General features: G+C 40.4%; 1 protein-coding gene across 1 annotated transcript; it reads right to left on the bottom strand.

Moving 5' to 3' along the window:
- Positions 1-29,450: 29,450 nt before the first annotated feature.
- On the bottom strand, positions 29,451-131,004 carry NXPH3 (neurexophilin 3). Its single transcript, XM_070728280.1, has 4 exons — positions 130,756-131,004; positions 122,484-122,723; positions 116,305-116,475; positions 29,451-30,731 (listed from the first exon to the last, which is right to left on the bottom strand). The coding sequence occupies exons 1-4, from the start codon at positions 131,002-131,004 to the stop codon at positions 29,988-29,990; spliced, it is 1,404 nt and encodes a 467-aa protein (XP_070584381.1). The 3' UTR covers positions 29,451-29,987.
- Positions 131,005-144,179: the final 13,175 nt, after the last annotated feature.

The following is a 144,179-nucleotide window of genomic DNA, read 5'->3' as shown; positions in this document are numbered from 1 at the left end:
ATGCTCTAATTAGCAATACAATATTACCAGAGAAGAAGCTTCACAAGATTAGGTTGTTTGTTTGTTTGTTTGTTTGTTTGTTTGTTTATTTGTTTGATTGATTTGTATGTCGCCCCTCTCCGGAGACTCTTAATGCCTTTTTGGCAATGTTGTTACTGTGGGCTCTGGCACTTAGGTCATTAGAGATAAATACTCCAAGGTCCTTGACAGAGTGAGGGTCATCTACAAGATCATGTCCATCCAGCTTGTATTTTATGTTCTGATTTTTTTTGCCAATGTGTATGGCAGAGCATTTGTTGGTTGAGATTTGAAGTTGCCATTTGTTTGACCATTCTGACACATAGTCAAGGTCTTTTTGAAGAATAGCATTGTCTATGGTGTTGAGTAGTTTTACATCATCAGTGAAGATCATTGCTTTTAACATGATCACAAAGGTCATTTATGTAAAATATAAAGAGTGTTGGTCTTAAAACGCTGCCCTGGAGGACACACTGTTAATAGGTACAGGATTTAATCAGACCCTCCTTATTTTGACCACTTGTTGCCTGTTGGACAGGGATGCAGTTATCCAATTATGCAGGGGTCCAGAACATAGTTCCCTCTAAGCTGAGCAGTGAGCAATCGCTCACTTAAAAATCATCATCAACTCAGAGTTTTCCAAACCTGCCCAGAAGCCGAGAGGGAAAGAGTGAGAGGGAAGGAGAGAGAGAGGAAGAGAGAGAAACAGAAAAAAGAGAGGAAGGAAAAGAGAAAGAAAAAGAATGGGAGTAAGGAAGAGAGAAAGAAAGTCAAAATCTAGTTTGAAACTAGCTCAACTATTTAAGTGGCATTTTGATATTGATAGAGTTGCCCTATTATGAGCTCACTGTTATAGACACACAGTACAGTATTTTATTTTGAAATTCTCTGAGGCAAAACAGGTGTTCTGTCTGGGTTTTCCCAGACCTCCACACCCACTGAAAAAACAGCCAGACACTCTGGTAAAATCCAAAAGTATTTTATAGCAGGAAAAAATAAGCACAAAGGAAAACCTGTCTTCACAGCAGACAGGTTACAATACGTTACAACAGGGTCCTGATGTCCAGTCAATTTCACAAGCTTCTTGCTGGCACCCCCCCCAAGGTTTCAATAGTCCAAGGCACAAACCAGGATTGTAGCCACCAAAGTTCACAGACAGGTCTCACGAATCTCCAAGATAAAACTCCACAAGCCAGGAAGGGTGGGGCCGCCTTTTATCCTTTCCCAAGCACCACACCCAAACCCAGCTGTGACCTCTAATGCTGGAAATACCTAGCCAATTGAGTTCGTCTCTGATTAGCTCTCCTTTGTCGCATATCTATGATGTCATGAGCATCTTCCCCCAGGGAATCCAGGCTGCTTGCTGGGGAGAGCTCCCCCTGGTGGAACTCTGGCTGTCCTTCTTCTTCAGCCTGGGATTCCGCTTCCTCGTCAGTCTGCACCTCCTGGTCCTCAGCCTCTCCCTCTGAGCTGGAAGCCGACAGCAAATCAGCCATTCCCGGAGGGGTCCCAGGCTGAACCACAACAACAGGGTGGGTTTTTTATTTATTTGTTTGTTTGTTTGTTTATTTATTTATTTATTTATTTATTATTTCTGTGCCGCCCAGTCCCGAAGGGACTGCCGCTCAGACACTATACTTTTCCGCCCACCCCTCCAAAAAATTAGAGGGAACACTGGTCCAGAAATGCCATAAGATTTTAGTTTTAGAAGTAGTTTGTCATGTACCACTGAATCAAAGACTTTACAGAAGTCTATGTAAATTGCATCTATTGTTTTGCCCTGATCGAATTGGGTTGTCCATATGTTTTTGCAGTGTAGGAGTTGCAGATTACAGGATAATTTTTTCTGAAACCAAATTGTTTTGTTAGGGAGTAGATTGTTTGTCTCTAAAGGAGGATAATGGATTGCTTAATGATTGATTCCATGATTTTGCAGGTGATGCAATATAAAGAGCTTGGTCTATAATTTTGAACTAGACTGGGATCTCCCTTTTTGAAGATAGGGATGACTGTGGCTGGTAACCATAGGTTGGTTAGGGAGCTGATCCTGAAAGATTTATCAAAAATTATGCTCAGTGGTTCTGCTATTGCAGTGGGAACTTAAGAAGTAGGCACATAGTCCATCAGGTCTAATAGATAGAGATGGTTTTAGACTGCATAGTGCCTTTTCAACATTGTATTCTGTAAAATTGATATGTATCAGATTGTTGTAATTATTTGTGGTACAATTAGGAAATATTGGGTATGAGCCATTTCTGTTTATAAAGATTGAGCCAAAATATGTTAGAGGTTGGCTTTAACCGTTTCATCATTGCAGTCTTTACTCTTAAATCCTTTTAGGGGTGGGGTGGATCTCGAGTCTTTAAGTTTGTTGTGGATTTCGTGCACAGAAGATTTTCCTCTTGTTTGATGTGATAATTGGTGCATTCAGTTTTTATTTGATGGCATAAATTTTTGTAGCAGCTTTTAAAGTAAACGTAGCCAGTTTTGCTTTTTTGCCAAAGAGATTAGGGTGGTGGGGATTGGAGCTTCCTTATTGTTATGGGTAATTTGTTTTTCCTTGTTTTGGGAGTTATTAGTGGTACATATAGTTTAATTATTATTTTGACTTTGAGCAAAAACAAAATTATAATGGTCTTTGCAGCCAGGATTACAGCCAGTGAATAGAGTTTGCCAATCAAGAGATGAGAGGTCTATAAGATCATGGTTGGCTTTTTGAAAGTTATAATTGGGGGTCCCATCATTATGATGATTTTTGTAAGGACTATATAGAGCAGTGGTTCTCAACCTGGGGGTCGGGACCCCTTTGGGGGTCGAACAACCATTTCACAGGGGTTGCCTAAGACCTTTAGAAAAGACAAATTTCCCATGGTGTTAGGAACTAAAGCTTCTGTTCTGGTGCCTTGGAACATATTTTTACAATTGGACCAATCAGGTGTTTACAGTGGGGTTGTCCCTCTAACCTTCCTGCCAATCAGCTTAAAGCTCTGTTGGGAGAATTGGCACTAGACTTATGGTTGGGGGTCACCACAACATGAGGAACTGTATTAAGGGGTCGCGGCATTAGAAAGGTTGAGAACCACTGATATAGAGGAAGATTCTACAAACTGCAATTGTTAGAAAACTAATGAATGGCCTCAAAATACTTGGAAAAATCCCTCTGTGAACCCAGAAAAATGCTGAACATCCTGGTAAGGATGTTTCTTGTGCTGTATCCACTTCCTCGTATTTATGTGATCTCCATTCCTTCAAAAGTGTAAATACAGACTCCAAGTCACAGAAGGTTACCCATCTCTGCAAAAAGGAAATACATTAGAAAACTCGGTGGTTCTGTAATATCTATGTGTGGATTAATCTGCTTAGGTTTGCTGGAGGCAAAACCTTTTTCTAATTTCAACTCCAATACAATAAAGATAACTCAGTAGATAAACAGACACACACACACACACACACACACACGCATACACACACACATCTGGCTCGAACAGCATTTTTTAATTGCTATTTTTTCAAAAAGAGGGTTTTGCTCTGTGTTACTGTCACAGGTTGCACCACAATGACTTGACTTGGTTACTGAATTAAATCATTTTCTAGGTTCTTAAGACACATTTAATAATTAAATAGTCAAATGGTATTTTTTAATGCCTTGTGCTAGCAAGAAAAAAAAGGGTGGTTAAAATGAATCAAGCTTAAATTGTACAGGTGTAGTTTTTAGATCTTTTACTGCGCTGGGTAAGGATGTTGTGTGAATTAACCACAATGTGGGAGTGTAGAGAAAAATCAGAAAGAAAATTGTTGTGGTTCCGTCTGAGGCCCCTCCGGGAACGGCTGACCTTCTGTCGGTTTCCAGCTCAGAGGGAGAGGCTGAGGAACAGGAGGTGCAGACAGACGAGGAGGAGGAATCCCAGGCTGAAGAAGAGGGAGGACAGCCAGAGTCCCACCAGGGGGAGCTCTCCCCAGCAAGCAGCCTGGATTCCTTAGAGGAAAGTGCACAAGCCATAATTGATCTGCGACAACGAAGAGCTACTCAGAGACGGAATCAATTGGCTAAATACTTTCAGCATTAAAGTGGCAACAGCTGGGTTTGGGTGTGGTGCTCTTGGGAAAGGCTAAAAGGCAGACCCACCCTTCCTGGCTTGTGGAGTTTTATCTTTGAGAGTCGTGGGACCTGACTGTGAACTTTGGCGTCTTGGAATCCTGGTTTGTGCCTTTGACTATTGAAACCTTGGGGGGGGGGGGGTGCCAGCAAGAAGCTTGCTGTATTGTCTGGACATCAGGACCCTGCTGTACCGTATTATATCCTGTCTGTTGAGAAGAACAGGTTTTCCTCTGTGCTTATTTTTTCCAGTTATAAAATGCTTTTGGCTTTTACCAGAGTGTCTGGCTGTTTTTTCCAGTTGGTGTTGAGGTCTGGGGGAACCCAGACAGAACAGAAAATATGGTGTGAATTTTATAGGCTAAGTTATGAAGCAAGTTCCTCCCGGCGTGATTTTGAATCAATACTTTAATTGCCTTGTTCGCTTCCTCTTTAGAGAAGTCTAAAATTAATATAATATTGTAATAAGATTTACAAGTATTTCCCAATCCCTGTACATTTGTGTGTATAAAGAGAAACTTCTAGAATTTATTTGTTTATTATTTTAATTCTTAAGTTTACCTTTATATTCTATCTTTGCTTTGAAAATTCCAAAATGATGGCATGTAGGGGATTGTTTTCATTTTATCCTCACAATAACAGCTTTATGGGGTAAGTTGGGTTGAGGGAGAGTTAAGTGGTGTTTTGATAGTCCCAGGCATTCATGATGTCAGCAATATTTAGTTTTAGCTGAGAAATGTGCCTATGATAGAAAAACAAAAAGGTGTTGAAAGAGGAAAAAGATACTGATGACTTGGCCCGACATTGTACAAGAACTGCTAGGGAGAAATGACCTATTTGGAGTATTAATATAAGCGCATTTATAACTTTTTTTTTGCAACTTCTGGAGGCAAGTTGTTCCACTGATTAATTGTTCTAACCACCAGGAAATTTCTCATTAGCTCTAAGTTGATTAAAAAATCCTTCATTAGTTTCCATCCATTGTTCCTTGCCTTGCCCTTTTGGAGAATAGAAACATAGAAACATAGAAGTCTGACGGCAGAAAAAGACCTCATGGTCCATCTAGTCTGCTCTTATACTATTTTCTGTATTTTATCTTAGGATGGATATATGTTTATCCCAGGCATTCAGTTACTGTGGATTTATCTACCACGTCTGCTGGAAGTTTGTTCCAAGGATCTACTACTCTTTCAGTAAAATAATATTTTCTCATGTTGCTTTTGATCTTACCCCCAACTAACTTCAGATTGTGTCCCCTTGTTCTTGTGTTTACTTTCCTATTAAAAACACTTCCCTCCTGGACCTTATTTAACCCTTTAATATATTTAAATGTTTCGATCATGTCCCCCCTTTTCCTTCTGTCCTCCAGACTATACAGATTGAGTTCATTAAGTCTTTCCTGATACGTTTTATGCTTAAGACTTGACTCCCTCTTCTTTGTGGTAAACCCTGAGATATTGGAACACTGCTATCATACAAAATGCTATTATGTCACCCCTAGTCCTTCTTTTAATCAGACTAGACATACCCAATTCCAGCAACCAATCCATAGATGAACGCCTCCTCATCCTCACTGCCAGCATATGCATGGAAATAAAAGTTCTTGCCTCACAGAAACACCACCAGCTTAGAATAGCATCGTTTCAAAGGAAATTAGGACATTTTTAGACTCCCAGTGTCTCAGAAGTAAAGAGTGCAATGCAACTTTTTTTGAGAAAATACATACCTTTCGGTTCATAATACTGTTCTGTAAGGAGAGAAAAATATTACATTTAACATTTAAATATGTTAAAGGGTTAAATAAGGTTCCGGAGGGAAGTGTTTTCAATAGGAAAGTGAACACAAGAACAAGGGGACACAATCTGAAGTTAGTTGGGGGAAAGATCAAAAGCAACGTGAGAAAATATTATTTCACTGAAAGAGTAGTAGATCCTTGGAACAAACTTCCAGCAGACGTGGTTGGTAAATCCACAGTCAGTGTTCCCTCTAATTTTTTGGAGGGGTGGGCGGAAAAGTATAGTGTCTGAGCAGCAGTCCCTTCGGGACTGGGCGGCACAGAAATAATAAACAAACAAACAAACAAATAAATAAAAAACCCACCCTGTTTTGCCTCAGAGAATTTCAAAATAAAATATTGTACTGTGTGTCTATAACAGTGAGCTCATAATAGGGCAACTCTATCAATATCAAAATGCCACTTAAATAGTTGAGCTAGTTTCAAACTAGATTTTGACTTTCTTTCTCTCTTCCTTACTCCCATTCTTTTTCTTTCTCTTTTCCTTCCTCTCTTTTTTCTATCTGTTTCTCTCTCTTCCTCTCTCTCTCCTTCCCTCTCACTCTTTCCCTCTTGGCTTCTGGGCAGGTTTGGAAAACTCTGAGTTGATGATGATTTTTAAGTGAGCGATTGCTCACTGCTCAGCTTAGAGGGAACTATGTCCACAGTAACTGAATTTATCCATTGTAAGATAAAATACAGGTTGGTAAATCCACAGTAACTGAATTTAAACATGCCTGGGATAAACATATATCCATTGTAAGATAGAATACAGGAAATACTGTAGTATAAGGGCAGACTAGATGGACCATGAGGTCTTTTTCTGCCGTCAGTCTTCTATGTTTCTAATTTTTTTAGTCAACTTAACCAGTGGCCTTATCTCTTAGGGCTAGCATTCAACATGGCTGCTGCTGATCCTCAAGCTCCATTTACAAGCGCAAAAAATAAACCACTGTGTCAGAGACACGACAGGAATCTCTTATTTTTTGCATCACCCCAGGAAAGTGACTCTTGAAGGGTCAAACTGCACCAGCCAAAATTGGAATCTGAAAGCAGTGAGGTGGCAGCCATCCAGTTCCCTCCTCTGTGAGAGATGACTCTTTTTATTTTGGAGCTTATGCAGGCACCCCCACCTCTATTCCTGCTCTTCTTTGGCCTTTAAAGAGAAAAGAAACAGTCCCAGATGTGGAGGCAGATATATTTTTTTCCCTTCAACTTTTCCCCTGCAATATAACATATTATTTTGGCAGCAGCTTCTTATTCGGCAACTCGCTTGCCCAATAATTGCTTTTTTTCCCCTGTAAGGTTTTTTTTAATTATTGGGGGGGGGGGGGTAATTGTTTGTTTGCTGCATTTGATGAAGACTCGGAGTATGCCAGTACTTGGCCTCCAAACTGTGGAGAGCCAGATGGCCCTAAATAGCTCACAATGAACAGGGCACAATGAAGGCAGACTTTGCTTCCCAGTGTCTCTTCTATGGAGGTATATTCAAAGTGAAGGCTCCTATTGTCTCCAGCTCTTCCTGTTCATCATGGCGAGACCTTATTTTTAAAATAATTTTGCACATGTACACACATAGTGCACAGAATGTTAGCACTCCAGGACAGTGTTTTTCAACCTCAGCAACTTTAAGATGTGTGGGCTTCGGCATAGTTGGGATAACCCTCAATCTGTGAAAGACCTTGGAGTACCCATATCCAATGACCTAAGTCCTAGAGCCCACTGCAACAACATGGCCAAAAAGGCTTTAAGAGTTGTTAACCTAATCCCTCGCAGCTTCTTGTTTGGAACTGTAATTTTGAACTGGTAACAAGAGCTTACAAAACATTTGTCAGAACAATCCTAGAATACAGCTCACTTGTTTGGAACCCACATTGCATATCTGACATCAACACAATTGAAAGAGTCCAGAAATATTTCACAAGAAGAATCCTTCACTCCTCTTCTCACAACAAAATACCTTACTCTGCCAGACTTGAAATTCTTGGTTTAGACCAGTGATTTTCAACCTTTTTTGAGCCGCGGTATATTTTTTACACTTACAAAATCCTGGGACACACCACCAACCAAAATTACACAAAATGACACTCTGATGCAGTACATATCATACATATAGTTAATAATATAGTTTCTAAATATATTTATACTCACTTAGTGTGAAACCTGGGCCTGTTTTAATGAACACAAAAGGGATATCCTGGCAGGAATGGTAGTTTGGGGACCCATGTTTAATTTCCCCACGGCACACCTGACCATGTCTCGCGGCACACTAGTGTGCCGCGACACACTGGTTGAAAAACACTGGTTTAGACAACTTACAACTCCATCATCTCTGTTCCGACTTAATTATAGTTCATAAAATCATATACCAAAATGTCCTACCTGTTGACGACTACTTCACCTTCAACCGCAACAACACACAAGCACGAAATCGATTTAAACTAAATGTCAACCGCTCCAAATTTGACTGCAAAAAATAAGACTTCAGCAACAGAGTAATCAACGCCTGGAATGCACTACCTGATTCTGTGGTTTCTACTCCTTATCCCAAAACCTTTAGCCTTAGACTATCTACAATTGATCTCTCCTCCTTTCTAAGAGGTCTGTAAGGGGCGTGTATAAGCGCACCACTGTGCCTACCGTCCCTGTCCTATTGTCTTCTTTTGTCACTTTTTATCATTACTTATCTAATGTTTTATTTGTACAAATTACCACTCTATAATTGTTTGACAAAATAAATAAATAAAATAAATAAATAAAAATAAATAAATAAATAGGCAATCCACACATTGTTCTCATGGATGATCTTGACATTCCTTCTGCCATCTTATTGATCTATAAAGGATAAGTTATACCCCAAAGGAAACTGGCGGGCTGGTCCTCTCCTTCCCCACTTTTTGTTGTTGCTGCTGTTGTTTTTAAGTAATCATCTGTATTCATAAACAATGATGGTGCTACTGGTCACTTGGGGGTGAAGAATGCTCTTAAGAGGAAAATAAGATAAAAACAAATATAAAATGAACAGGCTGTGTATTACTACAACATTTCCAGGTCTTAAAATATATATTCTAGCAAAACACTAATAACAAAAATCAAGATGTCCAATAAAAATGGGACTAAAATTAAATATTAAAAAAACCAAACACACAATAATAGATATAACATCTAATTTTAGAATTGACAATGAAGATATCAAAATGCTGGATATTTTCTGGCTTTTAAGATCTATCATCAACATTAAAGAAACAAGTAGTCAAGATACATACCAGATACTAGCACTTGCTACAGCAGCCAGAAAGTCCTTGGAAATATTATTCAGATACTGTAAATGAATCTGCATCTACAAATATCAGAACACTCTAACTGGCCGTGTGCCAGAGCTCCAGAAATCCGGAAACCAGCTGGCCAATGCGCAATGCACTACCAGCTGCACTTGGGTTTCTGGCGCATACATGTACACCAATCAACTGGTCTTCGTGTGTGCTGGAGTGCCGAAAATTCAAAAAGCATCTGGTTGGTATGCATTCACACGCCGGAAACCAGTAGAGTAGCTGGTGACGGCACACATGCCCACAGAGAGGATTCCGTGTGTCACACCTCTGGCACACATGCCTTATGGTCGCCATCACGGCTCTAAGCAATGGTATTTTCAGTGGCAGTCTATGGAAGTGAACCTTTTAAAGCAGCTGAATAGAATAAAAGTTGATCTTTGGAACATTGGTTTTGGTGAAGATTCTTGGAAATACCGGGGGCAGAAAGAAAACAAGCAAATGGATAATTGAACAAATCAACCTAGATTTTTCACTTGAGGCACAAATGAACAGACCCAAATTATCCTACTGTGGACATATTATGTGAAGATATAGCTCTCTGGAGAATGTGCTAATGTTGGGAAAGATGAAAGGAAAGAGAAGAAGAGGATGAACAACATCAAGGCAGTGGACTAAATTATAATGAGAATGAATAAACTGAAGGACCAGGTTAGGAACAGAACAGAGAAAATCTTAATCGTTAAGAGATGAGACGTGGCACATAATCATAATCTATTATTTACTTCTGCTTTATTGTTTACTTTGCTCAATTTATTACAGAATTGCTATTGTAAACCGGCATTAAATATTTTTGAGAAATTGGAGGACAAATCAATATAAATGAAATAAAACTGATAATATAGCATAGATTATTTTTTATCCCTTTCCCTCAAATTGCTGCTATGAAAATTTAAACTACGCTACCACGGTTACCTTATTAACATGCCTTGCTTTAGAAACAAGTGAAGAACACAACACATTGTTGTAACAGGATCAAGTAATTATCTACAGGTGGATTATTTCCAGATTAGAAATTTATTATGCCATTGTCCAGCCTCAATCATACAAGTGCACTAGAGTGCCTTCCGTCCCCTGTCCTATTGCTCTCCTATATCTCCTATACCTTTCTTCTATTCCTATATCTCTTCTATTCTTTCATTGATATGTTCTATTACTATATCTTCTTTTCTATTCTTTCATAGATATATTTTACTATGAGTATCTCCTCTATAACCTTCATCATGTATTTTACTATGTGTATATAGATATATACCCACTAAAACCCTCATTGTGTGTTGGACTAACTAACTAACTAACTAACTAACTAAATAAATAAATAAATAAATAAATAAATAAATAAATTTCAATGGTGGAGGAGATAAGATACTATCTTCTACTAGCAAATATTTTCACATTACTTCCTCCGTCTTTTCCCTATTGCAGAAACTTCTATTAAAGAGGAAAAGATCCAAATAGCGTCATTCCACAAGCTACTTACTATCTTTAGTGCCAGATCTCCAGATAGCTCTCTAGGTCCTTGAGTTTGCACTACTGAATATTGGTGGCAAAGTTTGCATAGTTTCTTTCCCTCAGATCCCCCCATTCCCTCCTCCCTCCAAATCCCTAAATTGCTATTTTCCGGGTCAATGGAAGCCTTGTTTTTGTTGTGGCAATTGCATTTCCCCTCTCAAGGTTTCAGAAGTGAGTGAGAGATCTCCCAGGAAGCAAACCACCCCTCACTCTTCAAAAGTTCTGCAGTGATATGTAGTGTGTATGTGTTATTACAGTAGTCCCTCACCTATCGCTGGTGTTACGTTCCAGACCTGGCCGCGATAGGTGAAATCCGCGATGGGGAATTTATCAACTGATAGTACTTATTTAAGTATTTATATTGTAATTGTTTGGTAGTTTTCATTGTTTTAAGTGTTTATAAACCCTTCCCACACAGTATTTATTTTAGATACAGTATTTAAATACAGTATTTACAATTTTAGATTTATTTATTTTTTAAAAAACCTGCCGATCGAGTTCGGCGGGCTGTTTAAATCTGCCGATCGGCTTCCTCAGAAACCCGCGATGAAGTGAAGCCGCAGTAGGTGAAGCGCGGTATAGCGAGGGACTACTGTATTACAAAAAAACCCAATAACAATTTATTATATATTTTAAAAAGTTGTCTAAAAAGCCAGGGAGAAAAACCTATTTATTTACTTATTTACTTACTTACTTACTTACTTACTTACTTACTTACTTACTTACTTACTTACTTACTTACTTACTTATTCGATTTTTATGCCGCCCTTCTCCTTAGACTCGGGGCGGCTTACAACATGTTAGCAATAGCACTTTTTAACAGAGCTAGGCTATTGCCCCCACAATCCGGGTCCTCATTTTACCCACCTCGGAAGGATGGAAGGCTGAGTCAACCTTGAGCCGGTGATGAGATTTGAACTGCTGACCTTCAGATCTACAGTCAGCTTCAGTGGCCTCCAGTATAGCACTCTACCTGCTGTGCCACCCTGGCTCATATGAGTATATGAGCCGAGCTCATATACTCATATGGGTATATGAGCTCTGGAAGTACAATATTTACCTCACTGACATCTCCTTTTCCAATTCCCACCCTTAAAGGAAAAAATAATATTTAGAGTAGAATAGAATAGAATAGAACAGAACAATCCAAAACAGACTGAAAAACACCTCACTTTGGTGATTATATCAGGTCACCATATGTCCTGTTGCAGCCCTTTGATAGATCAGAAGGCCCAATTACACAACCTCATACCTGAAATCTCTTCCCATCTGCCAGAACAGCTGCACACAGCGATTTCATTTACAATTGTTAGAAGTATGACCATAAATGGGCCCTACCCAATTGCATGACGTTTTCTCCCTGTGATCATTAAGGTCAAAGGTGTGAACACAATAGTCATCAATGCAAATATAGAACTTGTTTGGTGAACCCATTATTGCCTCTGACACAGTCTTGCCAAAAACAAGAAATCAGTGCTTATTTATTTATTTATTTATTTATTAATTAAATTTGTATGCCGCCCCTCTCCGCAGACTCGGGGCGGCTCACAACAGCAAACAATATATAATACAAATTCAATAATTAGAAAGCTAAAAACCCATAATTTTTTTTAAAAAAAACATGCACACAACATACCATACATAAACAGTACAGGCCTGGGGAAGATATTTCAGTTCCCCCATGCCTGACGGCAGAGGTGGGTTTCAAGGAGTTTACGAAAGGCAAGGAGGGTGGGGGCAGTTCTAATCTCAGGGGGGAGCTGGTTCCAGAGGGTCGGGGCCGCTACAGAGAAGGCTCTTCCCCTGGGACCCGCCAAACAACATTGTTTAGTCGACAGGACCCGGAGAAGGCCAACTCTGTGGGACCTAATCGGTCGCTGGTGGCAAAACCATCATAAAATGCAGTCACATGACAGCATGGCATCACCAGCAGCTGTAAATGTAATTGTGAAGTCAAGTGTCCAAGGTATGCTCCTGTGACTCCTGGATGGGGTCCTTGACCATTGGAGCTTTGGAACCAGAACATAAGTCCCTTTATTCCAGTTACTAAGTGACTGGTTGCAAGTCAAGGTCTGTATAATATTGGGAGCTCAGCAAAGTCACCTGAGCCAAGAGATGGGCAGGAAATAAATATGATAAATAAAATAAACAAATGAACAAATACTACGACTGCTACCATAGTTTGGAGGAGTTTCAGCACCAGTAAGGAAATAGTCTGTCCATCACAGAAAAGGATCAATATCTTGCATCTCTGTGATGGTCTATTTTTACCTGCAAAGTAAATTAAATTATATACAGTAGTAGTAAAAAAAAAGAGATTTTGTCTTCTGGTGAGAAAAAAATTAATTAATTAATTAATTAATTAATTAATTAATTCATTGAATTTATATGTTACTCCTCTCCGAAGACTGGGGTGGTTTACAACATATAAAAAGAACAATACAATACAAATCCTAAATCTAATGAATATAAAACCTGTTTATCTAATCTAAAATCCCCATTAATTTAAAAACCACTCAACAACAACATACATACCATTCGTCAGACAGCAGGGTAGAGTCTAATGGCCTACACCTGCCAGCCGTAGACTCTTATGGAAGGTAAGGAGGGTGGGGGCAGTACGAATCTCTGGGGAAAGCTAATTTTAGAGTGCTGTGGGCCCCACAGAGAAGGCTCTTCATCTAACCCCTGCTAAACAACATTGTCTAGTTGACAGGACCTGAAAAAGGCCAACTCTGTGAGACCTAAATCGGTCGCTGGGATTCATGTGGCAGAAGGCAAGTAATCTGGTCCGATGTCATGTAGGGCTTTATTGGTTATAACCAACACTTTGAATTGTGTCCGGAAAACAATTGGCAGCCAATGCAGTCCACAAAATGCTGGAGAAACATGGGCATACCTGGGAAGGCCCATGACTGCTTGCGTGGCTGTATTTTGTACGATTTGTAGTTTCCGAACACTCTTCAAAGGTAGCCCCATGTGGAGAGCATTGCAGTAGTTGAATCTCAAGGTGATAAGGGCATGAATGATTGTGAGTAGAGACTCCCTGTCCAAATAGGGCCACAACTGGTGATCCAGGTGAACCTGGGCAAATGCCCCCCTCGCTACAGCTGAAAGATGATGTTCTAAAGTCAGCTGGGAATTGAAGAGGACTCCCAAGTTGCCGACCTTCTCTGAGGGGGTCAAAATCCCCCCCCAGAGTAATGGATGGACATATGGAGTTGTCCTTGGGAGGTAGAACCCACAGTCACTTTGTCTTGTTGGGGCTGAGTCTGAGCCTGCTAACACCCATCCAGACCCTAACAGCCTCCAGACATATTATTATTTTATTTTATTTGTTTTATTCTGTTTTATTTTGTTTTATTTTATTTTATTTTATTTTACTTTACTTTACTATTTTATTTTATTTTATTTTATTTTATTTTATTTTATTTTATTTTATTTTATTTTATTTTATTTTATTTTATTTTATTTTATTTTATTTTATTTTATTTTATTTTATTTTATTTTATTTTATTTTATTTTATTTTATTTTATTTTATTTTATTTTATTTTATTTTATTTTATTTTTTTATTGGACTTCTATGCCACCCCTCTCCAAGGACTAAGGGCGACACAACATATAATAAAACAATATGAAACATCTTAATTCAATTAATTAATTTAAATTTTAAAAAACCCAAAAACTATAAAAACATTTCATTTAATCCACTTTCTCTCAACACATTCATTGGCAAGGATCTAATGGACCCAAGCCTGGCAGCATAAATGAGTCTTAAGACTCTTAGGGAAGGCGAGGAGGATGGAGGCAATAAGAATCTCTGGGGAGAGCTGATTCCAGAGGGCTGGGGACCACACAGAGAAGGCTCTTCCCCTAGGGCCCATCAAACAACATTGTTTAGTTGATGGGACTTTGTAGGACCTGACCGGTCATTGGGATTCATGCGACAGCAGGCAATCCCGCAGGTATTCTGGCCTGATGCCATGTAGGGCTTTGTAGGTCATGGCCAATACTTTGAATATTACTTCTACTGCTTCACTGAGTGGACATAGTGTGGAGATACAGTATATAGCTGAGTATCATCAGCATACTAATGATAACTCACCTCGTGCCCTCGGATGAACTCACCCAGTGGTTTCATGTAGATATTAAGCAGCAGGGGGAGAGAGGACCGACCAAGGGAGGGACTTAGGAGTCAACCTCTAATCCCCTGCCAACACTGACTGCAACCAACCAGAGAGGTAGGAAGTGAACCATTATAAAACGGTGCCTCCTACTCCTAGCTCCTGCAGCTGTCACAGAAGTATACTATGGTTGATGGTATCGAAAGCCACTGAGAGGTCAAGGAGCACCAGGATAGAGGATAAACTCCTATCCTGGACCTGCCAGTGCTCATCCATCAGTACCACCAAAGCAGTTTCCATGCTGTAGCTGTGCCTGAAACCTGACTGTTGTGGGCCCAGATAATCAGCTTCATCCAAGGACCATTGGAGCTGGAGCGACCACCTTCTCAACAACCTCCCCTATAAAGGAAAGGTTGGAGACTGGATGATAGTTATTAAATACAGCTGGATACAGGGAAGGCTTCTTGAGGAGGTGGTGCACAAGTGCTTCCTTGTGGCAAACCGGAAAGGACCCCTCCCTCAAGGAAGCCTTGACAATTTCCTGGACCTAGCTCCATGTCACCTTCCTGCTGGCTGGGCCTACCTTCCTTCCTTCCTTCCTCCCCATCTTTCCAGACCTTCCTCGCGTCCTTCCGAGGCCGCTTCGACCTTGATTTGATTTATTGGATTTGTATGGAGCCCCTCTCCGGAGACTCGGGGTGGCTAACAACAATAATAGAACAGTATACACAATAATCCAATAGTAAAAACAATTAAAAACCCATTAAAGTAAAAACCAAACATACATTCAGACATACCATGCATAAAATTGTAAAGGCCTAGGGGGAAAGAGTATCTCGGTTCCCCCATGCCTGATGGCAGAGGTGGGTTTTAAGTAGCTTATGAAAGGCAAGGAGGTGGGGGCAATTCTAATCTCTGGAGGGAGTTGTTTCCAGAGGGCCGGGGCCACCACAGAGAAGGCTCTTCCCCTGGGTCCCGCCAAGCGACCTTGCTGCCACTTCTCACCAGCTGCTGCCCAAAGGGACAGAATCAGCTGGGACTCTGCAGCCCCCACCCCTGGTACCCCTTTGGGAGGGTGGTGGCGGCTCCGGGAGGCCCTCCGCATCGTTTGGGGACTCAGTGCCTGCCCCAAAGCAGCCCCCCGCCAAGACCCTCCACTTGAAGCTGCCCCTGGATTAAGAGGCCAAGGCAGCTGACACATCCTGAACCTCCCTCAGGCAGAGGAACTGCGTGACCTCCTCCAGGCCACTGTTTCCAGGCTCCCACTGCAGCCCCGGGGGAGGAAAACTTTTCCTAAAAGTGGGACATTTTTCAAATGCAGCGGGCGTGGGACAAATCATCAAAAAGTGGGACTGTCCGGCCAAAAGCGGGACACCTTGGGCTACTCTTTACCTACTCCATATGTCTCCACATAGCCAGTTCCAAGTACCATTGCGTCTATACTAACACTCAGAACAATATTGGGTAACATATTTCTTCCCCTTTAATTAATTTATTTCTAAAAAAAATATTAGAATATTTGAAATAGGTAGGGTGGTTGTCTGCATTACTAGTTCATAAAATTCATTGCATGGCATTGAGCAATTATGTCATAACACTGTTGCTCGGAAGTGCTAGGGCTTTATTTAGTGGTACTCTGCACTTGGTTAATAAGCTTATTAAACTTGCAAGCTTGAATGGGCTGATAGCATTTCATCAATGGAAGCTTTTCATCAGAGATGGGGAAACGATGGCTCTGCAAAGGCCATAGGAATACAACATATTTCATCTGTGAAACATTGGCCATGCTAGCTGGGGATGTTGAAACCATTAACATGCAGAAATCTATCTTCTACCACTTGGCTTTATAGGAAAATATTCTTCTTGGAAATCTCACTCTGCTCAGTTAAGTTTATATCCAGTTTAATTATGACTGAAAGCTTATGTAGTTACATGCGAACGTTTAGGAAACCCTTGGTCAAATTGTACAATATGTTGCAGTGAATTTATGAATGAAGAATAGATAGCACAGCCACCACATGACAACGTGTCATTATTTTGCAAATATGAATGCATATTTATTATTTATGCACTACAGTTGTTTATATGTTCATAATAACTAATGAGTGAATATGGCAGATGCAAAGGTTTGGAACCTTTTCAATCAATACTTTGTAATACCTTCTTTGGCAGAATTAACAGCTTCCTACATTTCTTGTAGCCAACTAAAACCTTTTCTATTTTTTTTTTTTTTACCAATTTTGTAGTTTTCCCTGCATGCATTGCAAGTTTGAGATCATTTCAGAATTTCAATAATATTCAGGCTGGAATATTCTACAAGTCATTTCATTTCATTTCATTTATTGGATTTATATGCCGCCCCTCTCCGAAAACTCGGGGCGGCTAACAACAGTCATAAACAATATACCGTAAAAATCCAATACTAAAAACTAACTTAAAACCCCCTAATGTATAAAACCAACATACGTACAAACATACCATACATACAGTTGTATCAGCCTAGGGGGAGAAGAAGTCTTAATTCCCCCATGCCTGGCGGCAGAGGTGGGTTTTGAGTAGCTTACGAAAGGCAAGGAGGGTAGGGGCAGTTCTAATCTCTGGGGGGAGTTGGTTCCAGAGGGCCGGGGCCGCCACAGAGAAGGCTCTTCTCCTGGGTCCCGCCAAGTGGCATTGTTTCGTTGACGGGACCCGGAGAAGACCCACTCTGTGGGACCTAACTGGCCGCTGGGATTCGTGCGGCAGAAGGCGGTTCCTGAGATAATCTGGTCCGGTGCCATGAAGGGCTTTATAGGTCATAACCAAATCATGGTTGATTTGAAGATATGTTTTGGATCACTGTCTGCCTTAGTGAAATAGCCACCCTCTTTCCTATTTCAGTTTCTTTCCTAACTCTGGAACATTAGTTTCGAAATCATGTTGATATTTAGTTAAACACATTTTTCTTGCCACCCACCCAATTTCTCCTGTGCCACCGGCTGTCACATAAACCCAAAGCATAATAGAGCCACCCCTATGCTTAACAACTGGCAAGATTTCCCCCCCTTAAATGCATCACCTTTCCCCTTTTTTGCATGCAGGCTGAGCAGTTTCATTTTTCCATCTGTCCAAAGGATTTCTTGAACAAAACTGTTTCAAGAGTTTTTTTTCTTTACATACTTTAGACAATCGTGCTTCTCATGAAGTCAGAGGAAAGATTTCTTTCTGATAATGATTCATCCAAACAGAATTGTACAAACAATATTTGTACAATTGTGAACAGCATATTCCAACATCATCCAAAATTTCCAGGTGATTTTCATTGCTCTATGGGTTTTGCTTTGCAGATCTGACCAATTTTCATGTAATTTTGGAAATATTTTATCACAATCTTCAAGCAAATATCCCTCAGTTAGTACATATGCTAAAAATAAAAATAAAAGGATATTCTAGCAAGGAAATTATTTCTTGTAAATAATTATTTCCAAAAATAATTGTTTAGAAATAGCTTTCAGAGTTCCCAGATTTGGACATGGTTGACAGACTCTGCATGCAAAAAAATGTCAGAATATTTTTGAGCAAGAAGAACTCTTTAAGGGAAAATACTGAAACAAGATTAGGAAAGATACAGGAAAAAATATGAAGGTGTCACAGACAGAAACAAAGTTACTTTTAGAAAGTACTGGCTGAGTGTTATCCAAGGTTTTTCATATATATATTGTTTTTTTATTTGAATGCCTAACAGCTATACATAAATAGAAAGCAAGCAGTTAAATTTGCCAAAGGATATCAAGGTGTTTTGGGGTTTTTTTGCCCCATGTAGAACTGTGTCAGCTGGAACCGAACAAAGATTAGGGAACAATGTTTTTATTATTGTTGAACTGATAATGCTGAACTTTTAGCATCCTTCATTGTTAGCCGTGCTGACTGGCTACTAGGAATAGCAATTCATCAATATTTGCAGGACTATAGGTTCTTCACCCTTGATTTATGCTGCCGGAAACTGGGCTGAAAAATTCCATCCCTACTCCAGTGGTCTCACCTCCTTATCTGACAAGCTCCTTGCATCACCTAGGCAAGAAAGAAATTGAAAATGCAAATCCCAGATTAAAATAGGATACTCGCTGCTGAATCAAACAGTATTAGGCAAAGGCGATGTGTTGTCTTGCTCATGATCTTACATTTCTTTCTGTTTCCCTCTTTGGGTTGGCAGCTCTACCTAATTGTATGCCATGCCAATTCTGAGTAATTTAATTCATCCCCATTGGGATGAGCACCTTGAAACTTTTTTTTTCTTTTTAATCACTCTGCATCACTCTGATTTGATCAGATGTGGTCTTCATCTCTAGTCAGATACAGGCATGAAGAGGAAGAGCTGGCTTCTTTAGTGCTGTGAATATAGAAGTACGAGATCTTAAAGAAATGAACCCCAATTTTCCATTTCACATAATTACGGGTTTTTTTCCCCTTTCCTTGTATACAAATATATTCTCCTTTGGTCTTCCAGTTGCTTCTGGTTTTTTGTTCCTTTTCCTTGTTCTTTATAAGGAGTTCAGCCAGGCAGATGGTTGCAGTAAGCGTGGGCAGCTGTGCTACCTCCCTTTCACTGTTAACAGCTAAGCATGGTAGATTTGACTTAGGTGTTTGTTCTAAGCGGCTGCTTTTCTGGATAAGCTGGAGCAAAGGTTATTGGAGGCTCTAGCTATAGAGGCTCATTAAATTTAAATTAGAGAACTTTCCCCCCCTCCTTTCTCAGTGAGACAAGGGAATCTATTTATTAGCAAATGAGCAGGAAGCATCTTCTGTAAATGGGAATAAATACAGCCTTTGCTCCTGATGTGATCAGAAAGCTGGAGAGACCATCAAGCTCTGACATTTTCAATTTTGGAAACCAGATTCTTTGCTTCAGCCTCCTCCTAATTTTTTTTTTGAAAGCTAGCTTATTAATTTTTCTAAAGACCTATCAAACCCCAACCCTCAGTGTAATATAATTCCAACTTTTTAAAAAAAGTGTAGATATCTTTTCTTTTGCATTTTGTTTAACAGTGCTATTGATAATCTTTTTTTTTTTTTTTTTAAATTGTCTGCCCTGCCCTTGCTTCATAGCTGGGTAAGACTTTTGTTGTTCTTAATTGAGGGGGTATTAAGGCAAAGGACAAAATATTTGCCACAGCAAAACACAACTGGGATTCACATCATACAATTTTCAAGATGTAGGAAGTCGTTAATGTTGCGGCATGTTGGGTGGATAGACTGTATAGGAGAACTTAGGTTTATTGTACCTTGTTTAGGAGAAACGGAACCAAAACTTATTCTTTATTTGTAATTGTTTTCATGTATTATTGTACTTTACACAAAGAAGAGGATTATGAGTTGAATGAATGCTTATCTCAAAGGCAACTGTAACTCAGTCAAAGACCTAAATAGTATAGACTAGACCAGTGATGGCGAACCTATGGCATGAGTGCCAAAGGTGGCACATGGAGCCATATCTGCTGGCATGCAAGCTGTTGCCCTAATTCTGCTCCAACATGCATGTGTGTGCCGACCAGCTGATTTTGGGCTCGCACGGAGGCTCCGGGAGGGTGTTTTTGGCTTCCAGAGAGCCTCCAGGTGGATGGGGGAGGGTGTTTTCACCCTCCCCCAGCTCCAGGGAAGCCTTTGGAACCTGGGGAGGGCAAAACAGGAGCCTACTTGGCCCACCAGAAGTTGGAAAACAGGCCATTTTCAGCCTCCAGAGGGCCTCCGGGGATGGAGGAAGCTTCTTTTTGCCCTCCCCAGGTTATGAGTGTGGGCACTCCTGCATGCATGATAGTGCAAACACATGCTCTTTCGGCACCTGAGGATCACTGGACTACACTCAAGGTTGTCAAATTGGCAGCTGGCAGGTCGAGTGAGTCATGTGCAGGCCACACCAGTTCCACCGAGGGGAAAAAATCACAAAGTGCCACATGACAACAATGTAACGCTACAGGTTTGACACCATTGAAGTAAAGTAATTTGTACTTAGCTTTAGGTGCAGGTTTATATAAGCATCATGTCATGACGGGTTCTAAATCCCATCATGCTCATGCTTGAGATGCTCATGCATAGCGGGGTGGGTGGGCGGAGCTTCCCGTTGCCACCACTACTGATTTGTAGAACTGGGCTGTACCAGTAGCAACCTACCGCTGCATTATGTACATAATATTTACTTACTCTATTCAAACTGAGAAATGTAATGGTCATGAAAGGTAATAATCAGTTTTAGCTCCCTCATATATATACTTCTCAAAAAAATAAATAAAGGGAACACTCAAATAACACATCCTAGATCTGAATGAATGAAATATTCTCATTGAATACTTTGTTCTGTACAAAGTTGAATGTGCACAACAGCATGTGAAATTGATTGTCAATCAGTGTTGCTTCCTAAATGAACAGTTTGATTTTACAGAAGTTTGATTTACTTAAATTATATTGTGTTTAGTAAGTATTCCCTTTATTTTTTTGAGCAGTGTATATTTGGTGTATGTGTACACACTAAAATGAATACAGCTTTGGGTCCTCCATAGGTTCCAACAGATGACTGGTGATTTTTGTCCCACTAACAATGGTGCGTAAGGACTTGTTGCAATGTTTTGCAATCATTATAGCTAGCCCTTCTTGTTGCTCTTCAAAATTCATATTCTGACTAAGATAGTTTCTTCTCACAAGATGGAAGCTATTTCTGTCAAATTATAAAGACTGAGATAAAGCTTCTTCCTTCCAGGAGTGGTAATTCAAACCATGGACATTGAATAATAATAATAGCAATAACAACAACAATATAATTATATTATTGTTATTGTTATTGTTGTTGTTGTTGTTGTTGTTGTTATTATTATTATTATTATTATTATTATTATTATTATTATGTCAGTACAACACAGCAAACGAGATCACTATGCTGGATTTCGTATTTCATCACCAGTCGGGCGCTTCTCAAGCACCTAGGACTGCGTGATGTAGCAGCAAATTATGTTTGCCGATCCCAGTAAAGCGGCCTTTTGCAATTGACAGATGGAGATTTTGTCAATTCCGATGGTTTTCAAATGTCCACTGAGATCCTTTGGTACTGCGCCCAGCGTGCCAAGTACCACTGGGACCACTTTCACTAGCTTATGCCAGAGTCGTTGCAGCTCGATTTTTAGATCTTCGTATTTCACTAATTTCTCTAGCTGCTTCTCCTCCTCCTCCTCCTCCTCCTCCCCCTCCCCCTCCTCCTCCTCCTCCTCATTATTATTTAGATTTGTATACCGCCCCTCTCCAAGGACTTTGCCTTCTTAGCATCTTTATTAAGGAGTACTATTGGCTTTTTTTGTGTTAAAAGTGTTGCATATCAAATTTTGTTTTGTGAACGATCTGATTCTCTTCTGATTTCATATTTTTTTCTTTACACTATATTTACACCACCATGTACTCCGATTTGTCCTTTGGTCAGATGTGTTCTGAATGTACAGTGGTACCTCTACTTAAGAACTTTTCTAGATAAGAACCGGGTGTTCAATATTTTTTTTGCCTCTTCTCAAGAACCATTTTCTGCTTAACAACCTGAGCCCGGAAAAATTTCCCAGGAAATTTGAGAGTGGCACGAAGGCTGGCCAGTTTCCTGCCATTCCTCCTTTAATTCTGGCTATCTCAGGCTTTTGTGGGCTGCCAGAGGAGGCTTTTGATGGCACTTAAGGAGGCTTTGGCAGTCCAGAGTGAACAAAACATTTTCCTTTCTTTGGGCGCTTGGAGAGAGAATAAACCTCTGCCAGCACCCAGAGACAAGAAACACTCCCCTCGCTCTGGGCAGCTCTTTTAAGCCTTAAAGTTTTGGATTTTTTTGATTCACCTCACCTAACCTTCATCCTTCAGCAGTGACTGTCCTCCTCTTCTTCCTCCTCCTCTTCCTCCTCCTACCACCCAAATTCTGAGCTTTTATTTCTTTCCCAAATGGGTTTGCACATATTATTTGCTTTTACATTGATTCCTATGGGAAAATTGCTTCTACTTACAAACCTTTCTACTTAAGAACCTGGTCATGGAACAAATTAAGTTCTTAAGTAGAGGTACCATTATCTTTTGGAATACCAAAGACCATATCCAGTGGTGTAACACATGTAGATATTAAAGTGTTACTTGTATATTTCAGCAATTTTGCACAATTGGGCATTTGCCACTGAGCAGCTCCACAGATGTTATAGCATCTGTGCATCCTTCTGCTGTTCAGTGGAATTGGATTGGGACAATAGCCTAATAAATCACCTCCAACTACCATTTATTCTGTATTTTTCTCCTTACTCCACCAATCCTATCCTCATACCAAAATGTTACTAGGTGTAATCCCCCTGAAGCATGAAGAACTCCTTGGAAAGCAACCTACTTCAAATGCAGAACCGAGTCCTAGTTTAAGAGAAAATTAAATTAAATTATCTGGACATTGCGGAATCTGTAGAAAGCTTGGTGATTTGGTGTAACGAGTACTGTTTGCTTACATTCTCCAGCAAGATGTTATATCATTAATACTATGAGCTTAAATCTGGGCCAGAATGAAAGTTCAGGCTTATTTTGTGTTGAAAGGGAGAAAAATATAAGGAGTCTTAGGAAATCTTTTTTTTTTTTTACTCTGGCAATTACTTAAGACTCTGAGCCTGATGCCAAATGTTTGGATGCTGCTTAACATGGATCATGGAATTTAAAACCCCATCTCAAAAAAGGAACAATGAATCCAAGTGAGCTTTTCTTTTAAAAAAAATATGGAAATGATATATCTTTTTTGGAGAGAAGGTACGTTGTCCACAACTTTCCAAAAAATATATGTCATTCCCCTTTAAAAAAAGAATCATTCATTGTTTCATTGTTCCTTTTTTTGGATTCATTGTTCCTTTTTTGAGATTAGAGAAACATTAGATACATTGGTAGATGATCATCTTTCATCAAACACATCTAACTTCTTTTTTTTTTAATTTGCAGAGGAACTGAAGTCCTAAAATGTTTTCTTTTGATGTTAGTAATCATTACTGGTTGCACTTCTTTGGAAAAAATAGCATCTAAGGCAGAGTTTTTCAAATGATGTTCCGTGGATCCCTACAGCTCAGTGGAGAAATGATGTGGCATAGAAACAGGCTAGAAGCTAGGAGACCTTAGGCATGAAACCAATTTGGTGATGTTGAGCTAGTCATTCTCTTCCAGTCCCAGCAAGGAGGAAGAGGAAAAAATAGAATAGAATTCTTTATTGGCCAGGTGTGATTGGACACAAGGAATTTGTCTTGGTGCAAATGCTCTCAGTGTACATAAAAGAAAATATAGATTTGTCAAGAATCATGTGGTAGAACACTTAATGATTGTCACAGGAGGCAAATAAGGAATGAAGAAACAATCAATATTAATAAAAATCTTAGGACACAAGCAACAAGTTACAGTCATACAGTCTTAAGTTGGGAGGAAAAGGGTGATAGGAATGATGAGAAAAAACTAGTAGAAATAGAAGTGCAGAATTAGTAAAAAGTTTGACAGTGTTGAGGGAATTATTTGTTTAGTAGAGTGATGGCGTTCGGGGAAAAATTGTTCTTGTGTCTAGTTGTCTTGGTGTGCAGTGCTCTGTAGCGACATTTTGAAGGGAGGAGTTGAAACAGTTTGTGTCCAGGATGTGAGGGGTCAGTAAATATTTTCACCACCCTCTTTTTGACTCGTGCAGTAAATGGAAGGCTACTGAAATCTTGCCTTACTACTGAAATCTTGCCAGTAAAACTAAAAGGACATGTTCTAGCCGTCACCAGTAGCCAACACTTACTCTTTGATTAAGACTTGCACACACACACACATATAGTGGTGGGGATAGGGCATAACAATTTTAGGGAGGATTCCTTGAGAGAATAAGGGGAAATATTCCAACACAGCAAATTTTCTGTTAGAAAATGTTTTCTTATTGATGAAGGGTTTTACTCTGTATTTTTTTAACTAACATGTTAATGTAGCCTGAAAAAAGGTTTAAAACCCTTGATCTTGGTTTGTGAACACCATTTTTGAAGGACATCCTTCAAATATTAACTCAATCAAAGTTGCTGAAGAGCAAAATTTAGACCCCACCCCCAAATCAAATCCCATAGACAGGAGTAACCCATTTCCCCCAAATTCTGCATTTTAGAATGCATTCTTAGTGCATTTTTATGATCCAGCTCTTCATAAATTCATTACCCTAGAGAAAAGAGATTTCTGTTAACTTTCATAACAAAATCAAAAGCCACTTTTCATACTGCATCCCTGCGATGCAGAAGGAAGCTTTATTCTCCATTTCAATGACAGTATTAAAAATAAATACATGATACAATCAGTGTGGCCATTTAATCAGAGATAAAGAGGAAATTATGGAGCAAACTGTAGACAATATAGTGATCTGGCACAAAGAAGCAGGAGAACCCTGGGAGAAAAATAGTGTTAGGTAGATTGCTGGGAGAAGCACTGAAACTTGGAAAAAGCAGAAGAGAAACAAACCTTTTTCCAAACATTTTTAATAGCAAGTTCTCACAGCTTCATGTTTCCTAAAGATATTGGACCATAACTCCACAGCATTATCCATGCTAGCTGGGGATTGTGGAAACTGAAGTTCAACACTTCAGGCAACATGAGAAAGTATTATTTTACTGAAAGAGTAGTAGATCCTTGGAACAAACTTCCAGCAGACGTGGTTGGTAAATCCACAGTAACCGAATTTAAACATGCCTGGGATAAACATATATCCATTGTAAGATAAAATACAGGAAATAGTAAAAGGGCAGACTAGATGGACCAAGAGGTCTTTTTCTGCCGTCAGTCTTCTATGTTTCTATGTTTCTAACACTTTTGGTGGGTGCCATTTTGGGGAAAGCTGTTTGATAGCACCAAAGATTCTATAAGTTATGATCTCATATCTTATGACAATAACCTCTGAGGTAGGTCATCAACGCATAGGCAGTCCATTCAGAATTAATTGTCTGGGACAATCCAATGAGTCTAGGTCTAACGTTAAAACGAAGCCTCAAATCTGAAACCAGAAAAGCTAAATTAGTAACTCCAAAATACACCCTGGGAAATATTTCTACAAGTGAATTTGCTGTATTAGGCATGGCAGTATCTATGTACAACAGTAACTTGAATGTGTACTGCATTTGCACAACGTTTGTCAGCAGTCAGCAACCTTTCCAAGTCCCAGGTGGCATCGCATTGGGGCTAAATTGCCCCCCCCCACAAATCATTTGCAATCTCCTGAGGTGGTGTCAGTCTTACACCTGCATTACTAGAATCAGAAACACAGGATTGTAATGTTTTCCACACGAGACTTTGTGAAATCCTGAACAAGCTGAAATTTTATAAGATATGAGGAGGAGGAGGGTGTTAAGTTTTTTGGGGGGAAAATATTAGAGGGCAATGTGAGGCACATCTTCAGATAGTGTGACACATTAAGCAATTTAACATTGCCTTAGAGCTTTGGCCAGCCATTCCAACAGCCATTAGAAGTTTTGTCTCTGCTTAGGGCATGTGCAGAACATTTTTTTCTGTCTGTTGGAACTGCCAGGAGATAAAATGAAGTGGTTGTTTTGTTGATGTTTATAAGCAAGGGTTCCGCACAGCTTTGTGAAACAGTTTCATAGGGGTGCTTTACACAAACCTTTGTTGAAGCAAAGAACCCTTTAGAAGCTTAAACAGGCTTATTTTCTTCCCCCTAACGTTAATTTTGTTTTAATTGGGCTGGCTGCAGATGCTTTTTCTGAGGACCAAGAGATGCCCAGGTGCATGCAAGCTCTTTATGACTGCCACTTGCTGTGTTCATTGCCCCCACAGTCCTTCCATGTGCTTCTGTGCCAGCGAGCACCAGAAAGCATTTGGTACAGATGCAGGATTTCAAACAAATTTGGCATCTTTCCCCGGTGTGAAGGTATATCCATTTGTAATGAAAAAATAATGAATTTCTCTTTGGGAAAAAAAAGAGAATAAATTTTGGAACTAAGAAATAGTAACATTTCTTACTGTCTGAATTTGAGTAGCACCAAATTCTACCTTCACGCATGCTATGTATTGATAATCATCAACTAAGTCGTTAAAAAAGGGTTGTTTGGGAGAGCATTACAACAAGGTGGATTGTGATTCTTTTCCCTCCCATATCCTTTCCTTTGTTATTTTTCTTTTCTCAGAATGTTAAAACTACAGCTAGAAAACATGTAGCCATCCAAGACCAAAAGCTCTGTAGGAGGCTTGCTAAATCGCTTTTATAGACGAGTAGTGGTGCGTTCAGGGTAAAAAGATAAAGGAGGAGGGCAAGTTTTACTCCCAAGCATGCAAATTTGTGCCCATTTCCTGCTAAATAGAGATTCTCCAAAGACGATTAAGCCAGAATCTAAAATATGCGAATAGTGAATTGGTGAGGTGGAGATGGTTGTCAATACAGATGTTACACATAATGTATCTTTCTCCATCCCCTTTTTCACACCTCAAGGGAAAAAATGCTATTAAAAATATATGGGAATCTTCATTTGTGTGTGTCCTCCATATCTTTCAATATTCTAAAAGCAAAAGAAGAGCTGGGGTGGCGCAGCAGGTAGAGTGCTGTACTGCAGGCCACTGAAGCTGACTGTAGATCTGAAGGTTAGCGGTTCAAATCTCATCACCGGCTCAAGGTTGACTCAGCCTTCCATCCTTCCGAGGTGGATAAAATGAAGACCCGGATTGTGGGGGCAATAGCCTGGCTCTGTTGAGAAGTGCTATTGCTAATAGGTTGTAAACCGCCCTGAGTCTAAGGAGAAGGGCGCATAAAAATTGAATAAATAAATAAATAAATAAATTTACACCTGGAACCAAATGATCAACTCATCCTTTAGAGCAGAGGTCTCCAGCCTTGGCAACTTTAAGCCCGGTGGAATTCTGGGAGTTGAAGTCCTCCAGGCTTAAAGGACTTCAAGGCTGGAGAGCCCTGCTTTAGAGTAACCATTAGATTGGGATTCTTCAACCTAGTGCCATGCAGATAAGGATAACTCCTGTAGTCCAACACATTCTGACAATATTGGATTGGGGAAAGCCATTTATAAAATGTCACCTGTCATATCTTTTCATAATCTTGTAATGGTAAATAATATCTTTTTTGCTGTGTTTAAATCCCACCGAGGAACATATTCTCAGTACCATTTTCCTAATTCCTTGAATTGAAGATCTACCTGTCTCTTCCAATATGACATTTTCAGACTTAGAGAAGTGGTGTGAAATCTGCAAGGCTGCAGCCAAGGACTAATTTCACAATTCATAGCAAGCAAGCTATCTCTCCCCTGAGACAGCTTCACCCGGATTTGAATCAATCTTCTCTTGTCCAGTAATGCGAGGATGTGCCTTGTCCTTCTATTTTCGTGACTAAACAGTGTTTCACCCTCCCTGTCCCAAATAGTAATTGAAAAGGTATGGTCCTGTCCCTTCTAAAGTAGCAAAATCCAATGCTGGCAAAATCTAATCATCAAGAAACAGAACCAAGCTTCCAATGTTTCAGGGGGCTCAAGACTAAGTAGATATAGATGAGTGAAAAGTTTCTCCATCTTCAACTCATATTTACGGCTGCTGAAGTTCTTGCTATGAATCAGCCCCAGTACAATTCTTTCCAATTTGTTTCTGTAGATTCTGGCCAAATCTATTTTAATATGTGTTTCTTTTTAAAAAATCATTAAGATTAAATCAAAGGCACAACATGATGATGATTTCATTTGGCTCATTTTCTCAAACCTGCAGTGTTTTGATAGAGATATCATCACATTACATAAACCATATTTGTGCTCTATTCAAGGAAAACTGACCCATAGCAATGCAATTAGGATCTGGCTATATATATTGAAAAAGTATTAGAGGTAAGGGATTAGGTTTCCCACCACTATGTCAAGTAGTGGATCATGTACAACTTAAGTCCCAGCAGTGGCCTTTTGGAATGCTGAATGTTCTAGTGCTTCCAATCAATTTTCTAATTTCAGAAATTTTCAGGGATCAGGGTAGAGAGGGCAGGATGGGGAAACAGAAGAATTTTGGCTCTTTTTAAGAGGGGCAAAAAGGGAAATAAGGCAGATCAATCCCAAGGGATGGAACACACTCCTTAAACTGTAGTGTGCCATCCAAGAACTCAGATATAGATACCCCAATACAGCCTTCTAAGTCTTTTTTATTCAACTCCTGTTACCCGCTGTTAATTTTTAGTGAGTTAAAATTAAACTTAGAGATATTAAACTGGATAAAATGCAAGAGGATGAATGAGATGGTGAAATGCTCAGGCAAGGAAGTAGGTGGGGGTAAAAAAGAAATTGCTACCAAGGTGCCATTGGATCGGATATTCTCCATGTTAGAGGTCTCCAACCTTGGCAACTTTAAGACTTGTGGACTTCAACTCCCAGAATTCTGGGTGTTGAAGTCTACAAGTCTTAAAGTTGCCAAGGTTGAAGGCCCCTGTTCTGTATGATCTATTGGGGAAGGGGGTCCCTGTTACTGGAAAAAAGGATTAAACAGCACCCATTCATAAAGTTAACCTTTGGGTAAACAATGTGGCACAGTCAAGAAGCATCTAATTTCATCTAATTTCTATGAATGATTTCAAAGCTTAATTTCAGGCAAGAATATTCTCTTTTAGCATCAGTCACAGGTACACTGAGAAAGAAGCAAAGGGAAACCAGAAAAGGCAATAACAAAAAGAGAAAAAGACACGTCAAAAGGCAAAATATGGCCTCTTTCACTTTTGACTTTGACCATGACCACTGCTTGCTGACATTTTACGCATTTTTGATGCAAGACCTCCTACAGATTGCTTCCCCAAATGTGGCTGTTGACAGATACAAACCTCAACAGTAGTACCCCGATGGATTACATCACTTGTTAAATAGCAATGATGAAATGAAAGTGCAGTTTGGGCTTTCCGCCATAAGCACTGAAATATTTTGGCTAAATGTATACATGAAAGAGTAAAGTGTTCCAACAATGATATGTCCATTCATGTCCTCTCAATCTCTTTTCCAAACTCAATGTCTCTTAGTAGAAGCCGGGTGTATGCCTGGCATTGATGGAGCTTGGTTCAATCTTTTCATAGTCTTATTTCCCTTCCCCAGTCCCCAACGAAATGACATTTGAGACATGGGTTGCTTTAAGAGGTATGTAATCACCCAGAGGGGTAATAAGGAACATTGTTGTGGTAGTTGTAGTCAGGACACACTTTTTGCACAAGTCTGTAATCTATGCTGTAGAAGGTTATGTAGATACAGATAACTTTGAATGGCTTGGAGCAAACCCAGGAGACCTGGCTCTGTGTGTGGTTCAGGAAGCAGGTTTTAGAAGGGTCATAAGTGCACAGGGTAGTCTTCTTCGCTTTGCTTACCTTCTCAGACTCCACCCGGCAGTTGAAGATCTTTGATTCTTTTGCCTCTATGAAGATTTGTTGCTCAAGATCAAACTCAACTGCTTTGTTTGGTGGCACCAAGCTGACTGAGATGTTCCCATGGCCGGTGGAGTTATGCCGAAAGAACACATTGACTGTGCCATTTCCATGATCAACCACTTTGCCTGTAATTAAGAGGTTGAGTTTTACTGTCTTGATGTTGGAGTAGAAATCACCCCACCCAAATATTTTCTTGAACTGACTAGGGTTGGTGAGGGAATCTCTTCTTCCACGCGGTTGTTTGCCTTTTCCCTGCTTGGACAAGCTATCTAGGATATTCCAAAATTCTGGTGCGTTACTAGAGGCCAATTCTAAGAGAGTTGTATTCTGGAAGTAAGATGGGGTTATAGAGGACTTTAAGGAGACTTGGGCTTTTTTCTTTTGCACTCGGGGTCTTTGTTGAGCTTTGGAGGATTTTCCATTTTCTTCTTCTTCCTCTTCTGTTGCCTCATCTTGGCCACAGATTACCTATATGGAACAAGAGGACAGCAGGATCTCATTATCTGTTTTTCCTTTAGGAGGCAGCTGGATTCCATGATTTTAATTCCACCTTCCAATTCCATGACTAATAGTTAGAACAATGGCAAAACAGTTTCACACGTTGTTCTTCAGATCGGTTGTATCTACAGCTCCTAGAAAACTTAGCCAACATGATTATTGACAGAGAATACGGACTGTTAGATTGAATTTTATTTGTATGACATATTGTATTTACTGTACAGTATATACATATTGTATTTGTATATAATCTGGCCCCTAAATAGAGAGAACCTGTGCAGGATAACTCTGAAAATTCTGACTATTGTCTAAAACTTGATATTTACAAAATAATGTGGTTAAATTTATGTATGATTTTATCAGTTAAGATTTAGTTTTACAAGCAGATCAAGGCATTGTGATTATCTCTTTCCCCACATCTCTCTCTCTTTCATAGTGTAATGTGATATATGAGCAGCCTATGAGTAGTTTCTATATATTTATAAACCTTTTAATTTCAGGAAAAAATTGGCTTTTACAGCAAGCTAAAAGCCCAGTGCCCTGGAAAAAGGAAAGACCTCTCCTATGCCGGCAATGATCTTTTAAACTTCCATCTGTGCTAAATTTGGTTTTTTATTACATAATGCCATGAATAGATTTAGTGCTTGACAAAAAGGTCTCTACCCCAAATATGGCTCCCAAATGGAGAGACGTCCAAAATTAGATATAAAGTAATAGATGACTTGTATGACTTTGGGTTTTGTTATGCCTGGATACGAAGGGAAAAAAGGTTCCAAAATTCAGTTTAAAAGAGTAGGAGAAGAGAGAAGACAAGAAGTATTTTAAACATTATAATTTATCATGATAAACTTAAACCCAGTTAATCCTCAGTTTTGTGTATGTGTTTGTCCCATTTACTCCAAGAAAATATATTTCAATGATTAAGACTTTAAACTGAATTTGGAAATTATATAATTATTGAATTAGGATAACCCCACCTCCCAAACCCTACTTTTCTCTTTCATGACTCTCCCATTGATTCAGCGAAACACTTTAGTGTGTATAAACTGCAAAACAGTTTTAGATTCTTCCCATACTTTATAGGGAAGTGGAACATCAGGTCCCATAGATCCAAATTCATCCCTTTCCATTGCACCCAGACATGGAAACTCACAGTATTATTTCCAGACAAACTGAAGTAGGAGTACAGTGTAAATAACTGTCAGCTTCTAGAGGATTTAAATCAAATAAACAATCAGGCATTAAAGAAGGAAAAAGTATACAGTAATATTGCTATTCAAAAATGATTGTTTGAATTGAGCAGTCCTAGAAGCTAATTAATTAATTAATTAATTAATTAATCAATCAACCAATGAATCAATCAATAAATTAATTAAATAATTAATTAATTAAAAATTATTTGAAGGGAAAATAACTTCATGAACTACAATGTGAAAATTGCTTTTGTAAGCAAGCAAAACTGAAGATCAACCATGGCTTGGCAGGATCACAAAACCAATTAATGAAAACAGTATTAAAAGCCTCAGGATTTTTATTCTTAGAAAAAATGTGAAGGAGGGAGAAAGGAGATATGGAGAAAGGAAAAAAGAAAGCAAGGCTTATTTTTGAACCAGAGACAATAGTTCCTCAGGATGCCTTAATTCTAGGTAATGCCATGCTTAGAATAAAATTGCATAGATAAGGAACAATAAAGTGAAAACAACAAGCAAAGCAACAAGCAGCAGAATCCTATGTATACTTTTGAAGAGTTCCAGAGTTGGAAATTGGAATTTGAACGATTGAATTAAGATTTTGAAAAGGGGAAATTAACAGAACCCCCTCCACTTTTGCATCTCTTTACCCCCACTGCCTTTACTGCATTTTCCAAAATGCAGTACCAAAACTAGTTGGAAATCCTTCACGTATTGTGATTCTATAAGGCAGTGTTTCCCAACCTTGGCAACTTGAAGATATTTGGACTTCAACTCCCAGAAGTCCCCAGCCAGCATTCGCTGGTTGGGGACTTCTGGGAGTTGAAGTCCAAATATCTTCAAGTTGCCAAGGTTGGGAAACATTGCTATAAGGGAATGGAATGTTATAGGCTACAGATCCAAATTCATCCCCCTAGATCTGTGATGGAGAACTTATGGCATGTGTGTTACAAATGCATGTGGAGTCATATCAATAGGCAAGTGAGCTTAGGTATGGTGAGCATGTAAGCGCTGGCCAGCTGATTTTTGGGCCTTCTGGGCCCATTAGGACTTGGGAAACAGCCTTGGGAGAGGGTGGGGAAGGCCCATTTTTTGCTCTCCCCAAGCTCCAGCGACTTTCCAGGAGCCTGGGAAGGCGAAATAACCCTCCCCGGAGGCCCTAACGAAGGCTAGAACTGGCTTGTTTCCCAGCTTAAAGAAGTTGGCAAACGGGCCATTTCTGGCCTCTGAGTGTGGAAGGGCATTTTTGCCCACCCCCTGACTTCTAGAAAGGCTCTGAATGGCAATAGTTTTTAGACTTGTATACCGCTTTATAATGCTTTTACAACCCTCTCTAAACGGTTTACAGAGTGCACACACACATGCAACTCCCCCAACCCCCTTTTGGCACACACACAAAAGGTTCCCCCATCACTGCCCTAGATGTTTCTTAAGCCATTTTAACCGATTCTGAATTCAGATTCCTCCTTCAAGCTTGCAATATATCCATCCATCCCCTCTTTCCTTTCTGCACCCCCCCTTCTTCTCCGACTTCAGGAAGAAATGAGAAGAAACCATCAGGTAGAATTAAAATAGTGCATAAAAAAGGAAAACCAACTCTGAATTTTCATAGGAATTAGCGTGATGTTCCCTCCCTCCCTCCCTCCTTCCTTCTTTCCCTTTTTAGGAAGGAAAAACTCTTTCTTCCCATAACCTTCCCAAGAGGTTCTTAGTCTTGGCCATTTTAAGATATAGAACATCTTAAAGTGGCCAAAGTTGAGAAGCCCTGCTCTCAACTTTGAAATATACCTGAGTATTTGCCTTAAACATGCTAACATTTTCTTAATTCAGGCATTTAGCTGAGTGGCCTTTTAACTGGTGTACTGACCCAGGGAGTGGTTAAAAGCTATGAGCAAAGAATATAATAGGTAAGCATCGGGATATTATCAACTTCAGATGGAAGAGAAATTCTAAAATGAATGATACAACTGATAGTTGCAAAATGTCGATTCTTTCCTCTTGCCCAATTTTAGCATGATCTGTGATTCATTCAATACAGCTGGATTGGTTAGGTACCCCAGGGGTTTTAGGAACTGGAGTGTCTTAAAAACAAACAAACACAAAACTGTTGACTTGTCCATCCATGCCCATTTGTGCATATAGGCAGGCAGGCATTGGTTTTTCCATGATATCTTGCAAAACTCAGGACAAACAAGGAATCATTTGCTGCCGGTTTGGGGTATTCAGTGTTTTCCTGCAGTGCAGCCTGATTTTGGGGGAACCCACAGCCTTTCCCTTTCTAATTCTGGATTACCCGGGGAAGCTTAAAGCTAACCCAGGCTTTTAGTCAGAGCCTCCTCTTTCTCCAATAGGAAATTTCATTGATCAGATTTGTATTCCACATTTCCATCAAGAGAAAGAGCAATTGAGAAATTAAAACAGAAAGCAATTAATTAAAAACCCAGTGAACAAAAGTAAAATGAACATAATATAACAACTGCAGACAAAAAGTTTAATATGGTGAAATTGTGCAATAATTATAAATAATAAAAAAAATCAGAAAGCTATAAAAGCTGTTTCACTAATCTATATGCCATCTTTTAGCAGAGACCACCATAGTCTTTTATTACAATGTAACCCGTCTCATGCAAAAAGAAGGAAATCACACCATTTATTAAAGGGAACAAAGGGGATACTAATATTTCCCTGAAATTCCCAAAGAACCCCCCTTATGCTATGTATTAATCAGGATAAATGTTATCCTCAAAATCTCCAATCAACTATCACGCAAATCTAAATCTTATGAGAATTGTAGTCAAAAACATTCAGCAAGTGGCTGGTTTATGACTTTTGCTATTTACTGTTAAAATAAATGCTTCTGCAATGCCAATTTAAAGCTTTTCCTGCTTGAAGCAAATCCCAGATCATGCCCATCAATCTATGCTAGATCCAGCACTTTCAATGGTCCAGTGACATCTTCAAATTTCTACTTCATTATTTTTCTTTATTAGGATTGGAGCAGCCTGGAAATGCTATATAATAGGGATTGTTCTTTAGACACATAATATGAGCTGATTCATCAATGGAAAATATGACAATGCTGGGCTAGGTGGAAAGGAGGAAGAGGAGGAGGAGGAGGAGGAAGATCATATAGTGCATGAAGTAGATACACAAAATAGTGGAAACTACAGGAATGTAACTACAAAAATTGCCTTAGGTAATGTGAGTGAAAACAGATTGGAGAGTTTTTATTTATGGAATCACTAGGAGTTGGTTACAGTTTGACAGACCACGTCAACAATAGAAATGCCATAAAACAAACTCATGTCTGTTTATGGTAAAGTTTGAAGACTGCCAAGAGACAGTGCAGACACATCCTTAGTCTTAAAACCATCAGTGAAATAATTCTAACTGTAGAAACAATAATACTATGATGAAGGCTTCAAAGTTGATTTCGTCAAAAGGCCTTTTCCCAGAAGGGGTATGTTCATAGGGATAAAGAAATGTAGCTACTGGCTGTTGCCCACTCCCCCTATCTCCCATTAGTATTCATGATAAGGACATCAAAGCAATCTGCTTGATAGATGGCCAGACTACTTTTCCACCATAAAGACTATTCTAAAATTTCTGAAGTTGGCAACTCACAAAAACCACCATTCCTATTTGGTTTGGGCATTATGTTGTTTGTACAAGTATGAGAAATGTCATCCAGCATACCTTGAAATAGGACAAAGTGACAAGAACTGTGTATTTTGATGGGAGGCAAAAACTCCATGTACCATTATTACTCCCTGACACCTTAAACTGAGATATGCGCCAGAGACTGAAATAAAGAGGATTTGAATGGGGCTTTAGAAGATGCAAATTCTAAATATGTTGTTTCCCAAGTAGACAGTTTGATTTCACAGAAGTTTGATTTACTTGAAGTTATGTTCTGGTTTTTTTAGTGTTCCCCTTATTTTTTTGAGCATGGCATATATCACTGCATATTTTTGTGATTCGACACAAAAATATGTAACCCTTCCCTGGTGCAGAGCTGAAGGGATTGGATACTGTAGCCTAGAGGATAATTCTCTGCCTTACAAGGCAAAGGTTGCAGGTTCAGGTCCCAGTGGGTATGGCTAGCTGATGAGGCCAAAATAAGGCCGAAATAGATCTATCCTAGTCTCCCTTAATTTTCAAATTCAGCACAGATTTTGGAATTTATTCTCAGTACTATATAATGATAGCCATGATAGATTGCATGAAGAAAGGATGAGGCCAAAGACAAAGAGCAAATTCATGTATCCTAATGCACTTTGTTCCCTTTAGGCTGTTAATCTTGGTGGCTGCATAGAATCTTCTGAACCAGATGCTGTGGTTCCTTAAATAGTAGCTGTTCTGGACCTCTTCCAGATTGTGTTTATGAGCTCCCTAGATCCAGCTTTCTGGATCTGGTTAGACATACCAAATTGAGATCTAGAATGTCCCTTGCCTTGCCCAGCTATAATTTCCTTATGCTCTTAGCATTGTAGTTCCCTTTCAAACCAAACTGAACTGTGGGCATCATTGTATCTTGCGGCAGCAAATTCCACAGCTTAATGATGCTGCATGCAAAATATTTCCTTTTCTCCCACCATTTGGCATTAATGGATGACTAAGGCTTCAAGAATTGTGAAAGAAGGGGGAAAAAAACAAACCGCACTCTATTCCTTCCTCGCTTTCTCTGCGACCAGAATATTTTTATACACAGTTTTTATGTTGGCAGCTTTGTTTTTAATTGCTTCCCTAACAAACCCCAACAAGCGCTGTTTCTTTTGACAACAGTTTCAGTAAATATTTTAATTAAAGTTTCTACCAAAGAATCTTTTCTTGGCTAATCACATTTTCCCCCCAGACCTTATCAAAGGAAATCAGGATTTCTCTCCCCGCTCCCACGTCCGCCACTTCTGTTGCTTACCTTGTGCCATGTGTGTGAGCTTAGTGCCTGCTTTCGTTGTTTGAAGAGATCCATTTGGTAGCCTTTCAGAAGCTGCATTTTCTTTTAACCATTCCAAATAACTTGACACTGTCAGAAAACTTGGCCTCTTTCCTGATTGCTCCTACCTCCAAATGGTTTAGGAACAAGTTAAAAAGCAGCGATCCTAATACACATCCTAAGAGGTGGGTGGAGGAATATTCAATTATGTTCACTGCAAGTTTTGTCCATTTATTCTTATTCTCTGCATTGGGCACTTAATCTGACATTGATCCCTTAAATGACCTTGACTTCTATCTCATTATTGCCAGACTTATTCCGATGTTTCTGAGGTTTGTGTTCTATCTCATTATTGTCAGAATTATTCTGATGGCTGGGAATTCTGAAGTTGAAATCTGATGAGTATACTAGTGCCTACCCTAATGACCCACATATATTTATATTTCTCTTTTTGGTTATATGTTTAGATGTCTAACTTCTATCTCATCAGGGACTGCTCTTTCTGAACCAGGTAGGGCCATCACCTGCTGGCTTCCCCCCAAGGAACGTCATAAACTTCCTGGCCCTTTGGAATCAGCTCCCCCGGGAGATTCGTACTGCCCCCACCCTCCTTGCCTTTCATAACAATCTGAAAACTTATTTATGCTGCCAGGCTTGGGGTCCTTAGACCCCAGCCTCTGGCCATTGAATCTGTAGGGTGGTTGTAATGTGTAATTGACTGGATGATTTTTTAAATGTTTAATATTTTTTTTTAGAATTTTAAACTAACTATTCATGTTAATTGGATTTTGATGTATTTATATATTGTATTTCCTATTGATATGGTGTGAGCCACCCCGAGTCCAAGGAGAGGGGCGGCATACAAATAATCAAATCAAATCAAATAACAAACAAACAAACAAACAAACAAATAAATGTTCTTTTAAAAGCCACTCAACTTTTTTTACCATTAAAAATGTTTGAGAAGAGGAAGGCAGGGGCAGATGCTGGGCAAGGTGATCTATTCATAACTCTGCCATTCAGAACTATTGTCAGGGTGACTAACCTACTGGAAGGCTGTATTACTCATTCACATGATCTAAGCATCATTTTCAATTCGTATATTTGTTGGCATATATCATCTTACCACTGCATGTCTGTTGAGAATATCACCAAGTTCAGTGGGGCTTTCTTCTCAGCCTGGGATGCATGCAGCAATCGTAGTAAAAACATGGCCCTCCACCATTCACTGAAGACAATTCCCAGCACGCCTAGTCAATAAAGCCACTGGGGAAAGGTGCTGGCAACTATAGTTCATCCAGAAGACTTCAGGTTTTCCTTTTCTACGAATGGTGGGATAGGAATACTGGCTTCAAACCTTCAGTCTAGTGCAGCAGTTCAAAACATTAACTTGGCAAATAAATCTCTTTTCAGCTAGGTTTTTGGTATGTTAATACTGGCTTGTACTTCAGGATGGCTATTTACTTGAATACTACAAAAGGATTTCCTCCTAAAAAACTCGTTCACTCGTTCATACGCACACAAATGGATTCCTTCCTAGAAAACACACACACACACACATTAAAACAAAAGCCCTCTCTTTAAAATCCCTCTTTCTGGCATGGGGAAAAACTTTTATTCATCCATGGTGTCATTAAGACCATTGATCTAAGCCAGTGTTTCCCAACCTTGGCAACTTGAAGATATTTGGACTTCAACTCCCAGAATTCCCCAGCCAGCATTTGCTGGCTGGGGAATTCTGGGAGTTGAAGTCCAAATATCTTCAAGTTGCCAAGGTTGGGAAACACTGATCTAAGCAACTATACAAGTCAGCCAGGCCACAATCATTTTAGTTGGAGCACATATGTCAAAGTTATTACGACACTGCTCTGAATGGTTTCACTCAGAAAAATAACAAGCTGTGCCACCACTAAGATTCCCAGGATTCTCACATGCACCATCTGGATAAGACCTTTTTTGTTGTTTTGTGAGAACACTTGACTTTCAGCTCTGATGGTCATTAAACTTGGTGGTTCTGTACATTTGCTTGAATTAACAGCGCTTCCACTGATATTAACCCTGGGAGCCACTAGCACTGCCTCAGCTGGGTGCCAAATAAGACTATTGGCCATTTTTATGACATTGGAGTGAGTGGGTTTCCCAGGTCCCGGTCTAGAGACAGGCAACCAGTGTATATATCTTATAGTGACCTGGATAGTGGAGTCAAATTTTAGAAGGAGGGGATGTATATGAAGGATGACATAAGAGCCCCTATGGTGCTCCATAACTGGTAAACTTGTTAAATGAAGCTACATCTCTAGGCAGACACCAGGGTGGGGTGAGGGTGGATTTTAAAAATGCTTCATTATAACAAACCCCCGTCTGCTGGGGATTCATTAGATGTTTAACACCCCCCTCCGTTTCTATATCCCGAAAATGGGGACAGTAGTTACTATCTCACCTGGTGATTACTTATTTAAAAACAGTATATTTTTTGGTCTTCTGGAACCTCAAAGCAGTATTAAAATATCCCAGTGTTATAAAGTGACCTCCCCCACCACTTTTAATGCAACCTTTAAAAAAATAAATAAATAAAAAGGATACTACCAATGCATCTATCAGTAGGATAATATTAAATTAAAATCACCGATATCATTCTGGTACAAAAAACCACCTTGCTGCCCCTTCTAAATTAAAAGGCAATGATGGAAGACTTGCAAAACAAGAGATCTCTCCGCTCTATTTTCAAGCTTGTTTTGTGTTGTAAGAAGTGACCCACAGCTGGTTAAAAACAAGATCTTTGAGGAGTTTGGTTGAAGGACCTTCATCTATTCTTTGCTCCTGAGTTAAGGAGACACTGGATTTCAAGATAAGTGCATAGGTTTTGCAGGTTAAAACCCACTGGGTTATCCTAAGGCAAATATCCAGGGTCCCGATAAGTGACTGGGCAGAAGTTCCCCTTGATGTCCTCAGAAGAACCAAATGACCTCATTTTTAAGTGAGTGAGATCACTGCATTTGCATCTAACATTTGTCCTGGGAGTCAAAATGTACAATATGTAACTTTACAATTAAGAATGTACTGAGTTCCACATCCCAAGCATCTCCAACCTGGATTCAGATGGATTCAATATTTAGGAACAGCTTTCCTTGCAAACTAGGAGAGCTGCTGCTATTCTGAGCTGAGAATACTTGGCTGAAAATGCTTTGATTCAATATAAGGTTTGTTCCTCTTGCAACAGGAGACTCTTCTGGCTCCTTCTAATTTCTAGAATCCTGCCAAGTGGCCCCTCCCAACTTGCCCCCTTAGGAAGGACCAGAGATTGCAATCTTGCTCCTTGGTGCAATCCAATTTATTTCCATCTGCACAAATTTTTGAACAAGCCATTTGTGGGTGAGAGGGGGGGGGGGGCGGGTTGGATGTATTTTTAAAAGGAGGGTGAGTCAAGGTGAAAGAAAAGAGGCAACTACTGACCAGACAGGAGGCAACTACAAAACCCAACCAGCCAAACCCAATCTGTTCAACCCAGCTGCAGTGCTAGGAGGAAGAGGGATCTGCACCAGATCCACAGGGAGTAAGGGCACTCAGCTGCCAAAGAAAACTCTAAGCTGGTTTCCCTGTAGACTAGAATGTTTTTTTCTTCCCTTTTTTTTTTTCAAGGAACAACCCACAATTGAGGGGAACGCAGTTTAGCAAAGAGGAGTTCTGGTCTGTTTGTGCCTGTCTCCACCAGAGAACATGAGATTGTTCTCAGCTGCAACCTGAGCCATTTCTGGAGGAGATGAGGCTTGGAGCCCTAGTTCCAGTGGGGTTTCTGCTTTTCCTGAGCTGAAAAATACAATATGAGAAGGTGGGAGGCAAGAGGTCATTGTAGTTTTCACTGATGCTGATCAAGCCAATCCAAGACAAAAGATACCTCCTGCCCTACCCTCCCATTTAATCACTGTTTACAAAGCCTCTGGATCGTTTCCCTGTTTCCTCTCCCTTCTCCACTGCTGGAGAAAAAATAAAAGGAAAACAAGCAGAGAAACCAGCTCTCCGGATTATAGGGGTCCGCTGCTGCCGATCAAATAGTGAGCAGCACATCTTGAACTCGCAACTCCGGAGAATGGGGGCAGGATTTTAAAATCAACTTTGCGCTTGTGCCTTTTTCCATTCCGACTGACGCAAATGCTTTTCTCTCTGTTGATAGGTAAACAATGCCTCTCAGCACTAGTGCTCAAAACTGTTCTATTCCTATGGCCTACTTTGCTAATTAAATTTTGTGAATTTCAGCAGCCGCTTAGAAGACAACTCCTACAGAAGATAGATGGAAAATTATTTGCATTTTCAAAGGACAGAGATAGAAAATATATTCTGGCAAGCATTATCGTTTACTTCATTTCAGCATGGGTTTCTGGCACTGGATTCAAATCTCTCTGCGAAACTCAAAACTCACTCGGGCAGCGTTTTGTATTTGTATCTGTCTACGCTCAGCAGCTCCCCTTTGCACCCCTGTGTTTAGAAGATTATTTCACTCCTCTAACTTGTACCTCCTCCTCCTCCTTCTTTGGGGCAAAACAGCCTGCCGTATAGGGTGGCTTTCTAGCAGTGGCTTCAGAGAAACATGCTGGATGAAGTTTACTTGGGCAGACGATATTGCTATGAGAAGCGATAAATTTATCCTCCCCCCCATCCACCCCAAAAAGCCAAATTGACTGGAGATTTTACAACTTCCAGCTTGTGACCTGACTTATTTATCCGAGATCTGTAACAGTTCAATAAACTCTTTTGTGTTTTTTTTGTTTTAGCAATAGATTCAGTCTTTTCTCTTTATGAATTATGGGCTGTAAAATAATGTTTGTTCTGGCAGAAACGCCAATTCCCTGTCTCGAAATCAGTGTCCTTATAGAGCTGCGGTTAAAGTATCGAACAACATCTGGAGGGACAAAACCTGGCAAAGGCTGTCCTCTGCCACGGAGGTTCAGTTGGATGACTTTGAACTAGGATCTCTCTCAACCCAATCCACCCAGGCAGCTGTTTTAGGGGGGGGGGGAGGCAGGGGTAGAATTGGAGGGAAAAAAATGCTATGTAGTCTCCTGCTTAAGCTCCTGGAATAAAGGTGGTGTATACATCTAGCAAAATAAACATATCCTGGTAGCTGTTAATAGGCTGCTGCTGAAAGCACAAGCAAAGAATCATTGCAAAGGAAAATAAAAAGAAAAAGAGGCGGCATTTATGGAAAGATGAATGAAAGGATGGTCCTAAACAGAAGGGTCCTCCGAAAGCTAAGATGCAATGACCTGTCCGGCGAAGTTGGTGCAAGGACAATTGGAGAACAGAGCGCAGCGCATGCCAAACTAGAAGTGCTATTGAGAGAGCAGACCGTGAAACTGCTTGGACATACTAATGTAAGAAGCAGCCCTTTTGACTTTACATTTGCCAAAGCCATGTCACTATCACTAACATTACCCTTTCCCCCAGCCCCTCGGTCACTCACCAGAAGATAGATGCTCCCCTGGATAAGAAATATGAAGCAGCACCGAGTCAGCTGCATATCTTCAGCTTCTTTGCTCTCCTCCTTAGCGATCTAAGAGAGCTCTGTAGTGCCTCCTTGTTTTTGTTTGGTGTGTGTGTGTAAAGGGGGGGGGGGTGATCTGGCCTCTGGCCTCCTAGGATCCCCCCATTCCAGGCTTCGTCTTGCTAGCCTCTTCTCAGCCAGGCATGGGCAAAATGCAGCCTTCTTCTCACCCTCTGCAGCTGGATATTTCCATGTGGCTGCTGCCTGCTTCCAGCTTTGCTGGAGACTCGGGCAAAACTCACTCCAGTCTATCGCTGCTTCCCTCCCACTGACAGGTGCCACTGCTGGAGCAGCGGAGTCCTGCCTTAACCCTTGCCTGCCTGCAAACTTTGAAACTCAGCCCTGAACTGGAAACTTGCTATCGTACTTTGAAAAGGAGGAGAAGGAGGAGGAGGGGAAGAAGAGCTAAGCTCCAACTCATCTACTCCTGCACAGCCCGGCTGAGATCCAAGAGAAGAAAGCTGAAGAAAAGCAAGAAAGAATAACAGCAACGCTTGCAGTTAGCCAGTATTCAAATGACCAGGAAGATTTGGGTAGCGTTTTTAGAGGGAAGGGAGAAGATACCGATTATGATAATGTAGGGAAATAAGTGAGTTACTTCAGCAAGGGGTTTTCTGGAGGGGAAAGAGAAGCCCCTAATGTGACCGATTGCAGAATTTGAAAGGTTTCCTCTGACGCTCCAAACCAGCCATCCCAGCACCCTACTCAACAGTGCTGCCAAGACAGAGAGATCTCAGCAAAATGTCACTTTTGGGAGGGTTCCCCCCCCCCCAAAATTTCTTAGGAATGCACTATCTTCCAGATTTCCCCTGCCCCCATTAACCACCTCCTGGTGTTCTTTCCCTCCCTCCCTCCTCTTCTTTCTCTGTTCTTTCCCTCCTTGCACCATCCACTTTCCGGATGGTTTGTTGAATTTCAAGGTCATTCTTTCCCAACTTGTGCCCTCCAGTTGTGTTAGAACTGCACCTCATCTCTAAATCTCAGTGTGAATTATAGCAAGGCTGGGCTGAAACATTCGAGGCTCTGAGATGGCAAACCCCTAGGAAGACTTTCAGCCTCGGGTGGACAGTCCACCCTAGACAATCTCCTACTTAAAGCCTGATGGGGATGAACTGTGCTCACCAGATCCCATTTGCTGTAAAGGATCTTGAGGAAGAGGAGTTCCCAGTGAGTCATACCCATATGAAAAGTACCCTGAATATTAATTAAGCCTTTTGCTCTGATCAGTTGTTTATTTTTTTTCCTCCACCCCCACCCCACCCCGATCACTTAAGATTTGATTCATTTATGCATTAGTGCTCTTATGTTTTAGCAGTATAATCTTTTAACAATTTCATTTCATTTCCTCCTCTTTTTCTTTCTGTAACATATCACTTTACAATAAAGACTGGATATGGCGTGTGATATACATTAAGGATCAGATGTAGCTTAAACCAGCAGTGCTGTTGTTTGGTGGGTAGAGAGAAGCTTTGCATGCCAAAGATCCCAGATTCAACATTTGCCTCTTCAAGCAGGGCTAGGGAAAAAAAAAAAAACAAATTTGGGTGAAATCTTAGGAGAAAAGCTAGAATTTATTGGCTTGAACTAATAGGAAAAATAGCCTGATTTCCTAATACGTTCTAGGATTACATTACTTAGGTAGCTAGATTGCCTTATCTCGGAAGAAAACTTCTCTTTTCTGAATTATTATTATTATTATTATTATTATTATTATTATTATTATTTATTAGATTTGTATGCCGCCCCTCTCCAAAGATGAGGGTTGTGCCTTTTCTTACATAAAACTAAAAAGCTAGTAGCCTTTACTTAATAGTTTCTGACCTTTAGCAAAACCCTGTCTGTCTTGGTAGTACCACTGGACAGCAGAATGCAAGGCTAAGACATGCTTTTCAACCTTGGCATGTTTAAGATGAGCGAATTTCAACACGTATCAGTAGTATTTTCCAGAGTCATGTTGGCTAGGAAATTCTGGGGGTAGAAATCCACATAGCTTAAATTTGCCATGGTTGACAAACACTGATCTAGGAGCTAATGATGCATTCCAGCAGTTGCTTTCATGCTGGGCAGAACATTGGCACTGGATAGAGAAGAGCAACAATAGAGTTCTTGCAAGTTTAAGAAAAATGAGCCTTTCATCTTTGAAAAACTAATAAATAAAGAAAATAGGATGCTTAAGGCCACCAGGAACTGGTTGTTTCTCTGCAAGGATATTTCCAAGCTATTTCTCTACATCGTGGATGGTTCTTTAGTAGGTGGCAAAAGGAACAGAGCTCAGCCTACCTAGGAAAATTAAGTACCAACACTTTCTTCAAATGATACTGTGGAGACTTTTCACACTGATAGGATGATCAATGCAACCATGATTTATTTTACACATTGGCTGAATTAAAAGGGGATATAAAGGTTCCTACAAACAGAGAAATAGATGGTCTTTTATCAATGCAAAGAAGTTGGAGATGGTGCTTCTGTGCAATGGACACAAAACATTGAACAATGAAAACTTAAAGATCAGTTTACAGATTCTCCATTTAAAAGGCTCTTGGGAAGTGTTGATCGGGAAGAGTTTGTATCTGAGATACAGGATACAATAGATTTTTGTACACTTTGGATTATGAGAATTGTAGTCCATGTCATTATATTGGTTGTTGTAGGAAGACTGGGATGGACAAATAATGGGCTTAACTGACCCATGGTCTTGCCCCATGACTAGATTTTGTAAGAATATTAATCCACAATTGATGTTCCAAATCAGTTGTAATTTGTTTAATAAACCACGGTTAAAGAAATCATGCCTTCCATAAATCATGTCTTTCTGTAAATCTGATCTGTAAAAGATACAATCAAATAATTAGGCAAATAGGGTTGGTTAAGATCTGGATTAGACAATCGGCTGTCCTCCAAGGCCTCATTTTTTTTATCACAACTAGCATAACTGATAGCAATGGATTGTATATATCTTGTCAAATTCAATGTGATAGCAATGTTCCACTGATATGTTTCCATAAGAAATGGTTTAGCCAAGGAGGCAAAACTGATAAAGTCCTTGGTAGTTTTGTTGCAGACATTTAATTACCAAGCTAAGTAATATCATCAGTACTAGAAGGGAGTTTTTTAAAAAAAAAATTATTTTTTTATTTTTTTATTCTTATTTTTATATACTAATGGGTTGCCCTATCAGTGTTGATTGGAGTGTTCTTGGTGTTCCTTGATTAGGTTATTGTTTATTGCTATCTTGTTTGTCTGCTGATTGGGATATTGTTAATCCTGGTGTTAATGAGATGATAAGATCTGGATGATTCTTCCTCCTTTAAGCAAGAGGAGATAAATGGGGTCCATGACTGGAGGAAGACTATTCTCCTTCAAATCTGATCTGAAACATGAGGTATGGAAGTTCTCAAGAGGACAAACACTTGATTTAGACTTATCTAAAACTGTATGTAGGCATCCATGCTGCAAAGGGGTTGATGGGTAAGAATAGGTTATGGATGGCTGCAGATGGGCCAATGCACACACCTCACAAGTCTCAATTAAGTGTTGTGTGGAGATGCAGGTCCTGCAAGCTGATTGGTTGAACCGACTTCCTGTTGGGAGGTAGGAGGTAGAAGACAAGGCACGTTGTTGCTTAAACCAGTGTTTCCAAACCTTGGCAACTTGAAGCTATTTGGACTTCAACTCCCAGAATTCGCTGGCTGGGGAATTCTGGGAGTTGAAGTCCAAATAGCTTCAAGTTGCCAAGGTTGGGAAACACTGGTTTAAGCAACCCTTAGCTGGAACATTAACATTCACAGAAGTATAAATGTGACAGCTCTGCGACCGCTTCCAAAGACAGACACATAACATTCCCTGATGTGCAGTGACACAGAAGTCTAAATCATGTCTAACAAGGAACACAGAAGGCAAAAAGCAAGTGTGTAGTAAGTTCCATATTAAGAGATTCCTGTGCCTTTAACAATTACATTTCAGATGAAAATTAAACAGATGCAGAATTTTCTAGTACAGAAGAATACATTGCTTTAATTTCTGCTTGCAATGCAGCTGATAAATGCATAGGACCCACAGGAAGTTCTGTTACAAAGGGATGACATTCCTTGAAAACACACCAGAATAATCTGAACCCCTCAGAAGGCAGACTGCTGAACAAATGTTTCCACTGCTTGATAGTTCCTTTTCTTTTTAATTTAGTCAACTTTGATTACATGGCTAAGGGCATCATGGCACTACAAAGATAATCAGTCAAAAAGCACGCGATAGCTATAGAAATCCAACTAGTTTTGCCCACATCAGATCAAGCCAATTAATCACCCTTGCTTTAGAAAAAGAAATCAATGTTTCCATTGAGTTTGGGAACCTGCTCTTTAAGTTTAAAATATGCACATGCAACATGCAAATAAAACTGGATTAAATTGCACGGAAGCTCCCCAGTACACATTTCAGAAGGCTGACCCAGATTCCTCAATGTTGGATCCTGGTTGGAACAAGTTGGGAGCTGCTTCTCTTAAGCATTGTGGAATTAGGGGTGGGGGTTGTACAGGGGCAATACATAAAATTGATATGGACTCTGGTTTTGGGCCCTTTGACTCATGGAGGTATTATGTCTGGTAGTTTCTTCTTCAGCCCCATCTGATTACAGATAAAAAGAATTATGCTCGGAAAATAAGAGAAAGACTAACATCTCCCTTTGTCTCTATTTAACCCTTGCTTATTCCCAAGTACAAGGTTTTTTTGTTGCAGTTTATCGAAAAAAATGCCTTTGGGACAATCGTGACCTGGATGATTGAGAATCTCCATAGATTTATCCCAATACAAAGATTCTTTCCTCCAGGAAAATAAAAATATCTGTATTTTCCAAGACTGGGTTATAATTACACAGTTATTTTATATCTAAAGTAGGGGATTTACAATGATTTTACAATTATGATTAAAAAATAACATTTACTATCTCTGTAAAGGCAAGGCAAGCTGAAGTAAGATGGCAAACCTAATATTCGTTAAGTTGAGCAATCGCTTCATTTATTGACCAACTTTCTGGTCCCAATTGTGGTTGTTAAATGAGGTCTATCTATATTTCACTCACTCCATCTTGATGGGTTTGCACAATTCATTAAGTGTTAAATCCAGCCGAATAAAAACATAGTTGCTGCATTCATATAATTTATGGGGTCAAAATTCATGCATTTTATAGCTTAACATGATTATCTGTTAGTGCAAAATGTTAGGAAAATGGTTAGATTCCTATAACATACTATACTATCTATTTTAGTTTAATCTGGTATATTGTACAAACCTAACCTTTAAGTGTTAAAAAGCAGAGCAAGTACAGAGAATCTTTTATTATTAAAATCCAATTCACAATATCCCTGATTTAGAACACCAGAATGATTTCATGGCTCTGTTTACTCAATGCATTAAATGTTGACTTTTTGAATAAGTTATAATGGCCTGATTTCCACACAATGCTGAACTGTAAAATATCCCTGTTTTTAACGGCGGTAATGCAAAATACAGCTTAGTAGATAATGTGAATGCAGCCAACCAGTTAAATAACAGGTGTTGGGGCAGATCCTCTGGTCAATTGTTGGCAATCAGCGAGAATAAGACAGACAAATAAACGGTATTTGCATGACATACTGAGCAGCAAAATAGCCAATCAAATTTTAGCTTAGGTTACGTAAAACCTAGACTAGTTTAGGATTCAATGTATGTGCAAAGTCAAAAAATGTGTTAAAAATCATGAAGAAGCCTCTCCAGGCTTAACCCTGCTGTTCTGTTTAAGAAAAGTAACAAATCTTCTGTTCCCGGGTCACCCTGACCCGGACCGAAAACTCTTCATTTGCAGTGCTTATGTTTGGTCAATTTGAATACTTTTTTCACTTGGAAAGTAGTCTGAACATTTCTGCACACAATGATATGAAAATTGAACTGAAGAAATTAATCCTTATTGGTTTATTTTGCACATAAATATGCCTCCCCCCCCGTTTTTGTGAATTTTCTTTAGGTTTATTGATAATTATGCCTGCAAAATACATTCTATTTTACTAAAGTTGGTATGGGATTGGTAGCTTGAACATTTCTGAACATAATGATATGAAAATTGAACTGGAAAAATTGATGCATATTGGTTTATTTTGTTGATGAAATGCACGCCCCCCCCGTTTTTTTAAAATAGTCTTCACTTTATGGATAGTTTTGCTAGCAAAATACATTCTATTTTACTAAAGTTGGTGTGGGATTGGTAGCTTGAACATTTCTGAACATAATGATATGAAAATTGAACTGGAAAAATTGATGCATATTGGTTTATTTTGCACATAATGTATGCCTCAATTATTTCAATTTATATAAAAATTATGCTGTTAATTTCAAACTTACATACTTTTTTTTAGTAAAATGGATTTGTTTCATAAAATTAGTTCTCTGGCTACAATGTGGTTGATTTTCAAAAGGATATTCCAAATATTTCTAGACAAATATGTATAAACAGTGACAATAATGGCACACAGCAAGGCCGAGGGGGGGTGGCCCATTTGTGGCAAAAATAAACCAATAAGAACCATTTTTTTCAGTTCATTTATATTTTTCTTATATTCAGAAATGTTCAATTTAGTATATCAAACCTTTTGGGGGAAAATTCCTTAGGGATTTGTAGCCTTAAAAAATAGAAATTGACACGAAATTTAAAAAGGATGGGGGGAGGGGCTTTTTGATCAAAATAAAAATATAAGTCTCAATTTTTCCAGTTCAATTTTCATATCATTATGTTCATAAATGTTCAAACTAGTTTTCCAGTTGAAAAGGTTTTCAAAAAGACCAAATTCAAGTGCCTAAAAAAAATCATTTTGGTCCGGGTCTATATGACCCGAACAGACTAAGTGTGACTTTTTTTTTGCCCAGAAAAAAAAATTTTCCCCCACCCCCACAAATATTTTTTTGATGGTCAGCATTGTTAAATTGAGTAAATGAATGCCTAAGATTTTAAAGAATATTTCGGATTTGGAGCATAAAAAAATAAAAAGTGAAAATGGTTGCAAGCAGCTGAGGGGGGGGGGGGGGAGGCCTTATTTCTGATGTTAAAAAACCAGTAAGAATCATTTTGTTCAGTTCCTTTATATTTTTCTTATATTCAGAAATGTTCAAGCTACCAATCCCACACCAACTTCAGTAAAATAGAATGCATTTTGCAAGCAAAACTATCCATAAATTGAAAAAACTTTCACAAAAACGGGGGGGCGTGCATTATATCCGCAAAATAAACCAATAAGATTTACCTTTTTCATTTCAATTTTCATATCATTGTGTGCAGAAATGTTCAGACTACTTTCCAAGTGAAAAAAGCTTTCAAAAAGACCAAACATAAGCACTGCAAATGAAGAGTTTTCGGTCCGGGTCAGGGTGACCCGGGAACAGAAGATTTGTAACTTTTTTTGCCCAGCAAAAACTAAGCCCCCCACCCCCCCAAAAAAAATTCTCATAGAGAGAACCCCTGAAATGATGAAACTACATGAAATTTCAAGTTTCAGATATGCAGGGAAAATTTTTTACAGGGACTCAAACTTGGCTTCGGGTCACATACGACCCGAACAGAACAGCATTAATCAAAATTAGTATAACATATGGTGGCTTCCCAGATTCCTGTGTGCCACCAAATATTGTAGTCATTAAGCAAAGTTAGCATTTATGTAGAAGTCATTGAACAAAGTCTGTGATTGAGCTAATAATAGGTAGAACACACCTGAATTCATGCATTAGATGAAACCATAAAATTGTTTGGTTTTAATTTTATTAAATTTGTTTATAGACTATGTAGCCTTTCTAGTTGGACCATTATATTTATTTATTTTTTATTTATTTATTCATTTGTCCAATACACAAATACACAAATACATAGGACATGTGATAATATAAAAGAGGGTGAAAGTGAACTTAGAGGAGAGGATATATGAAAGGAAGAGAATATATAGGATAGTTGGAAGAAAGGAAAGACAATTGGACAGGGGACGAAAGGCACACCAGTGCACTTATGTATGCCCCTTACTGGCCTCTTAGGAACCTGGACAGGTCAATCGTGGAGAGTCTAAGGGAGAAGTGAAGGGGGTTAGAGGTTGACACAATTGAGTCTGGTAATGAGTTCCACGCTTCAATAACTCAGTTGTTGAAATCATATTTTTTACAATCAAGTTTGGAGCGGTTCGTATTAAGTTTGAATCTGTTGCGTGCTCTTGTGTTATTGCGGTTGAAGCTGAAGTATTCATTGACTGGTAGGGCATTGCAGCATATGATCTTGTGGGCAATACTCAAATCGTGTTTTGTTATTTGATTATTATTTATTTATTGGATTTCTATGCTGCCCCTCTCCGAAGACTCGGGGCAGCTTACACCATATAAAAACAGTAGGTTAAAATGAGATTAAATCCAATTAAATTAAAATTACATAACTATTTAAAATCCCTAGTTATATTAAAATCAATCATATCCATTTGTACAGCAACCATACACTCATTCGTTGGCCAGGGTCTAAGGTCTAATCAGCCCAAGCTTGGCGGCATAAATGAGTCTTAAGACTCTTACGAAAGGCAAGGAGGGTGGGGGCAGTCTGAATCTCTGAGGGGAGCTGATTCCAGGGGGCCGCCGCCCCCCACAGAAAAGGCACTTCCCCTAGCTCTTGCCAAACAACTTTGTCTAGTTGATGGGACCTGGAGAAGGCTGACTCTCTGGAACCTAACCAGTCACTGGAATTCATGCGACAGGAGACGGTCCTGTAGGAATTCTGTCCCAATGCCATGTAGGGCTTTAGAGGACATAACCAACACTTTGAATTGAGTCCAGTGCAGACCGCAGAGTGTTGGAGAAACATGGACAGGCCCAGGCAGGCTAATGACTGCTCGTGCAGCTACATTCTGCACAACTTGCAGTTTCCGGATACTCTTCAAAGGTAGCCCCATGTAGAGAGCATTGAAGTAGTCGAACCTCAAGGTGATAAGGGCATGAATGACTAAAATTGTGCATTAGCGTCAGTGGTGGACTCCTACTGGTAAGGTCAGGTATGCAGAACTGGTAGAAAAATTTTGGTCAGGTACACAGAACTGGTAGAATTCCCCCCCCCCCCTTTTTCCCCTTCTGGGCTCTGGGTATGTTTTTCTTATCATAGTAAATGAGGTTGAATATGTATAATTTTAGAAGAGCTGTGCGTGTGGGTGTGGGTGTACATATTCGTACAATTTATATAGTAGATAATATATATTTTTGTGTGCCTGTGTGTAATATGTATGTACACATATGGCATATATACATAGAATTAAATAGTATATTTTGGATGTTCAATAATAGTAAATATATAGGGGAATTGCATCTCTTTGAGGCGAGGAGAGGCCAGGCACTTTAACCCTAACCCTAACCCCTGACATGAGGGATGTCAAGTTGGCCACCTTTAAGCCAATCACATGACCTTTAAGCCACACCAGGTCACATGATCATCAAGCCACTCCCACCTGGTCACATGGCCAGCAGACCATACCCACAAAATAAGCCACGCCCATGGTGTGGTAGTAAAAAGAAAATTCCAGTCCTTTACTTATATTAGCATAATATACTATCATGAAATTATTCTGTGACTTGGATCACACATTATGCTGGACATTATGGTTTATTTAGCTATGGCTTAGGATGATGATTGAAATCAGACATTGTGGCTTATACAACAAACCATGGATAACAGATACTATGAACTAAGACTAGAAAATAATTCAAGAAAATCAGAGTGGCTGAGATGAATCTATAATGTTCCATTAAAAAAAACATTTATAGCAATAGCACTTAGACATATACTGCTTCACAGTACAGTACTTTACAGCAGTGTTCCCTCTAATATTTTTTTGGGGTGGGCGGAAAAGTATAGTGTCTGAGCAACAGTCCCTTCGGGACTGGGCGGCACAGAAATATTAAATAAACAAACAAACAAACAAACAAACAAACAAAAAACCCACCCTGTTTTGCCTCAGAGAATTTCAAAATAAAATATTGTACTGTGTGTCTATAACAGTGAGCTCATAATAGGGCAACTCTATCAATATCAAAATGCCACTTAAATAGTTGAGCTAGTTTCAAACTAGATTTTGATTTTCTTTCTCTCTTCCTTACTCCCATTCTTTTTCTTTCTCTTTTCCTTCCTCTCTTTTTTCTATCTGTTTCTCTCTCTTCCTCTCTCTCTCCTTCCCTCTCACTCTTTCCCTCTCGGCTTCTGGGCAGGTTTGGAAAACTCTGAGTTGATGATGATTTTTAAGTGAGCGATTGCTCACTGCTCAGCTTAGAGGGAACTATGCTTTACAGCCCTCTTTAAACAATTTATAAAGTCCACATATTGCCCCCAACAATCTGGGTTCTCATCTTACCAACTTCAGAAGGGTGGGAGGCTGAGTCAGCCTTCAGCTGGTGAGAATCGAACCCCTGACAACCAACAGAATTAACCTCAAATGCTGCATTCTAACTACCACAACTCCTTATGTATGAAATAGTACTGTAATCAGATTCATCTCTCTGAATAGGTGCGGAATGTCTTGTTATCAAAAATAATGAACTATTCTTCCAACTTGCAGAAGAGGTCTCTTTTTTGCTGATAATTTTACTAAAGTTTTAATTACAAGAATAATAGATAATACGAACTAAAAAGAAAAGAGAAAAAAATCTGCAGGAAAGCAAAAATGTAAAAAGATTCCTCCCCAAGAAAGCAACTTTCTACCCACATCATGACAAGTAGAAACACTTTCATAATATCTTCACCTCCATTAATTAACAAATATAAAACACTTTATCCCATAACTTATCTCTTAACAATAGGAAAATAAGTAATATATTCTCCAATTCGGGGTTCTCAGGAATAATTCCAAACACAGCTCTAAAATAATAACATTAATTAACATAAATAAAACTCAACATTCCAGAGCTCAACTCTTAGCTAAAAGCAAAATCCATTTAAAAGGCATAAAATGGTCTCAATAGCCTAGTATAAACAAAAACTAAAATATAACATGAGAAAGAGGGACCATCTCTCCTTTAAAAAAGACAAGCATCGATGCACATTTCTCCATTCACAAATCCACATTTAGCAAATATAAAGTAATCCCAGTACCCTAATATAAACAAACAACTAAATTTTAAACATAACAAAGAGGGATACTTTCTCCTTTAAAAAGAACAAATTCGCAAAAGTTATTTAAGTGAAAAGGGCATTTAAATACAGAGATAGTTTAAATAATATCAAATTAAGATACATAAAATAATTGCATGAAAAAAGTTTAAGTACCATATTAAATGTAAACAAATCCAAGATACCACATTTTTCTAGTTCAGATATCAGTTTCCAAGGAGAACCACCCAAAATGACAACACCCCATTTTAATTCTGGACAAATAAACCAACTTTGCATTTCTCTCCTTTCATCCAGAACTGTATCTCTTATTCGGTCAAAGGGTTGTTGATTCTTTTTTATGATTCCACCCTCCCAACTTTAAACAGCCTCTTTTGTAAGTCAAATCCTAAATTCCATTGCCTTCAATTTGGTTTTCAGAATATTGTTCAGATAATGGGCCAGTAAATTATAATCCTAAACTCCTTTACATACCATATTTTTGGAGTATAAGACCTACCTTTCTCCCCTGCTAAAAGAGGTTGAAAAGTTGGGTGCATCTTATACTCCAAATGTAGCTTTTTTGAAGCTCCCCCCCAGCCCTAATGAGAGGTGCTAACATTTTCCCAGCTCTTTCCAACTTGCAGGCTTGTTTTCATTGCTACTCTCTCCAGAAAAGTTTTTTCAGCCTTAACGAGTTGTTAATGATCTTCCTGGCTTGCAGAATTTTTTTATTATGCCCTCTGAAAAAAATATTTTTCTAGCCCTAAGTCTTTGCGGGCTTGTTTTCATTGCTACTTGCTCTGAAGAATGTTTTTAAAGCCCTAACCAGAGGGATAAAATAATGTGCTGAAGGATGCTAGCCAGATAAATACCTGGTAGGTAGATCCCCATTTTTCTCCCCCCATTTTCTCCCCCAAGTGCATCTTATACTCCAAACAACATGGTAATCACTTGTTGTATTGGAAAGGATAAATACAAAGAAAGAAAACATGCCAAGTATGGCTTTTGGAATCCTTTATAATATCTTTAATAGTAGCAGCCATAGGAGGGCTCTTTATTCTCCCAAACATGGGAGATAATACAGACACAAAGAATATAATGTATATGTGTGTCTGTATATTGGTAGACCTTTTTGCTCTCTCCTTGTCTTGCATCTGTCTCTGTGTCTATTGGTATAGCAGGAAGCACATGATAGATCATATGCTTATGGTTGACTAGGAAAAAAGACTGAAAGGGGCTGAGAAAGGAGAAGTAGTCAAGCATCTCTCCCATAGAGATGCATTGAAGGTTTGCTTTTGATTGTAACCCCATGCTGATTCCAAGCTCGCTCCAGTTCAACCTTCTTTTTGTTAACTTCTCCCCTGTACTTGAGAATGCCATGTACTTCCAAATTGAAGCCTGGAGATCCCAGGGACCTATGAAATCTTGAGTTGGCTCCATGGCTGATTGAATTTCCTGGGTGCATGTATATGCATGGGTGTGTATTTTTTTAAAAAAATGTGACTATATGACATATTTATTATTTTATACATTTTTGCTCTACACACATATTTATTTATTTATTATTAGATTTGTATGCTGTCCCTCTTCATAGACTTGGAGATTTGTGAGATGGGTGGCCATATAAATTTGAAAAATAAGCGAATGCTTAAATTAGTCTCAGTTTTGTTCAGGTGATAGAAAATGATTCTGATCATAAGAGTACAGTGGTACCTCTACTTATGAACTTAATTCATTCCATGACCAGGTTCTTAAGTAGAAAAACCAATTTTTCCCATAGGAATCAATGTAAAAGCAAATAATGTGTGTGATTGGGAAAACCACAGGGAGGGTAGAGGCCGTTTCCTCCCAGGAGATTCCTAGAGAGGCCCCACGGAGGCTTCTCTCTGCCTTTTCTGGCCCTGTTTCCTCCCAAGAGATTCCTAGAGAGGCCCCACAGAGGCTTCTCCCTGCCTTTTCTGGCCCTGTTTCCTCCCAGGAAATTCCTAGAGAGGCCCCACAGAGGCTTCTCCCTGCCTTTTCTGGCCCTGTTTCCTCCCAAGAGATTCCTAGAGAGGCCCCACAGAGGCTTCTCCCTGCCTTTTCTGGCCCTGTTTCCTCCCAGGAAATTCCTAGAGAGGCCCCACAGAGGCTTCTCCCTGCCTTTTCTGGCCCTGTTTCCTCCCAGGAGATTCCTAGAGAGGCCCCACAGAGGCTTCTCCCTGCCTTTTCTGGCCCTGTTTCCTCCCAGGAGATTCCTAGAGAGGCCCCACAGAGGCTTCTCCCTGCCTTTTCTGGCCCTGTTTCCTCCCAGGAGATTCCTAGAGAGGCCCCACATAGGCTTCTTCCTGCCTTTTCCGGTTACAGTTTCGGAGGCTGGGGAAAAGGGTTCTTGAGAAGAGGCAAAAAAATCTTGAATATCCAGTTCTTATCTAGAAAAGTTCGTAAGTAGAGGCGTTTGTAGGTAGAGGTACCACTGTACAAGCCACTTTACACATTCTCTTTCAAACATTTCCTGGGGGGGCGGGAACTCACAAACAAACATCCCTAAACAAAAAGAAGCCTATAGCAGTAGCCCAATCCAAGGGAGGTGCTATGGGAAAATCTTCTTCTGCTATTAAAATGGTTGGTTCTTAAGGTTTTATTTGGTAGCTGATCTTGTCAGCATCAGAGTTGACATCCTGCACAAAACCAGCCTTGCTTGGCTTCATCTCAATGTAAAGTAAGAGCACAGCCGTTGTGGCTTAATACAAGTGATGCCTTTGCATGATATGGGAATGTATCAGTCTGTGGCTTATTCAACATCCCATAGTTGCATAAGCTTAGCACAATCTAGCATCTCTCTTGAAAATCCAAGACTGAGCACAGAAAATATTAGCACAATAAAATTTTTATAAAGAAAATTAAAAATAACATAGCAGAGAAGGAGGTTGCATTTGGAAAGAATGAAAATTCAACCTGACCTTGACAAGAATCTCTTAAGTTTTCTAGCAAATATCATCTGGCAGGTTTATTTATTTGTCTTAATTTTATCTTAGAATGGTGGCAGAAATAATGTGCAAATTCCTCGCTGCCATTTTTAGCTGAAGTAACTGGCCTATATTACACCTGGTGCCCTTTCCCCTGCGAGGTCTCTAGAGAAAACCTGGAAATGGTAGCAAGTGATATCAGCTGGTGCAATATTTCATCACAAACTCATTCACCTGTTGAACAGTTCCAAGAGCAAGATTATAAAGCCCCATTGGCTTTGCAGAGGTAGATGCCATGCCAAAGGATCAATTGGTCATGGCCAAAAAAATTGCAAGAGACTGACATCTAATTTTGTTATTTGAAGCAAACATAAATGGAAAAATTAGAGGGTAAGGAGCTGGTAATTATTGTTTTAGATCAGAATATGAGAAGCCAATCTGGCCCATTCAGGTTGTGGTCCTATGAGGAAGGGGCAAATTGAAGCCATAGGACAATTTTCAACTTCTTGGTTATGGTGCCTAATAATTAATGATGCTAGGTTTTGGGTAGGGTTTTTTTTTGGGGGGGATGTTGGCTAATCTGAAGCAGAAAATGCACGAAAGTTTAATATAATTGCTAAGATAGACTTAATTTAAAGCAAACTCTGTTCAAATGAAGAGAAAAAATACTGGCCCTGCTAATACCCTGTTCCCCCAAAAATAAGACGTACCCCGAAAGTAAGGCATGTCAGAGGTTTTGCGGAATTTGCTAATATAAGGCAGCCCCCAAAAATAAGGCGTAGTCAAGTTTACATACGGTACGGTGGAAAAACATACAGTACCATTCAAAGCTGTTCATAGAGGTACCATAATAATGTGGCGTCCCCTGCTGGCCCCTTCCATCGCTTTGTACCGTCCAGTACAGGAGACACAATCTGCTGCTGTCTCACCGCCATTACAGTCTCCACTACAGTGCGTAGACTGTAGTTAGGTTTAGGTTTATTGGATTTATATGCCGCCCCTCTCCGCAAACTCGGGGCGGCTCACAACAATAATAAAAAACAGTACAGTACACAATACCAAATCCAATGCCCACCCATCCAGTTACAATTTAAATTAATAATCTCATAAAAACAGTATATATAAAAAACAGGCACACAGTCAATCAATCAACAAAACAACATGGGCAAGGGGGAGGTGTTTTAGTTCCCCCATGCCTGACGGCAAAGGTGGGTCTTAAGGAGTTTACGAAAGGCAGGGAGGGTGGGGGCAATCCTAATCTCAGGGGGGAGCTGGTTCCAGAGGGTCGGGGCCCCCACAGAGAAGGCTCTTCCCCTGGGTCCCGCCAGACGACATTGTTTAGTCGACGGGACCCGGAGAAGGCCAACTCTGTGGGACCTAACCGGTCGCTGGGATTCGTGCGGCAGGAGGCGGTCCCGAAGATATTCTGGTCCGGTGCCATGAAGGGGTTTATAGGTCATAACCAACACTTTGAATTGTGACCGGAAACTGATCGGCAGCCAATGCAGACTGCGGAGTGTTGGAGTGATATGGGCATACTTGGAGAAGCCCATAATTGCTCTCGCAGCTGCATTCTGCACGATCTGAAGTTTCCGAACACTTTTCAAAGGTAGCCCCATGTAGAGAGCGTTACAGTAGTCGAGCCTCGAGGTGATGAGGGCATGAGTGACTGTGAGCAATGACTCCCGGTCCAGATAGGGCCGCAACTGGCGCACCAGGCGAACCTGGGCAAACGCCCCCCTTGCCACAGCTGAAAGGTGTTTTTCTAATGTGAGCTGTGGATCGAGGAGGACGCCCAAGTTGCGGACCCTCTCTGAGGGGGTCAATAATCCCCCCCCAGGGTAATGGACGGACAGATAGAATTGTCCTTGGGAGGCAAAACCCACAGCCACTCCGTCTTGTCTGGGTTGAGTTTGAGTTTGTTGACACCCATCCAGGCCCCAACAGCCTCCAGGCACCGGCACATCACTTCCACTGCTTCGTTGACTGGACATGGGGTGGAGATGTACAACTGGGTATCATCGGCATATTGATGATACCTCACCCCATGCCCTTGGATGATCTCACCCAGCGGTTTCATGTAGATATTAAATAGCAGGGGGGAGAGGACCGACCCCTGAGGCACCCCACAAGGGAGAAACCTCGGGGTCGACCTCTGACCCCCCACTAACACCGACTGCGACCGACCGGAGAGGTAGGAGGAGAACCACTGAAGAACAGTGCCTCCCACTCCCAACCCCTCTAGCCGGCACAGAAGGATACCATGGTCGATGGTATCGAAAGCCGCTGAGAGGTCAAGGAGCACCAGGATAGAGGACAAGCCCCTGTCCCGGGCCCGCCAGAGATCATCCATCAACGCGACCAAAGCAGTTTCCGTGCTGTAGCCGGGCCTGAATCCAGACTGCTGAGGACCTAGATAATCCTCTAGTGGCCGGAAGCTGCAATAGCGGGAGTATACTGTTGTACCACATAAGTGCCGTCGTTTGTGTGTGTGGGTGCCATACTGACAGTTACCATACCGCAATCAGTGTACCATACGGTACACTTTCTTTGGGGGTGTCAGCTTTTCTGCCTGTGAATTTGTCTTATGTGAGAAATATAAGGCACCCCCCAAAAATAAGACGTAGCACAACTTTTGGAGCAAAAATTAATATAAGACAGTGTCTTATTTTCAGGGAAACACGGTATGCAGAACAAAACACAGTTTTGTTCATATTGAATCATTATTATATAGGACAATGACATGTCATTGGGGCTTTATTGTGTTGTGTATGTTGGCAAAACCAATGTTTTTCTCCCTCACAAATACTCCTATGCTTACCAATACTGCCTCATCTTTGCCTAAAATATGAATTATCCCAAATGTTCACCTCTCAGATCTGTTGAGTCTACAACTCTCAGAATCGTCATAAATGGTTGGGAATTATAGTTCCATTTCAGAATATCTTCATAATGGTGAATCTACCCCAAAGATGCCTTTTCCAAGAAGCAGAACTGAAGAAGCAAAATGTTTTCAAAGAGGAAAACAAAACAAAACAAAGACCTTTGGAAAAAGGACCTTTGGGGCAACCATGATCTGGATGATTGGGAATATCCACGCACAGTAGGGAAGCTAGCTACATAGGTTTAACTGGACTATAAACTTTTGAAACTCAGTGGAATAAGCATAGAAATGCTTGATCTGTTAAAATTAGCCTCATGTTGGCAATTGAGGACAATTCTGCTCAGCTTTGCATCAACATCTTCCAGCAAGAAGTCAAAGCTTCTGAATCAGGATGGGAAAGCTACAGCCACAGTCTGAAGGACTGTCTGATTGAACTACACTGGAGAGGAGGAGAACATAAGAACATAAGAAGAGCCATGCTGAATCAGGCCAAAGCCCATCGAGTCCAGCATTCTGTGTCACACACTGGCCCACCAATTGTCCATGGGGATCTTGAGCAGAAAGAGAAGGCAAGACCCTCCCTTTCCCTTGACCCCCAACAAGTGGTACCCAAGGGAATCCTGCCTGCCTCAACTAACATTGAGGCTGCACTTGGACATCTGTTTCAATAACCACCGATACACTTGGCATCCAGGAATTTGTCTAATTCTACCTTGAAGCTATCAAGGCTGACAAACCTCTTCTGGAAGTGAATTCCATAAACCAATGACCATAAACCAATGGTCTAATGGAGAACCCTGTAGACCAGTGGATCACAACCTTTTTTTGGCCATGGTCCACCTAAGCATCTCTAAAATCCTGATGCTACCACACTCTCATGACACATAATTCTTACTATTCAAACATGAACTCTTACTCATGTGGAGGAAGCCTAAAAGGACATTAACTTGGTTTAAAATAGTTCCAATTGCCCCCATTAAAAATAAAATTGACCCCCTGTGGGATGGGACCCTGTATTGGGAACCATTGCTGTAGACAAACATGTCCACTATTTGCAGTCCTTCCAATACTTTTTCAGTATTTCCTGTATTTTCCAATTAGCCTTCAAAGTTTTGCTCTAGTTACTGTTATTGGACTTCACCTTTTATTGAGGTGAAATAAGGCCTCAATAAAATGTGGTTTTATTACTAATAAATTAATGGCACATGGTAGATAAATGCTCTTTTTAAGAGTAAATTGGGGTGTAAAAATAAATAACAAATATAATACATTTTGTGTAAAAGACCCCCTTAATTCAATAATTGAAAACAGTTTTCAAGAATGAAGTAAAGCTCAAGTTAAGTCAAGAATTTAGGATATTGACACATGCTGTCTACAAAATAATGGCTTTATATAATCAGAGCGTAGTCATCAATGGTGTGATGATTGCAATGCTCAAAAAAGTAAGGATGTTTGCAAGCATGTCATTGAAGCCCTATTCACCTTTCCCCCCCCAGTTGGGTTCAACTCAACTTTTCCACCTTTCTCTGTAGACATCCTTGAATCTGAGTTTTTTGCTTCCTAAGTGATTAAGATCCCCATGTCTGCCTAGTCAATGAGAGCCAGATTTAAGAGGAATAACAATATTTATAACAATATTTATTGTTGCAACAATATTTATTGTTGTACTATTGCAATGTGCTCTATATGGGGCTACCCTTGAAAAGAATTTAGAGACTGCAACTAGTCCAGAATGCGTGAGCTGTTGTGGGTGCACCTAGGTATACCCACATCACACCACCTCTTTGCAAGCTGCACTGGCTCTTAGTCTCTGGAGGCAATTCAAGTTTTTGATTATCACCTATAAAGCCCTACATGGCTTAGGGCCAGACTATCCTATCCTATCTTTGGGACCACTTTCTGCCGCACAGCTCCTAGCGACCAATAATGGCCCACAGGGTTGGCCTTCTCTGGGTCTCATCAGCTAAGCAGTGCCAGTTGGTGGGTCTGTGGGGGAGGGCCTTCTCTGTGGCAGCACCAACTCTCTGGAACCAGCTGCCCTCTGAGATCCATACTGCACCTACTCTACTGGCCTTCTGGAAAGCCTTAAAGACCTGGCTCTGCCAGCAGGCCTGGGGCCCTTGATCTTCCAGATCTGACCACAAAAGATATGCATGATTTTATTAAGAGGTTTTAAATTGTCTCTTTTTAGATGTTCTTTCTTATTGTAAACCGCCCAGAGTCCTCCAGGAGCTAGGCTGCATATACATTAAATTAATGAAATAATAAAAATAAAATAATAAATTTAACATATTTTTCATTCAAAGTAATACTAAAAGCAATCCCAAATTAAAGGGATACAATAAAAGAAACCCATACAATTATGCTTTTTAAAAAATGCACAATTGCAATAATAATTTTAAAAAGGATGATGTTAAAAAGACCAGGAACACATCAAAGAGCAGAGATGTGGACCAGCCCTTAGCCCAATGGTTTCTGATAAAGCTTTTCCCCTTTTCATAACTTTATGTGCTGAGATGTCCAGTAGTGTTTCAAACAACTAATTAAAAGAAATTGATAGGCAATGTGGATGTATCACACTGTATTCACTTCCTTTGGTACCCTCCAAGCTTTCTGCTTCCTCCCCAAATATAGTTTATTTCTTTTAATTAAAGAAATGAAAAGGGAAGATGGAATGCCGCATTGTAAAGTTAACTGCAAGCCTCAGATATCTTTATTTCTAGGAAAAGCTCTCCACTTATGAAGAATCCACTAATATATTTGGAATACAAAGCAACTGTGGATTTTGTATTTCAGAATCTGCAAGACAGTAATGGGGCTTTGATCAGAAGGTATCTAGTTATCTTGCAGATTATACTTCTTCTCCCAATGATGTTGCTGTAGTGTGTTGTTTCTTAATCTCAGCAATTTAAAGATGTATGTACTTCAACTCCCAGAACTCTTCAGCCAGCATGGGAATTGAAGTCCACACATCTATAGTGGCTAGTTATCTAGTTCTTTGTTTGGAAGTGTCCACAGCTTCTCTGAAATAAGGGGAAGTAGCCTGGGGTTATATAGAGCCTCTTGGAAGGCAAGTGGTGTGAAAAGGAACAATTTCACACTTTTACCTTCTGTATATTGGCTGCACCCTTCTCTCAACGATGGTCAGGAGTTTTTGGCAGCTCACTGTGGAAGAGAACCCACAAACTGTTCTCACAATTCTCAGTGTCTTCACTAGATCCCAAAGAGTGTTTGATAGAGCTCTTTTCTATGAAACCCAAATGGTGGGTTTTCCATGAAATCCAAATGGTGATGTGGCTTACAATACAGGGGTGAAATTACAGCAGCAGCCCAGTTGTGAACTGGGATATATCTATATAGGTATGTTCACCCTAGCACAAAGCTGAAAGCAGCAGCACAATTGCTAACTGGGATATATCTAGGCTTTGTTCACCCTAGCACGAAGCCAAAAACACCAGCCTGAAAATGACAAGTGCGACCTTGTTGAAACGTCGCCAAGATACGATCAATTTTACTTGGGGAAAGACCTGAATACATCAAGACCTATTCACGTATCAGTATTGGGCTCCTACAGGTATGGGCTACTCTATAGTTTGGTAAGGAAAATGGACCTGCACTTGCAACTCTGAGTGACTGGTGTGCATGCATCTGTGCCCGTGCAAGATTTGGCTTCTCCACCTGCCAGTCATGCAGAGCTATGCATGCAACTGCACCTGTAGTGTCAACAACGAGGATCCCTTGCCTGACACCTATAAAGTGGCACCTGTACCTAAGAACGCTTCTACTTAAGAACTTTTCTAGATAAGAACCGTGTGTTCAAGATTTTTTTGCCTCTACTTAAGAACCATTTTCTACTTAAGAACCCAAGCCCGGAAAAATTTCCCATGAAATTTGAGAGCGGCACGATGGCCTGGCCAGCTTACTGCCATTCCTCCTTTAATCCCATCTCTGGGCTGCCAGAGGAGCCTTTCGGTGGCGCTTAAGGAAGCTTTGGCAGTCCAGAGCGAATGAAGCGTTATCCTTTCTCTGACGCCGGCTACAAAGCGAGCGAGTGAGAGGAAAGGAGAGCCCTTCAGCATGGGAAGGAAGAGGAAGCAGGTAGCAGCAGCAGCAACTGCTGCCTTTTGGTCAAAGGAATGGGTGGTTCTCCTCTCTCGCCCACTTGGGTTTCTCTTTCTGGTGCAATATATGGGAGGCAGCCTCGCGCTAGGTGTATGGGAGGTGCGTGCTCCTCCTTGCCACCGCAGAGTCTCTCTCCTTTTTTTTTAAGCCTTAAAGTTTTGGATTTTTTTTTCATTCCCCTTACCTCACCTTCTTCCTTCAGCAGCAACTGTCCTCCTCCTCTTCTTTCTCCTCCTCCCACCCAAATTTCGAGCTTTTATTTCTTTTCCAATGGGTTTGCACGCATTATTTAGTTTTACATTGATTCCTATGGGAAAAATTGCTTCTACTTACAACTTTTCTACTTAAGAACCTGGTCACGGAACGAATTAAGTTCTTAAGTAGAGGTACCACTGTACTGTGAAAATCTACAAACACACACACACACACACCCCTCCCAGTTCACAATATGAGACAGAAATTTCCCCTTCACATATACCAGATAATAAATGAAAACCTATCAATTTGCTGCCCTCTTATGTGATCTCTGTGACAGATGTTTTACCATGCCTATGGTTGAACCACCCTGCATGGATTTTTTTCCCTAATACTTAAAACAAATATGGTGTGAAAAGCAGCAGAACGGCTGAATTTCAGTAATGTTTCTGGGGAATCAAAGATAAAACAATTTACAGACAGGAGAATACAACTTCCAGACAGCTCTGCCACTTGTCTTCTAGAAATTAAGCACTGAATATTCAGAGCAGATGTTCTTATTTGCACTCTGTTCAATTTTCACATTTCAGAAGCCTAATATGTATACACACACATGCTTTAAAAGGCATATATAGTTAAATGTCAGTGGTTGTTATACAAGAATAGGAGAGAAAAAAAGGGAAGGGGGAAAAATTATTCAAAACCAGTAATTAAAGCTTCATTCCCTGCAGGAGCAAAGACTAACTTTGGAGCAATTTCAGGAAGGCTATTTTGAGGATTAATTAACAATGCAATCCTATACATGTCTATCAGAAGTACATCTTACTGAGTTCAGCAGGACTTTGTCCTTAGATGAATAGGCAGAGCTGACTTCCTCAAATGGATTGGTACTACAGCTCCCATAATCTCCAACCAGCAAAGCTGATCTCTGCTTGCTGGTGATCATAGCCATTCAAATTTAATAAATCTAGGGGTGCAAATTCAGGCAAGACCAGTGCATAGGCTTTTATAATTAGTGTATCCCCTCCTGAGTTTATTAGCAAGCAATAAAATGGGTTGAATTGGCAAAACATTTATCTAAGGGCACAGGAGCTCTTAAATGCTTCAAAAGCTAATTGGTTGCCAGCTTAAGCTGGTATTTGCATAATTTCAGGTCCCTTGGATAAAACCACCTACAGGCAAAAAAGAAAGCACCACAGTGTACTGATATGGCAGGAAAAGGGGCTATTTGAATTCTTTGCTAAATGCGTGTGAATGAAAGGGAGCATTACCAGAGAGGTGGCTATTGTGGAAATAACTTTTCAGGCCAAAGAATCTGCGAACTCCCTCTTTCAAAACAGGGCTGGTTGCCTACGGTATATTGCACCAAGCTGTAAAGTGGCCTGTTAGCTTTGGAAACTCAACCATGGTGTAATTGACAGGCATAACTTTCCCTGAGCAAGTCCGTAAAGGATGCAGTAAGAAACTGTAGAACTAGCTACAATGGATAAAACTTTCATCACCCACAACCAGCTAAAGTTATCCATGGGCTGCGGTTGCTCCTTCCATTCTTGGAATTATCTTGGCTTAAAGGGTGGGGGAATACTTTCAAAATTAATTACAGGTGTTCTGTCGGGCTCTCTGGTAGAATCCTCCCAAAAATTCACAGGTACAAATTTCAGACACACACACACGTTTGAAAATTCAAAACAATGTTCTTTATAATGAAAATTCACTTAAACTAAGCCCTCTTTTGGTATAGCAAAGAGCACTCGTCTCCAAACAAACTGGTAATTTGTACAAATCCCTTATCAGTTCTGTGATACTTAGCTTGCAGCTGTGAGGCAATTCACAGTCCTTCTTCTTTCACAAAGTGAAACACACTTTGCTCTGGTTTAGTTTCAAAGCGGGGAAAAATCAGCACACAAAAGGTCAAAGTCAGTAAAGCAGTCACGAAACACAACAATCAGATAATACTCCACAATGGCCAAACCCACAGGCTTCTATTTATAGCAGCCTCACTAATTACCACAGCCCCACCCAACCACAGGTGGCCTCATTTTCTTTGATAATAATCTCTCAGTTGTTGTTGCCTATGCATCGCTGTCCGCATGCGTGGCTGTATCATTAACTCTTGTTCCGAATCCAAGGAGGAGACAGATAATTGATCTCCTTCTGAGCTGTCTGCCACACTCTCCTCCTCCCTGTTACTCATGTCTTCTTGGTCAGAGGAGCCCTCATCCGCAGATTCCACGGGGAGGGGGCAAACAGGCCTGCAGCATGTGGATGTCTCCCCCACATCCACAGTCCTTGGGGCAGGAGCTGGGCCAGAGCTAACCACAACAACAGGTATTCCAGGGCCTTGGATAATTGCCTGCTTGTCTTACCATCATATGGGCCCCATTTGGAAATGATAATACAGTTATAAGTCTCAGCCCAACACTCCTCCACATGGAAGAGCTGGCAAGTTCTCCAGCTGTAGAGCTGCAGAAGGCAACTTGAGGGAAAAGCCAGTTGCTAAGCGCTAGTTGGAGTCAGCCAGTCACCCACCTTGTTTAGATGACTGAAATTAGGTACGCCTTTCGCAGGGAATCACTGCTGACTGCAGCCCCAGTGAGGGTCGGCTATACAAGGCACCAACACTATGCTGAGCCTGTGGGGAGATCTCCGAAGCTGCTTTCTGATCTGAATAAGATTTTGAAGACACTGGAAAAACAGCTTCATATTTATTTGTTTGCTTGTTTTATTTATAAGCTGCTCATTCCAAAGCGGTCTCAGGGTGGTTAACAAGTGGGATAAATACAACACTATTAAAATACAATCGAAATACATAATAAAATCAGTAATATAATAAAACAATAAAATAATATCCTAAAAAAACCCTACACACACAGCAGCTATTGCCCGGACGAGAGGGAATGCAGTGGGGTAGCGAAAATGGAACTCCACCCCAGAGCACCCAATTTGCACTGAAAGATGTTGAAAAAATAATAATAATCCTGCATAAGCCACGGCCACAGTGTGATAGTAAAAATTTTGGTAGCCCCTCACTGCACAGCAATCAATCTAACCCCAGGCCTGCCGGAAAAGCCAGGTCTTAAGGCAATTGATTCCATAGGGTCAGAGCCACCACAGAGAAGGCTCTTCCCCGAGGTCCCACCAGCCGGCATTGCTTGGCAGATGGGACCTGGAGAAGGCCGACTCTGTGGGCCCTTACTGTCCGTAATGAGGTATGAGCTTGGAGGCCTTTTTTATTTTTTGGTTTATTGCAACTTCGGCATTTATAATGAGAAATCTGAGGTGAATGAATGTACATGTTAAGAGTAGAAACTCTGACAAAGTTTAGATTCATAAATAGGTATGTTGTAAACTCACCGATGTTTCCTGAAATAGCAGGGAGTTCTCTCTTTCTTTTTAATATGGTTTTGTTTTTAAATTTTACATAGATAAAAATTCAGAAATGTGTAAAGAAAAGAGAAAAAAAGAAAACGTGCGGATAACAAATCAAAGGAAAACAACCACCAAAGAAGCAATATCTAACTTTCCTTACAGCAATTACAAACAAACTTGCTCTCCCTTCCTCATAAACATCACAGTAATCCATTCAACTTTGTATTCAATTCTTTTTCAATTATCAAATCCAGAAATCACCATTTCACTTTCCCTGCTATTTTCAGCAAAACAAACAAACTATAAAAGTTTTCCAATCTTTTAAAAAAGTACTTCTAGTTTTATCCCTGATCAAAACAGGCTAGTTATGACCTTCCTGTTCATTTTGCCATTTTCATAATCCATTCCATAACCTTTCTTGTAGGAATTGCTCAAGCCTTTTCAGGGGAATCTCCTTTGCAGGATGAAAAGTACACAAATATTGGAGAAAAATGCACAGGAATTTCCCCAAATCTCAGTTACAGACACAGATATCCTTCTATTATTATTATTATTATTATTATTATTATTATTATTATTATTATTTAGATTTGTATGCCGCCCCTCTCTGAAGACTCAGGGAGGCTCACAGAATAGATACAAACATAAGCATGCAGCACAAATCTAATAATTTAAAGTACAACTAAAACCCCTAGTGTAATATGCAATCATACAGTCCAATCACACCATATATAAGTGGCTGGGAAGGACGGGGATGGTTGGCAATATATATTTGTCACATGTTTTTTTTGCTGAATTTGAAAATTAAGGGAGACTAGGATAGATCTATTTCGGCCTTATTTTGGCCTCATCAGCTAGCCATACCCACTGGGACTTGAACCTGCAACCTTTGCCTTGTAAGGCAGAGAATTATCCTCTAGAATTATCCTTTATATATATATGGTAGTAAGTGGTCCCTAAAAGCTTTGGATGTTGTTCCAAAAGTTGCCACCTGAGTGTACTTCATAATGGAGAATTCATAAAAGAATTATTAAATTATTAAAATAACAGTAAATTGCATCTGAATGAGAATCAAATGCAAGTGTTTGCTATCATCCCAAATATTATTTTGTTCTGGCCAACTGCTGCTTTTACGTTGTTGGTTACGCTCTGAGTTATGAATGTGGTAGGAAGGGGAATCCACACATCTTCATCAAGGATAAAATTATTTGATTGTTTATATTTTAAGGTTGTAAGTAACAATAGCAGAATAAAGGTCTAATGAATTTGGAATTGTCCTGATAAGACAGATGCAATTTGACAGCATGCTTGTTTCCAGAGTGATTCCAAGTGAACACTCCGCTGACACATAAGTATACACACACACACACACACACACACACACACACACACAAAACTGCACAGAAGCCTTTCCATCCTTTTCTTAGGATTTTGCTGCTCTCTAGTGGACACTTTATGTAAAAAAAAAAGTCCGTTTGTGCAATGAGAGGCTGATATTTGGGATTTATCAAAACTGTGATTAATAATAAAATAAGCTTCACCCAAAGAATGAGATAAATCACAGTTTGAATAAAACATGTTTAAAAGCTGATTTCTAAGTCATATGCATATCCTTCTGGGAAGTCTAATCAAAAGTAAGACCCACTAAATTAAATGGGATTAAGATTGCAATGTAGGGCTTTTAGTCTCCAAAGGATTACCACCTGTGTATTTGAAATTAAGTCTTACTAAACCCAATGGACTCTGGATATACCCATTAAGGAATAGGTTATAAAGACAGAAAGTAAAAATAAAAGCAAATAACTGAATGAATGGCATATCTCATTGCAGAGTAACAATATAAATACAATAAATGCAACAAGTGGGAAAATGCCTCTTTTCCTTATTCCATTTGGATTATTATTATTATTATTATTATTATTATTATTATTAATTAGATTTGTATGCTGCCCCTCTCCGTAGACTCGGGGCAGCTCACAACAATAATAACACAATATATAACAAATCTAATAATTAAAAGTCACTAAAAAACCCTTATTAAAAGAAAACATACAGACAAATATACCATGCATAAACTGTATAGCCCCGGGAGAGATGTCTCAGATCCCCCATGCCTGGCAGCAGAGGTGGGTTTTAAGAAGTTTACGAAAGACAAGGAGGGTGGGGGCAATTCTAATCTCTGGGGGGAGCTGATTGCAGAGGGTCAGGGCCGCCACAGAGAAGGCTCTTCCCCTGGGTTCCATTATATAGATATAAAATACCATAATAGATAGATCAGGTTTCCCTGTTTATATTGATTAGGGCTGTGCATTACTTGACTAAGAAATTGTTTTCATATCCTAATAATTGTGACACAAAGATGTCTTGCTAACCATTTTCAGTTTTAGCTGAAAGTGATGTCATGGAGCTACACCATGGTGTAGCTCCATGACATCACTTTCAGCTTCTCCCCAGCTAATGGTGCAGGAAATGTGACATCAGCGATTCCAGATTTAAAGGAACACTAGAGACTTTATCAGACTGGGTACACTTGTATAGGAATATATTATAAAGTGACTGTGAGTAAACCCTAACGCCATGATGGAAAACCTGTGGCATGCGGAGCCGTATCTGCTGGCATGCAAGTTGCTGCCCTAGATCAGCTCCAGTGCTCATGTGTGTGCCAGACAACTGATTTTTGGCTAGTGCGGAGGTTCTGGGAAGGTGTTTTCAGACTCTGGAAGGCCTCCAGAGTCCAAGGAGGAAGGGGAGGTTGTTCTTGCCCTCCTCAGGCTCCAGGGAAGCTTGTTGGGCTCACCGGAAGGCAGAAAACAGGGAAGTGGGAGATGTGTGCACATGCATGCATGCATGTGGAAATGGGGTACATGAGAGGACATTGGATTATGGGTATGGGCACACACATGTGTGCGATAGCACATGTACACTTGCCTTCGGTACCCAAGGAAAACACCACCACTGCTCTAGCGCAACTTTATTTCTCAAACTTAGACATTTTAAGATGTGTGACTTCGTTTGTTTGTTTATGTATGTGTGTGTGTTTGTGTATGTATGTACAGGGGGTGGACAAAAAAATGGAAACACTTGATTTTTTGGCACCATAATGTTTGAACATGTTCAAATCAATCAAAACTTGACATATTTTAATATTTGTTTTTTTAAAAAATTCTGTTATTTGATACATTTTTTTTTAAAACTACCTTTTTTTTAAAACAGAAATTTAAGGAAATTGATTATAACCTTCTAGAAATGACAGACCTCTCCGACTTTCAAAGAGGCCAAATTGTTGGTGCTCGAATGGCAGGTGATAGTGTAACAGAAAGTGCCCGAATGTTTGGCGTTTCAAGAGGTAATGTCTCAAAAATAATGACTGCTTTTGAAAGAGAAGGGAAAACATCGTCACCCAAGCACAGGTCTGGTCGAAAGTCGAAGTTGTCTGAGAGAGACAAGCAAATTGTTATTATTATTATTTTATTATTATTTATTCTTTGTCCAATATACAATACATATGGAAGAGAATAGACATTAAGTAATATATATAAAGATAGAAAGTAAAAAAGAAGAGAATATATATGATATAAGAGATACGGAGAGAATATATATGATATATATATATATGTGTATATAGATTGTTCTGAGTTCGGGTTTTGCCCTGTGTAATGTTTTGCATGTCTATGCGACGTTTCGGCGAAATCACATTCACCATCATCAGGCTGGAGTTCCAATCTTTGTGTTTTTGCAAATGAATATTAGCAACTGACATTTCTTCTTAGCATGTAGTGTGGGGGTGGAGATTTGCTTTGAATGTAGCAAATAGATTGGGTGACTATGCTTCCGTGATCTGATTGGTTGGTGTAATCATGGTTATAGAAGGAATGGCATGAAGATTATGAAGTGTTTTGTTTAAGTCTGATTTCCAAATATAAAATTCTAAAATCATAATAATTAAAGGATTGACATATTGATTATAATGAAGTGTTTATTTTGTTTAAGGCTGGTTTCCAAATCTCTGGCAGGCGCGAGGTATCATCCCTTTTATTTAAACAAAAGGATCTCTTTTCAATTTCGATAGCTTCTAGAGAGATTCTTTTATATAAATTCTCTGTTTTGTGGAGTAATTTAGTTTTTTCAAAGTCAATTTCGTGCCCTGTTCTTTTAATGTGCTGGACAAGGGAGGAGGTCTTCTCCTGTTTCTTGACTGCATTCATATGTTCTGCCATGCGCTGGCTCACTCTTCGGTTAGTTTGTCCAATGTATGTGGCTGCACATGTTTTGCAAGGGATTTCATAGATTCCTTGGTATTCTAATTGGATTTTATCTTTGGGGCTCCTTAGGATATTAGATATCTAATATCCTAAGGAGCCCCAAAGATAAAATCCAATTAGAATACCAAGGAATCTATGAAATCCCTTGCAAAACATGTGCAGCCACATACATTGGACAAACTAACCGAAGAGTGAGCCAGCGCATGGCAGAACATATGAATGCAGTCAAGAAACAGGAGAAGACCTCCTCCCTTGTCCAGCACATTAAAAGAACAGGGCACGAAATTGACTTTGAAAAAACTAAATTACTCCACAAAACAGAGAATTTATATAAAAGAATCTCTCTAGAAGCTATCGAAATTGAAAAGAGATCCTTTTGTTTAAATAAAAGGGATGATACCTCGCGCCTGCCAGAGATTTGGAAACCAGCCTTAAACAAAATAAACACTTCATTATAATCCATATGTCAATCCTTTAATTATTATGATTTTAGAATTTTATATTTGGAAATCAGACTTAAACAAAACACTTCATAATCTTCATGCCATTCCTTCTATAACCATGATTACACCAACCAATCAGATCACGGAAGCATAGTCACCCAATCTATTTGCTACATTCAAAGCAAATCTCCACCCCCACACTACATGCTAAGAAGAAATGTCAGTTGCTAATATTCATTTGCAAAAACACAAAGATTGGAACTCCAGCCTGATGATGGTGAATGTGATTTCGCCGAAACGTCGCATAGACATGCAAAACATTACACAGGGCAAAACCCGAACTCAGAACAATCTACATACATATACCCGTGAAAATTTACGAAAACAAATATGTGTATATATATATATATATATATATATATATATATATATATAGATAGATAGATAGATAGATAGATAGATAGATAGATAGATAGATAGATAGATATAGATATAGAGATAGATAGATAGATAGATAGATAGATAGATAGATAGATAGATAGATAGATAGATAGATAAGGAGAGAATATATATGATATATGAGATAAGGAAAGAAAATTGGATAGGGGACGATAGGCACATCAGTGCACTTATATACGCCCCTTACTGACCACAGCTCCTAAAATCACTGCAGAGCTCAATAGACATGTACAGAACCCAGTTTCCACAAAAACTGTTTGAAGGAAGTTTCACAAATCTGGATTCCAAATCTGGATTTTCAAGGTGCTTCCATTTTTTTGTCCACCCCCCGTATGTATGTATGTATGTATGTATGTATGTATGTATGTATGTATGTATGTATGTATGTATTCATTCATTCATTCATTCATTCATTCATTCATTCATTCATTCATTCATTCATTCATTTGAGTTGAAAGGGCCTTGCAGGTCATCAAGTCCTACTCTTGGAATTTTCCAGTCAGAAATGCTGCCTAGAGAATTTTGGGAAATCCACACATCTTAAATATGCCAAAATTGAGAAACACCAATCTACATTTTCATCCCATCCAATCCTCTTAAATTTTTCAAGATCATCCAAAGTTGGATTAAAACTGCCTTGCAAATTAATGCTGCCAATGATTGTGTTTGCACAGATGTTTAATATGGAGACTATGAGAAGGGAAAATGTTTTTTTTTAAAAATCCCACAAACCTTTATTATTGGCAGTGCCCAAGAAACAAAAAGGGAAGAAAAATGCACAGTAGTTTGCAATTGTAATCAGCACTGGTTATATCATGTTTGTCTTTTTGAGTGAAAATAACCTAGCATATATTTGCAGCAAAAATGAAAGCTCATAACAGCCTCTAAAGAAAAAGTCAGAAGACTTTTGTAGCAGTGAATGGCCATATTTAATCTGATACCAGGAAAGAATTTATAATTTCAAAGACAGGAAGCTTCGCAGCAGAAATTGGCAGTGAAAGCAACTCTGCATAAAGAAGACAATCAAATAGAGCACGACTGATGGAGGAGAGTAATACGAAAAGCAAGGTATGCAAAAGGTATTTTATACCACTGGAAATAGGAAATAGTGTTCAGATATTTGGTGTTGGATAACATGAATTTGGGGGAAGAAAAAGAAATAGGGCAGAATGGAAGATAGGGCAGTTGACCTCTAAAGCCCTGAGATGATGCAACTGTGATCAAAATAATATAAAGGAACTCATGACTATGGTAGTTGGGGATTCCAACAATGAAGAACTGAAACAGACATATTTATGAAATGTGCTGTCGGGTGTAAGTATAAGAAATGTGACAAAACAACTCTCAAGATGCTATCTTGCTGCTGATAATTACAACTGTCTACTTATACACAAATAATGTGGCAAAGAAAAGTTACAGTCATGTAAAAACTTTGAAAATCTTGAAAGGAAACTCAAGGGTCAGGCTGGTCACATGACATGTTTGTCCATCTTTCAGGCTGTGGAGACAAAGATCAGAAAGAGATTAAAAATACTTTATGTAATTTGATTTGATTTGATTGGATTGGATTTGTATGCCGCCCCTCTCCGCAGACTCGGGGCGGCTAACAACAGTAGTAAACAGCATATGACAATCCAATATAAACAATTAAAAACCCCTATTGTAAAACCAGACATACATACAGACATACCATGCATAAAATTGTAAAGGCCTAGGGGGAAAGAGTATCTCAATTCCCCATGCCTGGCAGCAGAGGTGGGTTTTAAGAAGCTTACGAAAGGCAAGGAGGGTGGGAGCAATTCTAATCTCTGGGGGGAGTTGTTTCCCGAGGGTTGGGGCCGCCACAGAGAAGGCTCTTCCCCTGGGTCCCGCCAAGCGACATTGTTTGGTTGACGGGACCCGGAGAAGACCCACTCTGTTGGACTTAACTGGTTGCTGGGATTCGTGCAACAGAAGGCGGTCCCTGAGATAATCTGGTCCAGTGCCATGAAGGGCTTTATAGGTAATAACCAACACTTTGAATTGTGACCGGAAACTGATCGGCAACCAATGCAGACTGCGGAGTGTTGGTGTAACATGGCCATTTTTGGGAAAGCCCATGATTGCTCTCGCAGCTGCATTCTGCACGACCTGAAGTTTCCGAACACTTTTCAAAGGTAGCCCCATGTAGAGAGCATTACAGTAGTCGAGCCTTGAGGTCAGTAAGTCAGTAAATAGCCAGGCAAATGGTGTCAACAGGAAAAAACCCCAGTGGATTTCTGGATTTTGAGGACTAAGTTAACTGAAGGATCTGATACTAATACATAGGGAAGACTTATTGAGGTGTACATATAATATTAGAATTCTTGATTTTCAGGGAAACTGAAACACAGTCAAACATGTTGCTTGGATGTAAGTAATGTGGATTTTAATAAACTCAGGGCAGTGTCTTCATGGCTGGAAAAGCTAGTGGGAAAAAAGTTAACAATAAGTAGGAATTCTTAAAGAAGAAAATGCTAAAAGCACAATTGAAATCAATTCCCACGAAGAAAGAAAAGGAGGACAGCAAAAGAAGATAAAGTTTTTACACATAATGGATAACCTGAAAACGAAATGAAACAAGCAAACAACACCAAGAAGAGAAAATGAAAAGAGTTGCTAAGAATTGCTAAGAAAAACAGCAGACAGACAGCCTGGAACTAGAGAGAGAGCAACTAGAGAGTTTCAAGAGTTGAAAGTGAGCTGAACTGAGTGAAGGATGCTAAGAAGATGAAAAAAAAGCTGCTTCAGATATGTTCAAAATAGAAGAAAAAAGGAGAAGAATCAGCATATCAAAGGAAACCAAACGGTAACTAGTAATAGCAAAAGCAGTTCTCTTAAGTTGCAACAAAAAATGGATGTACTGTATCTGGAAATTGTGCAGAATATGATGAATGGGGTAGGCTCCAAGCTCAAGATTTGTATGCCTGGAGAATAGCAATTAACTTTGAGTTTAAATTTTTAGGATCAGGTGAATTGCACCTTAAGAAACTATGGCCAAACACCTAAACATCCCTAAGAAATTTTAGAGAATGGATGAATACAAAATGTAAAACACAGGTAATCCTCACTTAGTGACCATTAGCAAACGTCTGAAATTGAAATGGAATTTTAAAAAGATACTTATGACCTGATCTCCAAGTTGTGTGTCTGGGTTCTCTCTTTGGCCATGTGATTGTGTTTTTGTGCCATTTGGCTTCTAATGACATATCAGCTGGCAGGGTGGCACACCAGCATACATTACCATTGGGTGCAAATGCACTCAAAGTGGAGAGGTGTAAGCCAACACTTCCATCTTCTTATTCTGATTGGGAGTTCTTTTGTTCATCTGAAACAACTGAGCTTCCTTGAAACTGTGGCTAAAGCAGCCCAGGAAGTATATCATTTCTATGAGCAAGTGCCCAGAGGGGCAACCTTGGTGCCATGTTCTCTTCCCAGTCTCGGGGGAGCTGCGCTTATGCCAAGGCCTCTCTGTCAGATGTTGTAATGGTATGTGAGAAAGACCTTCTCTGGAGGAAGATGCTGTTGCTTGGTGGATGATTGTTGTAATCATAGGTTCATAGGCACTGAACATTGGAATGGAATATTGCTGAAGGGTGATGTTTTAGCCTAATTGGGTGCTGAATAAAACCTTATTCTTCCTCTATTGAAAGGAAGCAAAGTCCAGGCTGAGTAAGCAAGCTGCAGAATCCATGACCACATGGAAAATAATTAACTTGATATACAGCATGAAGAAAATGTATAGCTAACTTCCATATAAGGAAATATATGCCTTACTCTCATTCCTTTGCTAATCATCAGTAAACACACAATCCAGGAAAAGGCAAAGAATGGAGCTTCCGTTAATTATCTATAGGGAAGTCACGAGGAAGTTGCCTTATACAGCGGATGAGTGAATGGTAGTTGGGGGATGGCTTAATGTATGTGGCGTTTGCGAATTGGTTATTCTGTACCACATGTCAGGAAAAGTGAAATACAATAAAAGGAGAGATCTTGATTCAATCGAGGTCGTCTCATTGAGAAAATTTTCCCCGTTGCTTCATTCTGATGTGGCAACAATCATGGCATCCTGTGCCTCCCTAGAGGTCGACCCACTGGGGGAGGGCTGTTTGCCTTCAGATGATCAGATAAGAGAGCGTACAACCCACACATGCCTAACAGGAAGAGAAAGAACTCAGAAGGAATCCTCCCTAATTCCTCCTAAGATGAAAAGGAAACATGGGAGATTGGTACTCTCAGACTTATAAGATCCTGGCAATGTAGCTTTATAAAAAATGAGAAATAGCTCATCTGATCTGTTTCTTTTTACTGGTATACTGAGTAAGTTGACAGCTTCATACCATGTTAGGTGTACAAGGGCCGCCCAAAAAGTAATGCACCACATGTTTTTTCTCAGCTTACATTATGGTACGAATGCAAAACTTTAGATATACATTATTTGAATTGTCATGAGTGCATGTGTAAATTTAGCATTTCTTCAGACAGATAGCGTAGCTGTAACGGTATTTTGAAATGGTGTCTGTATGTGATGTACATTACAAGCAGTATGTCATCATTGAATTTCTCACTGCCGAGAAAGAAAATGTTGGGAACATTCACGAACATTTGTGTACAGTTTATGGAGAATCTGCAGTGGGCAGAAGTATGGTTAGTCACTGGGTGAGGCCATTTCAGTGCAGACATGGCTTTGTGACCAGAACAAGGAGTGGTACTGACCGGGTATACATGCCTTTGTGGCTCGCTGGAGGAAGGCCATAGAATGGGATAGAGATTATGTGGAAAAATGGGGAGTGTAGAAGTAATTCTTTCTTGTGTGTAAGTTTCATTGTGTTCAATAAATAATTGTTGAAGAAAAAAATGTGGTGCATTACTTTCTGGGCGACCCTCGTATGTTAGTATTATGTACATAACATAGTTAGAAAAACAGATTTAAACATACTGATTTTCAACTAGTTGATTGGAAATTGACAATAAGCTAGCAGCCCAATAGGGCTGCAAACTTGGGAAATGGAATGTTATCCTGCATTTACACTTAATTTTCAAATCACAGGAAATAATAAGGCTGTAAGTTCTGCTTTGCTCGAGCCACATCTGAAGTATTAATTTTAGTCACCAGACTCAACACCACATTAGCAGAAAAATTTGGGGAAGGAGAAATGGGCTTAGATAAAGAGCCACAAAGATGCTTAGAGGACTAGATTTAAGTGACATGAAGAAAATTTCAAAGAACTGAAAAATGTATATTTGTGATGATAAAATGATGATACCTGAAAAAGGCCATGATCTGGTTTTAGAGGGCAAGAGATAGAACAATGGATGGATTTTGATTTAGGAAAACAGATTTGGAGAGAATCAAAATATGTTATGAATCAAAATACGTTATAAATAAAATATGTTGCCCTATGTTGCACCATTTTGGCTAATTCAACTTTATATTCAATAGTATATATTGAAATATAAAGTTGAATTAGCCAAAGGGGTGCAACATATTCTGAATCAAGATATCTCAAACACAGTCATTTAAAAAATGTATACAAAATCTGGGACCCATTATTCCTGTGCAATTGAAATTTCTCCACATCAGCCGTATTTATAAAATCATGACTGCTACAGTGACGTTGTGGTGACATGATTGTGATGTCTGATGCTCTCTGCCAACTTCCTGCAAGCAAAGTCAGTGGAGAAACCAGACGGAAGTTGGAAGTTGCTCCCACTGTTTTTTGCTTTGTTTTTGCCCCGTGGTAGTCATTCTATTTATTTCTCTATGTAAGTAAATATCGACAAAAGATGACTGGACAAGTTTTAAGTTGCTTAGTGCTAGTTAAAACTAACAAAGAATAAAAAGTTCCACAACAGTATAACCAATAAAGCCAGGGAGATGTTAAATCCCAGGGGCATTCAGGAGGGGGTGGAGGGAGAATTTTTAAAAGTTAAGATGGTAATATTATTATTATTATTATATTATTATTATTATTATTATTATTATTATTATTATTATTATTATTATTATTATATTATTATTATTATTATTATTATTATTATTATTAATAATATTATCAATATCATCAATATCATCAATATCAATATCAATATTAATATTAATATTAATATTAATATTAATATTAATATTAATATTAATAATTAGATTTGTATGCCGCCCCTCTCTGAAGACTTGGGGTGGCTCACAACAATAACAACAATGTAACAAATCTAATACATTAAAAGAAATCTAAAACCCATTATTTAAAAACCATGCAACACACTCATACCATACATAAATAATATAACCCAGGGGCTCAGTTTCCCCATGCCTGATGACATAAGTGGGTCTTTAATAGCTTACGAAAGGCAAGGAGGGTGGGGGCAGTTCTAATCTCCAGGGGGAATTGGTTCCAGAGGACTGGGGCTGCCACAGAGAAGGCTCTACCCCTAGGTCCTGCCAGACAGCATTGTTTTGTTGATGGGACCCGGAGAAGGCCAACTCTGTGGGACCTAACCGGTCGCTGGGATTCGTGCTGCAGAAGGCGGTTCCAAAGGTATTTTGGTCCGATGCCATGAAGGGCTTTATAGGTCATTACCAACACTAATATTGGTAGTGATTGCGTGTTTGAAGTCCATCTCTTTTTTGGGTATGTTGCATATACAATACATGTATGACCCAGGTGGGGCCACAGTCACAGGCTATCTTCTTGGAAATTTTGTCTCTCCTTGCATACACCTCTAGTGGACTTCCCTTCAATAGATGGGGTCAAGTTGAGATCAGACAGCCAGAGGTATGTGATACTTTCATTTGGAATCCTGCACTGAGCAAGGACTTTAAAATGAATGGCTTACTTGACCCCGTCCCTTCTCTGTGATTTTGTAATGGACTTTTTGAAAAGGCACAGCATATTGATTCATAGGCAACCAACAGCTTGGTTAGAATGACATGTGAAGTCATACACGCATAGAAAACCTCCATATGGTTAACATGAAGCATAGCAAGTTGGATAAGTGCATTCATCCTAGCCCCTGAAGTACGCAGTTGAATACAGTACAGCCTGTTGATATCTTGATTAAAGCCATCAAAAGAGGGCAGTAGAGAGCTGCTATAGGAGTAGGTAAAAGGGGGGCAAAGTAAGTATTTATCATCTATTTTGTAAACTTGCTCTAAACTTCTATAATTGGCTGCTAGCTAAAAGCCCTATAGGAGATGGAAGAGGTCTTCCTCACTGGCCTGTGATCATGGCTCTAAGTGCCTTGGTAACTTCCCCCCCCCTCTGGTCCTATCCCTGGACTACAGTAAAAGGAACTGGAATTATTATTTCACTATTCCAATTTGAAAGTCACATTTTCCCACTTCTCACAACACACCTTTGGCTGTAGTCACAATCTATACTGCTTCTTCAATTGATGACACGTTTCAAGGACATGGACATGGAATCTTTCAAGGACATGGAATCTGTCCAGCTCCTTTTGGGCATTTTGGGCTGCTATGGCCATGCCCTCTATTGATTATCTTAGCTTGGACTTTAGAAAAGACTGAAAGCTTTTAACTGAGGTATCAATGGAACTTTGTTTATTTTTATTTTATTTATTTGTCAAGCATATACAAGGTAGAAGGTATTGGTACCTTCTATTGGTATCTACGGAGAGGGGCGGCATACAAATCTAATAAATAAATAAATAAAAATGAGAAAAGTAGGTATAAGTGTTCTGCCGGCGTGTCCCAACCGCCCGTAATTACAGGGTAATTGGTCCAGAAAGACACACACCAAACGATAGAAGGAAAACCAAAAGTCTTTATCAACAGAAATGCAGAACAAACTCCCTTTTTAAATGTCAAAGGGATTTTCTGGTACACACAAGGCACAGGTTAAATGCAATCCAATTTCTCACCCAGTAACTGGGAAATTGAGTCCAATTCCAAAGTCTAGAAAGTCCACACACAATCTTGAACAGGGAAACAGCAAAACCACAGTCTTGACGAAACGATGAATCAGATAAACTTCCACAAGGCTAAATCAGCACGCTGCTCTTTTTATCTGTATCACTAATCACAGCAACCCGATCCAACCACAGGTGGGCTCACTTATCTCCTGTAATAATCCTTCAGTTGTTCTCTGCTATGCATCACTCTATGCATGCGTGGGTCTGTCATAAGTTCTTGTTCAGAATCCAGGGATGATAAGGAAGATTGATCTCCTGTCTGCCAAACTACCCTCTTCCCTGTCACTCACGCTTCCTTGGTCAGAGGAGACTTCGTCTGCAGATTCTATTGGGAGCAAAACAGGCCTGTGGCATGTGGATGTTTCCCCCACATCCACCTCCACATTCCTTAAGGCAGGAGCTGGGCCAGAGCTAACCACAACAATAAGTAAATTAAAAAATAGGACAGTAGGACAGGGAGCTTCCTGTAGCTCTTGTTTAGCACTCTTTTGAAAGAACACTAGGCCCATGTTAGGATACTGGAAATGGTGGTAGACTTTAGGAGAAATTCTCCCATCCTACCACCTCTCACAGTACTAGGCAACACAATGTCAACTGTAGAGACTTTCAAATTTCTAGGTTCTTCCATATCTCAAGATCTAAAATGGTCACCTAACATAAAAAAGCACAACAAAGAATGTTCTTTCTGAGTCAACTCAGAAAGCTTTAACTGCCCAAAGAGCTGCTGATACAGTTCTGCAGAGGAATTATTGAGCCTGTCATCTGCACCTCTATAACTGTCTGTTTTGGTTCTGCAACCCAACAAGACAGACACAGACTTCAGGGAATAATCAGAACAGCAGAAAAAACAATTACTGCCAACCTGCCTTCCATTTACCTGTGTACTGCACAAGTCAAAATAAGGGCCATGAAAATATTTACTGACCCTTTGCATCCTGGGCATAAATTGTTTCAACTCCTACTCTCAAAACAATGCTATAAACATATTCGCTTGGCAGACTGGGAACAAATATGAAATAGAAATTTAAAAATATCAAAATCAGTATCTTATAAGGAAAATTCCGGTAAGAATTCTATCTTTGTTTCGATTATCTCTTGTAACCATTGTATGTTATCGGCGGTATTTGGCACTGACCCAATTAGCTAAAATATATCCAAAATTGAGCCTAAATTGTTGGCAGTGTAAAAAAAAACAACCAATGGCGCCTTCTTCTACATGTGCTGGTTGCATTCTGAGATGAAAAAATTCTGGATGAAAATCCAGAAATGGTTACAAGAGATAATAGAAACAAAGATAGAATTCTTACCAGAATTGTTCTTATTGGGAATAAAAAAGCAATATAGTAAAGCCCAAAAATATCTAATATTACATATTACAACTGCGGCCAAACTGACGATGGAATTAAGGGGCCAAAAAGATTCTGAGTATCATGAAATATGGGCAAAATGGCACAGATGGATTGAGTTAAGAAATAGAAATAAAAAGATTACAAAAGATATATAAAGATTAGTAAAATAAAGAAAATAATTATGTAAATATGAATGAGTTGAATAGGGATTTTGTGATTGTATGAAATAATACGAATATTACTGTAATTAATTAATATGTATATTATTATAGGACAATGAAATATCTGATGTAGCAATGCAGAAATACTGAATGTTTGCTGATATTATAATTTTTGTTGTTGTTTTTGTTTAATGTGTCTGCCTTTTGTTGTTATTTATTTATCTGTTTTAAAATATATTTGAAAACCAATAATTTTTTTTTCAAAAAACCCCCACGATGCTATAGAGCACTGCACACCAAGACAACTAAACATAAGAACAGTTTTCCCTGAACGCCATAACTCTGCTAAATAAATAATTCCCTCACCACTGTCAAATTATTCACTAAGGCTGCATTACTATTACTATTAGCCTTCTCATCGTTCCTATCATCCATCTCCTCCCGCTTATGACTGCATGACTGTAACTTGTTGTTTGTATCCTTAAGATTAATATTAATATTGATTGTTTCCTGATTGCTTATTTGTACTCTATGACAATCATTAAGTGTTGTACCTCATGATTCTTGACAAATGTTTCTTTTCTTTTACGTACATTGAGAGCATATGCACCAATGACAAATTCCTTGTGCGTCCAAACATACTTGGCCAATAAAGAATTCTATTCTATATACAGTGTTCCCTCGATTTTCGCGGGTTCAAACTTTGCGAAAAGTCTATACCACTGTTTTTCATAAATATTAATTAAAAAATACTTTGTGTTTTTTTCCCTATACCACAGTTTTTCCCACCCGATTATGTCATATGTCATCGTCAAACTTTTGTCCGCCTTTAATAAATATTTTTTTAAATAAACTTTAATAAATAATCCTGGTGAGTAATAATCTAAATGGTTGCTAAGGGAATGGGAAATTGCAATTTAGGGGTTTAAAGTGTTAAGGGAAGGCTTGTGATACTGTTCATAGCCAAAAATAATGTATTTACTTCCGCATCTCTACTTCGTGGAAATTTGACTTTCGCGGGCGGTCTTGGAACGCATCCCCCGCGAAAATCGAGGGAAAACTGTATCTATGTTTGTAACTGACAAATGTAGGAGATGGGTTTCAAACATTATCTGAGGAATTATTTCTTCACCCCAAGCTTCCCCTTAGTGCTTGGCATCTGATAACTACTTGTTTAGATTATCTAATCTTGGATTAACCATTAAGCAAAATAAGCGTTTTTCTTAGGGCACAAAGAGAACGGGTGTATCACAAAGTTCTCCCCACCATCATGCTTTTCGCTCTTCCCACATTGGACTTCAATTTTCAATTTTCAGAAAGTACTGTGGTTGACCTGTCTTTAGGCAATCAGTTGGTTAGAGACAGTGATGGGTGGTTTATTTTCCTAGGTGATGGTTGGTGGGCAAGTTAACAAAGCCAGGGAATCATCCAAGACTAATTTTAACTTGACCTGCAATAAGTACAATCGAGATGCTTCATCAGGCCTGTCATTGGAGAGGAACAGGAATCAGGAATGGGAGTATCAAATTTTAACCCAAAGATTTTTTCCCCCCTATGAGAGATTAATGGCCAATGCAGACATGAGGAATATCCCTAACACTAAGGCTGTATATGTCAGAAATTTGCATGCCCAAATCTAGCGCATCTTGTTCTGTGGTTGTTGAGATCTTGAGATTGTGGAAATGGCATTTTCTGCCACCTAGGAAATGTCTGGCAAAGAAGTATTTGAGGTTAAACCAAAGTGATTAATCTCCTTTCTCTTTGACAAATGGGAGACGATTTCCAGTGTCTAAGTAGGATTTGTATGCAAGATACACATCCCTCATTATTTTCAGGACTTGAGGAATTAAGAAAAATGATGCCAATAGGTTCTAAATCTTCCTGATTTTTGTGGGCTCAGCTCAAGCATTATTAGCAAGCCACCTTCTTGTAATGATAGTAAGAATGCGGATATTTTTTCAGCACTGAAAGGTTATTTATTTATATCCCGCCATTATCATTTAACTCAAGGTATTATTATTATTATTATTATTATTATTATTATTATTATTATTATTTATTAGATTTGTATGACGCCCCTTTCCGTAGACTTGGGGCGGCTCACAACACAATAAAAACAGTTTATAACAAATCTAATAATTTACAGTTTAAAGTATTAAAAAAAAAACCCGTTATTAAACAGACATACACACAAGCATACCATACATAAATTGTATAGGCCCGGGGGAGATATCTCAGTTCCCCCATGCCTGACGACAAAGGTGGGTTTTAAGGAGTTTGCGAAAGGCGAGGAGGGTAGGAGCAGTTCTAATCTCTGGGGGGAGCTGGTTCCAGAGAGTCGGGGCCGCCACAGAGAAGGCTCTTCCCCTGGGGCCCGCCAACTGACATTGTTTAGTTGACGGGACCCGGAGAAGGTCCACTCTGTGGGACCTAATTGGTCGCTGGGATTCGTGCGGCAGAAGGCGGTCTCGGAGATATTCTGGTCCGATGCCATGAAGGGCTTTAACATATCCAACACATCTCCTATTTCCCCCACAACAATTGCTCTGTGAGGTGGATTGAGTGGAAAAGAATGACTGGCAAAAGTGACACATCTGAATTTCATGACTAACACGAGTCTTGAACTCACAGCCTCCCATTTTCTAGCCTGGTGCCTTAGCAACTGAACCAAACTAGCTCTCTATAAAAAGTTAGATATATTTGGGCCGAAAATTTATATTGGCTTTTCATCCCATTAGAAGTAATGGAAGTAATTATTATTTAAAAATAGCTGGTGATATCTTATTTTCTGTGGAAAACAGGAACTCATAATGAAATCGTCATTTTTAGTCAAAAGTTTGGTATGATTTAATTTTTAAAACTTCAAAGGTTTTACAAAAGGAACACAAATTCTCAAGAAAGAATGAATATCGTTAAAACATTTGTTATCCACATTGTTTGGTGTTGAGGACTCAGAAATTCCTAAAACATGTCATGTGTTGGAGAAAGTGTTCATCAAAACTAAGTGAACAATTCATTATTAACAAAAAAATAAAAACGGACCAGTTACATGAAATTTGAAATGAGGTGTATCTTTTACCTGTGGAATTGATGGTTTCAGTTTTTGGGGACATTCAATATGGTTCTTATGCCTTAAAAGCTTGTTATAGAAAGAATTACTATTTTCTTCCTTTAATTATGAGGAAAGATTATGTCTGTAATTATCCCAATTGGGGAGGAAGCCTGCGGCAATTACAGATGTAAATTCACCTTGTCACAATTGCTTTAGAATGATTCATTTTAATAAAAATTATTATGATATCATAGGAAATTATGCCACTGGGGATTACGAACTCAAATTACCATGTTTTCAATTCAAACCTTTATTGTCAATGCACATGTGTACAAAGAGATTGGATGATCCTCTTTTAGTGCAGCCCCCCCAAACACAAAATACATCTCAATACTCAAAAATGAAAGAAAGAAAGAAAGAAAGAAAGAAAGAAAGAAAGAAAGGGAAACCCTAACCCAATAGATCATACTACAGACACACAATCCCATATACATATATGTGCATGACATTATATTTTTTATTATACAGTATTATATTATATTATATTGTGTTTTGTTGTGTTTTGTTGTGTTGTGTTGTGTTGTGTTGTACTGTACTGTACTGTACTGTACTGTACTGTACTGTACTGTATTGTATTGTATTGTATTGTATTGTATTGCATTGCAGACATGTTGCACATTGTGCTGGCCATGTAAGTCTATCATATTAAATAATTATGGTGTTATGTTGCATTCAGAAGTCCAACAGCCCATGGATAGAACTTATTTTTCAGCCTGTTCATTGATGAGCTATGCCTGATAGTAGGAGAGTAAAGAAAGTGCTGACCAGGGTGTGAATCATGACTAAGAATTTTCCTCACCCTGCTAAGCCATAGAGTCCTAGCAATTTCATCTAGGGAGGTCGGGGCAGTGATGGGCTGCTGCCTCCATTGGGGGGGGGCACAGTGGGAGTAGTAAGTTTATGCACTGTTTATTGAATATTTAATAGTTCTTTTTATTGTTCTTCCCTTTCTAGTACCTTAATTACTTTTAACTACTTTTAAAATAGGAAATAATAAAATAGTTTGTTTTTACCCATAAATGCTTTAATCATTTTAATCATTATCTAGAACTGAACTTTTATAGCAATTAAAGAAAACTGAGCTACTTGCCTGTTATCATACTGAACCTTGTGGGTTCAGTATAAACCTTAAAATGTTACTGTGCTTCTCAACAAATAATGCTATCTATCATTTGTCCCTTTTTGTGTCTATTCAAATAATGTCACTTAATCAACTGAAAAAAAAGTCCAAGCACTTATTTGAAAACTTATCTTGGTTAGTAAGCCACTCTCACCCAGTCACATGATCTTTAAGCCATGCCCAGTCACATGATTGTCAAGCCACTCCTATCCGGTCACATGACAATCAAGACACACCCACAAAATAAACCATGCCCACAGTGTGGCGGTAAAAATGTTGACAGCCCATCACTGGTCAGGGGACAGCCCATGATATTTTGTGCTGTACTCATCACTCTTTCTGTCTGCAGCTGTCAAACCAGCATACCATACTGTAATGCAATATAAGAAAGACCAGGGGAGACATGAGAGCAGTATTCCAATATCTGAGGAGTTGCCCCATTTTCCAAAGCACCTGAAGGCCAGACAAGGAATAATGGATGGAAACTGATGAAGGAGAGATTCAACCTAGAAATAAGGAGGAACTTTCTGACAGTGCGAATAACCTACCAGTAGAACAGCTTACCTTCGGAAGTTGTTTGGACTTCATATCAAGAAGAGATTGGACTGCCATTTGTCAGAAATGGTGTAGGGTCTCCTGCTTGAGGGGGAGGATTGGACTAGATGGCCTATAAGGCTCCTTCTAACTCTGTTAACTCTGTTAAATATGAGGACATTTACTATCGTAGACTGGTAGAAGGAGGTAATCAATCATTGTCCCACCTTGTTTTTCTACAAGATCATGAAGAAATAGTCTCTGTTGAGCCTTCCTGATCACCTGGATCACATTATGTTTCCAGGTGAGATCTTCATTAAGATGGACTCCCAGGCATTTGAAAGAGGGAACCTCTGCACATGCCCTCCACCCTTGAAGTAAAGTGGGGCAGATTCTTATTTTTTCTTCCAGACGTCTAGCACCATCTCCTTGGTCTTCCTGATATTTAGATACAAGTTGTTTTCCGAGCACCATGTAGATAACTTCTGTACCTCTTCCCTGTATGCTAATTCATCACCTCTTGTAATAAGAGGTCTTCACTTGTCTTTACTAGGAGGGATGAGCAATTTGAGAAGAAGAGAGGCAGAGACTCAAATCTATCTAGGAAGCATGGACTGAATTAAAACAGAGTAGATCCATCAATGCCGACTGGATTGAATTGTGAGTAACACATTGAATTCATAGGTCCTCCTAAGTGTGTACAGGTAGTCTTCCACTTACAACTATTCATTTAGTGACTGTTCAAAATTACAAAAGTGGGAAAAGTGACTTATGATCAGCACTTACTAAACTGGCAACAATCCTAAGTCACAAGATCAAAATTCCAGTGCTTGGCAACCGACAAGTATTTACATGATTTCAGTGTTTGGGGGAAGTTGATTCCTGAGGGTTGGGGCCACCACAGAGAAGGCTCTTCCCCTGGGTCCCGCCAGACGACATTGTTTCCTCGACGGGACCTGGAGAAGGCCAACTGTGTGGGACCTAACCGGTCGCTGGGATTCGTGCGGCAGAAAGCGGTCTCAGAGATATTCTGGTCCGAGGCCATGAAGGGCTTTATAGGTCATAACCAACACTTTGAATTGTAACCGGAAACTGATCAGCAACCAATGCAGACTGTGTTGGTTGGTGCACACTTACATGCTAGAGCTGAGCTAGGGGAATGGCTCATTTGCTCATGTGCCGGCAGATATGGCTCTAAGTGCTAGGGATTTGATGCATGAAAATTTATTTGTTTTGTTTCACAAGGCATAAAAAACCATTTTTATTTCTTTGTTCAAAGATATTCATAAAAAACGAGGCAGGGGTGGGTTCTTCCTGGTTCGACTGATTCTATGGAACATGTAGCAACTTGGCAGCCTGGGTTGCTGGAACTGGCAGTGACCCAGGCCTGCCATATTCCCAGGCTGGCTCTCTTAGTGGTGTCATAGGCAGTGCCATCTTGTTTTATGCTTCTGCTCATGAGCAAAAGCTGGGTTTTTAGCACTGCACATGCACACCCTCACAGCATGTTAAAGAGCAAACCGGCAGCGAAGAAAATCAGAACCCACCCATGAACTGAGATATTTGTCAGTATAATCTAGGAAATTTGGGAGGCTGCAAAATGAATGCTTGGGCAGTTGATTTCTACCCTTGGTTTTGGCTTAACAAGAGATCTGAACCTAGCTAATTTTCTTGTATCCACAAACTGTTGCTATTAACCTAGTGTGATCTGCAAAACATGTCTCAGGTCTCTGTCTTTCAGTCATTTTGCTTTATTAAGAGGCTTTGCTTACTTGGCTTATGATGGGAAATTCTAATGAGCCACTTCTCTGTCAGGTTTTGAAGATGGCAGCTAAATGATGAAGATGCTAATATTTACCCAGGGAGAGACTACTTTAGTTATGTACTTCCTACTCTCGCTAGGGCAATTTCCAGATCTTTCATTGCCATTCTTCTATCTCTTCTTCCCAGCTGTTGTGTAGTGTTGCTTAAATCATCAGAGCATCTTTATACAATTTAGTTTTTCCCTGTTCCTAGCCCTGGGAGGGGACATCCCCTGGGCCGCCAAACTGGGGCTGTTCTTCCTCGAAATAACCAGAGCTGTCAGGGCCTGGGTACAATTCAACCGTCTGTTCTTCCCAAAGGTCCTGACTCCTGTCAGCTGCAGGAGTTTTCTACTTCCAGCAAGGCCGGGCAGAGTCTATCCATCTGCCTCCGTTTAAGCAATTTTGACGTTTTTCTGATCCACAGGGATCAGAATACATGTCTATGTTTTGGAGAAGCAGAGATGGCTAGGGGCTTGTTTTCTGAACAAACACTCTAATAAGTTCTCAAGTGTTTTTTTTCCCCCCACTAAAATGTGGGCCCCAGAATATGATCTTTCACACCTTCTTGGCTGGTCTCTTGAATATAGAGATTAGGATGGATGTCTTGTTCCTTTCTGATTCCTTGAAATTAACTATGCACCATTTATCCACTCAGCCAGCCTGCATATTTTCTGGGGAACACCAGTATTAAAAGTCCTGAAATATATTTCGAGCCAAACTGCAGCTCACTAGCCTATCGGGTCTATAAAGCTTTAAATGGCCAGTTATTAATTTGTTTAACAGCTCAAGCAAACCGAAGTACTAAAATCAAATTCCACCAGGAAGGTGCATCATTAAACTGTGAAAAATACAGTTCCCTAATATGTGTGTGAGAGTGTTTCCAGTAAAATTGGTGATGAAAGAACATGTGCTTTTTATAAGAAGTGCTTATGAGTAACATAGATGATCCAACATGACCTTGTTAGCCTACAGTTTAGGGCATAGGTGCTTATGAGTAACATAGATGATCCAACATGACCTTGTTAGCCTACAGTTTAGGGCATAGGTGCCAAAAACAACAACAACCCCCCCCCCAAAACCCCACACAATCCACTGGAATAATTCTGTAGACAGAATGGGCAGGATTTTAAAAATGTGGTATTTTTTTATATACTGTACTTTTCTTTAGGGGATGAACTGGGCCCTCCAGATAATTAACATCAATCCTTCAACTTTTCCCCAAACCAGGGGTGACATTCAAATTTCCCCACTAGTGCTTCTGTGGGCGTGTCTTGGCAGGTGTGGCCAAGCCTAGCCACCCCCACCAAACCACCCCCACAAAAACAACTGAAAAGTTCAGCCAAGTCTTCTAGCATTCAACCTGGCTGCTCCTTGCCTCCTTCTCGTGTTTGCTCTGTGTGTATGAGTCCGAGAAGGAGGAGAGAAGGAGTGGGAAGGGAGGGGCAGGACTGGACAGTCAGTGGTGTGATTTACTGGTTCTCTGAACTGCACATAATCACCACCACCGGTTCTATTGTCCGAACTTGCTGAATTTCACCCCTGCTCCAAAACATCCCTTTTGTAGTGTAAAGTTATCATGCTACACAAATGCTACTACACATGGAATTTTAAACTCTTTGAATTCTTAGCCAATTCATGCTTCCAAGACAGCAAATCTTTGTTCTGGTTCATATATTTTGCTAAATCACAGTCTCCTTAACCTTGGTTTACAAATCACAATGGGCTGGATTGCAAACATGCAATGCCAAAATGAGGATTGCTTGTTTTTCCTTTAGCAGGCTGTGTGAATGCAACCCCATAGAATTCTAGAAACATAGAAACATAGAAGACTGATGGCAGAAAAAGACCTCGTGGTCCATCTAGTCTGCCCTTATACTATTTCCTGTATTTTATCTTAGGATGGATATATATTTATCCCAGGCATGTTTAAATTCAGTTACTGTGGATTTACCAACCACGTCTGCTGGAAGTTTGTTCCAAGGATCTACTACTCTTTCAGTAAAATAATATTTTCTCATGTTGCTTTTGATCTTTCCCCCAACTAACTTCAGATTGTGTCCCCTTGTTCTTGTGTTCACTTTCCTATTAAAAACACTTCTCTCCTGGACCTTATTTAACCCTTTAACATATTTAAATGTTTCGATCATGTCCCCCCTTTTCCTTCTGTCCTCCAGACTATACAGATTGAGTTCATTAAGTCTTTCCTGATACGTTTTATGCTTAAGACCTTCCACCATTGTTGTAGCCCGTCTTTGGACCCGTTCAATTTTGTCAATATCTTTTTGTAGGTGAGGTCTACAGAACTGAACACAGTATTCCAAATGTGATCTCACCAGTGCTCTATATAGCGGGATTGCTTGTTTTTGCTTTAGCAGGCTGTGTGAATGCAACCCCATAGGATTCTAGCGTATTTATCACAGAGTTAGTGAAGGTTAATCCATATTAAAGCATTTCACACTTTGCAAATTGTTATTAGGATGCTGCTTCATACAAATTAGTTCCTGTTCTTTATCTTAGTATTTTTGCTACCTTGCTGTTAATCCCCATTCCTGCGTCCCTGCCACTAGACAGATCCCCACCTTAAGTTACAGTTCCTGATTTAACTTATAAGGTCAAACATTGCAAATACACTCTAATCAGTACAGTCTGCTTTGCGATCTTATGATAGGGGTGAAAATGAGCATGCAGGATTGGTGATGTTGGATCAGTGCAATTTGGGCAGGAAGAACAAGAGCTAGGAGGAGACCCACAAATTGAAACTCTGGTTTGACACAAGAGTTTTTGATTTGTGATTATCATTTGAAGCTGCTTGCTAAATCGTCTAACTCAACAACGACATGCAGTTCAGATCTGAACAACGGTCTCTTATTTTCTGTGATCTTTCAGAACTAGGTTGAGTAAAGAGGGGGGGAGGAATCCATTATTCATATATTCAATAAATAATCTTGAGGGTTTAAAATTTATTTGTGATTAGACTCGACGTGATTATTATTTTTTGCCCAGAAAAGAATTAGCCCCCACCCCAAAAAATTGTTTTGATGATCAGCAATGTTAAATTGAGTAAATGAATGCATAAGATATTAAAAATATTTCGTATTTGGAGCCTGAGAAAATATAAAGTGAAAATGTTTGCAAGCAGCCAAGGGGGGGGGGGAGGGCTTATTTATGATTTTAAACAACCAATAAGAATCATTTCTTTCAGTTCATTTATATTTTTCTTATATTTAGAAATGTTCAAACTACCAATCCCACACAAACTTTAGTAAAATTGAACACATTTTGCAAGCTAAACTATCTATAAATTGAAAAAGAATTCACAAAAATGGGGGGGGGGTGTCTGCCTTTTATAATCAAAATAAAGCAATATGCATATTTATTTTCAGTTCAATTTTCATATAATTGTGTGCAGAAATGTTCAGACTACTTTCCAAGTGAAAAAAGTTTTCAAATTGACCAAACATAAGCACTTCAAATGAAGAGTTTTCGGTCCGGGTCAGGGTGACCCGGGAACAGAACAAGTGTGACTTTTTTTTCAGCAAGAAAGAAACCCTCCACCCCCCCACCCCCCCACCCCCAAAAAATTGTCATAGAGAGAATCCCTGAAATGATGAAAAGTCATGAAATTTCAAGTTTCAGATATGCAGGGAAAATTTTTTACAGGGACTCAAACTTTGATTTCGGGTCTCACAGACCCGAACAGAACAGCAGGGTTAAGATTTATGTGTTTACCTCAGAATATTTTTATTTTACCAGATATAAGATTAGATATATAAAATAAGATCATTGTATAAAAACCGGTTTACAATAAATATATAAAAATAGTTGTGTAATAGAGTGTGAGCGCAATAAGAATTTTAACACAGATTTGCTACACAAATGTCCAATGTTTTTAAATGTTTTTGTTTTGTGTGTTGGGTGAATATATGTTTATAAATAAAACTTTGTAACAAATTTTATCTCTTAAAAAAAAGAATATTTTTATTTTACCATGCTTTTAAATAAACGATATTTCAGTTTGGTTATTTTAATGTTTAATGTACAGTCGGTGGTTCTCAACAAGTCTATGGAGAGAGGCGGCATACAAATCTAATAAATAAATAAATAAATGAATGAATGAATGAATGAATGAATGAATGAATGAATAAATAAATAAATAAATAAATAAATAAATCAAACAAACAAACAAACAAACAAACAAATTTTCTTACAGGGACTGCCTTTAAATATCTTTTGTGACCATGGACTATGGCCCTGAACTCCCAAAGCGTAACTATAGATTTAAAACATAAGATTTCTTGAAGTCTTTGCGAGCCTTTTAAGATGACATTTCAGTCAATGGAGGTTTGTGAACCACAGATTGAGAACCAGTGGTATAAGTATTTTTATTTTGTGTTTGCTAATGCAACTCACTACCTGACTCTGTAGTATCATCTCCCAAAACTCCCTTAGACTATCCACTGTTGACCTCTCCCAATTCCTAAAAGGTCAGTAAGTGGCGTGCACCATGCCTTCCATCCCCTGTTTCTCTCTTGCTAGCATCATGTATATAAACATTGCTATATCTTTGTATACCACCAATATGTACTTGACAAAACAATAAAATAAAATAAATGTTGTTGCAGAAGAGACGGAGTAACGACTCGGACACAAGAGCTGGATTTAAACTTGGGTCATTTTTATTATAATAAATTTGCATAATTTATTAATTAAATTAGCATGAATTAGCATGAATTTGCATAATCAACATACTTAACTATGACCCGGAACCAAATGGACCTGCAGGGTCAAACAAATACTTCCGGGGCGGAAATGACGTAAAAGGTCAACATTCCTGGGCAACTATGGGCGTAATCGATGCTGGTCCAGGTGAGGGACCTCTCCCTCACCTGAGACCCTGCCATACACTCGCATGAGGGGGGTCCCGCCGGCTCACCCCTACCCTGGGACTTCAATAGCGGGACCCAAAGACAGGTTCCCCCCAAGTGCGCAGGTAGCACCCACCATGGTCTTGGAGAGAACCTGTCAATCATCCCCAAAGATGCCCAAGGGAGAACGCGCAGTTGCTGAAACCACCCAGATTTCCGCCCCTAACCTGCCACGGAGCGGGGGTCAGATCTCTATCTTGGCCCCCCGACTCCCCCCTCTATCTGCGCCAGCTCACGCAGAGACCTCTGCAGGTCCTGTAAGAAAATGGCGTTCCCCTGTTCTGACAGGTGAACGCCATCGGCCCGGTAAAGCCACGGCCGATCTACAGTGATGAGGGGATGGGCAACTACAATCCCCCCTAATTCTTTGACAGTCTTTCCCACGGCCTTATTCACCCTACGTCTAACCCGGTGGATGGCCCTAAGGGAAATGGCGTCCCTCCAAACGATCCGTGGGAGGATCTCTGACCACACCACTTGCGTGGTGGGCCATACCGTGCGAAGCCGCCGCAGGTCTTCGCGCGCCTGGACGATCAACGGTAGACCGCCAAGCAGGCATAGGTCATTGCCACCGAGGTGCAAGACCAGCCATCTGGGTGCGGCTATGGGCTGCCGACCACCCAGTCCCATCTGGGCGCGACCCTGGGTAGCCGCCCGCCCAGCAGCGCCGGGTACCGCCCTGAGATGCTGCGTACCCAGCAGCGTCGGTAGGAGACCCTCCCACCGCATACCCCTCCGGCCCATCCAAACAACATTGACCCACCGTCCCAACGACAGCTGGGTCCCGATGGCACTTCTGGCTGCTGAGCGGCCGGCCCAGAAGACCATGCTGTGGCCACACAGCAGCGCCGTCGGTTTCTGCCTGGACTGGGAACCTGGAAGAGGACACACACAGAGAGGTTACCTAGCCTAAACCCTGCCCCGGATCCTCAGCGGGCCTGACATAACCCAAATATGCCGCTGACCGCCAGCGGCCGATCTCCTGAATCCGTTGGGCCGGGAGACCAGAAAGTGCCGCACTAGTGGCGGCGCCGATACGGAACGAATGCGTTCCATAGCCGGCGGGATCCATGCCTACCTGAGACATAGCCTTAGACACTATCACCCAGAATTGATACCGGGTCAGGGGGGAACCATCCTGGTGTATAAAAAGGTACCCACGCCCTGACCCACGCAAAACACAAAATTGCTGCAAAGCAGCCACCGGGCAAACAGACTTATCGGTGGCTGCACTAAGTTCAAGTCTAACCCCTCTGTGTAACTGATCTGTCTTGGAGTGTCTCACCAAAAGAGAGACACCCCCCTGTCTAAAGGACAGATCAGCGAGCTGGAAGGCGCGGAGCGACAAGTCAGACTGCGAGGAGGCCATTGCCTCGCTGACCCTGAGGGCCCCGAAAAACATAACGCAAGTCGCTGCCCTGAACAGCCGAGCCTCGTAAGGAGAGGCGCACAGACTGCCAAATGTCTGATTAATCAGAGACAGCTGCTGAACCGTCAGGGCCCGACGAGCGTCAGCGGGAAACCCCTGTCGCTCCCTCACCCAACCTTCCAGCATCCTCCGGATGCGAAAATCACCCGTAAAATCACCAAACCCCCCCGCCTTGGACAGAAAGGCGAGGCCGGCTAACCTAGCCCTGATAGTCCTCACTGAAAGGCCACGCCCCTTCAGCAGGACACAGAATTCAGCTAGGTGCTCCACCGGGGCAGGCCAGCAATGGGGGTAACCCTTACCCAGCCTGAAATCCCCAAACTCCTTACCTGCACGCTGATAAGCTCGCAGGGTACTAGGAGCTACCGATAAGGCGATCGCCCTGGAGGCCTCGTCTCTCCAGCTCTCGAGAGCCCGCCCAGGCTCCACAGGTGGGCTGGAAACACCTCCGGTGACTCTCGGGCCCACGGGGCCAGGGTCCGAAACCTGGACAACTGACCACGGGACAAGGCGTCAGCCACCCCGTTATCTAAACCAGGGACGTGCCTAGCCAAAAACAAGGCGTTCAAAGACAAGGACCTGTGCACAAAATGGCGGACAAGCCGCATCACCCTGTCACTTTTAGAGGACAGGGCGTTCACAACATGGACAACCGCTAGATTGTCACACCAAAAATGCACAGTCTTATCCCTGAACTGCTCCCCCCAGAGCTCTAAGGCCACTATTAAGGGGAAAAGCTCCAAAAAGGTTAAGTCCTTAACCAACGAACAGGCACTCCATTCCGGAGGCCATGCCGACCAGCACCACTGGTCACCTAACACTACCCCAAAACCGCAAGTCCCTGCGGCGTCGGAACACAGCTGCAGCTCCGCTTCCAAAAGAAGCTCCTGCCGCCAAAACGACAACCCATTAAAACGTTCCAAAAACTCCCGCCACACGCAGAGGTCAGCCCTGACCCCTGCACATAAGCGGGTACGATGGTGGGGCAAACTGAGCCCCTTCATCGCATCATACAACCGGCGAGAAAAAGCCCTACCAGGCACCACTACCCGACAGGCAAAATTAAGAATCCCAGCCAACTCCTGGAGCTGCCGAAGAGTAACCTTCCTGCAGCCCGGAACCGCCTCAAGTTTGGACCTGATCTTAATCAACTTATCCAGGGGCAATCTGGAAGATTGCTCCACTGAATCCAATTCAATACCCAGGAAGGTAATCCTGGTGGCAGGGCCTTCGGTCTTCTCGGAGGCTAAAGGCACCCCCAATTGAGCACAAAGGGCTTCGAAGTCCCGCATCAAAGCAAAGCATTGCTCCGATTGCGCAGGCCCGGCCACCAAGAAATCATCAAGGTAATGAACGACAGACCCCAGGCCACTCCGCCTCCTGAGCACCCACTCGAGGAAGGTACTAAAGCTCTCAAAGAGGGAGCAGGAAATAGAGCAGCCCATCGGCAATGCCCTATCCACATAAAACCCACCTTCGAAATGGAAGCCCAGCAGCTCGAAGTCGCCTGGGTGAATGGGGAGGAGCCGAAATGCCGACTTAATGTCGCATTTACCCATAAGGGCTCCCACCCCACACTCCCTAACCATAGCCACGGCCGCATCAAAGGATGCGTACCGGACGGAACAAAGCTCGTCAGGAATGAAGTCATTCACTGACTCCCCTTTTGGAAAAGACAAATGGTGAATCAACCTAAATTCACCACTCGCCTTTTTGGGGACCACACCTAAGGGGGACACACGAAGATTCGGAAAGGGCGGCTCCGGGAAGGGCCCAAGGACCCTGCCCTCAGCCACCTCCTTTCGAATCTTAGCCCGTACAATGTCTTCATGTCCGACAACCGACCTGAGGTTGTCGGACATGAAGGCCCTCCTAATACCCACATAAGGGATCCTAAATCCCTCGGAAAAGCCCCTCAAGAGCAACTCGGCTCTCGGGCGAGGGTGGTAGTCGATCAACCAACCCTCAAGTACAGAAACATTAATTGGGCTGGGCCCCTTTTCCCCCAGCTGGTGGGGGAGGTTTTCCTGGACCCCCGCCCTTCTTCTCCGCCCCTTTCTTGGGGCGGGGACAGACTGAAGCTGCATGGGACCCCCCACAATTCCCGCAGGCATGCTTGTACTTACAAAAGGGACGAAAACACGCCCCTTTTGCAGCAAACTCATGACAAGCGGGCGAGGCCCCCTTGCCAGCCACACCCGGAGTCGCCTTGGCCGGCGAAGCCGCGCCGGGCTCCTCCTCCATAAAGTGCCCACTATCCGTGCGCTCACACCCTTCCTTCCCGGACATATGCGTGGCCCGGAACCACAGGTCCGGGACCACCATATCCCACGGCAAGTTGGGCTCCACAGACATCCTCATGCGGAAACCCTTATCATAATGGCGCCAGATGGTGCCCTTATATTCAAAATGGGCCCTGGCAATTAAGTCTATATACTTAAACATGGCAGAGGCCATAGCCGGCTGCCGTTGGATCACTACCGACCCATAGGTAAGAAAGGCATACAGCCAGGAGCTGAAGCATTTCGTTACCTTGGTCTTCTTCGTTTTCTCCCCCGGGACAATCTCTTTCTCCTGCTTGGGAACCTCGCGGTTCAAAAGCGAAAAAAGATCAACGTATTCGCCCCGCCAAATAGCCTCCTTGACCGACGGGTGAAGGTGGCATCCTAGAGGGGTGGACGGCAGCCCGCACGGTATGGCCCCCGCTTTAATACAAGCGAAGGGGTCCCATACCGAGTTGGCCGCCACACCAAAAACACCCGCCCCATGGGGGTAGGGGAAAACCGGGAGCGGGGGCATGACAGGAGGGGCCGGAGGAACCCACCCCCCTGCCCCTGGCACCGCTGGTGTCCCCGCAGGACCCGTCCCAGACAACGGAGCAGCGCTGGCCGCCGGCGGCCCCGGAGGAGGAACCGGCGGAGCCCACACCTGCCCGCAGGTGCCCGCGGGGGACCCCAAAAAGCTGGACCTACTCCCGACCCCCGCCGGGGGAAAACCCGGGGCGGGGGGAGGAAGAAAAGACAGAGATGTGGTGTGTGGTGCAGCCTCACCTGCCCCGTACGGGGTTGAAGACATCCACGGGGGGCCCAATGGTGTGGGGCCCGGGAAAGCCGCCATCGGCCCTGCAGGAGCCTGCCGTCCGAACGGAGCCGGCTGCCCAGCCTGGGCCGCCGCCGGATCTCTCCCCAACGCCGCAGGCACTTGATCGCTAGACACTCCGGGGACCGCACCGCTCCTCCACTGCTCGAGCTCATCGAGCCTCTCCAACACCCTGGCCCAAGACATAGCAGGAGAAAAATCAGGTTGAGGGGCAGGAGGCACCGAGACCCCCCCCCCTGTTCAGGGACCACCCCAGCAGTCCCCTCCCTGCTGGCCCGGGCCCGGGCAGAAGGCCTAAGGGCCCTCCTGGGGCGCGCTGCTGGCGGAGCCATAGGAGCAGTGGCAGGCCTCTTCTTAGGAGCCATCACACTTTCCCCTTAGGTAAGCAATAAGCCACTAAAAACCACCTAGGCCGAAACCCACAGCACGAATGGCAGGCCCAACTCCCCCCACAGGGCCCTACCTAGGGCCTGGGAGCCCCTGCTACCCCTATTAACCCCTGAATTGGGTATAACAGTACAATTATATATATATATATTGACACAGTAGTTATTGAGTAATGTATTATTATGATGGCAAACCTCCCTGCACAGGCAGGCCTTAGAGGCCTGCAATCCAGGAACACCCCCCGCCCAAGACCGGGGGCCCAAACCCAACACCCCCACCGCGCCCTCCTCCCAGCCGGGAGGAGGTTACCAGTCCCCCTCGGGCCCGAGGGGGATCGCTGCAAACAGCTCCGGTGAAGGAGTACAAGCAAGAAGTCTTCCAAGCACTTTTCGCCCCCTCGGAAGGCCACAAAATGGCGGCCGCAACACGAGGGAGACACAAAATGGCGGCCGAGCAGCACCAAGGAGTGTCTGCTCATGAAACCAGGTCCGGGCGAAAAGGCTGTTTCCCGGCCTGCTGCCCCTTATATAGGGCCAGCAGGCCCCGCCCAGACCTGACGTCATGCCCAGCCACGTGGGCAGGGCATTCCCGGCCGAAATCTCGTCTCGCGAGATTTCGGCCGAAAACAAGATGGCGGCCGCCATCTGAAGGGTCCGAGTCTGCCCGGCCCTTCAGCAACATCGCCGTGGGGCCGGTAAGTCAGCCGGCGTTATTCTTTCAAGCTTGTCATCCAATTCTTGAGGTTTTTTTCCCTTACAAAGCATTACACTAACCAATATTAAACTAACCAATCTAGAGATGCCATAGAAGTTGTGAACAAGTCCTTGGAGGCTGTAAGGATTTGGATGAGGTGAAGCAAACTAAGATGGCAAATGTATCAGATGGACTCACCATTAGCTAATAACCTTAGCTGCTCATGAAAATTATATTTGATCTCAGATTATTAGGAATGACATAATGTAAATTATATGTTGGAATATCCAATATTGCCTAACCATGTATATGTTATATATATGGATAGGCAATCCTTTAGCAGCCAGGAGCCATAAGCTCCTTTTTTAATTTTTTTAATTTTTTTAATTTGCTTTTTAAAGTCAATGGAGAGGCAGTAACATTATAATATAATATCATGCAAATTAGGACATTCCCAGGTAAATGGGATTTTCCTTCCCTTCCCTTTCCTGCAGTAAACCTACCCAAAGTTTAATGCAAATTTTTGTTTAATCCCCACCCACTCTGGACAATTAAACTGGTAAAATTGTGGTGTTAAGATCCTTTGAGGACTGCAAAAATGAAACTGGGGAGACTTATGTGGGTTGTGTGATCCTGATGCAGGCTTTCCACTGTGCCTTATTACTGTGTTAATTGGGTCAGAAAAATAGCCTACAGATGCAAAATGTTGAGCATCTGAGGTTGGCTGCATGGGAGACAAAAGCTTTAGTATAAGCAGAAGCTATGCAAAAGTGATATGATCTGCCCAAGTAGAACAGATTTTATTTCGGTTTTATTCTCCAAGAGAGAATGAGATTAGGCCTTTCACAGGGTTCTTTTTTATCAGTAAATCTGTGAGATTTTATCTACTGGAAAGAGCCAATAAATTAAGAAGATTATATAATTGCCCCTTCCTTCCTTCCTTCCTTCCTTCCTTCCTTCCTTCCTTCCTTCCTTCCTTCCTTCCTTCCTCCCTCCCTCCCTCCCTCCCTCCCTCCCATGGGATTGGGTGGCATAGAAGTCAATTAAATTAAATTAAATTAGATTAAATTCTTCCCTTCCTCCCTCCCTTCCCACTTCCATATGGAAGTGAATTATACTTCCACATGGAATTGAACTTATTGATAACCCTCAATCTGTCAAAGACCTTGGAGTACTCATATCCAATGACCTAAGTCCTAGAGCCCACTGCAACAACATTGCCAAAAAGACTTTAAGAGTTGTTAACCTAATCCTTCGCAGCTTCTTCTCTGGTAATTTTGAACTGCTAACAAGAGCTTACAAAATATTTGTCAGACCAATCCTAGAATACAGCTCGCCTGTATGGAACCCACATTGCATATCTGACATCAACACAATTGAGAGAGTCCAGAAATATTTCACAAGAAGAGTCCTTCATTCCTCTTCTCACAACAAAATACCTTACTCCGCCAGACTTGAAATTCTTGGTTTAGACAATTTACAACTACAATGAATTGGTAGTTTGTCCTGGTTTGATATTTTGGTGTAGATATTTTGGCTAGTTTAGAATAAATTCCAGATCTGTATGAGTTTAGCCCTTTGTCTAGCTATAAAAGGTTATGCAGACAAATAGAGAGAGAAAGGCTAAGCCCACTCTCTCCTTATGCCAAGGATCGTTTAACAAAACTTTCTCTTTCCCTTCTTATGAATTTTTTCCTTATTTAATTACTTGAAAATACAGTAAACCTAGTTGTGTCATATTATTCCTAGATTAGTCCGATGTCACCATGATCCCAGGCCATCCTATGAATTTTCTTTTGGCTCAATGGGGCACAACTCAAATTTAGAGTTTGAGATATGTGAGAAGGTAAGTGATTCCTATCAATTTCCATTTCCCAGCTTCTTGTCTCTTTCAATTCCCCCAATTACTCCCTGCTTCAATCACACAATCTTGATATTTTTTATAACCTTCCCCCTCCCTTCCAGAATGTGTCTGCTACCAAATGGAAATTGAGGGATGTGGGTTTCCCTCTTCTAACCTACAGCAATTAAATAACTTGAATTGGTTTCATCCAATATAGTGGCAAAGATGCAAATAGATTGGTGGGGTTCTCCCATTGCATTCTGCCAAGATATATTTATTTGGTTGTCTCTTAGCTTATAGATAGTGATGGGCGAATCCAATGGTGTTCGGGTTCAGCAAGTTCGGCCGAATTTTACGCAAAATTTGGCCAAATCCGAATCGAACCCGAACTCGAACCCGAACGGGGAATCCCTCCCATGAAGAGATTCCGGGGGCAGAGTTTGACGTCATCGGCAGGTTGCTAAGGATGCCAAGGTGATCACTTCCTGGATTCTTTCACGTAAAAATAAACATGTTTATTTTTACGTGAAGACCTCCCTTTGAAGGAGCTGGAAATTCCCTCCCACGAAGAGATTCCTGGAGCAGAGCTTTGATGTCACCGACAGATTGCTAAGGATGCCAAGGTGATCACTTCCTGGATTCCATGGAATCCAGGAAGTGATCACCTTGGCGTCCTTAGCAACCTGCCGGTGATGTCAAAGCTCCAAACGCCGAACACAACCCCGAACTTTGCCTGAAGTTTGGAAAATTTCGTGTTCGTGTTTGGCATACCGAACACCGCAAAATTCGGTATGGACCCAAATTGTGCGTGTTCAGTTTGACCATCACTACTTATAGAATGAAGACAATTTGAGATCCCAGTGAATTATGATTTAATGGGCCATGCATATTTTGGAAATCATGGCTTACTGTGTTGCATTTGTAAGCTCCCCAGAGTTACTTTTAGGTAAGATGGAAGCCCTATAAATTTTATAAATAAATAATTTGCATGAACTAAGCCCACGATGATGCTTTTATCTATTTTGTTGCCTGTGGCCTTGCATTTAGAACAATGTGTCATTTGATGCTGAGATAGTCTACTTTAAAAAGGTCTCTTGGCAAAATGTCTTCTAATGGGTTTCAATGGATTGGAGGTGGGTTTGTTTGCAAGAGGAGTGCTGAGATGAAAAGTGGATGCCTGGGAACAGTGTGCAATTAGGTCATTTGTAATAGTCCCAGAAGGGCAAACTCTTAACCCTTTAGATATAAATAACTTTACTTATTTAAAAACATGCTAATAATTGGGTTGCTAATTTCACTGAGTGGAATTGGATTTTTGCTCCTAAATCCTGCCTTGATTGGCTTGGAATGCCATTTTAATTCCTTACAATGCCCAAGATGAAGCCAAGCACTGTGGGATATTAAAATGGCAAAAATAATTTAATTTGGAACTATTAAACTTTTGGGGAGACTAACTAACTAACTAACTAACTAAATACTGTTTTTATTATAACCCAACTATTTTGAAATGTAAAAAAGGGTTTGTATGGAGGAATTTTTAAAAAAAATTTACCCAGAAAAAAAAATGGCGGAGGCATAACGCCAGATGGATTCCCTTATCGCTTGAAGATGGAGTGCCTTTTCTTTCTGAAAGTATTAACAAAACCTCAGCCCAAGTCATCTATTTCTCTTTTAAAGAATGAAGGTTCTCAGAAGCTGCCTTGAACCGTCCACTGTTCCCAAAAGCAGGAGAGATTGAAGAAGCTGTTCTTATTTCATTCCTGGCTATTCTCAGACTGACCCTGTCAGCCTACTGTGTTGGAAATATAGCATTTGTTATACTCTTTTCAAGGATGTTAGCCAAAATAGATTTCACTGGTTGGGAGACATTTAATATCCCAATAAATACCCTGACACCGAAGGCCTTGGTCCTCCAACAGAAGCTGATTAGAAGCTAGCTCCCATTTTGGAAATCTGTTTTCCATCAGGTGGAGTAGAAGCAGATTGGCTTTATTTGGTCATGTTTTCTTCTCAACTTAGAGGAGTAAAGGGAGGGAGAGTAGGAAAAAAAAGGAAACTGAGGCACCCTGTCTTCCTAGTTCATAAAATCGTCTACATCTGGGATTCTGTGTCTTGTTAATATTGCAGAGCTGAAAAGGGACTTGGCTTTAGGAGGAACCAAGCGAGTTAAAAGACTAGGAGAGTGAGATTGTCCTTTAAATTGAAATAGACACAGGGTTAAGTTCACCACGGTTCTACCTTTTCCTGGCATTAATATTTTTGGAGCGTGGCCAGATTCACATTACATCTGAGACAAAATCATTCACACCATCATACTCTTAATATGCTGCATGAATTCAATTATAGAAGTACAGTATATACTGTTGTATGAATTCAGTGCCTTACTCAGTAAGTTGCAGCAAAACAAATAATGGATTAGTCTACTGGTGTGAATCCAGTCATTATGGTTCAGAAATTAATTCCAAAGAGTAATTCAAGAGTATGAATCAGAGTGGCAAGTTTTGGTGGTTTTACATAATAACTGCTTATTGAATAACCACAGTCAGCTGCATTGGCCTAACACGCTAATTCAAAAGCCATTATTTACAAACAGCAGCGGTTGAACGCACCCACCATGGTAAGCCAAGACCTCAATGCTTTTTTTCATTTTCTTCCACTTTTTCTTTTTTTCCTACTACTTTGTTTTCTTCACTGAGTTTGTTTAGGGTGGTTGGGCACTCTAAGGAAGGCGACACTGTTTTAATTGGCAGAAAAATTTGAGAGCGGGCAGCAACATCCCACATTTTGCTGCAGTTTGTTACTTCTGGCCCATAAGTCATGCAAACTTCTTAAATGATTTGGAAATAATTTCAGACAGAGACAAAGGATGCTATTTCTTAACCACTGTTCGGATTCAACGGCGGTAATAGAGGAATGTTCTGCATAGCTTCTTGACAATGCTGCTTTTTCAGAGACAAGTTTTCATTCTTTCCCAGGTCCATAGTAAATAAATTGTGTCTCTTGGGAAATAACCCTGAAAATATACAATGTGGTCATTCTGCTGAAGCTAAGTTAACTTTGACAGGATCAGCACTGGAGCCCTTTTCATGGGTGATAGTTTTTCAAAATAGAGTTGGCTGCTCAGAAACAGCAAAATGGTGCAAAGTAAGAATTGCTGTGTTCAGAATGTGAGCATGAGGCACACTGCACATAAATGCAGGATAAGTAAGAGATGCCTGGTTTTCATGGCTGGTAGAATACCCGAAGTACAGGATCCAATTGCTGCTGGTTTGGCTGGTTGGTTCAATTTTCATCTGTGTCCGGGTTTGCAGTGTTTTGTCTTCATTTGATGTAAGCTTGCCTGCCTGCTTGCTTGCCTGCCTCCCTGGTAGCATTCCCGAATGTCTGGGCTGAAACAGCACAACAGGCAAACCAGAAGTGCGTTTTCCGAACTTCCAGTTTGTCCATTGAGTGTTTTTTTGTATTCCAGGGCTTCAGGAAGCTTTCATAAACCCTCTTGAGTGCAAAAAATAGCATAGCAGGCATGCTGTAAGTGTGTTTGCCCATTTGGCCATTTTTTCCACATCCCAGGCTTCAGTAAGGTCTGTGCACATACCAGAGGAGGGGGGGCAGGGTTTTGCACATGCATGGGGGCAGTGCGCGGGGAAGTGCATATGTGTTTAGGGAGAGGGAAGGGGTGTGGGGATATGTATGTATACTAGCACACACATACCTTCTTGGCACGTGAGCCAACAAAGATTCACCATCACTGGGCTATATTTTCTGGCAGCTCCCTATAAAAGGGCTGACTGTCAGATAGAGCCTTTGCTGGGTTGTAAATAGTTACCAAATAAAGAGCTGTTGTTTTGAAGTCACTTCTGTCTGCCTCTTCCATTCACCCTATCTAACACTGGCGACAAGGATGGGATTGGAAGGAAGATAGGCCAGAAAATAGCTGACAATCTCACAATCCAGTCTGGGGCAGTAAGTGTTTGATAAACAGTCTTTCTAAAGCACCACCTCAGCCAACATGATGATGCATGCCCTGCCGTCTCACTTCAGCCCAGCACTGGAACACCTACATGACTCATTTCAAATGTTTCATGGAGGCAAACAACCTCCTTGGGCTGTCGGACAACTGCAAACAAGTGCTCTTCTTAAACATGTTCGAGACATCCTAGGTACTCGCCAGTCCAGATGGTCACAGAGAGACAATGAGACAATGCTCAAGACCCATTGTGCCCCCAAACCCTCTAATTTTGTGTGGCGGCATGCCTTCAATCTGTGGAACCAGAAGAAGGGGGAAATCATTAATAAATACTTTGCCATGCCGCACAAGGCTCTTGTCCATTGTAAGTTCCATGATCTAGATGAGCTGCTGCTTGACCGAGTGATGTGCAGAATTCGGGACATTAACTTTCAACATTACAACGGAAGTTACTTTCAAAGACCACTCTCCCTCTCCAGATTGTTCTAGATGAGGCCCTTTTTAGGATTGTATACTTTTTTTCCTCACAATTTATTTATTAATTTTGAAGGAAAAAAATAGTATCTGTAGTGAAGGCACCGGACACCCCACAGCAGATGCAACACAACTTTATTAATGACTTAACTTCAGGTAACATAACACTCTTGACAGGATATTTATACTCAACAATCAACCAATGAAATTGCTAGAACTATCCCGCCAAATAGCTCCCCCTGCTGTTGCCAAGGACATGACAGAATCAGTTGGCTTCATTACAACAGCAACGAGCGCACTGTTTTAAAGGACCAATCTTTATGTTCCTTAGACTTTCTTAGAGAAAGTCTAAGAATCAACACCATTTTGATGGCACACAATAAACCAATTAGTTTCAGCTGGAACACCATTGTATCTTCTATGAGTGAGGCGAATGCACTAATGCATAGTCAATCTAAAGAATGAAATAAAATTCATAATGATATAGAAAACAAGGCATTCGCACGAGAAAGTATGAGGAAAATGCATTTTCAGATGAATGAGATTGTTTAAATGGACACATAAAGAATGTGTCTTTATAGCTCCCAGCAACCTGTGGTAAATTTATCAGAACATTCCGAAAGAATCCTTGAATTTCAAAATGCAAATTATTTTTTTAGACAATTGTTCTCCATATATGTACGTACGCATCATTTCCCCCCTCCTCCTTTCTGAAATATATAAATATGAGTGCATCTCTTTGTTTTCAGGGTGGAGGCCCTCTCCACTGTGCTCCAGTGTGTAGGGAACCTTAACTATTTGTTTTGGGTCTTGTGTTTTGATTCCGCGGAGTCTGCGGAGAGGGGCGGCATACAAATCCAATAAATAAATTCCACAAAGTATTTGGCAAGCTCTAGCTAAGGCTCATGACCTAAATAATTTGACACCTGAAAGGATATTTAGTAGCATTAACAAGCAGGAGTATAAGGTTTGGTCAAGTTAAGAATAACAGCAATATCTGCATTTGTCAATAAAAGGAATGCTAAAATATATTGGATCTGTTTTAGTCTTTTAGAAAAAAAAATGCCTTGATAAAATAAGCCACACAATATGAGCCAGTGCCCCAAATCCCTCTGTACGATAAACGCAGATCCAATCTTCCCTAAGGATTTTCTGAAATGTACTTTCTAAGATTACTAATGGACTTGGGCTACCGTAAAGGCATTCCATTATTAGAAGGTGGTATTGTATTGTTTCCTTCCTCCTTCTTGGAACTGTTTAATTTCTGGATGGAAATTTGCACAAATTCCTAATCCACAAGTATTGCACTGAATTATCCCTGGTATTGTACATACAAGATATTAGAAAGATATTATTCCCAGGTCAGAGTATTTATTTACCTGGTGTTAAGAACTTTGTTTTGAGCAGCAACAATTTTGTTGGTAGAAGTATTTGTTATTACTTCTTATCTTCTATTTTGAACGAAAAAAGTATGTTTTCTGGGGTTTCTGCGTAAAAGCATGTCTTCCACACTTGAGTCATACAAATATTCATGCAGATTTAGGTGGAGTGGTTTTTCAAATGAAAACAAAATCTGGAGAAATGGAGGCTGAGGGAAAAGATGGTCTCAATATTCAAAAGCAGAAAAAGGTACCACAGAAAAGGTTTACATTACTTTCTGTAACTTCAAAGAGAGTAACTGTAAGTTGCAACTACCTACAGGGTGCGTTCCAAAAGTAATGCATTTTTTTTAAAAAAAGTAATTTATTGAACAGATTTGCACAAACACTTAAAATTCTTCAAAATGCTGTCCTTGGGCCTCTACACATTTTTTCCAGCAACTCTGCCATGATCGGTATGTGCTCTGGAAGGCGTCTTCGGGGACCTCTCGCAAGGTCTTCATCACAGCTGATTGGATCTCTTCTATGAACGAAAAATGCACCTTGCCACAATGCAGTACAAGTCCGCAAATTCCTGGCCAAACACCAGGTGCCAATGCTGCCCCACCCCATCTATAATCCTGACGTTGCCCCAGCAGACTTCTTTTTGTTCCTTCGGATTAAGGCTGCCCTGTTTTTCGTCCATAGAAGAGATCCAATCAGCTGTGATGAAGACCTTGCGAGAGGTCCCTGAAGACATCTTCCAGGGCACGTACTGGGCATGGCAGAGTCGCTGGAAAAAATGTGTAGAGGCCCAAGGACAGTACATTGAAGAATATTAAGTGTTTGTGCAAATCTGTTGAATAAATTACTTAAAAATTAATTGCATTACTTTTGGACCGCACCTGTAAATCTCTTTTCAATGTAAAGAAAAACTTTCTGACAATAAGATCTGTACAACAGTAGAACAGTTTAGTGGAGATTGGTGGTTCTCCATCAATGAAGGGTTTTTTTAGAGGAGACTGGCAAGCAGCTCCTGAAGATGATCCAGTTCAGGCCAGTGAAGGCCTGCTGTCTTCAGCGCTACCGGTCAGCCGTCCAAGATCATTGCGGGCGTATGGCCATCCAGCATATGTGCGCACCCCTGTCGGCATACGATTTGGCTTCTGTGCATGTGAAGCGAAACAAGTGAAATCTCGCACAAGGACACATGTGCGAGCAAGATTTCAGCGAACTTTGTCAATATTTCGCTGATAAATCACTGAAATCTCACTTGTGCAATTGTCTTTGCGTGAGATTTCGCTTGCTGTGCATGTGCAGAAGCCAAATTTCACACAGGACACACGGGGCGCAGGTGCGCACATCAGGGACATACAGTTGCATGTGCATCCCAAAAAACGCTATTGGAGTGTAGCACCTGATCGTTCTGGTAGCAGGCCATCTCTGGTTCAGAAGTAATAAACTGGATTTCATTGATTTCATTGAGAGCCACATAATATTTGATCTTGGGGTGTGTGTGTGTCAGATTACTCATAACATCACTCATGTTGGGGGTACCTGTGGCAGCCCAAGCACACGACCAGCAAAAACGGGTGCCCAAACTCCGCTTTCACTGGCAGAACATTGCAGGAGGCAATCACAGCCAAAAATAGAGCTCAGGAGCCCATTTTCGCTGCGCTCTGCCACAGGCACCCCCAACATGAGTGGCTCCATTTTCACTGGCAGAGGCACCACAGTTGGTCCTTCGCTGTTTCCATTGCCGCCCCGTGGGCCAGATCTAAGCACCTTGTGGGCTGGATCCAGCCCACAGGCCTTGAGTTTGACACCCCTGATCTACCCTGTTCCCCCCCCCCCCAAATAAGACATCCTCTGAAAATAAGCCAATTGAGATTTTGAGTGCTTATTTCAGGGTTCAAAAATTATAAGACAGGGTCTTATTTTCTGGGAAACAAGATAGTTGGTTTTCCTACAAGCTGCAGAGAGTTAGATTAGATGATTCTTGCAGTCCATTCACACTCTACAGTTTGATGATCCTTTGAAAAAAGAATTGTGCAAGACAAAAATAATGGTGAAGCAGGATTTGAATATAATTGGATGTCTTGAAAATGCCATTTTAGCTTTAAGATTCTTATAGTTTCGATTTGCTTCATATCTCTTGGACATTTTTGTAGGCTTCATATTTGAAACCCTTAGTTGTTGCTGGCAGCTATAATTCAAGTGCATTCTTTTTCTAATACTGTTTGATACAGCTGACTATTTTTTCATGTACTTTTATGAGCTTTAAATTATTATAGGGCAAATAGTAATATATTTTGTTGAAAAAGATTTCTGGACCCTTTTAAAAAGTTCTCCAGAAAATTTTTAGGAATTTTTTTGTGAAACTAGACAAATGTTTCTCATTGAAGATTCTCCTCTTCAATCCATGCTCTCTGAAAAATATTATATATTAATTAACTAGTATTAGTGAATTTTCTGACCACCTGGAATGATTTAGATTATGCTGGTCCAGAGTGCTCATTTTTGTTTATTCAGGCTATAGATGGGTATGTTACAATTCAAATGGTACCATAATCTCAAGTCAGTCCATTTCTCTTACTTTCTTCAATATACTTCTTTAGCAAAACTTTAGATTTTTTTTATTCCTGAAGTTCTAGGGAAGATTATCATATGGAGAACTTGAAGCAGGGTTGAAATCCAGCAGGTTCTGACAGGTTCTGAAGAACCGGTGGTGGAAATTTTGAATAATTTGGAGAACCAGAAAATACCACCTCTGGCTGTCCCCTTCCCCCAGGAGTGGAGAGGGAATGGGACTTTACACTATCCTTCCCCTGCCCTGCCCACCAAGCCACACCCATCCAGTTATGCCCACAGAATAAGTAGTTTAAAAAAATGGATTCTACCACTGACCTGAAGATCACACTTAACATAAATAACTGTTAGAATACAAAGTTTGTGCAACCCTCAAGGTCAGTACAGTGATATCTCATCTTACGAACTTAATTCATTTCCTGATGAGGTTTGTAAGATGAAATAATGTTTCCCATAGGAATCAATGTAAAAGCGAATAATGTACGCAAGCCCAAAACTCACCCCTGCCTTATTACCGCTGGCATTCGGATCCTTGTTTGGGGGTGGGTGGAGGGGGGAGGGAAAGACAGTTCAGCCTGCCTGGAGGGAGCCTCATGGGTGGAATGACACGCGTAGGAAGCTGCCTGGCAGCTTGTCAACTAGCAGGACTTCCACCCTCCTTGAATGTTTCTGGAGATGGCGGCAAAGGAGAATCCTAGTGCTTCGGCTTCAGACAAGGCTCCCTTGACAAGATGTCCCCCTCCCTCCTCCTCCTCCACCTCCTCCTCGTCCTCCAGAGCCCACGGGGACAGCCAGGATAGATGTGTGGATGGATGGATGGATGGATAGATAGCCCCCACCTGGGGGTTTCTACCAGACAGAGAAGCCATGCAGGGTCGCCGGGGCTACCGAGGATCAAGCAGAGGGAGGAGAAGCGGTGGCTGGATTAGGACTTTGGGCCACTACTTCAACTGGCCATCGCATCTTTGGCCAGGAGACAAAGGGGAGTGCGTGGCTGTCCCCGCTGTCCCCACTGGCTCTGGAGGAGGAGGAGGAGGAGGTGGAGGAGGAGGAGGAAGGGGGACATCTCGCTCAGCCACTGGAAACAAAGGGAAAATCCCAGGCGCTTCAGCCGGCAACAGTCGGTGTTGGCAGTTTGGAGTTGGGGAATCCCAGCAGGGGCGGCAAGCAAATGGGAAATCCCGGCAGTAGCAGTCACAAGGCAGGCGAATCCCTGCAGCAGTAAGAGAGCACACACGCAGTAAGAGAACCCATGCACCTGGGTTCAGGTTTGTAAGGTGAAAATGGTTCTTAAGACGAGACAAACAAATCTTAAACCCCGGGTTCGTATCACGAAAAGTTTGTATGAAGAGGCATTTGTAAGATGAGGTATCACTGTATTTGCTGGCTCAATCATGCTGGCTGGGGATTCTGGGAGTGAAGTTTACTCATCTTAATGCTGTTCAAGTTGTGGAACACTGCTGTTTGAACTGGAGGAAATGGTGGTGAAAGTCACCACAGACTAGCAGGATAGAAAGTGGATTAGTGATCTGATTAAAGCCTGGATTGATACTTTATTTGACTGCAGATAGTTCTTGACTTGTGCTTATAATTGTGACTAGAATTTCTATTGTTAAGCAAAATGTTTAAGTCACTTTCTTTATTGCCACTGTAACTTTGAATGGTCACTAAATTAAGGTGACCAGACATCCTGCTTTTGGGCAATTTGTCCTGTGCTTTCAAAAAGTCCCGATTTTTTAAAAATGGGACGTCTGGTCATCTTAAGTGAAGCGGAAGGGTCGGGCCAATCTGCGATGGTCTTGGGCTTGGAGATGTTGTCCAGGAGGAGCACCACCTCCGACGACTGATGGCTGCAAGGAGGCAGCTCCAGGCTCCGAGCATGTTCCCTGAGTGAGGGGGGGCTGGATTGTAAAAAAGACTGATGCTGAGCAGCTCTTCCCAGCACTGTAGATGAGTGGCGTGGGCTGGTGGCTCTGGCTCTTCCTCCTCCTCGCTCATTTCTTGTCTCCTCCGCCGGTGCCGATCTCGGGAAAGCAGGCAAACTCCACTAAACAAGCGCCAATCTCTCTCTCTCGTAAGTTCGGGAAACAACCGATCTGACCTCCAAGTTTGTTTTCCCCCCTCTGTCCCAGCGATTGTTTCACCTAAGCATCAGTGCTTTATGCAAGCTGGTTTCAGGCGGAAGGGATCTGCTCTCCTTCTGGGAGGGTTGATGGATTGCTTTACAACAGGGCCCCCGGTTGAAACCTGTGTGAGTTTGGGCTCACGCTGCTGTCTGTCCGTCTGTGTTCCACACACCCCACCCTCAGAATGGTGTCCCTCTTTAATGAGGTAATGATCTGGTCACTTTCCAATAAACAATTTGGTTTCAGAAAAAAATTATCCTGTAATCTACAACTCTTACACTGTACAAACATTTGGACCACTCAACTTGACCAAGGTAATCCAATTGATGCGATTTATATGAACTTTTGCAAAGCCTTTAACTCAGTTGTCCATGACAAACTTCTTCTGAAACTCAAATCCTATGACATCTCTGGACTACTACACAATTGGTTAACAGCATTCCTATCTAACAGACAACAAGTGGTCAAAATAGGAAGTGCCACTTCTCTTCCTGCTCCTGTTAACAGTGGTGTCCCTCAAGGTAGTGTTTTAAGACCCACACTATTCATACTATACATAAGCGATCTTTGTGATTGCATCACTAGCAATTCGTTCTCTTTGCAGATGATGTCAAACTATTTAATACTACTGACAATGCTGCTACCCTTCAAAAAGACCTTGACCACATAGCAGAATGATCTAAAACATGGCAACTTCAAATCTCTACCACTAAATGCTCTGTGTTACACATTGGTAAAAAGAACCAGAATATTAAATATAAACTTGGAGGAATTGAACTTATTGATAACTCTTAATCTGTCAAAGACCTTGGAGTACTCATATTCAATGACCTAAGTCCTAGAGCCCACTGCAACAACATTGCCAAAAAGACTTCTTCTCTGGTAATTTTGAACTGCTAACAAGAGCTTACAAAACATTTGTCAGACCAATCCTAGAATACAGCTCGCCTGTATTGAACCCACATTGCATATCTGACATCAACACAATTGAGAGAGTCCAGAAATATTTCACAAGAAGAGTCCTTCATTCCTCTTCTCACAACAAAATACCTTACTCCGCAGGACTTTAAATTCTTGGTTTAGACCAGTGTTTTTCAACCAGTGTGCCACGGCACTAGTGTGCCGCGAGACATGGTCAGGTGTGCCGTGAAGAAAGAAGCTCAGGTTCCAGTTTTGCAACTTTTTGCTGAGAGCAAGAGAGAGAGAAAGAGAGAGAGAGAGAGAGAGAAAGAAAGAAAGACTGCGAGAGAAAGAAAGCAAGAGAGAGAGAGAAAAGGAGAAGAAGGGAGAGAGAGAGAGAGAAAGAGAGAGAGAGAGAAAGAAAGCAAGAGAGAGAGAGAAAAGGAGAGGAAGGGAGAGAGAGAGAAAGAGAGAGAGAGAGAAAGAAAGAAAGAGTGTGAGAGAAAGAAAGCAAGAGAGAGAGAGAGAAAAGGAGAGGAAGGGAGAGAGAGAAGTGACTCTTGATTTAAAGCATATGATAAAAAGCACCCAAAGAATAATAGAGAAAAAAACCCAGCCTTCACTTGGTTTTGGAAATGGTTCAAGAGTGTATACACACACACACACACACAAGGGGGGGAGGAGACAGGGATGGAAAAAGAGAGGACAGTGTCTTAGAATGTCATTTTGTGTCATTTTGGTTGGTGGTGTGCCCCAGGATTTTGTAAATGTAAAAAATGTGCCGCGGCTCAAAAAGGTTGAAAATCACTGGTTTAGACAACTTACAACTCCGTCATCTCCGTTCCGACTTAATTATAGTTCATAAAATCATAATCTTAGACTATCTACAATTGACGTCTCCCCCTTTCTAAGAGGACTGTAAGGGGCGTGCATAAGTGCACCACTGTGCCTTCCGTCTCTGTCCTATTGTCTTCTTTTGTTACTTTTTATCATTACTTGTCTAATGTTTCATTTGTACAAATTATCACCCTATAATTGTTTGACAAAATAAATAATAAATAAATAAATAAATAAATGATTCATTGTAAATCAGAGATGACCTGTATAGTATGTCCTAACTCAGCTGTCTGATACTGAAAAAGGAAGGGGTTTTTTTTTCAAAAGAAAGCCAGGGTGATTCCCCCCCCCCCCCCCCCCCCCCCCCCCCAATCTCATTAGCTAAAGACAAAGCTGGCCAGGCTTTTGGTCGGTGCTGGGAATTCTCACTTTCAATGCTTTTCAAATTTATATATTTAATAAACATTACTAAGTAATGTATTATATACCATTTTCTAATCTAGAAAACATAATAAAAATGTGAATTAAAAGAAATAATAAAGAATTTCTGCGCTCTCCTGGGGCATATCAAGTCTCTGCTTATTTGTAAATCAAGTGATTTTAATGACTTTATTAATCAGTTAGCATGCATTTTAATTTAAGAAATATTTGAAGTGCAAATAGGAAACTTGATTTAAATCCACATTTAAGTCATTTAAGCTTTTTTTTTTCTTGTGGTGGTTTAAATCATGATTTAATCACCGTAGCAGCAAACACATTAGTATGGAACTAATGTGTACCAGATGTTTTTAATTTTCCAGATATATTTTCCAAAAGCCCCAAGCTGCAAAATAAAAAACAATGTTCCCAGTGCTTTCTTACTTTGGAAACTGTGATCCCTGGATGGGGAATAAGCTTGTATGACCCCTCTGATCTGGGAATTGCATTGGATTCAGGGTACACCTCCATGTGCTGGTTGTCACCTATAAAGGTCTTCATGCTTCAAGTCCCATCAATAAATCAATGTCAGCTTTGGGGGCTTTGGAGACATACCTTTTCTGCGGCTGCCCCTGCATTTGGAAAGCACTCCTCTGAAGTCTGTGTAGCCTTGACCCTGCTGTCATTTATTAGAACCTTTAAAATGTTACTTTTTAAGCAGGTCCTGGGGCAGGGTGCTTTGTGAGTCCACATTAAAACTGATATTGGATATTTTAATCTCTGGATATTTAGGATGTTTTTCTTCCCTGACATGGCAGATACATTGTTTTTCTTACTGGTTTTACTATTTTCCTTTGCTTGGTTCTCATATATTTAATACCTTGTACATTGCCTTTGCAGTAATGGTGGCTTATATATTGATGAAAAATGTGTAAGCACCAATCACGTGTTATGCAAGAGCGATTCACCTACATGGTTTTATATTGGATGATAATGTATTGAGAGTACACTTTAACCCGGATGTATTAAGGGTTCACTCGAATCCGTGTTTGGGGAGTGATGATCAGTAAGAAAAATGATAGAGAAATTCAAGATTACAGTATAAGCATTTAGGATTTGCTCTCTCTACCCACCCACCCACCCCCTAAATAAATCACCCAAATCATTCTTATTTAAATACAAGACATGGCCAACTGGCTGGGTTTAAAATATTATGTTTTACTTAATTCATTTAAAATTTGTTGACTAACATTCATTACCTTGGTTGCCACAACACAGTACACCAGATACCTCATTCACAAATCATAATATTTGTGGTTCACATTCATGTGCTAATATAGTGAAGGTTTCACGTATACTTTTAAAAAGAAACTAAGTTTGGTGCAATGAAAAAAATGTGAAAAAATCTTTGTCAGAGCCGTCCAAGTACTGTATAGGTTAGATCTTCAAAAAAATTATTTCAATCTCTGTAATTATTTTCTGGAAAGTTGGGCTGATGTCCAATTACAGTTGTCTATAGCAGTGTTTCCCAACCTTGGCAACTTGAAGATATTTGGACTTGAAGTCCAGATAACTTCAAGTTGCCAAGGTTGGGAAACACTGGTTTTTGGACCACAGTACAGTGTAAGCAGTGCAACAATGTTCTTATGGAAAGTTGGCATAACTGTTTTACAAAAGTCTTTCTCTTTGTCTAATATAAGTAAAAAAAAACACATTTGTGCATGAGGCAGCCTTCACTTCCTGCCATTTTATGCTGGAGGTCATGCCCCGCAGGAAGGGGGAATGAGGCACGGCAAGGCAATGACTGGATCCTTAGGGTAGAAGAGAAGCTGCATCTAAAGGCCCTCCTTAAGTGAGCAGCTGCCTGCACTTTGTGCGCACCTTTGCTTCACTTTGTCACTTGCTTAAGGAGGATCTTCTCACATATGCTACAGCCAGCCAGGAAGTCTCAAGAGGGGGAGGAGGATTGCTTGAAGAGGAGCCTCCTGTCAGTGTTCCAATTAATATCTGAGAAATAAACCAGAGTCCAAACCTTGACCTTCTTCCAAGTTCCAATTTATTAACAGAGCCACGTTGGTTACGAGTTGTAGTCAACCTGATACTAACTTTTCCTACAGTTCTCCATCCAGGTTAAAGTTCATCCCCTGTCCCCACACCCACAAGTTCATCACATTCTCTCAACGTCCACGATCCTCCTCTGCACTTCCGGCTTGTGCCAAACAAAAGATGACCTTGAATCTCTGGAAAGAATTTGTTGTGGCTGGTATTTTCCCCCCTCATCCAACCACCCCTGCAGTACTATTCTACTTGTGGCAGGCCAAAGTCTCTAATTCAAAACAATGGCTTCAATCTAACACCTCCTCGGTACACAGAGAAAGAAGGGGGGGAAAGAAGGAGTAATATAGAGGGGAGAAAGAGAGAGATGTGGAGGGAGAAAGAGGAAAAGAAAGATGAGAGGGAGGGTGAGAAATAGAAAGTGGAGAAAGAGATGGAGAGAAAGAGAGGGAAAAGAGAGAGAGAGAGAGAGAGATCTTTTTCTCATAGAAAAGAAAACAGAGCCACAAAACCTGGGTAGGCAAAGCTGGGAGTGGGGTGTCATGTGACTCAGTGGGAGTGTCATTGAGTTGGCCATGCCCGCCCAGGTTTTGTGGTTCTGTGGGAAACAAGTCCCAATGGTTCTTTGAGTTTTTAAGATTGCCGACCCCTGGCATAGACTTCCAATTCATCCCTCAGATGAATTGCTCATGACCTCCCTGTAAACAACATTCCTGGTATTGGTCTCTGGCTGGAGGATGACCAAGGTTTAGGTGAATTGATTCTGGAGCATGCCACATTGAACTGCCCATGGGAGAAACAGGCAGCTTTCCTTACTTGCATTTTCCTAATCACTTCTTTTCCTGCATTTTTTGCCTCTTTTCCCTTTAATTCATGTTATAATAGAACGAATTGATTCATCGGAACTGAGGAGGAAAATAAGGGAGGGGGGATCTGTCTCTGCCTACCAGTATCCTCCGGTATTTATCTGAGTAGCATGACTTTGCTCCTGCTTTTGTAGTAAAGCTACTTGCTACTGTGAAAGCAAAAGCAAAACTGAAACTCCTGTCCTTGTGTTGCGTTTGGATCAGATTTCTTTTCAAGTGAGAAGGGGGAGTAGAACTCCTTAGCATCAGAGCCTGTTAATAATGATAAGAAATACTCATGCTCTGATGGTCTTTTCAAAAAATCATTTCTTAGTGAGCATCTAGAAGCCAAGAGGAACATAGTTGACAAATTTCAAATTTGTAGACTTTATGGTTCCTGGAGATTTTTTGATTAATGTGTGAGTAGTTTTCACACACGTGCGGGCACACACACACACACACACCTGTTTCAGGGTCTGTGTATATGTCTGTGTGTATATGTATAATGGATAGCTTTTGTGTATGTATGGTATTCATAATTGATGTGTGCATATGTGTTTGAGTGCGTAATGGACAATTTCTGCATTTGTGATAGACAGTTTGTATGTGTGTGTATTCATAATGGTGTGTGTGTGTGTGTGTTGAAGCCTTCTTCTCCCAGAAGGTAACAAGGAAAATACTGTGAAACAATTTGGAGGAAAAAAGTAAACATTTGAAAAAATTAACATCTCACTAATAGTGTTAGGTGAACCTAACTTGCAAAGTTCGAGCTCATGCCGAACCCAAACCCAAACTTTTTAAAAAGTTCGGGTAAAGTTTGGGTTCGGTATTTGGCTGAACACCGTGAAACGCCGCCGCCTGGGAGGAGAGTGGGGAATCCCCTCGTGGGATTTCCCACCTCCTTTTGCTTTCGGCTGCAAGCAAAAGGAGGTGTGAAATCGCACGAGGGCATTCTGGGGGTGGGGCTTTGACGTCACCAAGATTACTTCCTGGCCGGCCAAAACAGGGAGGAAGGAGTCTCCGTGATATCAAAGCCCCGCCCCCAGAATCCCCTCATGGGATTTCTCACCGGTGCTGCAAGCAAAAGGAGGTGGGAAATCCCAGGATGGAATTCTCCATCTTTCTCCCGGGCATCGTCGTTTCACGGTGTTTGGCCGAATGCCGAACCCAAACTTTGCCCGAACTTCACGCTGAACCCAAACTTTACTCGAACTTTTTAAAAAAAGTTTTAAAAGCGCTGCTGCTTTTCGGGTTTGGGTTCGGGTAAAGTTCGGGTTCGGGTTCGGCGAACTCACCCAAACTTCATGGCAAAGTTCGGGTGAGTTCGCCCAAAACTGAACTTCCTGAAATTCACTCAACACTACTCACCAACCCTTGACCCTACAGTAGATTATTGCTTCAGAGCAACATCGAAACATGCCTCCAAATCCATATGAAGTACTTACAGACAAAAGATAAAATGTGGGGGGATAGTTTTTATTCTCCCTAGCTTTGAATATTAATGAAAACCTTTGGGAAATATCAGGCATGTCATGTATGGAAGGAGATCTAAGAACACTTCTGAGCTAGAAGAATTCTAGAACAAAAAAGAAAGAATAACCCTTTGCTGGTTACAGGAAATGTTGGAAGCTGCTATTTCTGCCAACGGAAATGTTACAAAGCACAGAAGAAGGAATGACCTTTTTTTAAAAAAATTCTTATTTAGAATCTGTAAGTAACCTCACACAAATAGGTATGCATCGGAATTTGCAAAAAGAGTACATGTTATGTCTGCACCATGTGGAAGTTAGGTCAATTTCTGTTCGCTTAGAAATTCATTTAAAAGTACAATTTGCCCAGGGGAGCTAAACTTTTGCATATAACTGTAAGCAAGCAGGTACTTCATCTCAATCTTCCCCACTGCAATGAGATAAATTGTTATTTTGTTTTGAATTGGAATAATTAATTTGCAATCTGCATGAACATCCATCACTAAATATCTGTAAATGTAATGCAAATCTATGCTGTTGCTTTGGCTAATGTATTTCATCTTTTGTTTTGAGAGATATAAGCACCCATTCAAATGTAGTTACCCAAATGACAGCAAGACTATCTCATTTCCATAACTTCACAACCAGAATTATGAGTAAACATTGAATGCAGTGCAGTGTTTGCATCTAATACCGTATTCCCTCCACTCCCTGAAAATTCAGTGCCAGCCTCCCCAAGCTGTCTCTTTCCATGAACTGGGAATTGGGAATTTTAACTAGAGGGCACCAGCTGGAGAAATTATCCTATACCAATGATTAAACTACAAAATTTTGCCAGCTAGGGAGAACCTGAAATTTTTAAAATGTTTCTCGTGATTTTCAACTATTTTAACAGTAATAGATGCCTTTAGACTTGACAGCAATGCAGTAACTTGGGCTTAGTTACTAGCTCAACAGATGGAGGTGAAGGGGGAGTGAAAGACAGATGGATATAATGGGTCTGGTTGAGTTTGCACATTCCCTCCCTCTCTCCCCATTTCAATGGGTAAAATTTTATCTTGCTCATCTATCCAGCCCTTAGCATTAGTTGACCATTTTCGGTTCATTCTATTTCTTCCTGAATGGCCTCTCACTACATGGGGAAAAGGATGTATTCATTTAAATACTGCCTGCTTGGGTCTCAATAGGAGCCTACCCAGCTCAGCACTTTGTCGCCAGATGCCACAGAGAATATCTGATCTTAATTCTGTGAGTGCAAACTGCCCTCTTCAGGTTTCTCAAGAACACATTTAAATGGTTTTTAAAATGTTCCCATGGTCCTAGTTCCATAAGAGCACATTAAGAAGCCTTTCCTTTTGAGAAGTGTGATTCTCCAGATTTTACAATGCAGTTCATTAAATGGTGTACTAAGAAAACAAATATATTAAATATGCATTTCATGAAAATGAGGCACATTCCTACATTGTAACAGACAAGACTGAAAACAATATACAGTGATACCTCATCTTACAAACGCCTTGTCATACAAACTTTTCGAGATACAAACCCGGGGTTTAAGATTTTTTTGCCTCTTCTTACAAACTATTTTCACCTTACAAACCCACCGCCACTGACGGAAGGCCTCCGGACTTCCGTTGCCAGCGAAGCACCCGTTTTTGGACTGCTGGGATTCCCCTGAAGTTCCCCTCCATGGGAAACTCCACCTCCGGACTTCCATGTTTTTGTGATGCTGCAGGGGAATCCCAGCAGGGCAAAAACAGGTGCTTTGCTGGCAACGGAAGTCCGGAGGTGGGTTTTCCGAGCAAGGGGAGCCTCAGTGAAATCGCACTATCGCAAAAACACAGAGGTCTGGAGGTGGGGTTTCAAGGACTTTGATGTTTTTGCGATGCTGCGATTTCACTGATGTTCCCTTCGCTGGGAAACCCCACCTCCGGTCTTCTGTTGCCAGTGAAGCGCTCGTTTTTGCAATGCTGGGATTCCCCTGTTGGGATTCCCCTGCAGCATAGCAAAAACACAGAAGTCTGGAGGTGGGGTTTCCCATGGAGGGGAGCCTCAGGAGAATCCCAGCAGTGCAAAAACGGGCCCTTCGGCTGGCAAAAGGGGTGAATTTTGGGCTTGCATGCATTAATCGCTTTTCCATTGATTCCTATGGGAAACATTGTTTCGTCTCACAAACTTTTCACCTTAAGAACCTCGTCCCGGAATCAATTAAGTCTGTAAGACAAGGTATCACTGTACTATAAAAATCTGTATAAATATAATATTTTGAAAAGAATTATAAATTATGAAAAGCTTTCCCCCCCTAGTTTATCATGTTAAAACATGGGTTTTTTTAACCATTGCCCATAGAACCAGCTTAGTCTGGTTTCATACAATTTGTTGTCATGTACCATGTTGTCATGTACCATGGCTGATAAAACACAATGGTTGATTTTTCACCTTGCATGATAGACTAAGCCTAACAAATACTCATGACATACGAAATATGTCAACCCAGTCTGTATACTAATTCCTTATTTAAGAACGTTTAGCATTTCCTTCTGATTTGAGCCAAGCTCCTAGGGATTCCATAGTCACAGGTGAGCAGTTTCATTGGCAGCCTTATAGAAATGATTTTCCTCTGGGATGTTTTGACTTTCAATTTATACCTGCAGTCCTTGAAGTTTGGAAGCAATGTGTTTGTATGTGACTTCCTTCCAGTTACTAACAAAGACTACTCCTGCTTAGTATGGAAGTACTGTATAGCCAAAAGCAAACAGGTATTATTTTTTTCCCTTCCATTTTGACTAATTCTCAGAAAGTGTTTGGACAGATTACGGCAGTTTTCTTAGCAAGATTGTCAAAAGTGGTTTGCCATTGCATTCTTCCTAGGGCTGATAGAAAATGACTGAACCAAGCTCACCCAGCTGCCTAAGGTAGGACTAGAACTCACAGTCCCCCAGTTTTATCTTGATGTCTTAACTATTACACGAAACTGACTTCACCAAACAAACATAGAATTCACTTAATCCATAAAAATAAAAGCATAATAAAAAAGGGTTGGGCATAACTGTCCTAACTTTGCAAAATGATTATAATTATTTTAACAATTTAATCCTAGTCACTTTGATATGATTAATAGTTCTTTATAAACATGCAAAACCATTTATGGTCCTTTAAAAAAATTGTAATGTCTGATTCAGGTCAGATTTTTTTTTTGGGGGGGGGGGTCCTGGATAGGTTTATAATCTGTCTACTGTCAGCATCCTCCCACCACAAGCTGAAGGTCTGGGGCTTTTAAGTAGAAGTTTCATTCCCTAAGTCGATCCTTTGGCAAGTTTATTTCCAACTACATGCGTTTCTTGTTAAGAGAAATTTGGCATCCCTGATCTGTGCATCCCGCTCTTTTTCTCATTCTTCCTAGTGAGAAATCCTAAACACAAAGTGTAAGAAATATGCCATTTCAAGCTGATTCCAATTCCATTTCCCCTTTCCAAAGATGGGAATAAGAGGAGGAAATAAGCCACAGATGCCAATATCCTAAAGAAGCTGAGAAATATTTAGAAGCTGGTCCAAAAATCAATTAAAAAAACTAACAAAACATTTTCGATGCAGATTTTCTCCAATTCTGTCCAGGATAGCAAATGCCTGGGTGGTTTTGGCAGGGTTGAGTAGTAAGGGCACACTTCAAACACAAGTTTAAGCTGGTTGCAATTCAGTATACATCAACATTCGAAATGTGGGCATGATTAATTAGAAGGAAACTCATGGATATAATATAGTTTGTTCTAAAGAAAGAATACAGAGATTGATGTGCTGCTATCCCGTTCATCTTTGCCTGTGGTTAGGTCCCAATGATCAAATTCTGATTTTCAAAGTGCCCAGTTCCATCCCAATCTTTCTGGAGTGATATTTACATGATGTGTGAACAGAAGTTTATCTCTAACAAAAAAAGTTTTAAGTTCTTTGCTTTATATTGCTTTCCACTAGAGTTTATCATGCCTGAAAAGGACTTTAGAAAAGTTTTTTTTTAAAAAACCAGCACTATAGAGACTAAGTGGAAGAATGCCAGTAGTTCTGTTTTGATCCAAACTTAGTTTCAGAAGGGGGGGATGGAGGTGAGGTGGCTCACTGCAAATACTTCACTCCAAACTACATGAAATATGGTGATTCCCTGATGTGTTGGATTATCCTGCATTTTACTCAGAGTTGTTGACATTGAAATAGTCTCTAGAAAAAGGATCCCCTTTTCCTTACATTTTAGGACTTGAAGAGGGATGGCTTTCAACTCATCTATGTCACTTAACCTTCCTTGTAATTGTGTTGTCCAAATTTCTAGAAGTGGACCCCATTTTATGCCTTATTTCATCTGGTGAATGTTCTGTCTGGCCTGGTTAATTAGCAGTAATTAAGCCCCAATGAAGACTTGAAAGCAAAGTCACTATGTCTATTTGTCTATTTACAAAGAAATGTGCTGAAAACAGCAATGAAATCTGAGCAATGTTAGTTCGACTGCCAAAAGTCCACTGTTATGGGCACAGCTGATAACAAGCGGCCAAAGGAAAGTCATAAATTCAAGTCATTAATTCTCAGAGTGGACAGGTACTCACAAATGTCTTCCAAAAGTAGGATTGCAGGGTTGCAAAAGGATTTAAGAGAGAAACTCTTCAGCTGCTAGTTCTCTCTCCATATAGGAATGTTGAACTTCTGCACCAGAAATTCTCATCATCCTACCCTTTTATACTATCTGTGATAACAAGCTATGCATGGAAATATTCAATGCCTAGATCTTCGTTGCTGGAGATACTCTTGTCTCCCTCACATTCTTCTTACTCTAGCATCTAATATTGGGTCCACAATATCCATCTCCTCATCTGACTCCAACATCGCCACAGCTGGGGGTTCTGCAGCCTCCGGAGGGTCCCCAGGCCCTAACTCTCCCTCACTCTCACTTTCCAATTCCTCTGATAACCACATTGGTCTATGATACCCAGACAGACCTGATTCATTCTCCTCAAAGTCCGTGATCAAAGGAGCCAGATGCAAGCCAACCACAACAGTGAGAAGTGTTTTCTGGAATATGATTTGTGGTTCAGCTATTTACCAAAGGGTAAATACTGCATAAGCAGAAATTGGAGGTGTAAATGAAATGGAATATAATATAAATGAAACAAAAGCAAAATGACAAATGCAAGACATCACAGATTGCTGCATGTGGCTTCAGCTTTAGTTTCTGAACATTTTTGTAGGCAACCCCAGAAGCAAAGTGGAATTATTATTATTATTATTTATTAGATTTGTATGCCGCCCCTTTCCGTAGATTCGGAATATAGTACTCCTATTTGGATGTGCCAGAGTTCTCATTTGAGACACAAATGACAGGCTATAACTACTTTACTTTGGGAACGTTCATGGCTGCGACCAGATGATCAAAGCCCCTTCCCTTTTCTTTTTCATTTGTATGGGTCATATGCATTATACCTATTAAAGAAAAGAATATGACTTCGACCACACAGTTGTGGCCATTATTTTATACTTTTTTCACCACCTTCCCCTTGCCATCTGGGGATTTTCTCCTCGTTCTGTCCTCAGAACAGCCCTCTGAGATTGGCCTAAACAATGGCAACTGACCATTGATCTTCATTGTCTAATGGGTCAAGGAACCAGGGTCAATCCTTTAACCACCACATATCAAATGTTCTGTCCAGAATTCCAACTGCTTCACTGACATTAGATCAAGCTAGAACATTGGTCGCATCCAACTCCAAAGCCCAGGATAATTTTTAGGAATCATTTTTTTAAAAGCCCATTTTAATTTGTTTGTCACCTGCAGTAGCTATAAATAGACTGGACCTGGCGTCAACTGCTTTGTCAATGAAAATAAAGTATATAGAGGATAAATATCATTTTAAATTAATTTTGAATGCAATAAATTTATTCCACAATAATTACTAGCAGAGAAACATTTTTTCCTCTCTAGAAGCAGCATCTGCTGCCAGGGCTAGGAGAATGCCCAAGCTTCAAAAAGTCAGGCATGAAATTCAAACTCTTGGGATGCATTCACTCATTTCTAACCCATGTTTTATAGTGCTAACCTTGCCTTGGTGATTAAACCACATTGGCTGGATTGAATCCCATGTTCAGTTAGAAACCCTACCTTACTACTGCAGTGGCTATGTTATGTTATGACTTAGCTCAGTGTTTCCCAATGCTGGCTGGGGAATTCTGGGAGTTGAAGTCCAAATATCTTCAAGTTGCCAAGGTTGGGAAACACTGACTTAGCTCAATGAGTAAGTTCATCCAATATCCAATTTCAACAATATGGTTGGCTGTGAGAGGATTGGAGAAATGGACATGGCTGGAGAAACAATTTCCAGGCATAGGAATGACAAGTTATGGCTATGCATATCACGGCCAAGGGTGTCAAGACTTATGCTAGCTTCAAAATGGTCATTGCGTTTCCTAGAAATTGTATTTTTCTGGAAGTCACCACTGCAAAGGAGTCCATTGTCTCATTAGGGAGAGCAGTATTTGGTGTTGTGTCTGATCGCTGGCATAGCATATTGAATTTGTTCACAGCATTCCAGGTAATTAACTCTTCAGTCAAAACCATTGAGGTGAAGAGCTCATTAATCTTCAACTGTTTCGTTGCTTGTTGTAAAGGTCCAGGGATGGTTCTGGGTCAGATTTTTCTACCCTAACACAGGGACTTTTTGATAGCAGATCAGAAATATAAATTCATATAATAAGTAAAATATTATAAGGTGCAGGTTTAAAAGAAAACCCAAAATCAACAACCAGTGTTAGATAAAACAAAAGAGATGACAAAAGCTGTGAATCCAACCATCTTGAAAAAAAACCATCCTGACTCTTATGGTAATCAATTTTAAGTCCTTTTAAAAAATAAATAAATCTTTATTGAAAAATAAAAATAAAAGAAATATATATACATTTTAAAAATGAACAAGAGAAAATTTGAAGAAGAGGAATATATAAACAATACAAATATATAGCTTTTGTGTTAAACCTCTTACACAATAAATATTACATGTCTAATTTAAAGGAAAAAGAAAAGGAAAAAGAAAACACATAGAGACAAAAAAAAAGAAATGGAAAAATCTCTATTTTAATCTGTAATCTTAAATCCTTTTAAGATTACAGATTACATACTATAATGCTATATTTGTACGACAAGTTAAATAAGTAAGTAAGTAAGTAAGTAAGTAAGTAAGTAAGTAAGTAAGTAAGTAAGTAAGTAAGTAAGTAAGTAAATCCTCTAGCAGTCTCCAAATTTTGCAGCTTGGCAGACTTGGCCATTCAAGAGGTGGGCTAGTGTGTGTACATGCACATGTAGTTCTTGCACGAATGGCAGACCAATGTGCAGGCATGAAACTTAACTTGCACTAGCAGCTGGTCTTGGAATAGGGCCATGCAATAAAGCCATGCATATGCCCACTGGCCTGCTGCTTATGCAAGTTGAGCTACATGAGCATGCTCCAGCCAGCCACTCACATGGTCATGAAAGAAGAGAAAATATAACTCCTTTATTAAAAAGTACTAGAAAATAGTTTAATAGAATTAGAAAAGTATTAGAAGCTGCCCACAGCCCATCATCTTCCTCAGAGACCTCAACCTGCCATACATTAACTGGACCTTGAATGAATGTAGCATGGAACCCACCCATTTTACTATACATAACACCGTCACCAGCCTGGGACTTGACCAACTGGTAACTAGCAATACTAGACTAGATAATTGTCTGGATCTCATCTTCTGCAACAGCAAAAGTGCAATATATGGCTTACAAATAAAAGAACCATTTTCCAACAGTGACCACAACATGATAAAATTCAATCTCAACCTAAGCCACACTAAGATCCACCCAACGAATGCGACACCGAAATTCAATTTCAAAAAAGCGAACTATGAACACATTGAAGCCCATATCTCAACATTAAACTGGCAAACTATTTTCTCTAACTGCAACTCTACAACACATTCTTGCTCGAGGTGAAAATAATGATCAGACTTCACATACCACTAACATCTACCTCCAACAAGAAAAACAACCTTCCCATCTCAATAAGAAAATTACAAACAAACAAAAATCTCTCTGGTGAAAAAACAAAGAAGGACAAGTAGCCAATTTCAAAAGTCGTTATAAAAGCATATGCAACCAAATAAAAGCAGAATGTCTCAACTACCACTGCAAACAAGAGGAAAACCTCCTACACACCAAATCTAATTGAGCCTTCTACAACTTTGTCAATAACAAACTTAAGGACTCTAGACATATCCCACCGCTCAAAGGACCCAATGACAAAGAATACCATGACAATACATCCAAAGCTAACCTCCTCAACTCATTCTTTGGATCTGTCTTTGTTAATAGTAACAGCTCCTCCCCAATTTCAGCAATCACACCTGAAAACCTCTCAACGACCTAACACTTATAGACTTTACTGAAGACTGAGTTGAAAAAGCATTATGTGACCTTAAACCTTCCCTATCAGTCAGACCAGATGGTCTATGCGCATACTTCCTAAAAAATCTCTCTTCTGCTATAGCTGAACCACTAAGCATAATTTTCAAAAAATCCTTCAGTACCAGTGCACTTCCTAAGAGTTGTTAATCTAATCCTACATAGCTTCTGCTCTGGCAATCTCACACTACTTACCAGAGTTTACAAAACTTTTGCCAGACCCATCCTAGAATACAGCTCATCTGTTTGGAACCCATACTGCATCTCAGACATCAATACCCTCAAAAATGTCCAGAGATACTTCACCAGAAGAGCCCTGCATTCCTCCCCCCGTAACAGAATACCGTACGAAAGTAGACTTACAAACCTGGGCCTTGAAAGCTTAGAACTTCAATGCCTTAAACATGATCTAAGTATTGCCTACAAGATCATATGCTGCAATGTCCTTCCTGTCAATGACTACTTTAGCTTCAACCACAACATCACAAGAGCACATATCAGATTCAAGCTCAATATTAATCGTTCCAAATTTGACTGTAAAAAATACGACTTTAGTAATAGAGTTATTGAAGTGTGGAACTCATTATCAGACTCCATAGTATCATCCCCTAACCCCCAACATTTTACCCTTAGACTGTCCACGGTTGACCTCTCCAGATTCCTATGAGGTCAGTAAGGGGCGGGCATAAGTGCACTTGTGTGCCTCCCATCCCCTGTCCTATTGTCTCTTCTATATCCCATATATCTTCTCTTCTATAACTATATCTTTCTTCTATTCTCTCATCGATTTACTTTATCCTATACCCTCTCTTCTTTTCCTTCTCTAATTTTATTTTCTTGAAGGTGTTCTCTACTACCTTCATGGTGTATTATTGTGTCTTGGACAAAAATAAACAAACAAACAAATAAATAAATAAATAAATAATAAACAAACAAACAAATAATAAATAAATAAATAAATAACACAGGAACACAGATGAATAGATGCTGAAAGGAAAGTGGAAAGAATGCAAACAGCATGTAAAAAAGAGGCAAACCTTTGATTATATGGTTGACTTTTTTTGACACCTGTCTCCCACCATACCTGCAGAAGTGAGATAACATGAAAGAAATCTCTTCACATGGCCAAACCAGCTCTACGTACTTCTTCAATCGTTAGGAAGCTGCTTGATTACATGGAGTGAACAAATGAGAATCAGATTACAAGCCAAATATATAGAGTCATGGGTCAAGAGATAGGCGAAGATTGTGAAAGTTGTAGTAGCACAGAGTTGATGAGTGCTTTAAAAAAGAAAATAAAAGTGGAAATTTTAAAGAATAAAAGGCAATGTGTGAAACAATGTTTTGAGATGGTGGAATTATTTAGAAGGGAAAGGAAACCCTATGATACTGAGGTCAATAATTTTTGTTTCCTTTTCTTTTTCTTTTTTCCTATCTTAAAAATGTTTTCTTATTTTCTTGATCTTAGAAGACCTCGAAGGTCCATTCCAACTCTGTTATTCTGTCATGCATATTTATAGCGTAGCTAATTTCTCCTTATACCCAATCATTAAGGGAAACATTAAGATCAATAAAATTTACTAATGGCTTTCTTCCTTAAAGAAAAACAAAGTTAAGTCTGCAAACAGAAAGTTAAGTTTGCATTTATACCTCTTCTTTCTAGCTTTTCTGCAACAACACATTTGTAAATTCCAATAGAAATGATCTCCAGAAGGTTGTAGAAAATTCCACTTCCACTGGCAGATGCCGTGTAAGACCGTGAAGACAGGGTGAAATGAAAGGAGGATACCACATCCATTCTTCTGAATAAAGGATCAGACTCTGCTTCTCCTCTTGCTCTGTGACCTGATATGGCTTAATTGACAAACAGCTGTTTCTTTTCCTCCCCAGAGATTGCTCTGTCTGCTGGGGACTGCTGTGATTTTGATTTACAGGCTCATAAAGCTTAGGGATTCCATCTGGATGGAGGAGTGAACAACTAACTCAATGTCACACCATTCATCTGCCAATGAAAAGGCTTTTCCCGCCCTGAAGACCAGAAAGGTCTTCCTGTCTTTCCCCAATTTTTTCAGGAAACAATTCATGTATGTTTCCCATGAATTAGCTCCTGTGGATCTTGTGGTTAAATAAATAAGATCTAACAGCATCAATTCCTGGACCTGGCAGTCTTGCTTAGAATAGCCCTAGTCACTTCCTGTTTGGACTACGGCAATGTTGTTTTACATGGGTGCCTTTTTAAAATATTATCTCAAAGTTGCAAAACTGATAAAAAATAATTGGCACATGCTGCATGAGCTACATTTATTTTCTGGTGCAATTCAAGATGTGATTATCACATTTAAAGCCCTATACAGTGTTCCCTCGATTTTTGCTGGGGATGTGTTCCGAGATCACTCGCGAAAGTCGAATTTCCGCAAAGTAGAGATGCGGAAGTAAATACACCATTTTTGGTTATGAACAGTGTCACAAGCCATCCCTTAATACTTTAAACCCCTAAATTACCATTTCCCATTCCCTTAACAACCATTTACTCACCATTGTTACTGGTACTCACCATTGAATAAGACATTTAATGATCCTGATATTTATAAACATAATTATTTATTAACAATAATTATTTTTTTTGTTATTTATTTGCAAAAATGATTAGTTTGGCGATGACGTATGACGTCATCGGGTGGGAAAAACCATAGTATAGGAAAAAAGCCATGAAGTATTTTTTAATTAATATTTTTAAAAAAACCCTTGGTATAGGCTATTCGCGAAGTTCGAACCCGCGAAAATCGAGGGAACACTGTATTGCACTGACCAGGCTGTTAATGGGACTGCCTCTCCTTCAGGGTTTCAGCTCATTCCTACAGCATTAGATTAGAGAGAATGGATATGCTCCAGGACTCATTCTTTAAACCAGCATTTCTCAAATAATGGGGAGCCCTCCACCCTGGGGGGGGAGGGTACAGAGCGATGCCAAGGGGCACATGACCCCTGGGAACATGGCGTGTTTTTTGTTGCAGGAATCAGGAGTCTTTTTGCACTGAACAATAGCACACAGCACATAGTATGAGATATGAAGTGCAGATAACAAAGCTTTAAGAGACACCATGGGAAAATATTTAACAGGGATGAAAAGAAAGGAGGAGAGAGACGGAGATAATGAGACAAATATAAGTCTCCCGAAAGCTAAGATGAGAAAATATGATGAAATGTATGTAATGCTTGGGTTCACTGTGACTATGATGGGAGATGAGGAAACTCCGGTATGTTTACTGTGTCTAAAAATGTTGGCAGTGGACAGGATGAAGCCAAATAAATTAAGGCATCACTTACACCCCAATCACGCTGATAAGCCGCTTGAGATTTTTCAACGAAAACATACTGAATACTGCAAACAATCATCCCGGCACAGAGTTCAGAGATACATTCTTTTTGGTAGCGATCCCATTCCTTTTGAGGGACTCTAAGAGATCCTTAACCTCAACCATCTGGAAGATTGTGAAGACCTGTTTTTTCCTCCAAGTATTAGGATAGGATGCAAAATGAACTGGGAATTTTGCTTGGTCTGACATTAGCTCAACTCCCTCAAAACTTTACAGATCTATGGATCTTTAGATTTCCTTTAGTACAGGTAATAATGACCACAATTTGGTACTTTAGTACTTATGACCACAATTGAACTCAGAATTTATGTTGCTAAGTGAGAAACTTGTTAAGTGAGATTTAAAGTATTAGCATTTAGCATTTAGACTTATATACCACTTCATAGTTCTTTTACAGCCCTCTCTAAGCAGTTTACAGAATCAGCATATTGCCTCCAACAATCTGCATCTTCATTTTACTCACTTGGAAGGATGGAAGGCTGAGTCAATCTTGAATCCCATTTAACAGCTTTTTGCATCACATTTGTTAAGTGCATCACTACGTTCTTAACTTAGTAACGTAGTTGTTAAGTGAATCTGGTTTCCCCATTGATTTTGCTTGCCAGAAGGTCGCAAAAGGGAATCACAGAACTCTGGGACACTGCAACCATCATATATGTGAGTCCGAATGTCAATCATGTGACCATGGGGATGCTACAATAGTCACAAGTGTGAAAAATCTCGGTAACTGCCTTCTACCGCACGAATCCCAGCGGCCGATAAGGTCCCACAGAGTTGGCCTTCTCTGGGTCCTGTCGACCAAATAATGTCGTTTGGCGGGCCCCAGGGGAAGAGCTTTCTCTGTGGCGACCCCGGCCCTCTGGAATCAACTCCCCCCAGAGATTAGAACGACCCCCACCCTCCTTGTCTTTCGCAAGTTACTCAAGACCCACCTATATCGCCAGGCATGGGGGAATTAAGACATCCTCCCCCAGGCTTTCTTATATTTTATGTTTGGTATGTATGTTTTGTATGGTTTTTAAATTGTTGGGGTTTTTAAATATCATTTTATTATTAGATTTGTTCCATTATTATATTGTTTTTATTATTGTTGTGAGCCGCCCTGAGTCTTCGGAGAGGGGCGGCATACAAATCTAATAAATTGAATTGAATTGAAATGGTCATAATTCACTTTTTCCAGTGTTGTTGTAACTTTGAACAGTCACGAAATGATTTTTTATAAGTCAAGGACTATCTATACTGTTACCATCTTTTTCTTTGATAAATGGTAAGAATTTGGCAATATGAGAGCCCATCGTCTGTATATAATACTTTTTTTTTTGTATTTTGTCTTTTTTTCAATTTTGTCTTTGAGCCAGTCTTGATTCCTGATGACTACCTGAAGCTTTTCTAATATAATTTGAACTGCCAATTCTGAAACATCATTTCTGCTTTCTGTTCCCACAGCTGAACTCTCTCCAGGAGCCATGACAGAGCTGATGGCAGCATCTGGCATGTGTTAGGAGCTGCCAGTACCCATTTACCTTAGCACCCCTTTAATCTTTCCCATAACTGATACTCTGAGAGTGTTGGGTGGATGTAGCTATCAAGGATTGTAGAAAATTAAAATGCACCCCACGTCATCTCCTGCTCCTTTCTCCTCCCTCCAGATTGGACTTTTACCTGCCCTCACAGGCCAAAAATATTTTAATGAGGTAAAGACGGCAGCACTTTCACTTTATCTCCAGAAAATTATATTAAGTATAATTAATTATAGTTAAAAGTATATTAACACTGGAAATGCATAATTTGTCTGTAAATCACCCAGAGTCATTTAGATGAGATGGGCAGAATAGATATTGGATAAATAAATACAGTGGTACCTCTACTTACAAACTTAAGACCAGGTTCTTAAGTAGAAAAGTTTGTAAGAAGAACAATTTTTCCCATTGGAATCAATGTAAAAGCAAATAATGCGTGCGATTGGGGAAACCACAGGGAGGGTGGAGGCCCTGTTTCCTCCCAGGAGATTTCAAAAGAGGCCCCATGGAGGCTTCTCTCCACTTTTTCTGGCCCTGTTTCCTCCCAAGAGATTCCTAGAGAGGCCCCACGGAGAGTTCTCCCTGCCTTTTCTGGCCCTGTTTCCTCCCATGAGATTCCTAGAGAGGGCCCACGGGGGCTTCTCACTGCCTTTTCCGGCCATGTTTCCTCCCAGGAGTTTCCTAGAGAGGCCCCATGGAGGCTTCTCTCCGCTTTTTCTGGCCCTGTTTCCTCCCAAGAGATTCCTAAAGAGGCCCCATGGAGGCTTCTCTCTGCTTTTTCTGGCCCTGTTTCCTCCCAGGAGATTCCTAGAGAGGCCCCACAGAGGCTTCTCCCTGCATTTTCCAGCCCTGTTTCATCCCAGGAGATTCCTAGAGAGGCCCCACAGAGGCTTCTCCCCACCTTTTCCGGTTACAGTTTCAGAGGCTTCGATTTGTAAGTGGAAAATGGTTCTTGAGAAGAGGCAAAAAAATCTTGAACACCCGGTTCTTATCTAGAAAAGTTCATAAGTAGAGGTGTTTTTAGGTAGAGGTGCCACTGTATAATGATAGACTATATGTAGAGGCATGTACTCTAGCCTCCAAGGGAGGGGACTTATCACAGGAGGAACATGTGAAAAGAACAACCAACTCCAGAATTTGCTTCCTGCAAAGTTACCCAAACAAGGACAGGCCAGAGAAAACAAATGAGACATGTGAGTCAGTATGGTCAAGTGATTAAGTCTCCAGGCTAGAAACTGGGAAACTGTGAATTCTAGTCTTGCCTTAGGCACGAAAGCCACCTGGGTAATCTTGGTTAGTCATTCTTTTTCAGCCCAACTCACCATACAAGCCTGGTGTTGTTGCTGTGGGGAAAATGCAAGAAGGAAGTTAATGTTGTGTATGTTTGCATCTTGAGTTATTTATAAAAATAATAAAGGCAGCATAAAAACAAACAAACAATTAACTAACCAAATAAATAAAAGTACTTTGCCCAGAATCCCCATAAACCAAGAGGCAGTTCGTCCTTATAATTCATCAAGGCAGCAGAGATTCGGAATTCTGGAATAGCTATAGCTGAGCCTTAACTGAGGGTGCATAATTAGATCATGCAATTAATTTAAGTTACTGCAGCTTTGGTTCTTAAATCGGTTATCTAATTTTATTTATAGAATGTATCCATTGCTTTTCCATGCAGCAGCAAAAAATGACATATCACGAACCCTAAGATTAATTACACGTTAACCAGAATGTTATTTTTGTAATCTTTTTTTTAATGCACATGTACATTTACCTTTTTGCTTGAAATTGCCATCTTTTATTAATTCTGTTTTAATAGCCAACTTATTGCACTCATGTTTTCTCCAGATTTGATTTACGACCATTTCCCTCCACTTAAAATGCAGTTTGCATGAGCAATTTGTCCAGTGTGAACTGGCAAAACAGTATTCATTAGGCAAATTCCAGTCTACAGAATTTGAATTAGGAGCTTCCTCCTTCTAGTTTCTACCCCTATAATTGCTTCCTATTCATCAGGGTACTGCCCTGTTGCTCTTTGATTAGCCCATAATTATTCCTCTATCTTCTTCACAAGGATAACTTTCATTACTAGTTTCATCTCATTATTTTTCCTTTAGCACTATTTTGCAATTTTAAATCAGAGGAAAATACATAACAATTGGATGCCAATAATTAAACACAATTCCTTCTCCTTCAGCAGAGAATGAGGACTGATTAATTAAGTAGTAATTAATCTCATGGTGTTTTGGCCAGTCTAAGTAGGAAACAGGAAGAAGTTACATTATAAAATGACATTGCTGAACTAGTAACTAAAAGTATCTTTTAGGATACTCAATGGAAAATATATGAAGCTAACAATGAAGGTAAACAATGGTATTTCAGACACATAATACGGAAACAAGGGTCATTGGAGAAGTCCATATACTTGGAAAAATTTAAGATAACCAAAAAAAAGAGACTGAAAGTCAAGTAGCTATTACCAGTGGCACAGGAATATTCAATTTTCAGTTCAATTCAATTCAATTTACTAGATTTGTATGCCGCCCCTCTCTGCAGACTTACAAATAAGTTTGTAAGAACTCAAAAAGTTATAGACAGAAAATCCTGGTGAAATCAAGTCCATTAGATCACAAGGAGTTAGAAGCAAGTGGAGAACAATAATCTTTAGTCTTGAAAATGGCATTGCCTATAGCAGTGTTTCCCAACCTTGGCAACTTGAAGATATTTGGACTTCAACTCCCAGAATTTCCCAGCCAGCATTTGCTGGCTGGGGAATTCTGGGAGTTGAAGTCCAAATATCTTCAAGTTGCTAAGGTTGGGAAACATTGGCCTATAGAATATAGTGGAGCTCATGGCAAGCCACTCCCATGTTCAGCCACAAAAACCAAATAAATATTCAAGGAGAATGTCTACATGATACTGGAAGATGAGCTCCTCATATCAAAAGTATCTAACAAGCTACTGATGATCACCAGCTGACAAATGGAGCCGGGGTGGCGCAGCAGGTAGAGTGCTATACTGCAGGCCACTGAAGCTGATTGTAGATCTGAAGGTCAGTGGTTCAAATCTCATCACCGGCTCAAGGTTGACTCAGCCTTCCATCCTTCCGAGGTGGGTAAAATGAGGACCCGGATTGTGGGGGCAATAGGCTGGCTCTGTTAAGAAGTGCTATTGCTAACATGTTGTAAGCCGCCCTGAGTCTAAGGAGAAGGGCGGCATAAAAATTGAATTAAATAAATAAATAAATAAATAAATAAACAAACAAACAAACAAACAAACAAACAAACAAATAAACAAACAAATAAACAAACAAATAAATAAATAAATAAATAAATAAATAAATAAATAAATAAATATAAGTAACATTATTATTTATAAAAGGGCTGGATTAATATTAGTAGAATGTCCTCCTGCTCTTGCGGTTAAAGACAAAAGGAAACTTCAGTCATGCAATGATATGTATATCACTTTTACATGAACAAAATCATGAACTAAGGCAAAATTGAAGCTAGAACAGCCTGAATTTTGCCATTCCGGCAGTGAATGTAGTGAAATGGACTAGAAATTGTCCTTTCACATAAGAACACTTGATAGCAATAGCACTTAGACTTATATAACGCTTCACAGAGCTTTTACATCCCTCTCTAAGTGGTTTTACAGAGTCAGCCTATTACTCCCAACAGTCTGGATCTTCATTTTACCGACCTCAGAAGGAGGGAAGGCTGAGTCAACCTTGAGCCTGGTGAGATCTGAACTGCCAAATTGCAAGCAGATGGCAGTCAGCAGAAGAAAGGTACAGTACTGCATTCTAATCACTATGCCATTACAGCTTTTTAATTTCATTTATAGAATGTATACTACTTTGTATAAATAAATGACAATAATGATGATGCTGAGGATGAAATTGCTATCATGTTGTTTTTTATTTCTAATATCCAAGATAATCTGTCTGTAACCTGTTATTTTATGTCACTGTAGCTGAGTCCATCTACTCAGTTACATCATTGACTTGATACTCATTTATATCATCTACAGTACTTGATTTTTTCTCTCTTTCCTTCTACCTTTCCCAACACTGGAGCCTTTTCTAAAATACTGGCTCTTAAGTAGAATCATTCAATCTTGACCATTTATTATTATTATTATTATTATTATTATTATTATTATTATTATTATTATTTGTTCTGTCTGGGTCACTCCAGAAGCCAATACCCACCCAAAAAGAGAAGCCAGACACACTGGTAAAAGGCAAAGGCAGTTTTATAAAATTCAAGAAAAACACAGGTAACAGAAAATGTACTTACAAACAGGAAAATGCTGTATCTTCAGATATATCCATGAAGGCAAAAGTCCATGCAGCAATACAGAATTCTTGCTGCCAAGCCAAGGCTGTAGATAGCAGACCTACACCTCCCATGGGTCTTCCAAAGCTGCTGGGCCACAAGCCAGGAACAGAGACACCGAGAAACAAGACAGGATAACGCCACTCCAAACTGATAACACTCCACATGGCTTCAAGGGCTTGCCTGCCTTTTAAACCCTGCTGATGAGGACCACACCCAAACCCAGCTGTTTCTAATTCAATGGTGATAATATTTCTTTAACTGCTCTTTTCGTTGCTCTGAACGTCTCTGTCTCATGTCAATGACAGCTTGTGCATCATCACCTAATGACTCCAAGCTACTGGCTGGGGAGAGCCCCCCCCCTCGGGGCTCTCATGCTGTTCTCCTTCATCCCATTCCTGACTCTCCTCTTCCCCGTCCGACTGTTCAGCCCCCTCCTCTGCGCTGTCATCCTCCTCCGGGCATGGAGCCAGCAGAGACGCAGCCGGTCCCTGAGCAGCCTCAGGCTGAACCACAACAATTATTATTATTATGTTATTGGATTTGTATGCCGCCCTTCTCCGTAGACTCAGATTTGTATGCCTCAAGTGAGAACTCTAGTTGATTTCTTCAGTGATCCATTGGTTTGTTTTCTTGGCCATTGAGAGATTTCTGCAAATCTTCCAATTCCAAAGTTTAAAAGCACCAGCGCTTTTCTTCAATGTCCAATTTTTGCTGTCTTAGAGGCTCATGGATATGTATAGACATGTTGCAGCATTTGAAATTTAAAAGGAAATCATTGACGAAATGAATTAGTCATCATTAAGAACAAAAGAGATTTAAAGTCTATGAGAAATGATGGGACTCCTATTTCTTTTCCAATAATTTTATCACTATAGAGCCACTTTTGTCTTTTGTGACCAAAAAAAATCCCTAGACAACACGTACCCACAACATGCCATTCAGCACCATTTCCGAGAAGAAAAAAATACATTATCTTAATCATTTAGCATTCACGGGATGCTAAAACTGAAAGCAAAGTAGTATCTGAGTACCGTAATTGAAAATTTGCTCTTATGAAACAAAGCAGATGACAGACATACTCTGACACTGTAATTCAACATTTATAACAAAAGCTAATTTTGAAACCATCTAAAATGCAATTCTATGTACGGATGTCATTGAATGGCTAACACTGACTCACATTGACTATGCATTTTGCAAACAAGTTTAAAGACATCCATTCAGTCAGCCAGAAGTCCTGATGATAACTGCAACTCATCTGGTGAACAATTTCTTCCAAGTCCCTAAGTTAAAATAAAGGAAGCCAACAGAATAATCAAGCCAATTGTTGAGTTCAGATACTGAAGAGGTAGGAGACTGGCAGTGGTTTATTGTCTATAGTGAGCAAACATCAGCCACTGTCTGATTTTGGCAGGGGTTTAAATAGGGAGCCCTTTTGGAAAGGAGCCAATCAGAATTTCCCTGCTCCACTTCCTTGTCGGACTGGAGTGAAAACTTCCCAGCTTCTCAGGACATAACACCAATAATAAGATCTCAAGCGATATTCCATGAGAATGTGTGGTGAAAATAAAGGGCAGTGTTAACAGACTAGATTTTTTAAATAAATAAAATGCCTAAAGGACTCTGAGTTGAAGTCAGTATAATTAAAGTAGGAGCAATTAAAAATATTCTGCATTGTAAAAAAAACAAAAGAAGGAGAACTGATAACTCCAAAATAGCTGGTTGGGGGCAGAGGAGGCAACAACTTAGAAGAAAATTTACTCAGTTAAATGCTGTATTCCAGACAAGGACAAGAAGAGAACTAGATACAAGTAATAAGCAATGCAAACAAACTGAGGGTAGGAATTGAGCATGAAGAACAACATTCTGTTTAAGAAAATTAAATAAATCAAAGGAAAATGAGATGAAGAAATGACCAAAATAAAATACAAAGAAGGCAATAATGGGCATCCTCTTGAACGGGATCTGCTATCAGCTGTATGAGCCCCTGGTAGGCCACAATAATAGTATAACAGAGGAAGAGACATACAGTGGGCCTTCTCCGGGTCCCATCGACCAAACAATGTCGGCTGGCAGGACCCAGGGGAAGAGCCTTCTCTGTGGCAGCCCCGGCCCTCTGGAATCAACTCCCTGCAGAGATTCGAATAGCCCCCACCCTTCTCGCCTTCCGTAAAATGCTCAAGACCCACTTTTGTTGCCAGGCGTGGGGATAATTACCATCTTTTGCCCTTTTTATTATATTTTTGGCCTTACTGCATGATAGATTAGGTTGAATGTGTGTGACTGCATAGCTAGGGGTTTTATTATGTTATTAATGTCTTTTAAATGGATCTAATTTTTTATTGTTAGATTTGTAATGTATTGTATTACTGCTATGCTGTGAGCCGTCCCGAGTCTTCGGAGAGAGGTGGCATACAAATCTAATAAACTATAACTTTAACTATATACAGAGTTGTATCAAAAAGACCCCCAAAAATGTTACGTACAAGTATTACCCAGTTAAAGCAAGGCATTTAATAAAATGAAATTGAGTGAGACTAAGCAAGTATTTCTAAGAAATTGATAAATACCTACAGAGATGTTTCAAATTTTATGAGATAATGCTCTAAATGAGCCGAGATGGTGCAGTGGGCAGAGTGCAAGTACTGCAGGCCAATAAAGCCAACTTCTAGATCTACAGGTCAGCAGTTCAAATCTCATCACCGGTTCCAGGTTGACTCAACCTTCCATCCTTCCGAGGTGGGTAAAATGAGAACCCGGATTGTGGGGGCAATATGCTGGCTCTGTTAAAAAGTGCTATTGCTAACATGTTGTAAGCTGCCCTGAGTCTAAGGAGAAAGGTGGCATAAAAATAATAATTGAATAAATTAAATAAATAAATAAATAAATAAATAAATAAAAAAATAAATAAATAAATAAATAAATAAATAAAGTGCTGCTTGCAATTTGTGAAAGATATGGAAAACAGAGTAATAGTTTAGGGAGAAAATTTTTTGGCCAACCAGGAAGGACGTCTTCGTGACGTCAAAGCTCCGCCCATGGAATTCCCTATTGGGATTCCCCACCTCCTTTCCAGCCTCCAGATCGGCCGAGCAGTGCTGCCCGGCTGTAACCTTCTTAAACAGCTGGGAGCTTCTCGGTGGCCTCCGGAACCAGAACCCGAATCTGAACTTCCAGGTTCGGGTTCAGGAGAACACTGAGAAGCCCCCCTGCTGTTTAAGAAGGTGACAGGTGGGCGGCGGCACTTCTCGGTGGCCTCCCGAACCCGAAAAGTTCGGGTTCGGGTTCAGGAGAATGCCGAGAAGCCCTCCGGCTGTTTTTGGAATTTCTCCCCCCTCTTGCACGCATTAATCGCTTTTACATTGTTTCCAATGGGAAACATTGTTTTGTTTTATGAACTTTTTGCCTTACGAACCTCCTTCTGGAACCAATTAGGTTCGTAAGATGAGGTATTACTGTATATCACAATAACAAAAAGGAAGCATTGCTAAAAAAAAGAGAAGAAGCTGAAATTAGCAAACAATGACATTCTTCTCGTTTTCCAATAAATGCTTAAGATTTTGCAAACGGGGCTTAACAATACTTAAAATGAGAACTCAAGCTGGTTTCGAAAGAAACAGAGGAAAATATCCAATGGATAACAGAAAAAGCAAGTGAGTTCCCAAAAGACAATTATGTTTGCATTTTTATTATATTAATAATTTTGTTGGTGTAGACCAGCAGTGTAGCGATGCTGAACCAACCACAGCTTTTTCAGATTTCAATCCCATGGATGTCCTGGATTTATTTATTTATTCATTTATCAAACATGTATAGGATAGTAGTAGTTCGTATAAATGAGCAAATTCTATGAATTGGGCCATTTCGGGTTCCATCCTTAATAAAAATAGTGTTTGATGTAATTGATGGTTGCAAACATGGGCATTTTAGTAGCATATAGCTAGATCATCCTGCCAACAAATATGTGTATTATCATGACAATTGTCTTCCTGGTCAATGATTGAGAAAGTTGTACTATCTGAAAGACTGAATTAAAAAAGAAATCCAAGCCTTTGAGCAATTATTGAGCTAAGAAGATTTTTGAGAGTATCTTGGATATGAAGTACAAATCCTATTATTTCTAAGGCAGCAGGGAGAAGAGTGAGGGAGAGAATAATATATACACAGAGCCATGGAATGACCTAGACAAAGCCGCCATTGGATTATTAAATGTTCTGGACAAATGCAGTTCTGAGAGTTTGCCATTGTCAATAAGCCTACTGTGAACATCTTTGCTGCCTGCTGTCACTATCCAGATGTTGAACATCTTCTCAAGATTGACAGTAAAGGCTCCAGAGTTCACTCCCTAAAGATCTTGGAAAGCTTTTCTCTAGAAGGCGCCAGCAATGGCCAATAAAAAATGGACACTTGTCCATGCAGTGAACTCAAACTGACTTTTGAATTCCTCATCAGTCCCTTGGTGGATTAAAGAAAGATGAAGAGATTGGAATAATGTCTACATCCTAAATGGACTCAAGGAATCGGTGGGAAAAGGAAGAGGGTGGATAAATGAAATATTATGCATGTAAAAGAAACACACAACCTTGTTTTCTTTAGACATTACTTTCTCAAGCCATTTTTAAAAAATTCATACTGAGTTCAAATCTAGTTCATGACACACAAGAACAGTGGGATGTCTCTGCACGTACGCAGAGTGCAGAAGTTTCTGGCAACTTTATGCAGGATGCAGACATTTATGCTAACACAAAATATTTGAAGATCCCTGTCTGAGGATATTGTGCTAAGGCAGATTTTCTTAACCAAAGGCCCTTATGATGAGTTGGAAAGCCTGCCATTTCCAAATTTACTGCTGGTTTTGAAATTCTAAATGTTGTGATCCATGCACATCAGGGGGCACGAGGTTGGAGAAAACTGAGCTCAGGAGCAAAATTCCCTGTTTTAGAGCAAAGACTATAATGAACACAAGACATAAGGAATCTGCTCTTATGAAATAGGGCCATGATGAAACTTCCAAGCAGGTCTACCGTAATTCCCTTTGCTAATTGAGTGGGTGATTGATTGAGTTTTTTCTTTTTTTGCTGTTTGAAAACCTAATACCTACATCTCTCCAAAACAGCAATACAGTGTTCCCTCGCTTTTCGCAGGGGATGCGTTCTGAGACTGCCCGCGAAAGTCGAATTTCCGCGAAGTAGAGATGCGGAAGTAAATACACTATTTTTGCCTATGAACAGTATCACAAGCCTTCCCTTAACACTTTAAACCCCTAAATTGCAATTTTCCATTCCCTTAGCAACCATTCAGATTATTACTCACCATGTTTATTTATTAAAGTTTATTTTAAAAAAATATTTATTAAATGCAGACAAAAGTTTGGCGCTGACATATGACGTCATCGGGTGGGAAAAACCGTGGTATAGGGAAAAAACCCGCAAAGTTTTTTTAAATTAATATTTTTGAAAAACTGTGGTATAGACTTTCCGCGAAGTTCGAACCCACAAAAATCGAGGGAACACTGTACAATTAACAATATAACATTTTTATTTATAAACTGTCCTTATTATTTATAGTTATAAATAACTGAAGGCAGCAAACATACCTAATATTTGTTCTTGCCCACTTTCCCCGGCAAAACAACAATTCTATCAGCTAGAGTGATTCTTGTTCAGCTGGCTTTTATCCTAAGGCAGAACTAGAATTCATGGTCTTCCACTTTCTAGTGTGGTGCCCTTTACCACTAGGCCAAATTGGCTCTAATTATTATGGCAAACAAAATGATAATATAACTTCTTAAGAGCTGAAAAGCAACCGTAGTCCGTATATCTAATTGCTCTCCAAGAGTGATTAAATTCCCAGATCCCCAAAGCCTACTGAAACAGCCAAGTCTTTATGACTATGGAGAATCTCAGTCATCCTGGTCATGGCTGCCCTGAAGGAACTTTTTTCAAGCGGCAACAGGACTTCCTGGTCTTCCTTCCTTCCTTCCTTCCCTCCCTCTTTCTTTCTTTCATTCTTTCATTCTTTCTTTCTCTTTTCGCTTCTCATCCAAGATGCCTTTTCTCAGCTGAAGAAGCTTTGCCTAAGCCTGACTTATTCCTAGGTGTTTAATAATTTTACAAAAAAAAGAAAGACTTGGGGCTTATCTGATGCCCTGAAGGAAACTGTTGCAGAGAAGATCTAATCAGAAAACTCAGAAGCTGGACAGATGCTTCTGCAGTTCTCATAAGATGGACAGAATTTAATGGTCCAGCTGCAGTTTCTGGATGGCTTTCAAGAATAGCTCAATGTAGAGAGCCTTCAGTAAACTGGTTATAGTTATTTTTGTTGCCTTTTATTAAAGTCAGACACTTATTTTTGTGTGTGTGTTTATTAAAGAACTTATATATATATAAGGTTGCAGGTTCAAGTCCCAATGGGTATGGCTAGCTGATGAGGCCAAAATAAGGCCGAAATAGATCTATCCTAGTCTCCCTTAATTTTCAAATTCAGCAAAAAAAAAAAAAGTGACACATACAGATAGAATTGTCAGCTATCAATAAAATTAACTGCCTTGCCTCTCGGCCCTAGGTTGGGCCGAGAGGCAAATATAAGGAGCTGTGATGTTCCTTCAATACACCAGGGTGATTCGACTCAAAAATATGTAACCCTTCCCTGGTGCAGAGCTGAAGGGATTGGATACTGTAGCCTAGAGTTAATTCTCTGCCTTACAAGGCAAAGGTTGCAGGTTCAAGTCCTAATGGGTATGGCTAGCTGATGAGGCCAAAATAAGGCCGAAATAGATCTATCCTAGTCTCCCTTAATTTTCAAATTCAGCAAAAAAAATGTGACATATCTATATCTATCTATCTCTATCTCTATCTCTATCTCTATCTCTATCTCTATCTCTATCTCTATCTCTATCTCTATCTCTATCTCTATCTATCTATCTATCTATCTATCTATCTATCTATCTATATTTTGCATATGCAGATCATTGATGCTTTATTGGGCTATTTGGCACTGAAAATAATTCTGGAATGGATTTCTCTCAAATTTAAACCAAATTAAAAAAATAGCATAGGTTTGCTTCCTTAGGGGGAAGCCTCCATAATCTTGTCTATATATTACCATCATTAATTGCTTCAACCACAACTAATTGTGATGTCACACAGACAGGTGGGAGCAAAATTACAATCCCCTAAAGAATCAGCTGTTCCCCAAAAACAGGAGGCAAGGAAAGATGGGGAAACTTGATATGGAAGCAGAACCAATTTGCTTCAAAGCTTCTAAAACTTTTTCTTTTTGAGACCATACAATGCGATTGGATATTCTTAGCACCCTCACACTGTGTTCTCCTTTTGCTCCTCTAGTTTGCGTTTTCCACCTGCTCTGTTTCTAAGAAATGCGTTTCCTAGTCACAAAGTTGGCATGTGCCCCAGTTGACGAGAGAAGGGTCTTTTGTTTGAAAGAAACGATGTCCTCTAGCTGTGCTGGTCTCCTGGAGGGCATCTTTTCCTTCCAACAGAGGTCTATATTTGCATATATACATATACATACATATGTCTACTGATACATGTGCCAACCTTTTTTGACACTTTTTTCTCTGTTTTAGGAATAGATGGTCAAAGTCACCCTTTGAATTTTTGAACGAAGAATTCTATGTACAACCAAGTTATGTGATTAAAGTAAATCTGTACGAGGACTACAAATTTATTTATTTATTTATTATTTATTTATTAATTAGACTTGTATGCCGCCCCTCTCCCTAGACTCGGGGCGGCTAACAACAATAATAAGACAATATAAACAAATGTAATATTTAAGTTAATTTAAAAACCCTAATTTAATAAACCAATCATACATACAGACAAAGCATGCATATATTTTTTCTAAGCCTAGGGGGAGGAGAATATCTCAGTTCCCCCATGCCTGACGACAGAGGTGGGTTTTAAGGAGCTTATGAAAGGCAAGGAGGGTGGGGGCAATTCTAATCTTTGGGGGGGAATTGGTTCCAGAGGGCCGGGGCCACCACAGAGAAGGCTCTTCCCCTGGGTCCCGCCAAGTGGCATTGTTTAGTTGACGGGACCCGGAGAAGACCCACTCTGTGGGACCTAACTGACCGCTGGGATTCATGCGGCAGAATGCGGTCCCTGAGGTAAACTGGACTCGGGGCGGCTAACAACAATAATAAGACAATCTAAGCAAATCTAATATTTAAGTTAATTTAAAAACCCTAATTTAATAAACCAATCATACATACAGACATACCATGCATAATTTTTTCTAAGCCTAGGGGGAGGAGAATATCTCAGTCCCCCCATGCCTGACGACAGAGGTGGGTTTTAAGGAGCTTATGAAAGGCAAGGAGGGTGGGGGCAATTCTAATCTCTGGGGGGAGTTGGTTCCAGAGGGCCGGGGCCACCACAGAGAAGACTCTTCCCCTGGGTCCTGCCAAGTGGCATTGTTTAGTTGACGGGACCCGGAGAAGACCCACTCTGTGGGACCTAACTGACCGCTGGGATTCGTGCAGCAGAAGGCGGTCCCTGAGGTAAACTGGACTCGGGGCGGCTAACAACAATAATAAGACAATCTAAACAAATCTAATACAGTATTTAAGTTAATTTAAAAACCCTAATTTAATAAACCAATCATACATACAGACATACCATGCATAATTTTTTTGTAATCCTAGGGGGAGAAGAAAATCTCAGTTCCCCCATGCCTGATGACAGAGGTGGGTTTTAAGGAGCTTACGAAAGGCAAGGAGGGTGGGGGCAACTCTGATCTCTGGGGGGAGTTGGCTCCAGAGGGTCGGGGCCGCCACAGAGAAG

The sequence above is a fragment of the Erythrolamprus reginae genome, chromosome Z, assembly GCF_031021105.1.
Source record: "Erythrolamprus reginae isolate rEryReg1 chromosome Z, rEryReg1.hap1, whole genome shotgun sequence".
In the NCBI taxonomy this organism is placed as follows: domain Eukaryota; kingdom Metazoa; phylum Chordata; class Lepidosauria; order Squamata; family Dipsadidae; genus Erythrolamprus; species Erythrolamprus reginae.
This window is presented reverse-complemented; position numbering and strand designations above follow the sequence as displayed.

Coding starts and splice junctions, on each gene's coding strand:
- NXPH3 (XM_070728280.1), bottom strand. CDS start 131,004: ATGCCAGATGCTGCCATCAGCTCTGTCATGGCTCCTGGAGAGAGTTCA. Junction 122,724..130,755: donor ATTTATCAAAGAAAAAGATG/GTAACAGTATAG, acceptor ATCATATTCCAG/AAAACACTTCTCACTGTTGT. Junction 116,476..122,483: donor ACCCAATATTAGATGCTAGA/GTAAGAAGAATG, acceptor CATTATTAACAG/GCTCTGATGCTAAGGAGTTC.